Below are 144,179 nucleotides of genomic sequence, written 5' to 3'. Positions count from 1 at the left end.
CAGATTCTTTACTACTGAACCACCGGGAAACCCCTGTTGAGGATTCTTATGTCTCTATTCATAAAGATACGGTTGTTTGTAGTTTTGTCTGTTTTTTGTAATATCTTTGTCTGCTTTTAGTATGTAGGTAATACTGGCCTCATAGAATTAGTTGAGAAGTGTTTACACCTTTTTTGTTTATTAGAAAAGTGTGTGAAGAATGGGTATTCATTCTTTTAATGTTTGGTAGAATTCATCAGTGAAACAGTTTGGGTCTGGGCTTTTCTTTGTAGGTAGTTTTTTGTCTACTGATTCTATTTCATTGCTTATTATGGAACTATTCAGATTTTCTGTGTCATCCCGAGTCAGTTTTAGTACATTGTGTCTTTCTAGAAATTTGGCCATTTCATTTTTTTTTTTTTTTTTTTGACCATTCCATCTTAAGAAGTTGTTCAGTTGGCACAGAATCATTCATGGTATTCCCTTAAACTTTTTTTTTTTCCTGTAAGATCAGTGGTAATTCCAATGGGGGTGACTTCTGTCCTTAGTTTTTAAGCCTGTAAGTTTGGGCAGGTAGCAAATTGGGAAGAGGAAGAGCAAATTCAGGAAGAGAAAGGGGCATGGGCAGTGATAGGGAAGCAAGCAAAAACGTGACATGTTTGGGCATCTGTATATAGTTTTCCATGCCTAGAGTCTATAGGCATAAAGGGTACTAATAAGAAGCGAAGCCAGAAAAGTAGCAGATAGTGGAGGATAGCATCTCTTGGGCTGTTCTTGTCATTTGTGCATTATCCTATAGGCAGTGGAAGCATTGTTTGTTTTGAGCAGGTGAGTGATATGATCAAATATACATATTGGAAAGATAATTAGCAATGGAGTGGACATGGATTAGAGGACTGGGGAGGATTGGAGGTAGGGAAGCCTGTGTTTGTCTTGCCTGGTTAACCAAAGATTGCAGAAAATAATCAGCTCCCTCTATCATTCTGATATTTTTTTCCCAAGTCCCTTGAAGCTCAGTAGGCCCACACATAGTCTGATTTCTATACTAAAATTTCATTTATCCAGCTAATTAGCTAGTATATATATGAATCCTTTATTTCTTAACCATTTTCCATTTCTGTTTAACCACTTGCAACACTTCTATTTCTTAAAATGCTTCTACTTCCTTAAAGAAAGAAAACTTTCCTTTCAACCAGCATTCTGCTTAAATTGTCAAACCAGTCTGTTAACACTCCTTTCCTATGTATTTTCTCTGTATTTAGGTAGAAGAATACTGTTTTTATACTCAAATAGAAGATAATGTTATTATTATTTATATGATTTTATTTATTAGATAATTTGGGAAACTAGTTCATAATTTTTCTCACATTTGGATGGTGAAAATGAGTTTCCAAAACATTTAAAATATACATCATTTCATATTTTAAAATATTTGAGAATATTAGAGTCATAAAGAGGTTAACTAGTTTAGCCTCATTATTTTATAGATGTTTTCATAGTTTTTAATGTCTCCATATTTTTTCTTTTCATTCAGTATTTTTTATATATAACTACGTGATGGAGTCTAATGTAGACCTGATATTTTTGTGAAATTAATTTTAAATTTTCCATTTCTCAATTTTAAAAGAATTTGAGGTGTTAAGTTGCTTTTTAATAGATTTTTTTCCTATAGATTAATTACTTTCAAGTAATTAAAAAATGTTGAGGATGCACTTGACTCTTCAGAAGTTAAAGACAGCCTTCAGAGTTTTTAGGTATATTTTCTTTCTTTGAGAGTTCCCATCTTCTTAGCATGAAGAAGAAAAAAAAAAGATAGTTCTTTATAAGCCCCATCCAGCTTCATGAGCTTATATATGAACCACCTGTATTAAGATCCTTCTCTAGTTCTTCTTGCATCTGTTTATTCAACATCCTTTCTATGTTTCCATCTGCTCCCTGAAGGCAACGAGCTTAGAAGTATCTCAGAATGAATTCTGTGTTAATCCATTTATAACATTCTGTCAGTGTAGCATTCTGCTTTGTACTCTCTTTTAATGAAAAGCTTTTCTTTTTTGCGTGCATGTAAAAGTATTCTTCTAGTTGTTTTAAAGTCTTTTGAAGATCTTGTTGTTGCTGACACAGGGATATGGTAATATTTGCATCTTTAATTTCTTTTATCAGAATGGGAGACCATGACTGAGAATGAGGAGGTGACATCCAAGTTGAACATATCTCAAAGAGCAGATTCTCAGAGAGGAGTATCAAAAAGATTTCAAGGAGGTGTTCCGCAGCTTCTTGACTTTGAGGAAGAGTGTGAATGGCAAGTTTTTTCAAGTCAGTGGGGAAATGAAGCAAAGGAAAGAGATACACTGAAGAAAGGTTCCCTGTGTGAACGAGACAAGAAAAAAAGGACTCCACCAGAAAAACGAGGCCAAAAGTGGAAGGAATTTGAAGAAAGCTTGGCTTCAGATTCAGCTTTTTCTGAAAGTTTAATAGGTGCTGAAGGAAAGAAGCTGTATAAATGTGATATATGTTGTAAACATTTCAATAAAATCTCCCATCTTATAAATCATAGGAGGATCCACACTGGGGAGAAACCTCATAAATGTAAGGAGTGTGGAAAAGGCTTTATTCAGCGCTCAAGCCTTCTAATGCATTTACGAAACCATTCTGGCGAGAAACCTTATAAATGTAATGAATGTGGGAAAGCCTTCTCTCAGAGTGCTTATCTTCTAAACCATCAGAGAATCCACACTGGGGAGAAACCTTATAAATGTAAGGAGTGTGGAAAGGGCTTCTATAGGCACTCAGGCCTTATTATACATCTAAGACGCCATTCTGGGGAGAGACCTTATAAATGTAATGAGTGTGGCAAAGTTTTTTCTCAGAATGCTTACCTCATTGACCACCAGAGGCTCCACAAAGGAGAAGAACCTTATAAATGTAACAAGTGTCAGAAAGCTTTCATTCTGAAGAAGAGCCTCATTCTGCACCAGAGAATCCACTCTGGGGAAAAACCCTATAAATGTGATGAATGTGGAAAAACTTTTGCCCAGACCACTTACCTGGTTGACCATCAGCGGCTCCACAGTACAGAGAACCCATATAAATGTAAAGAATGTGGAAAAGTTTTCATTCGAAGCAAAAGCCTCCTCCTACACCAGAGAGTTCACACAGAAAAGAAGACTTTTGGTTGTAAAAAATGTGGGAAGATTTTCACTTCGAAGTCAAGTCTCATTGACCATAAGAGGATGCATAGCAGAGAGAAGCCTTATAAATGTACTGAATGTGGGAAAGCCTTCACTCAGAGTGCTTACCTTTTTGACCATCAGAGACTCCACAATGGGGAGAAGCCCTATGAATGTAATGAATGTGGGAAAGTTTTCATTTTGAAAAAGAGCCTCATTTTACATCAGAGGTTCCACACTGGAGAGAATCTCTATGAATGTAAAGACTGTGGCAAAGTCTTTGGTTCTAACAGAAACCTCATTGACCACGAGAGACTCCACAATGGGGAGAAGCCCTATGAATGTCGAGAGTGTGGGAAAACCTTCATTATGAGCAAAAGTTTCATGGTCCATCAGAAGCTCCATACACAAGAGAAGGCCTACAAATGTGAGGATTGTGGGAAGGCTTTCAGTTACAATTCAAGCCTGCTCGTACATCGGAGAATCCACACCGGGGAAAAGCCCTTTGAATGCAGTGAATGTGGAAGAGCTTTCAGTTCTAACAGAAACCTCATTGAACATAAGAGAATCCACAGTGGTGAGAAACCGTATGAGTGTAATGAGTGTGGCAAATGCTTCATTCTGAAGAAAAGCCTCATTGGACATCAGAGGATTCACACAAGGGAAAAATCTTACAAATGTAATGACTGTGGGAAAGTCTTCAGTTACCGCTCAAATCTTATAGCCCATCAGAGAATCCACACTGGTGAGAAGCCTTATGCATGTAATGAGTGTGGGAAGGGCTTTACTTACAATAGAAATCTTATTGAGCATCAGAGAATTCACAGTGGAGAAAAAACCTATGAATGTCATATATGTAGAAAAGTGCTTACCTCTAGTAGAAATCTTATGGTACATCAAAGAATCCATACTGGAGAAAAACCTTATAAATGTAGTGAGTGTGGAAAAGACTTTAGTCAGAACAAAAACCTTGTTGTACATCAGAGAATGCATACTGGGGAAAAACCATATGAATGTGAAAAGTGTAGAAAATCTTTTACTTCTAAGAGGAATTTAGTTGGCCACCAGAGAATCCACACAGGAGAGAAACCATATGGGTGTAATGACTGTAGTAAAGTTTTTAGGCAAAGAAAAAACCTAACTGTACATCAGAAAATTCATACAGATGAAAAAAACTGTGAATGTGATGAGTCTGAAAAAGAATTCTCTCAGACTTCAAACCTTCATCTTCAACAAAAAATCCATTCTTTGGAGGATTTTGGGTCCTATTCTCTTGGGTCCAAATTCTCTTGGGTCCAAAATGCCAGTGAGTCCAAGATCAAGATTCAGAAAATCTAGTATTGTGTAAAATGGAATAGCATCCCTGCCTCTGTAAGTGACTGTTGGATAAATGGAAGCGTATGGTTTTTATAAGGAAAAAAAAGTCATGATTGACCCTTTTGTAGACAAGTGTGTTGCATGAGGCAGAAAGTTTTAATCTAGACTTTCAAGACTACAAAAACATAAGGCAAATTCTAGTTAAAAGATACTCTGTTCCAAATCATTTCTTATGAACCTAGAAAAGGACTTTGAAGCACTTAAAGATTGTGAAGAAACTGAATTATGATTTATAAGATATAATGAAGATATTGCAAATGATAGCAAAAATATCTTTGTATTAAAAAGTGTATGTTTTGAAAAGATACGTATATATGGTACATCTTAAAGATAGTGTCACTGCTAGAAAATGTCTGTACAGACAGTGTGATTAAGACATACAAAACATGAAGTTGGGTGGGCAGGACTGCTCTTTGAGGACAATTTAAGTACACTGGATTTGGAATCTGAAAACCTAGGTTTGGATCCTGGCTCTTTCACTTATGAGCTCTGTGATGTTAAGTCAGTCTCTAAGTCTCAGTTTCTCTGTCAGTCAAATACTGGCATAACCCCTACTTCACAGAATTGTTTTGAGCATTTAGTAAAAGGATCATGTGACAGTACTTTATGAGATAGTTTAATTGTCAATAAAATTGGATAAAAGATATGGTCAAAATCTGGAAAATGGCATAATGTAGTGTTTGTTTATCAAGTTAATATTAGGACTTCATGAACCTCAAAAGTTTAATTTTTATAGTAAGAGGAAGTATGGTGGATGGTTAACTTTGGAATTTAGTACTCTAAAAAATCTTTAAAAACAACTTTTTAAATGTTTAAGGGAGATAATATATAATATACCTAGTTTGTTTCTATGGAAAAAAAAATACTGGCTTACTAAATAATGTCTTGCCATTAATTTGATGCCAAGAAAAAACAGTTTATTTTTCAACCTTTGAATTTTAAACCTAGCGGATGTAGAGTGTCAAAATAGAAGGACATTCCTATGTCACTTTCCTTGCTGACAGGGAAAAAATCCTTAACCTCAACCCCAGAGCTGATTATCTCTGCTGCTGTCATTCTCACTTCTAATCAATATTTCGTGACATACAAATGGCTTGTTACTCAAGAAACAACATTCTATCCCAGCACTCAACTTAACCACATAAGCTTTTTTACACAGCCTAGTCCTTCAAATCTCTGATTATATCAATTCAGAATCCATCTCTGAGTTGTCAGTCCCATTTACTCCCAGTGAACCAATCATTCATTCATTCTGTACCCTTTTGTACATTTGTAAACTTAATTCTTGTATTCTTGGTTTGGTAATTTTATGTTGTAATTCTCAGAACGCCAGTTCTGTCACTGAAGTATAAATGCCTTAATATTGGGATTTTGTTTTCTGATACTTAGCAGCATTGCAGTGGTGTGTTGATTACAGTAAGTGTTATGAATTCAACCCCGAAGTTCTTTGAGGGCTGGTTCCTTTTTAGACTGAAAGAACCAAGAGTGAAAACTGGAAGGGGCCTGACTTGAAAGTCTGAAGGCCTTAAGAGTCAGATTCTGCCACTTTTCCTTGGACAAATGGTTTCATTTCTTGGAGCCTTGATTTCTTCATTTGTTAAACAGAAGGAAGAATATCTACCTCCCTAAGTTTTTATGGGGTAATGAATATGAAGATGCTTTATGTCCATACTGAAGAAAAATTACCCCCATTATGTGACAATCACATGTACTTTAATAATGGAGAGATCTGGCATTTACCTCTTAATCAGTTTAACAAAATGTAACATTGCTGAGACAACTCACATATGCCTCCCTCCACATGTAATGGAATAAGCCAAAAGTATAACCTGAATTTATCAAGCTTCTTAGACCTGATTGCTAGTTTACAGGAAATACAGGAGGCAAAGGAACAAGATAAAAGACATCATAAGAAACAAGTTCAGAATGTGGCATATATTGTTTAGGAAAACTGCACTGCAGGAATCCCCTGGCGGCCCAGTGGTGAGTCCTCCGCTCTCACTGCGGAGGGCAAACATTCAATCCTTAGTTCAGTTGGGGAACTAAGATACTACAAGCTGGGCATTGGAGCCAAAAAAAACACACTGCACTGGATTCTTCAAAGATGATGAAAAAGAGAAGGGGGTGATAATAATTGTTGATGCTGGGTGAGTATTGAGAGTTTATTGTACTACTTTTGTATATGTATGAAATTTTCCATAATGAAAGATAAAAGTGGAGGGGAGGGGAGCTTAAAAGATATTAAAGAGCGAGGATGAAAAGGCATTACACACTGGGAGAAAATGTTTGCAAATATATATCCAACACAGAATTTGTATCTAGGCTAGGTAATTCTCAAAACTCAGCAATAATTAATAGATCCAACTAGAATATGGGCAAAGGACATGAACAGGTATTTTACCAAAGTACAGACTGACAAGTGAAAAGATATTCAACATCATTAGCCACTGGGAATTGCAAGATAAAAATCTGTACAGCTATCAGAAGAGCTTTTAAACATTTTAACACCAAATGCTGGCAAGGATGCAAAGGAACTGAATCTATTTACATTGCTGGGAATGAGAAATAGAACAGCCACCATGGGGAATAATTTGGCAGTTTCTTATATGCATTTACCATATGACCCAGTATTTGCACTCTGAGCATTCATGTCAAAAAAATGAAAACTCCTGTTACACACACACAAGCCTGTATGTGATTGTTAAAAGCAGTTTTACTAGTAATAGTATTTTGTAATAACCCATCAAATATCCTTCAACAGGTGGTTAAAAGAAACTGCAATATATCTATACCATGGAATAATTATTACTCTGCAGTAAAATTGAATGACCTATTTTTATCTGCAGTGACTCAAGTATATTCCAAGAGAATTATGCTGAGTGAAAAAATCCAATCTCAAAAAGTTGTATACTGTCTGGTCACATTTACATAATACTCTAAAATAAGAAGTATACGGATAAAAAACCAGATTAGTGGTTGCCAGAGGTTGGGGATGGAGGGACAGAGCAGCAGAAGAGGGAGAGGTTGCACTTAAGAGAGGTCTTGGTGTTCAGAGCATTGTGCATCTGAATTGTGATGGTGGTTCCACAAATCCACACGTGATAAAATGACAAGTACACACACACATTGTGCCAGTGTCAGTTTCCTGATTTTTATCTTAAATTATAATTATGCAAGATGTACCCATTGGTGGAAACTAGTTGAAGGTTATTATCTTTATAACTCCTGTGAATCAGTAAATTCATACTAAAAAGCAAATCTAAACAGCCATACCAAATAGAGTGTGTGAAACTGACTTGGAAAAACAATGAAGTCTATATTTTAGGACAGTTGGAAATTTGAAAATGACTGATAATAGATGATATTAGGGAATTTTTGTTAATTTTCCTACCTGTAATGATGGTATTGTTAGTGTCAAGATTCTTATTATTATTAAAAGATACATATAGAAGTATTTGAAATGAGTATTTTGATGATTACAACTTTAAAAATATGTTTTTCAGTATGTATAGAGAGATACGGCAAACGTTGTTTAGTTGCTCAGTAATGTCTGACTCTTGTGACTTCATGGGCTATAGAAGCCCACCTGGATCCTTTGTCCGTGGAATTCTCCAGGCAAGAATACTAGAGCGGGTTGCCATTTCCTTCTCCAGGGGATATTTTGGATTCAGGGATCTAATCCTTTCGCCTGTAGTGGCAGGCAGATTCTTTACCACTGAGCCTCCAGGAAAGCCCAATGCAATGGGAGTGAAGTGTTAGTTGTTGAGTACAGTCATTCACTGTACCATTCTCTGTATGTTTGATATTTCCAAAATAAAACATCTGGGTCAAAATGATCAGGGCCTTCTACAGATGGATACTCTGTAGCTTCAGGCTCCCGGCTTCGCGCCTCACTTCAGTGCTCTTGCCAGGCATAGGAATGCCCATTGCCCTGAGGTTCAGGGTCCCCAATCCACCTGCACTCTTCCTCTGAGCTTGTTCTTCCATCCCTGATCTGTAGCGAAATTGGACACCCAACGAGAAGACAGTACCTCCGAGATTCCTAGAGAGGCTGGTCTGGCGACTTGGGGAGCCGGAAGCCCATCCCCAGGCACTTCCTGTCCGGTCATTGTTCTCGTGCCGGTAGGCGCCGGGGTCCAGGCCACCCGCCTTCTGCTCTAGAGCTCCCGAGCTCCGGCCGTGCTTCTGCTCCGCGCACGGTGAGCGGGGGTGGCGTGGCCTGGGCGCGAACGTCGGGGGCGCGGGAGGGTCCATTCCAGGGGTATGTCTGCCTCGTCCTCCCTTCAGGGATCCCCGCACTGTCTATCTGTCCCGGGGCGGCTCCGCGCCCCACCACTTCGGAAATCCGCTGTTGCCTACCTACCGGGGGCCTAGCCCCGGGGTAGGTTGGACACAAACCGCCCCAGGGGCCCGGATTATCCCAGGAACTGGGCTGTGTGGCGTCTGGAGGTGGAAGAGATGGGTTGCCACGATTGGAAATAGGGAAAGGACGTTGAAAGGAAGCCCATAATAGGAGACTGTGCTGTCTAGGGCTGGGGGCCAGTTAAGAGTATCAGCAGTCTGATGACAATACCCATAGTAGGCAATCTTGTGTATACACGGGTGAAACTAGTATTAAGGACCTTCCTCCCTGATAAAATTCAACTAGTCATGGAAAGAAGAATTCTCCAGAATTAAGATTTGTTGCAGGACTAAAATATTGCACTACTCAAGAGATGCAGTGTGTGGAATAAGTTGCCAGTAAGTTAATGCAGAATAAAGTATATGATCACTTCAATAATAGCAAAAGAGAACTTAATGAAATTTAGCACTTTTCCCCTAATAAGACGTCTAAAGGGAAATAGGAAGATTTCAGTTTCTCCATAATCAGCTATAATGGTAGATTATTTTACTCACAGGTTAAGAACAAAATAACCTGTTGGCTTGGCTGTGATACTGGGGAACTGTTAGTTCATGGTGATATGATTTATTTCAGTCCTTTTAGAAAGCAGTTTGACAATATATGTCACCTGTAAAATCCTTTGGTTAGTAATCCCTCTAGTTTAAAGGAATAATTCAGCAGCAGAAAAAACTATTTGCATGAAAAGACTCTTAAGAATTATGTTAAGAAAATAAACTGGAAATAAAGTTCTTTTACTAAAGCAGTGATTAATAAATAGGGGCTGGTTTAGTAAATTATAATATTATGGTGGTGGTGGTTTAGTCGCTAAGTCATGTCCAACTCTTTGCGACCCCATGGACTGTAGCCCACCAGGCTCCTCTGTCCATGGGATTTTCCAGGCAAGAATACTGGAGTGGATTGCCATTTCCTTCTCCAGCGAATCTTCCCAACCCAGGAATCAAACCCAGGTCTCCTGCATTGCAGGCAGATTCTTTACCAACTGAGCTATGAGGGAAGTCCTATAATATTACAGGTATTATATAATATATAATATTTATATTGTAGTTAAATTATGTATATTATAATGTTTAGAGTACCATGCCAGAAGGAGGTGGCATTGTATGTACTTAACATTGAAACATCTACCATCTTAAGAGTGCTGCTTTGTCTCACAGAAAAGTTGAAAAAGATAGAAAAATATAAAAATCAAAGGAAGAGGGCCTTAAGACCACCTGTGATTACATCACCCAGAGATAACCTCTCCAAACTTGTTGGTGTCTAGTGCTATGTTGCTTCAGTCATGTCCAACTCTTTACGACCCTATGGACTGTAGCCCACCAGGCTCCTCTGTCCATGGGATTCTCCAGGCAAGAATACTGGAGTGAATTGTTGTGCCCTTCTCCGTTGGATCTTCCTGGCCCAGGGATTGAACCTGCATCTTTTATGTCTCCTGCATTGCCAGGCGGGTTCTTTACCACTAGTGCTACCTAGGAAGCACAGTTGCTGTCTAGACTGCCAGTCTTTTTCTTGAGAGTCTTTTGTTCATACTATAGTTCTTGGTGCTTAAACAAAACAAAAAACTTTGCATTGTAATGACTCTTCTTTAAAAAAAAAAGCATGGTGATAATTGTGAAAATATGCATCCCCTAAATTAAAAAGTTCAAGTCATAATTGTCAGTATGGTTGGAGGTTTTCTCTCAAAATAAGTATCTTAAATTCTTCAGTGTACAGTGATTATCTCTCTGGAGATGAGCTAGGGGTAATTTTTTAAAATCATTTTCTGTATTAAGTTTTTACAATTAAATTATATTAACTGTATAATCAGGAAATCAATAAACATTACATAAATGTGTTTGTAATGCGATCATTATGGGGATAAATTGCTTATTTACAGTCCAACTCCTTCCCTCCTGTTGAGGAGTAGAGCAGGCCCTGTGCTGCAGTGGCTGCTGCCTGGACACTGGTAACCTGTGGTCTTAGTGGCATCCAGGCAGACCTCTGCTCTCCTGACAGTGTTTTCTGATTTCCCAGTAGAAACTACTCATCATGTCCCTGGGAGGAAACTCAGGAAGAAGCTTTTGAAACTTTAAGATTAGATGGGGCTTGACTTCTGCTGGGCAACCCCCAGCCATAGGAATTCTGCTGAGCAGAGACGATGACTGCAGAATTGAGAAAAGCTGTGGCCCTGGCCCACTGGGGCCCAGTGACAGTGAAAAAAGAGGAAGAAGAGGAGGAAGGCTTTGTGGGCCAGGTATCCAGCCAACAGGTGCGCTCTGAAAACATCAAAGTCTGGGCTCCTGGGGAAGATCCTCAGTCATGCCTCCCTGTGTCAGAACAGGAGGAAAAGGTAAGCAGTGGTTGGGGAGAAGGGAGGGAGGATTGCACATGATTTCAGGAGGGACCCTGTCCCTCTGCTTCCACACCTAGAGTCTTGTTTCCTGGTGAGGGCTCTTTAGTCTTTTGCAATTTAATTGAAACATACTATTGTATTGATGTTGACATTCAGTACTTTCTATAAAGCAGTGCTTCTCAAACTGTGCTACAGTTTGCAATTACCTGGGGAGCTTTTTATGAAATCATGATACCTATGTCATATCTCATGTAAGTTAAATCAGAATCTCTGGGGAGGTGGGCCCCAGATCTCTGATTGAAAAAAAAAAAGCTCTTCCGGTGCATCCAGGCATGATTTGATAACTCTTACTTGTACTTCTCAAACTAATATGCCTAAGAATCACCAACGGTTGGGGTCAGGGGATGAGGTCTTGTCAAAATGCAGATTCTGATTCAGGAGATCTGGGCTATTGGTCAGAGACTCTGCAGTTTTCACACACTCCCAGTGATGGTGATTCAGCTTGTCCACAGACCACGATTTGACTCGTGAGGCTGTAAGTTTTCAAACCTACACCTCACCATGACTAGCCCTATGAGGGCAGAGGTACCCCAAAGCCTCTCTGTAATAACATGACCAGAACCTTGCTTCTTTGATCTTTAGGTCTTAGGAAGATCTACTCTGAAAAATCTCCCCATGTGCTTTCTTGTACTTGTCATGCACTCACTGACAAGTTAGGTTTGGGCAGTGAGATGAAATCAAAGTGATAGGGGAAAAGATAGCAGGCTTGCTTCTCTGCCTAACTCACCTTGGGGATTAGGGAAGGCTCTCTGGCTTCCTTTTCCCTTTTTAAAAAAATAGTTGGTGTTTTTCTTTCTTTTTTTTTTATGGCCTTGAAGAATAGGTGCTTATGTTCTCATCCTCAAAGTTATGATCATACCACCTTCCACCGACAGTCTCCTCATAAACCCACCTGTGCCTGCTTGTTTCTAGGGTCAGAACATGTTCTGGGACGTGGCTGTAGTCCTGAAACCAACACAAGAGGCACCTGCTGCTTCAGCCCCAGGCAGCTCTTCATTACCAGGGACTCTGGCCAAGAGTGAGCTCCTGGACACTCATGGGAACATGGCCTGTCTAGGTGAGGTCAATTCTCTGATTCGGAATCTGACTGTTGAGGTTTCTCAAAGTCTTTTCAGAGGCTGCTGGTCTGGTCTCGCCTGAGCAACAGAGAGCACTGAGGGGTTGAAGGTATCAGGGAGAGCTGGGCAGAGGGATGCTGAAAGATGCCTATGCATTTATCATAGGAAATGGCTTGTTTTGCACACAGTTTCAAGACACCACACCAGGCAAACACAGGTAAACTCCAAATCTAGCTTTTTTTAAAAAAATAATCTTACATATTTATTTATTTTTGGCTGTGCTGGGTCTTCGTTGCTGCAAATGCAGTGGCTTCTCTGTTGCAGATCACAGACTCTAGGGAGCGTGGTCTTTGATAGTTGTGGTTCCTGGGCTCTAGAGCACTGATTCAGTAGTTGTGGCACACAGGCTTAGTTGGTCCTCAGCAAATGGGATCTTCCCGGATCAGTGGATCAAACCTGTGTCAGCTACTTGGCAGGCAGATTCTTTACCACTGAGCCACCAGGGAAGTTCTCCAAATTTAACTTTTGATCACATTTATTGTTCAGCAAGTTTCATATCTATGCACACATGTAGACACATGTCCTCTCCCTATGCTTCGTGTTTGTTGTAGCTTGAGCCTACAAGAGAAGCCTACAAGAGAAGCTAAGATAAGAAGGGTCACCTTTTGTGGTGATTTTTTGAGGTGTCCGTTTTCATAGGTCTTTGTGGACTTTCTAGAGGATTTTGAACACTTGGCCATGATGATGTCCAAAGTCAGTCATGATGGCTGACTTACCACCTGGTTCAGGCTGGGACTCAGGATATGCATGGCTAGCAGTGGTGGAAGCTTGTGAAGTAGAGACATATAACTGGGTCAAGTGTGTGGTCACCATAAGTCCTGTGCTGTGGAAGCAGTCCCTGCATGCCTGCCAAGGTCCCTCTGGCACTGTCATGCTATGAGTCTTGCTTGGCCAGGGCTGTGCTTGAATATTCTGAACCCTCCCTCCTCCCTAGCCAGTTCCTCAAGCATTTGCAAACCAAGTCCCTTTCTTAAATCAGTGTTGTGGGGAAGGTTAGGACGGCCACCTTTTATATTCCTGTGTCTTCTTTAATTCCCCAAACTCTCAGTAACTTCTGTTTCCCATCTTTGCTTTCTGTTCCAGTCCTTCTGGCACAGTCCCCTTATATCAATTCTTTTCTGTTTCCCTGCTTTATCAGACATTCATGGTCTGAACTCCCAACAGCTGCACCCATCCACTAGGAATGGCCACTGTTTTCTATCTTTTTTTGGCTGTGCTGGGTCTTTGTTGTAGCAAGTGGGCTGTGGGCTTTCACTAGTTGTGGTGCACCAGCTTCTCATTGTGGTGCAGGGGCTTTTCTTGTTGCAGAGTATGGGCTCAGTGGTTGCCTCGAGGGCTTCTCTACTTGCAGCATTCAGGCTCTCTAGTTGTGGTGTGCAGTCTTAATTGCCCTGTGGCATGTGGGATCTTAGTTCCCCATTGAACTTATGTCCTTTGCATTGGAAGACTGATTCTTAACCACTGGACCACCAGGGAGAACCAGACAACTGTTTTCTTTTCCTGCTTTTCCCAGCCAGGACTCACCTTTCTGCCAGCAATTTCTGTCATTACAGGTAATGGCGAGAACACTGACTTCCAGCAGTTGAGAAGGGAACCCAGTGTAGTTGCTCCCGTGTCTCTGAGAACTCTTCGATCTTGAGCAAGTCCATTCTTTTTCTGAACCTCCATTCTCTGTTCTGTGAACTGGGGTCTGTTCATTCAGTAAATACAAGATTTGTTGAGGACCTGCTTCCTGTGTGCCCAGCTGTGTAACAGGTGCTAGACATATAGCAGTGAGTGAAAACAGCCTTGCACTTTTTTTAGCTCCCATACAAATGAAGGGAAGTACTTTCATCTTGATAATAAAATTGTATAGTATACATGAAAGTACTTTGGAAATTTTGATGTGACTGTCTGAGAGTTTTATTTAAAGTTTGGTATGTACTCATTAATATTGAATTTATTAAGGTTTATACATTAAAATAAAAAAAATTTTCTTTTTAATTTTTTAGCCATACCACACAGCATGTGGGATCTTAGTTCCCTGACCAGGGATCAAACCCTCGCACCCTGCATTGGAAATGCAGAGTGTTAACCCGTGGACTGCCAGGGAAGTACTTAAAGTTTATATATTTAAAACAAGTTTTTAAACTTTTCTTGTTTTTATTTCCTTTGTACATCTGGAAAAATTCAGAAGATGGGGCTTCCATGGTGGCTCATTGGTAAAGAATCCACCTGCCAATGCAGGAGACACAGGTTCGATCTCTGATCCAGAAAGATCTCATATGCCACGGAGCAACTAGGACCATATGCACCATAACTATTGAGCCTGTGCTCTAGATCCCGGGAGCTGCAGCTGCTGAGTCTGTGCACCCTAGAGCCCATGTTCCGAAATAAGACAAGCCATGGCAGTGAGAAACCTGAGCATCACAACTGGAGAGTAGCCCCCGCTCGCCACAACTAGAGAAAAGCCCAAACAGGATCGAAGACCCAGCACAGCCAAAAATAAATTTAAAAAAATATTAAAAAAAAAAATTTTTTTTAAAGCAGGGGGGGAATTTCCTGGTGGTCCAGTGGTTAGAACTCCCCGCCTCCACTGCTGAAGGCCCAGGTTCAATCACTGGTCAAGGAACTAAGATCCCAAAAGCCATGTGATGTGGCCAAAAAATCAGGAAAGGAAGAGTGAAGAGGTAGCAGGGGAAAGAGGTAACAAGGAGAAAAGTAAGATAAGGAAGAAGAAAAGAAGATATAAGAGCAGTTTTAAACTACAGGGAGAAAAATGGAGTAGAGTTTTTAAAAAGTCAGAACAGTAGAAATAGATATAACCAAAAAAAGATTAGCTTTTCAGGGTTTTCTGTTGTTGTCGAAGTCAGGGCTTTGTTGTATCCAGGGCTCAGCCATTCTCTTTCTCTGACACTGCCCTTCCTGAGTGACGGCTGGAGTTTCATTACCATGGTTGCATTACCATGGTCTTAGCCAGAAACCAAACTGGACTGTCCCCATACCCAGTATTGCTCTGTGCCTTAAACATCCCCATGCCACCCACTCCCTTCTTGGTTGGAGAGTGGCCCTGGTCTGTGCCAGTAGGGTGTCTGGATGCTCGATTCCCCTGTGCAGTTGCTCATGACCTGCAGCTCACAGCTGAATTCAACATACTTCCCCATCTTTATGAATTGACCATCCTATTCTTTTTCTAGGTCATAAAAATCTGAAACTTGCATTTCTGTTTTTGTTTGTTTGTTTCAGGTGCTGAAACCAAAAATCCACAGTTATTGGTTCCAAAAATTGAAATATGTGATGAAGCAGAAAAACCCTTCATCATTTCAGGAAGAATCCAGAAAGTTGACCCGCAAGGACCCAAGTTAGGAGAAGCCTGTGAAAATAAGAACATGTCAAAGAGGCAAAGAATAAAGAGGGAGCAGAAAGATTTTGGACAGGTGACAGTGAAGGACTGTCACCTCCCTGAAAAGCTCAAAGAAGAGGAAGACCAGAAGTGTCCCAAATCTGAGGAGCGATACACCCTCAGTTCTGGCTCTGTTAAAAATCAGAAAAGCCAGCCTGGGCAGAAACCTTTTACATGTGGTGTGTGTGGGAAAGGCTTTAGCCAGAGTGCAAACCTTGTGGTGCATCAGCGAATCCACACTGGGGAGAAACCCTTTGAATGTCACCAGTGCGGGAAGGCCTTCATTCAGAGTGCAAACCTTGTTGTGCATCAGCGAATCCACACTGGACAGAAACCCTATGTTTGTTCAAAGTGTGGGAAAGCCTTCACCCAGAGTTCAAACCTGACTGTACATCAAAAAATCCACTCCTTAGAGAAAACCTTTAAGTGCAACGAATGTGAGAAAGCCTTCAGTTACAGCTCACAGCTTGCCCGGCACCAGAAAGTCCACATCACAGAAAAATGCTATGAATGTAACGAGTGTGGGAAAACATTTACTCGGAGCTCCAACCTGATTGTTCACCAGAGAATCCACACCGGGGAGAAGCCGTTTGCCTGTAATGACTGTGGCAAAGCCTTCACCCAGAGCGCCAATCTTATCGTGCATCAGCGAAGCCATACTGGGGAGAAGCCATATGAGTGCAAAGAGTGTGGAAAAGCCTTCAGTTGTTTTTCACACCTCATCGTGCACCAGAGAATTCACACCGCAGAGAAACCTTATGACTGCAGCGAGTGTGGAAAGGCCTTCAGTCAGCTCTCATGCCTTATTGTGCACCAGAGAATTCATAGCGGGGACCTTCCGTATGTGTGCAATGAGTGTGGGAAGGCCTTCACGTGCAGCTCGTACCTGCTTATTCATCAGAGGATCCATAATGGGGAGAAGCCATACACATGCAATGAGTGTGGCAAGTCATTCCGGCAGAGGTCGAGCCTCACGGTGCACCAGAGAACCCACACGGGGGAGAAGCCCTATGAGTGTGCCAAGTGCGGTGCAGCCTTCATCTCCAACTCACACCTCATGCGCCACCACAGAACCCACCTCGTGGAGAGCACATAGAGTACAAGGGAGACCTCCAGGTGCCGATCCAAACCTCCCGCTCCCCAAGTTTGGTAGACACCTCTTGGCTATTTCCTCCTCGGTGAAAATGAAGCCTGCTCTGTCCTACAAAGTTATGGTTTTGGACTTGCCTGGTGGTCCAGGGGGTAAGAATCAGCTTCCAATGCACGGAGCACGGGTTTGATCCCTGGTCAGGGAAGTTCCATATGCTCTGCAGCCAAAAACAAAGAAAAAAAGCAACAGTTTTCAGGAGTGCAGCACAAAACACAAGGCAGACATTTCAGAGGCTAGTTTAAAGAAAATGAAAATGAAGGCCTCAAGGCAAGGATTTTGTTTTTAACAGTACTCCAAGTGATCATATTGTGTGAAATGGGATGTGGCCTTCTTAGAAACGGGTCATTCAGAGCTCCGTGATAAAGATCCTTCTGGGGAAAAGGATTTTTCACTTAATTTTGTTTTTGAAAACTCTGGTAATTTTCCTGGGCAACATGCAGGTTACTGGTGTGTCTGACTGATGGGATTCGGGAGCTTTGAACCTTGTGTTCTAGTATTTTGGGTTTAAGCAGTGACTTATGAAGGAAACCACTTGGGGTAGCAATTCACCAACAACTCTCACCTGTGAACATGCTAAATTTTCCATTCCCTGGGTAATTTTTTTTGAAAATTAAACAAAAAACTGTCTGCCACTCCTTAAATGGATGGAAATAGGAACCGGTTGTTTCCCTTGTGGTCTGCACCTCGTCACAGCTGGAATGGTAAAGCTCTGGAGACTGCTAATGAGTCTTTTCTGATCATTTCCCAGCCTGCATGGCAGTCACTTGAGGACGGATGCAGACTGCACAGCAGAGCCACCGAGACTGCTGGGCTGTGTTCCTTTGAGAAGATCAAGAAGTCTTCTAATAACAACCGTGGTTACCACTGCATTCCATTTGAGTGAGACGCTGCTAACAGACCCCTTCCAAGATAGAGGAGTCACAGAATAAAGCTGGAGGCATGCCCACTTTGTCTGTTCTCATTCTGCCCAGGCCAGCCAGAGGGCTCAGTTTGGGCATCATTGTCACTTTCTGAATGATCTGGTCATTAGAAGAAATAATGGAGCCCTTGTAATTCTGAGAGGACCCAAGAGGAAAATGAACAGAGAGGGAGGGGGCAGAGTGGGATTCCTAAGGTCTTAATTTGTTTTTTTTTTTAGAAATTCAGAGGTATTGGCATATGAAAACTTTTAGGAGGAGGAAGAAACTGGCTGAGGTAAGATACCTTTGTTACCATTTGAGCCTTTATTCCTGGAAAAACAATTTCTACAACTATGCAATAGGTAGAGTCATGTAATAATATTGCCTTGTGTTTATACAGAACCTGATTCCTTGTGTACCTTCTTGTGTAGAGTCATAATACCTGGCACTTATATCGTGTTTTCACAGAGATCATTACCTTAATCCCTGTTACACTGAGAGAGCTGTTTGTCCCCTTTACTGAGAGAGGTCATTTAGCCAAGACTAAGTAACAAGCCTGTGTTCAGACCCAGGTCCTAAATCCAGGTTCCCTTTATTCTCCCATGTTCATTCTGTCTTACACATGTAACCCCACCCGAATCTGTGGGAGAGTCTGAGAAAGGGGTAGATAGTCTCATAGCAGAGCTGACAGATTTGGGGATGTGCCTTAGAGTGACCAGCAAACAGCAAATTTAAGATAGGGTTTGAGTCTCTTCTCTTGATTTCTGGATCTATCTACATCCTACTTTCAGCATGCAAGCATTTACTGTAAATGCTATACCTGGTGAGAGCACTTGGGGGCAGCTCTTGTGCGTAAGTCCATGCATTTATTGTCTCATTTCTACAGGAGTAAATATTAGTTACACAGCGTTTTGTAGTTTACAGAGTATTCTGCCATACAAAAGGCATACACAAAAAGCTTATTAACTTAACTTGTTTTCCTCTTTAACCACAGTCTTTCATCAAAGTATGTATGACTTCTCTTCCCAGTTTCACTCTGAATCATATAGACACAAAAAATCAATACAAGCCCCAAGTAAGAACCAAAAGTGCCCATGCCCTCATAGACCCTGATAGTGACTCTTTCTGTTCCCAGTCTGGAAGTGGAAAGACCCAAAAATAACACCACATGTCTCTGCTGAAATTAGGAGCAAGTTAGGTATCTTCCTACCTGAGTGATCAAGAGGCTCAGAGAGGGCGAGCAGGTCTGAAGATTCAGGGTAAATTGGTGACACTAATACACTAAGAGGCCACAATTGTGCTTTGTGACCATTAAGATGGTTAAATGGAGCCTCGTGTTGTGTTTTTATCCTTGTAACTAACTGTTCGCTGAGTCATGGCTGATTGTGATCTCTATTCGTAGGGAGTTCAGAAGAGCTATCCAGATGATTATCATGTAAAGCTAGGTTTGGGAATCACTGACCCAGTGTTTTACAACAGTGGTTTTTTAACCTCATTTGCATGTTAGAATTATCTGAGACACTTGAAACTTTTTCTGTTTTAGGCCTCAGTATTTTTTAAAACTTTGGAAGGGTGTGAACCACTGCAGGCAAGTAAAACCTGCAGGTCACAGATGTGTGTGATCAGAGGTGGAGGGGAACTCTAGTATAAGGCAGTGTTCTGCTTCAGCAGAAAAGGACACTGACCACATCAGCTTCTGTGCCTCTGACGACCTTTGGCTGCTGAGACTCTGACCTGACTCACTGTATTTGTGTTTCAAGTGAATATACCAAACAATTTATTTATATAAGCAAAACAAGTTCTATATAACATGCTTTTCTGTCCCCTATTCGACAAGGTGACTTTTTACATTTTTGTTTGTATTTCATCTCCAAATCTGGGTTTCCACAAATACCCAGGTTCAGGACTCCTGATCCTACACAAATCATGTGAGCCTCGTAGGTTGCTAAACAGATCAGATCCTTCCCCAGCTTATAACAACTTTCCCTTCCAATTCAATTCCAACCCTCAAAATAAATTACCACCTACTTTTTCCAGTAGGGTTTCTGGTAGGAGAGGAGTGACTACCCTTTGTTATCAAACAACTTAGGTTGCTTAGGTTGTCCTTTTCCTTGGGGTCATCGCCCTGCTTTTTTATTCTCGTGCAAACTTAGATCCGCCACCAAGAATTGAATCCTCCCTGCAGTGGAAGCTCACAGTCTTAACCACTGCACCACCAGGGAAGTCCCTTCATCTCCCTTCTTCCTAGGCTGGTCTTGCCAGAAGTAGATGGGAACTCTGAAGCCCCATTTTTTAAGTTGCTAACTATCAGTCTGTCAGCTCTCAGAGAGCTAGGCCTGATGATGAGCATTAAGGGTAGAATGCAGAAGTCTGTTTTTACCCTTAAGTGAGACAGCAAAGGGATGCAAAAGTGAATCCTGGGGGAGAGATTCCTCATCAGCATACATGCACATAAGCACACACAGCTCCCTCTCAAACACAATTGGCTGTGAATCCTCCAGGCTCAGGAAGCTAGCCCTTCCACCATGCTGTGGGTCCCCTCTCTCCTCTAGGTGGCTGTCCTCCCACTTCTGTCACTTTCCCACCTGTGTGCCTAACCTTTCTGGGGTTGCGGTCCATTTGAGAATCTGGTGGAGGTTGTGGATCCTCTTTAGGAGAAACTCAGATTGCACGCTCAGTTTTGTGTTCATTTGTAGAGGCATATCAACTCCCTGAGGCCAATCCAAGAATCCTTTGGGGTCTCAAATCACACCTGGGGATTTACTATGTAATCACCCACACCTGCTACACAGTGGTAACTTTATTTTTTTTGGCTGTGTGTGACTTAGTGGGGTTTTAGTTCCCTGACCAGGGATTGAACTCCAGCCCCTGCAGTGAAAGTGCTGAGTCCTAACCACTAGACTGCCAAAGAATTCCCAGTGACATTTTTCAAAATCAACATCAGACTACGGAATCTCGAGGGATGTTGCCCAGACACATAACCTTTTCAATCTTGCTCCTCCTGGATTCTCCCCCCCACCCCCCGCCCCCCTCAGCAAATGGTGGCATCATCCAACACCCAGACCGGAAACCCAGGTATCAGGCATTGATGACAAAAATAGTTGTTATGCACTCTCTTTGTGGCAGACATGGTGCTAGGTCCTGGGGTACCAAACCAAGCAAGGCTTGCATTTCCCCCTTTTCATGTCTCTCACTGGAAAGCTGGACCCCTTAACATGATTTATTTACTAAGCTCTTCATCATCTCTTTCCAGCTTGTTGGTTTTGTTTCTCATGCACCTTTACTGCGGCCTGGAGTATCTCTCATCACCACACCCAACAGCCCTCTTCTACTTTGTGTAATATTTGGCTTCTTTTAATATGTGGCTCAGGCCCATCTCTGGGAAACCTCTGACCTCCCCATGGCCAAGAAGTATATTTACAAGTGTAGAAGAGCATGATACTTGTATCCAGAGTTTTACTTTGGGCTTTAAAGTGAAAAGCATCTGGATTCAAAATTGTGTGTATATAGTGCAGTTCTCGTAAAATGTTGTTACATACACTGTATACTCTTTAAAAGTGTATAGATAAAATACATGAAGGAAATAAAAAAGTTATAAATGTTTAAGTGACTTTTTTGGAGCCATACAAATGGTAAATTCCAGAGCTTGGGCTCAAACCCAGGTTCTAGGGATAATGGAATTATAGGTGATTAAAATTTTTAAAAGTAATTTTCATATTTTTTATAAGGAACAAAAATTTTATAATCAGGAAAAATATTTATTATAATCACAAACTTAGTTTTATTGTATTAACTATAAATAGTATCTCTCATTCTCCACTTGGTAGAATGTGGGATGTAGAATTTTGGTAGAATGTGGGATGCTCTGTCTCCTCCTCTTGTCCACCTCTCTGCCTCTGAAAGTGTCAAGTCTGACAATTCTTAAATTCTGTTCTGTAACCATAGTCTTTTTTATGCTTTGTTTATTGATTTGTTCTGAAAGTTGAAATAAACAGCATGAATGTTATTATGACTGTATACATGTTCACTGCAGATGTAGTTTATTGTGATTCTGTTTCCTTTTTGGAGCAGCATTTTGTTTTTGTTGAAGTTTCTAGTTGTCTTTTCCCCTTGTGCTGGTTGCTTTTAATACCTCCTCCGTTACTCCCAAATTCTCCATCCAATTAGACGTTCTTTGAGTCCCCCTTTCTCCTGTATATATTCCTTCCAGAGACCTCCAGCCTCCTGTTTTAGTCTGTCCAGGATGTTTGTTTGTTTGTTTTTAATTTAAAAAAATTTTTTGGCCACACTACGCAGCCCGTGGGATCTTAGCTCCCTGACCAGGGATCAAACCCATCCTCCAAGCAGTGGAAATGCAGAGTCTTAACCACTGGACCACCAGGGAAGGCCCAGTCCTTGGTATTCTTTATGCCTACTGTCCTGTTGTTACACTGGTACGTAGCATCCTAAATTCCACATCTACCTTTTGTTTCCACTCTGGTTTCACTGCAGAGCATCAAGTCACTTACCAAAAAGAACGTGTGGAAGGCAAGAGTATGTTGGGTGCCTATGTATGTAAAACAACTTTCTCTGCCCTCACACTTGCTTGGTAGTTTGACTGGCTGTGAAATTCTAGGTTGAAAATTTACCCCCAGAGCTTGTAGGCATTGCTTCACTGACGTATAGCGTCCGACATTGCTAATTAGATGCCTGATTGCAGGCTAATTCTTATTCTTTGACAATCAATAGAACTCACATTTTTGTGATCTCTTTTCCCACCCCTTTCAAGCTCTTAAAGTCTCCTGTTTATCCTTGATATACTCCATTCCCTAATGGACTCAGTGAAATTTTTCAATCTAGCGACTCAAGTACTTCTAGGAAATTTTCTTTATGTTATTTATGTGACAGTTTTCCCTTTCCATATATTTTTTTTCTATTTTCACTGTTTTTGCAATTCCTGTCAATCAAATATAACTTCTGGATTGATCCTCAACTACTTACTATATTACTTTCATTTCCTTGTCTTATATACCATTTTCTGGGAGAGTACCTTGATTATTTTTCAACCTTTCTAGTGAGTATTTTGGCAGTAATTAATTTGTAAGAGCCTTTTCTTGTTCTCACTTTATTCCTTTTGTGTAGCATACTGTTCTCATTTTACAGATGGCTCTTAAATCTGAGTATTCTAATTAGAAGGATTTTCCTTAAAGTCTCTTCTGTCACTGAATTGCCTCACCACCTTCATTCCCCTGCTCTGGGTCTTTTTTTTGTTGTTGTTTATCCTGTTGACTCTCTTTGGAGGATTTCCTCAAATATGTTGTGATTCTTACACACTCAGATATAAACATACATATATTTGTGTGGTGTGGAGGCAGGTAGTGGGCTTGGCTCAGTAAAAGGCTTCCCTCTTGAGTGGTTGGTAGGAACAAGTTGTTTCCCTGAAGACTCTAAATGCCAGGATGCAGAGATCTTTTGGCAAAAAATCATCTCATGTTTTTGTCTGGGGTTTGGATAATGTAAGTGATTTTCTAGAGTGAGAGAGAAGGGGATCAAGTGTTAACTACAGGTTTTCAGTTGATGCTCTTATTTTTTTATTCTTAAATTTAAAAAAAATTTTTTTTTTTTTTTTTTTGGCGGCACTGCACTGCATGCATGGATCTTAGTTCCCCCACCAGGGAGTGAACCCAACCCCCTGCAGTGGAAGCTTGGATTCTTAGGCCCCTGATGCACTTATTTTTAGCCCTATTCCACCTTACCCTTCATTGCACCAGGGGTTTCCAAGTCCCAAGTCATCTGGAGTTTGGCAGGTAGACAGCTGCCTCCTTTTACTGCATTGCCTTTAGCAAGTATTTCAAGTTGTCACTCCCTCCATCTAATTTTATTGTGGATGAAGCCACTATTTCATCCATTTTCTATCCTGTAGAAATTTGTTTCCCTGTCCCATCATTGTTGTTCATATATTTTAAACCATTTTAACTCATTATTATTTTATTGGAAGCTAAATGATTTAAAAAAGAATGTTGATAATCCTTTGATACAGTAGTACCACTTTTAGAAAACTAAAACTAATTATTTTGACAATGGTTTATATACTTGTCAGTGTTAATATTTTACAAAAAATGAAAATAGTCCAACTGACAATAGTAGAATGATTATATGTGATGGAATGTTCTGCAACCACTAAATATCATAATTTAAGGAATCTTTAGTGATACAATAAAATATTTGCAATAATATTAAATGAAACATGCAAAGTATAAAACTCAGTGGTGTATATAGATACTTCATTTTTCTTAAATGTATTAATACATGCCTAGAAAAGACTGGAAGAAAATAAATACCTGAGGTATTAACAGTGGTTAAATTTTCCTGCATTGTCTACATTTTCTACAGTGAGCCTAAATTACTTTCATGATCAGAAGGGAAAAATTAAGAAAAAGATCTTGGCTTGTTTGGAGTGGTAAGATGTTCTTGTGGGGTGTGGAATGGGTAGTGGGGAACAGCAGAATAAGAGTCAGGGGAAACACAGTGGTCAGTTACCAAGGACCTAATGCCAGGCGAGGGGATTCAGCTGGAGAATATATGTAACCCCAGTGTTTGTGACATGCAGTTAAAGCTGTGGAGAGTGGAGGCTGGGCTGGTGAGGGGAGAAAGGACTCTGGAGACCATACAGACCACTTCTGTCTAGAGTCCAGAAGAGACCCTGGATTCTGACCCAGGCAGCTGCAGGGGCCAGAGGATAAGAGACAGATGGAATGAGCAGGCCTTCGGGGCACGGAGGATCAATCCAGTCCTCCACACCCTGTGACACATGATCTCTGACCACTGAGGCCTAGCCCAGACCCGAGAGGTCCTGGTTTCTGTGTGCCTCTCTGGGGCTGCCCTGCGTCACCCTGGGTGTGAGGAGGCAACCTAAGTCCTAGCGGGCTACCTGGCTACCCAGGTCCCCATGCTGGGCCAATAGCAAGGTTGTAACTGCCCTGTTGGAGGGGTTTCCTATGTGCTAGGCACTCTGCTAAATGCCAGATGTTTTTTTAATCTCATTTAGACTTCACCTGAGGAGGGAAGTTCTCTTATCTACATTCTCTTTATTCTTTTTTTTTTTGAAATAAGTTTTTATTGGAGCATGGTTGCTTTACAGTGTTGTGTTAGTTTCTACTGTACAGCAAAATGAATCAGGTATAGGTATACATATGCCCCCACTTTTGTGGATTATCTACATTTTCATAGTCAGCAGTCACAGTCAGGATTAAGATAACTGAGGCTAAAGACCATTATCCCCTCGCCCAAGCTATCTTCTCAGTGTGCCTCCAAGAACCCCTCTCCTCATCTAAAAGTGCTTTATTTAATTGGGAACAACAGTGCTTGCCTGTGGTAAGAAGTTCGGTGGTACAAGAGCAGACAACAAAGAAGTTGTGTCCCTCCCAGCCCGGAGTACCCAGTATGTGCATCACAGAGATAACTGTTGTCAATTTCTTGGGGATCCTCCCAGACATGGATTTATAGTCTTATATATTCCCGCCAACACAGGCATACACACGAGCTTAGGATACTTTTTTTTTCTTAACTCAGTGTGTCTTGGAGATGGTTTGTTTGCCTGTAAGATCTATCTCATTCTTTTTCACTGCTGTGTGATATTTTGTTATATGGACGTACCATGATTCATGGAGCAAGTGCCCTAGTGGTGGTCATGTAGGTTCTTTGCTATCTTTTGCTTTTACAAACAATGCCATGATGAATATCCTAGCATACTGTCCTTTATCAGTTTATCCTGCAGCAGTTTTGTCTGCAGGATAAATTGATAAAGGGCATGTGCATTTGATTTTTAGATAGAAATTGCAAAAGCAGTTCCTATTATGTGTGAAAATGCCCACTTCCCTGAATCCTCTATAATACAATTGCTGTCTTTTCTGCTCTGATAAATGAAAAATGCTGTCATATTTTAGTTTGCATTCAGTTATGAGTGAACCTTAAAATCATATCTTGTGTTTAAAAGCCATGTGTATTTCTTTTTGTGTGTGAATTGCCTGTACATGTTCTTTAAGCGTTTTTTTTTTTTTCTGTTGGGTTGTTGATCCTCTTAAGAATATATTTCTAAAGTGAACAGTGAAAGCAAAAGTCGCTCAGTCTTGTCCGACTCTTTGCGACCCCATAGACTATACAGTCCATGGAATTCTCCAGGCCAGAATACTGGAGTGGGTAGTCGTTCCCTTCTCCAGGGGATCTTCCCAACCCGGGGATCTTCCCAACCCTGGGATCAAACCCAGGCCCCCTGCACTGCAGGCGGATTCTTCACCAGCTGAGCCACAAGGAAAGCCCTAAGAATTTATTCTACCAATTCTGTAGTAAAGAAATGACTCTTCTCATCTGCCATATGTGCTGCAAGTATTTCCCCCAGTTTACAGTTAGTCCCTTTACTGTGATCTTTGCTGTTTGGATATTTACCATTTATTGTCAGATCAAAGACTTGCCCTCTTGAAGATGATTCATTCTTCCATGATTTCACCTAGTCCTTTGAGACAGGTTCACTGGAAATCCATTTTATAGTAGGGAACGAGTTGGGTCTTGGCCCCACAGCCGGCCACTTTTCCCCGGGTTCCAGCAGGAGGAACCGAGCGAGAGAACCACAGAGATGGTGACCCGTCCTCGCTTCCTGGAGCTGCGGGCAAGAGCCTGCAGCCTGGCGCTTTCTTCCCCGCCGGTTCACTGCGCGCTGACTGAGGGTCCGGGATCTGGGTTGGACTGGCTGGCGCCTGGGAGACCCGGAGGTGAGGGTCCTGGGGAGGGGCAGTTGCACGGGGAAGAGGGAAGAGCGGGAAGGGGCTGGGTGAGTCAGGAGTGCAGAGGATGGAGGGGAAGGAGGGATCGGCAGTTTGGCCAAGGGAGGATCTGGCTATAGTCAGGCGCTGGGAGCGGATGTGTTGGGAAGGAAAGCGGAGAAGAGGCTGCAGCCTGAGGTCAGCTACGGAGAGGAAGAGGCTGCCATCGGGGAGTGGGCGCTGTTCTGGGAGCTGGGGATGGGACCAGGGCAGGAAGGGAAAGAGTAAGTATGAGAGTGGGGAAGAGCAGAGAGAGGCGAAGGGGGTGGGGCGGCGGAAGGAGTAGACAGGTTGGGAGGGTGAGGGGAATGGGTTGGAGAAGGAGGGGCTCGTACCAGCGCAAGGACAGCTTCCTCCAGACTCTGGGACTCCGGTCCTGCCTAGCTGACTTCTCTCGCCTCGGGCCGCTGGAAACAAGTCAGACGTGCCACTGTGGACAAGATTATTTTCCCGAAGTTCTTGAGAGTATGCTACTCTGGCCCTGCTGCTCACTTACTCTGAACGTAAATCCTCTCTTCCACTCAGGGTTAGGCGGTTGGGATGAAATGAGACGATTGAAAGGGATTTGTAACCCTTTATTTAAAGGCTGCCTGGTTGCAGAAGCCTGCCATAGTCCTCTGGATGTTGTTGTTTAGTCGCTCAGTGGTGTCCAACTCTTGCAACTCCTGGGCTGTAGCTTACAGGCTCCTCTATTCGTGGGATTTCTCAAGCAAGAATACTGGAGTGGGTTGCCATTTCCTTCTCCAGGGTATCTTCCAGACCCAGGAATCAAACTGGAGTCTCCTGTGTTTCCTGCATTGGCAGGTGGGTTCCTTACCACTGACCCACCAGGGAAGCCCATTCCTGTGGATAGGTGTGGATGAGAGAAACCAACCCTAACTTGACTGGGAAAACAGTTTTACTTTCACAGTTCAACATGAAGTACAGTGCCAGCTGACTGCCTCAAGCATAGACGTCAATGGCAGGAGCTGCTGAGCCACTGTTCTTTTTTGTCCCCTGGTGGTGGTGAGCCCTCAACTGGGCAGACTGGGGCCAGCAAAGCCCTTAGTCAGGCTCAGTCCTGCCTCTGGAGCTGGTCTGGATTTCCCATCACCGCTGCTGGGAGTTACACAAAATCTACTTGAAGCTTGAGAGTAAGAAGCAGAGAGGTCTTGGCTATTGAGAGGAAACAGGTCAGAGAGGGGAGATGTGAAGTTATAACTCAGTTCCCAAAAGTTAGAATCTGTTTAGATGAGAGTCCAAGGAACCATACTGAGGTAGGAGCCAGCATTTATGGGCTGTCCCCATTGCGTATAAGCCAAGGGAAGGGGAGAAGGTAGGGCCATTAAAAAAAAAAAAAAAAAAGCTATTTACTTATTTGGCTGCCACAGGTCTTAGCTGAGCACACAGGATCAGTTGCAGCATGTGGGATCTGGTTCCCTAACCAGGGATGGAACTTGGACCTCCTGCAATGGGAGGACGGAGTCTTAGCCACTGGACCAGTAGGGAAGTGCCAGGAGCTATTCTGCAGCAGATGCAATGTATTACTCTCTTGCTGAGATGGCCCGTTCTGACACCTACCTAGTACTTTTTCCAACCCTAACGCCCCCGTCTACAGTTTTCCCGAGGCATGAGGTGGTCATTGTATTCCGAGCAAGGCAGTCTTTCATGGGGCATCAGGCATGCCACTGGGCTTGGAGGGAAACCGACGGGGAATCGCCTTCTATGAGGCCGCTATCGAGAGGCTCCTCTTAATTCCTAGACCTCCGAGGGCTGCGCCGGACAAGAGCCGCCGGGCCTCTGATGACGCACTACCGGCCGCGCCGCTGTTCTTCCGGCCTCGGCAGGTGACTCTAACCCCTGGGTCTCCGTGTACCTCACGGACAGTGGTCGCTGCCCTGTGGGGAGCCCCCGGACATCACGGTGAGCGGGCGGGACCTAGGGGAAGGGAAAGACAGACACCGCACGCCTCTCGGCAGTGGCGGCAGCCCTGGTTTATGTGGAAACCCGCCCAGGCCTCGTTCTCCCCGAATATTTGAGTACCCTTACGGCCCCGAGCTCCTGGCAGCCCATCCCCGCTTGCAACTTCAGCACTGCACTCACCAGGGCCTGGCACACAGAATACACCTAAGAAGATGATGGCGTGAATGAGTGAATGATGATTGAGTAACGGATAAGTGACCGAGACCTAGGACCCGAGTTCGGAAACGAAATCCTGGGGGTCAGAGGTCTCCGTTTGGGCACAGCTGTTTCCCCCAACAGTCTTGCAGCTCAAAAACTTAAAAAAATTTGAAGGGACTTAAGAGGAGAAAGCAAATAGTGTGAAACGCACTAGCGAGATAGTTTGGAGACCTGAGCTGTAATTCTCTGGGATACCGAGCCGATTTCTTGATCTCTAATGTTGAACTGTCACTGCCGCCTTTTCTCTACAAAGCTCAGTTGACAGTATGTACGCTGAAACGTTTATGTCTAACAACAAAAGTTTACTATCCATTACTTGCCAAATATTACGTAGAATGTAGAGGCGGGACTACAAGAGTGAGTGACCTCGGAGCCTTACCAAGTGGGAAGTCGCTTCCCAGTGTAGTAGTGGAAGATACATATGTGAGCAGATCTGTGATAATATTTTAAACCGCGTTTATTTGTCTCTTAACGGATACCAGGCACTCTTTGAAACAGTTGTGCATTTGTTTAACCTTCACAACAACATCTAATTTTCAATGAGGAAATCGAGGTCCGTAGAGAATAGATGACTTATCCGAGGACGCACTGCTATTAAGTGACCCAACGCTGCAGAAAATGTAGGTCCAGGGTGCTGTTGCAGCCTGGAGGAATACTTTACTTGGAGCCAACAAGCAAATCAGGAAGGGCTTCACAAAACAGTACATTTAAGTGTGGTGTTATGTAAGGAATTGTGGTTTCAGTTCTTCAAAAACACCTGGCTTCCCAGAATCCATCAGCCACTTATAGAGGAGTAGCAAAGTGGCAGCAGGGAGAAACGTTACAAGACATGAGGAGGATGCTAGGTCCCTGTAAGTTTTAGCAAGATGATGGTGTGTGTGTGTGTGTGTGTGTGTGTGTGTGTGTGTATACACACAGACCTGTTTTCCCCAAATCTGGATTAAGTTTTATCCTTTTAGCATCTTAAAATCATGAACAGATATTTCACATTATCTTATTTGTGTAAGCATTCCATTCCAGCCAACTTAGAAGCAAGGTGTCAGCAAACTGTGACCCATGGGCTAAATTTTGGTCTACCACCTGTTTTTGTTAAAAAAAAAAAAAATTGTTGAAACAAATAAGCTCACTTGTTTACATATTGTCTAGTTCTGTTTTCAAACTACAAAGGCAATGCTTGCTAACTTTTGATGTAGACACACAGCTCAGATGATCCGCAACTAGAGAGTAGATGTGACAGACTTGTCCTTCTCAAACGTGACATTTCTGGATTTATGTTGAGTGCTTGCTGTGTGGCATATATTTTTATAAGTGCTTTATGTGAATTAACTCATTTAGTCAAGGGTTTCACAGACTTGGAATATTACCTGATTTGTCACCTTTTTCAGATAAACAGCCTGTTCCCATGGGCTATGGCAGAGCAAAGTTTCTTGAGTTTCAGTACAGCTCACTTTGCCACTTTGATCTTATTCTGAATGGGAAACCTATACCATATCCATTAGATGTGGCATTAAAAAAAAAGGTTTTTTTTTTAGGGGGGGACAGTTAAAACTCTGAGCCAGATCTTTCACTTTAAGATATTTTTTGGATTTAAAAAGTAATTCATGTTTATTGCAGGAAAAATGAAATATGTAGAAGAATATAAAGGACAACATAAAGTAACCCATTAAATGACCTAGAGATCAGTTGTTGACATTTTGGAGGATTTTCTACTGTCCTTTTGTATGTGTGTGTTTTGTATATATCTGTGTAGTTGATAATTGTTTCTGTTTATTGAATGCTTACTTTAGTACTGGTATATATGTGCATATTTTTTGTTTTTAGTGTTTTGTAGTCTCCTGTTTTAACGTATTCTCATGAGTATTCTTTGAAAACATGAGTCTTAATAATTTCATAATCTGTCATATTGGTATATCATCAATTTTTACTTGCCTGTATTTTCTTAAAATTATAGTAATAGTGTGATCCTTGCACATAAGTCTCTGTGCTCATCTCTGATTATATTTTTTCACTTTTTTCTGTGATTACAGAGTTATTTACTTATTTCTACAGAAAAACTTTCAAGCATTACAAAAAGAAAGGCCTTAAGACAACAAAAGTTTCAGACTTCTCTGGTGGTCCAGTGGTTAAGACTCTGTGCTCCCAACCCAGGGACCAAAGGTTCATTCCCTTGTTGGAGAAGATCCTGCATGCCACGTGGCGCAGCCAGAAAAAAGAAGAAAGTGTGCCATAATCTTATTCCTCAGAGATGATCATGGCTAACAAATTGATAGATATTCTGAGAGATTTAAGTTATTTATTTATTTAGACCATGCTGTGCAGCTTGTGCGACCTTAGTTTCCCAACCAGGGATTGAGCCAGGCCCTCAAGCAGTGAAAGTGCAGAGTACTAACCACTGGACCGCCAGAGAATTCCTTAAGTTAGTTTTTTAAAAATAAGGCAGAATATAAGTAATTGAGGAAATATGGGAAATAGAGGGGAAAAATCATTTGTAATTCATATCCCCATGGTGATGATTAATTTTCCTTTTTTGGTCTTATTCATATGCATATTTTAACATACATATATGATGCTACATTTGTATCTGAAATTATGACATACTGATAAATTTGAGGATCTTCTGAGATACATTGCAGGTGTATATAGTATAGACTGAGAATTTTGTTCTGAGTTCCTGTACCTACAAAATGGTGATCATGGTGTCCCAATTGACACTCAGCATACAACTTTAAGACCTACTATATATAACTAGATTATCTCTGGAAAGATGGTACCAGATTACATTCCCACCAGTCGTGTGTGAGAGGCTCTTTTCCTGACCTTTGCCAGTTTTTGAGTTTTAGCATTAAAGAGAAAATTTCCAATTTGATATAAAAATTAATTCTTCATTCTTTGAGTTCTCATTTGTTTGATTACCATGGAGGTGGAGCTTTGTTTTGATATGTTTATTGGCTTTTTGTAATTCTTGGAGTATTTGTTATACTACCCATTTTTCTGTCAGTTCATCTTTTTTCTTTACTCATTAATAAGAATCCTTTTATTTATCAGGTCCATCTGCTTCTTTGATGTGTAAATTTAAAAAATACATTTTTTAACCCTTTACTCAGTTTAGATTTATTTTGGTATATGGTATGAAATAGGAATCTCACCAAGTGTTTTTTCCAGATAGTTAAACAATCTCAGCATAATTTGGGAGAAATCGATTATTCATGATTGGAAATGCCAATTTTTATCATATATTAAATTATGTTTCTCTTAGGGGATTAAGAGTCTATAAAGTCAAAAGCCAGAGTTTAACTTCCTTATAAATGTGTAAACTCACCATAAAGGTTTCCTAGTTACACACTCTCTTTTTTTTTAAGCTGTGCCACACAGTACGAAGAATCTTAGTTCCCCCACCAGGGATCGAACCCCCACTGCCTGAATTGGAATGGCAGAGTCTTAACCACTGAACTGCTGGGGAGATCCCCTAGCTATATACTCTTGATGATTTTATCTGTTACCCCCAGAATTTCAATTACTCTCTTTATGACAAAAATTCTAAATATAAGTTTTCTGCCCATACCTCTCTCCTCTAATATCCATGTATGCCTGATATTTCAAACTGAATATATCTTTTCCCTCCCAAACCAGTGTTCCCACTCTCATTAAAGGTTACTGTCATCACTCAAGCTTCACACCAGCAAATTGTCATTAACTTTTTCTCCTTACATCTCCCTCTATTATTCCTCTTGTCCTGTTGTTTTTTCTCTTAGTCAGCCCAGTCTCCTTATTGGACTGCTGAAACAACCTCTCAGGGGTACTCCAGCCTTCTTCACCTTGCCTCCTACCTTTCACCCCTGTACACACTTTTCTTGTTCAGTTCAGTCGCTTAGTCGTGTCCGACTCTTTGCGACCCCATGAATCGCGGCATGCCGGGCCTCCCTGTCCATCACCAACTCCCGGAGTTCACTCAGACTCACGTCCATCGAGTCAGGGATGCCATCCAGCCATCTCATCCTGGGTCGTCCCCTTCTCCTCCTGCCCCCAATCCCTCCCAGCATCAGAGTTTTTCCAATGAGTCAACTCTTCGCATGAGGTGGCCAAAGTACTGGAGTTTCAGCTTTAGCATCATTCCTTCCAAAGAAATCCCAGGGCTTTCGCTTATACTATGGACAAAAGGATGTGTGTGTGTAATAGCAGATCTAATCATGTCACATCCTTTTTTCAAACATTTTCCGGTCCTTTTTGTGGCCTTCTGCTCAGTTTAGGGTTAATTCCTTAAAATGACCTGCAGGATTGTATTTGCTTGCCTCAGGCTTCATGGCTTATTTCTAGCATTTCGTACTTTGGCCCTACTAGAGCTCGTTCATTCTTCTGAAGCATGGGGCTTGATTCCTTTTATATATTCCATTTCATTTCTCTTGATATCTTCTTTTCCCTCTTCACCCATCTAATCCTTACTTATCTCTTCTTCAGCGAGGCTTTCTTTCCCAGGTTAGATTAGGTCCCCTCTGCTCTACATTCCACAGTGCCCAATATTTCTGCTTTTTTAATTCCCTTATTTGTAACTACTGGTGTAATTTCTTTGTTGAGCTGTGATGTAAGCTCTGGGTGGGCAGGGTCATGTCTGACTTTTTCTCCACTGTCTGAAGTGAAGTGAAGTGAAGTGAAGTCCCTCAGTTGTGTCCGACACTTTGCGACCCCATGGACTGTAGCCTACCAGGCTCCTCCCTCCATGGGATTCTCCAGGCAAGAGTACCAGAGTGGGCTGCCATTTCCTTCTCCAGGGGATCTTCCTGACCCAGGGATCGAACCTGGGTCTCCAGCATTCCAGGGAGATGCTTTAACCTCTGAGCCACCAGGGAAGCCCTATATATATATAGGGCTGTCTAGTTCTGATTATACGCAGACCCGACTCTACCTCATGAATATCTGTAGGATTCTGCAGTGGGTCCACTTTATGTCCCTGTTATGGAAGAGGATCAGGAAATCCCACCTAGAATCCTCCTAAATCTCTAAAACTCAACACTGAGGCACAGACCTTAATGAGATGGCCACAGAACTGGTCTTATTAATTACTTCACCAGACATCCTATTCTTTCATGTTTTCTGAGGTCTTGATTATGATAACCATCTCTCTGCCTTCTGTTTTCCTTGAGATGTTTCCAGTTTTACTTCTCACTTCAGGCTTATAGGGAGAGATGTTTTTTGATGAACAGTTACAATTTTGACTTTCCCAAAACCGGAAGCTCTCTACTATTTTTGCAACTCTTTGTAAGTCAAAAATTATTTCACAGAATTTTTTTTTTAACTGCAGCGTGCAGTTTTATATTGAGCTGTGCCCAAAGAAAAATTTTGTCACTGATAAGACACTTTGAAGAAAGGACAATCAGTGTATCTCTAGGTTGTATCAAATAGAGAGAAATCCCTAACTACTATCCAGCTCCTTGACTATAGGGGAGGTGGGTGGATCAGACGTAATGCATTAGCCTTGTTATGAGGCCATTTCCCCCATGTAAATTTTGATTATATTAATTGCCTTTTCTTTAGATTATTGTATAATGGAAAGAGTGGACTCATTAACATGGATATTCCCATTCATAGTTATTTTTATCTTTATAAATAACATTCTGATGTGTTTTATCAAGTGCTTGAGTATTTCCTAATATGTTAGTCTGTCTGGCTGTCACTTGAACAGTTGACAGATGGAGTTTGTGAATCCAGAAAGCTGGAAGCCATCGTAACACTTGGTGGTGCAGGCACATTACTATCCTGACAGATTTTGTATGTTATCAGATAGTGTCCTCAGACAACAGCTCTTTCTCATTTTTCTGTTTACTGGGACAGTGATATCCCTTCCCCCACCTTTTTTTCCTCTATGAGCAGGGCTCCACTTCCAGCCTTGAAGTCTTTTACAAATCAAAGCAAAGAGAAGATTTGTGGATGTTGAATATGCAAGGAGCTGAAGAGAGAGAGATTGGAAGAGAGATTTGTCCAGGTGAGTGAGCAAGTGTTCACCAGTGGAAGAAATAGGAGGGCTTTCGAAATTTTACAAGAGAAACTCAGTGAAGCTCAGAAGAGAAAATTGCTCTCTCTTTTAGGATGTTGGGATGAATGTGAGTGAGCACCTCTTGGGGCCAGCTTTTCCCTGGTACATTTCTACTGTTTGGCTCGTTTACATTCTCTCACTGTTTTGCCCTAATCTTAGTCTGTTATTTGTCTTTTTCCTTTTATCTCCCTTGTCTCTGATTGCCTCACTTCCTTGGTGTCTGCAGCTGCCCATTTCTCATTAATGATGATCACCTTACCCTGGTGCAGATCTCTTCCACCGCTTATAATTCTGAATTACTTGCTCACTTGCTCTTATTGACCCTTACTCATAGGCCAGTATTAAGACCTGTCAAAATGAGGTCCCTCTAAGTTAAGGGACTTCCACTGTGCCCTACACAAGAGAAATTCACTGCAGTGGTTTTTTTCAGGTTGGATGAACAAGTCTGCTCCAGAGCAGGATGGCACTGATATTGAGTTGCCAGGGGTAGCATCAAAGAGATCCCAAGAGGATGAATACCAGGATTCTACATTTGAAGAAAAACATATACGTGAGAACATGAAGGAAAACCCTCCCAGAGAGGCTCCTGGACCACGGTTTTTCCAAGAAGGTTTTGGAGCAATAACTTTTATCCATAAGGAAGCACCTCCAGAAATGATTAGCCAGGAATATCATTTAGAGAGAAGCTTGCTTTTGACCTCAAGTCTTGTTACACATCTCAGGGTTTCTACAGAAGAGAGCCTGCATAAATGGGAGACAAGTAGCATACACACCAATGAGATTTCAGGCCAAAGTAAATGTTTGACCCTCTCTACACAGAAAAAATCTTGGAAATGTGGTGAATGTGGAAAAACCTTTACTCAGCGCTCATCCTTTACCCAGCATCAGAGAACTCATACAAGACCCTACACATGTGAGGAATGTGGGAAAACTTTTAGTCGTAGCTCATTCCTTATGAGACATCAAAGAATTCATACTGGAGTGAAACCGTATGAGTGTGAGCAGTGTGGGAAAACATTTAGATGTCGATCGTTTTTTACTCAGCATCAGAGAATCCACACTGGAGAGAAACCATATAAATGTAATGAATGTGGGAATTCCTTCCGCAATCATTCGCATCTCACTGAACACCAGAGAACACATACTGGAGAAAAACCTTACAAATGTAATAGATGTGGGAAGGCCTTCAGTCAGAACACACACCTCATTCATCATCAGAGAATTCACACTGGTGAGAAACCTTATTTATGCAATGAATGTGGCTCTTCTTTTCGCAAACACTCAAATCTTACACAACATCAGAGAATTCACACTGGGGAGAAACCATATAAATGTGATGAGTGTGGGAAAACTTTCCATACAAAGGCAAACCTCTCTCAGCATCAGAGAATTCATACTGGAGAGAAACCCTATAAATGTAAGGAATGTGGGAAAGCCTTTTGTCAGAGCCCATCCCTTATTAAACACCAGCGAATTCATACTGGAGAAAAACCGTATAAATGTAAGGAATGTGGCAAAGCTTTTGCTCAGAGCACCCCACTCACTAAACATCAGAGAATTCATACAGGAGAAAGACCCTACAAATGCAGTGAATGTGGTAAAGCTTTCATTCAGAGCATTTGCCTTATTCGGCATCAGAGAAGTCACACTGGAGAAAAACCCTATAAATGCAATGAATGTGGAAAGGGCTTTAACCAGAATACCTGCCTCACTCAGCATATGAGAATTCATACTGGAGAGAAGCCTTATAAATGTCAAGAATGTGGGAAAGCCTTTGCTCACAACACATCTCTTACTGAACATCACAGAACTCACACTGGTGAGAAGCTCTATAAATGTAGTGAGTGTGAGAAAACCTTCCGGAAGTATGCACACCTTAGTGAACATTACAGGATTCACACTGGTGAGAAGCCTTATGAGTGTGTTGACTGTGGGAAATTCTTTAGACATAGTTCAGTCCTTTTCAGACATCAGAAACTTCACAGTGCTGAATAAATCTGGCATTCATGTGATGGTTTCTCAAGGGAGAGTGCTAGGAATCTGGCCCAGGGTAGAGGCACAGGAACAGTTCCCAGAGGGAAGGATAAAGGAGACTTGGACACCATACTCAGAAGAATATTTCCAGAAATGGAGGTGGGAATTTGGAGAATGCAGAGCCTACTCCAGGTGGGCATCTGGGAATATAGGATAGGAAGGAAGTTCCTACTTTTCAGAGAAATCCTGGCTCCTTGCCATTCCTCTCCCTAGGGCACTCTAATAGCTGGAGGTGCCATTTATTAAGTTAACACTGTTTCCCTTATTATACTCCTGCCTTACCTCCCCAGCTTGTCACCTGTGTTCACTGCTCACTAGGCTGGGTTGCTTTTCCAAACTGATGCTCAATGTGAAAGTGGCAGCTCTTCTGAGGTGGTGCTGAATAACCGCCAAGTGACTGAGGTGGCTATTGTGGGAAGGCTGCCCATCTGTAGACGTGGTCCCATGAAGGTTAGACAGAAACAAATGAAAACAGAATCCTTACTCATTTATTTATTCAACAAGTATTGGGATATATGGCAAGAACTGGGCTGATTGCTACAGGAATGGTGAAGAAGACTTTTTATCAGGGTGAGGGAGATCTTTCTTTAAAGCAGGAGGATCACTTGGGGCTAAGAAGGAAATAACTCAAAGCTTTTCTCAAACGCTGTCAGTTTGTGGGAAGGAAGTCAGATCTGCTCAGAGTGTCACAGAGAAGAAGACCTATCTTCTGTCCCTGTGGAATTATTGGCTTACCCAGAAAGGAAGTGGTTTTTGCTGGGTTACCAGTGGTAAGAGGCCTCAGAGCAGAAAGCCTGCCCATGACTGAGCAAGCCACCCACATATTCCTGACCTGGACTAGGGCATTTTCCTGTCCCTTATCAGTTTGATTGGGCGACTAGTTCACAGGGACCAGGGGATAGGAGCCCGGTAGGATCAGCTTGGGACTTGGGTTTGTTAGCCCTTAGGGTGAGAAAGCATTAGTGATAAAGGAAGGCAGCCCCTTTCAGGTTGGCTGGATTTGGGCACTGGTGGACAGTCCTTAAGAGAGAAAGCTTCAGTGATGAAGTCACTGTATTGGAGAAGGCTAGGTTTTGTGTAATCATGGCATTGAAGGTTTGTTTTTTGCTTTGTTTTGACTGTGCCACTTGACACAAGGAATCTGAGTTTCCTTACCAAGACTGAACCCGTGCCCATTGCAGCGGAAGCGTGGAGTCTTAACCACTGGACCATCAGGAAGTCCCGGCACTGGAGATAACCATAGATTCATGAGAGTTGGATGTTTGTTTTTATTGGGACTTTCTTATTCCAGGATGTTTATCATTCTTTGTGAACTAGAGCTATCTAAGGAAACCCTTCTCATGGGATGCATTTGGAAAGAATTCTGAAGAGAATTACCTCTTTTTCTACGCTGAATATCAAGATAGTATGGTTTCCCATGACTGATGGCATTTTATTTTTTGAGTGAAAAGAAGGGCATGTTTCCCCTTTATGTCTCCATTTTCTTTCTTGTATTTAACTGCTGCCCAGAGAGTCAGCTGTGGAAGATTATATGAGGATAGCCTTTGACTGGTATTTGAAATAGTTTTCTATGCTCTGAAGTTCATATAATTTTAAAAAATATGACCATTAAACACAACTAAAGTAAGTTAATTCTGGAATGGTTATTTGGAATTCAGCATTGATATTTTTTTCCAGAGCAACTGTCTTACAAGCATTAGTTTGAGCTATTAATTACCAATAATGGGAATATGACAGAAATAACATACTTTTCCCTCTCCAGCTATAAAGATAATGTTCTCAAACCTGCCATAGGGCAGTTCGTAATTGAGTACATTAATGTCTTAGGGGGCAAAATAACACTATGAAAACTGTATTTTATGCTCATGGAAAGCAAATGTCTGTATTTTTTCAAACACTAAAGAATTCATTGCTAGCACATAGTAAATGCTCAGTAAATGTTTATTTGTTGAGTTAATATATTTTAATCAAACTCTGCTTACCAAAAACTTTAGGAACTTCTTGACATTTAGAGTGATATTTATATGCTACTGTCTTTGGAGTCTTGACTGGAGGTTAGAGAGGAAAGGGAGAGTTTTCTTGAGGAAGAAGCCAGAAAACCTTAAGGGTGAAAGATGCCTCAGTTGTTAGAAAGATTTTCTAAAATGGAATGGACAAACCGAGGTTTTAATCCTCAGGCTAAGAGAATCTGGTTCCATTTTTACTTCCTGGAGAAGCAGAAAGAAAAGGAACTCATCAGCTTTACCCCCATCCCGTATTCTCACACATGCAGATATTTACTCCTGACTTTGTGTCAGTTGCTGGCCCACCATGTGTCAAGTCATTCTAGCTTGGCCTCAAGCTAGCTTCTTCCTCAGCCTTCCCTCATCATATCCAATCAACCACCATATCCAGTTGACTTATAACTCCTAAACTAGGAAGCCACCGCCACTGATAGTGCTTTATCCAAGCTCCCTGATTTATTTCCTAGGCTTTTTTCCCATTTTCCCAACCAGTCTTGCAGTTTCTTGTACGACTGGGCCATCTTTCACATGTCTTCTGGATGGTCTTTGCAAGACACAACTGTGGCAGCTCTGTGGTTCTCTCTCTGAATAAAGTGTTAGCCTCCAGGGGTAGCTGAGTCTCCCCATCTGGCCCGTGCCTGCTTCGTCATTTCAGAGGGCATTCCTTGCATGTTCTATTCCATAGTGCAAATTCCTGTGACTCATCATCATTGGACTCTAGTTTGGCACCTTTGCACATTCTCTTCCTATCACCTGCTTCCCTTCCCTGCTTCTGCTTGCTTGGGAGGCTCTCGTTTGTCACTTGTGAATGTACTCAGGCAACAACTCTTCAAAGCTGTCCCTGATGTCACATGTTTGTATTTCTGTATTTTTTGACTTCATCATTTTATGTATCAGGTTATAATGGCTGGTAGCTCAGTTGGTGAAGAATCCACCTGCAATGTAGGAGACCCTGGTTCAATTCCTGAGTCAGGAAGATCTGCTGGAGAAGGGATAGACTATCCACTCCAGTATTCTTGGGCTTCCCTTGCAGCTCAGCTGGCAAAGAATCTGCCTGCAATGTGGGAGACCTGGTTTCATCCCTGAGTTAGGAAAGGCTGGAGAAGGGAAAGGCCTGCTCCAGTATTCTGGCCTGGAGAATTCCATGGGCTGTATAGTCCATGGGTCGCAAAGAGTGGGACAGGGAAGCTGTGGGGCAGCCTATGTCCTACCCAAGCCTGGTCCTTTATCTGGCCCAACAGTCCCAAAATCTTCATTCTACTCAACTCCTATATCATTGCACAAACACCTTCCTGGTGGCGTGGTTGACCAACTAGAGTTTCTTAGGTATAGAAAAAGTCCAGAGGCAACCCTTGCAATCTAAGGAAAATATAGAAATGCTATTTAGAGGACTTCCCTGATAGCTCAGTTGGTAAAGAATCCACCTGCAATGCAGGAGACCCCAGTTCAATTCCTGGGTCAGGAAGATCCACTGGAGAAGGGATAGGCTACCCACTCCAGTATTATTGGGCTTCCCTTGTGGCTCAGCTGGCAAAGACTCTGCCTGCAGTGCAAGAGACTTGCATTCAATTCCTGGGTTGGGAAGATCCCCTGGAGAAGGGATTGGCTACCCACTTCAATATTCTGGCCTGGAGAATTCCATGAACTGGACAGTCCATGGGGTTGCAAAGAGTCAGACACGACTGAGGGACTTTCACTTCAGTTTATAATGGCTAGTTTACAAATCTCTCTTCCCACTGTCAGCTCCATCAGGGCAGGAGCCATGTGAAATGTATTCATCTTTGTATCCACAGTCTCTGGCCTTTAGTAGGTGCTCAGTAAATACCTGTTGAGCTCAACTAAAATTGAGTCAAACAATTCTCCATGCCCAGATGCAGGTTGTGACTTAAGTCCACAGTTACTAGCAGAAAGGTACAGTGAATACAAGAGTATGTCATGAAGTGTTTGCTAGAAGTAAGAATTCTGAAGCTTCCCCCAAGGTACAGAGTGTGTGGTCCATTCTGATACCGAGAGGATCTTGTAAGCAAAAGTAATATGTAGCAAAAAAATCTGGGGGGGAGGTTCTGTTACAAATTAGACATTTAAATGTCCCATTATAGTTTAACAAAGTGTTTCCAGATATATTGACGTCATGGTCAACAGGAAGAGTGAAATGCATGCAGGTGTAGAAGCACAGCTGTGTGAACTGGAATATCCTTGCAGTAAGAGAGACAAGCTGAGCAGTGATGCTGGCTTGGCAGGAGAGTAGTTGAGCTTGAGAACCCGAATATGGAAGACCTTCCTGAACCATGGCTTTTCTTGGGGCTCTGGAATGATGAAGAATTAGAATGTGTTGCTTATATTCAGTGAATCAAAATGTAATTTGTGACTTTAGAAGAACATGAGATGAGGCCACATGAGATCCACAAAATGAGAGAGGAAGACAGAAGGATGGTTGGACTTGCCTGAGGTAACACAGCTATTTCTCAGGTGAAATTGAAATTCCAGTGTCCTTGCTTTTCCCTCTGATTTCTCTTTATTGTACTTCTGCTCCATGATGCCTCTTTCCTTGTGTCTGTTATGCCCTAATTCTGAGAATGGGAGAAGCTCACTTTAGATCAAGAAGATTTTTGGCCTGTAGAATAAGACCTTATTGCATGTAAGTGAGGCGGAGAAATAAGTTGATTCTGCATTTTAACCCCATCTTTTCCCCTACATAATGCAGAAATCTGGTCTTGACCCCTAGTAGCTCTAGTTTCACTTTCTTGCAGCTGCTGGCTAGGGCAGGGCTAAGGTCATCTTAGTTCAGTGGGATTTTTTGGTGTCCATTCCTCCAATCCATTTTCCACCTCTCACTGAAGAAGCTCATCACAAATTGCAGTTAAGCCCCAGATTCCTGTTTCTAGTAACCTGCTCTGCCTGGGGGACCCCACTGCAGGGTTAGTTTCCACCCAGCAGAGCCTTTTGATAGAGATTCTTTGAAGTCTAAAAGGGAAAAAATATGTAGGCTTAGGATCTCTGGCATGTGGAATGTTAGGGCTGTGGAGGAAGAAGATGGTATCTGATTCAAAAGAATTGCTGAGGCTGAGATACTGAGTAAAAAGGCAAGCCCAACGTTGTTCTCTGGCCTGTCAGCTAACAGTTCTACAAAGGGTCCTCTTTTAGCTGAAGATAGCGGTGGTTTCAGTCTGGCATTTCCACTCCTGTTTTCAGCATCATCAGTGGACTCCATTTTGTGAAAATGGTCCATCTGGGAATGTTTTTAAGTTTATTTATTTTAATTGGAGGCTAATTACAGTATTGTCCATCTGGAAATTTGAGCAGATAACTTTGTTGCATCTCATTCACTTAAATGCTTCCTGAAAGCCTACTACTGCACACTAGGGATATGATGGTAAGAAGTGTTAGTCACTCAGTCAGGTCGGACTCTTTGTGACCCCATGAACTGTAGCCTGCCAATGGTATTCTCTGTCAATGGTATTCTCCAGGCAAGAATACTGGAGTGGGTTGCCATTCTCCTTCCAGGGAATCTTCCCGACACGGGAATCACCTGGGTGACAGCCCTATTTTCCTGAGCTTGCAGATCATTGGAAATGCCTGGAAGTGGGTCAGGTGCCCTGCTGCCAGTGGCTTCATTCCTGGAATATGCAAATACTGCCTGAATGAAGATCAGCAAGATCTAAAGTTTCTCAGAAGGGGGGCAGGGGTGCTACCTTGAAGGCAGGAAAGTCCTGTAAATCATTGCAGTCAATGGGGCTTGAAGCTGGGATTTGGGGAGCATGGTAATGTTCTGCAAACATTATTGACCATTTTTAAGTACCAGAAATTCTTGATAAATTACACGGATTAACTTCATTTAATCCTGACAGCAACACTATGAAATTTGGTATCTTTGAAATTAATATCTTTATAAGTGAGGGAAGTGGCACAAAGGGCTAACCTGACCAGGTTCACACAGTGAGAACCTGGGACTTCAAGGCAAAGCAGAGCTCTTGTCTTTTGGCCAATTGTTGATCAAACAGCGGGAAGCAGTAGGGTGTTTTTGGTTCTATGAGAAGACCAGTTATCTTACAGTTGAGAACGTGTAGCAGGAAGGTTGAAGCCAGGTTTAGGGACACTTTCAGAAAACCATCAAAGGATGATGACCTGGAACAGAATTTTGGGGAAGATAAACGTGGTCCGATTGCTGGGTAAATTAACCTGGGGTAAGAGTTCCCAGGAACGACCCCGACTCTCACTTGACTTCAGCATCCTTATTCGGGGAAGAGGTATACTGAGGTGCGTTTGCGACTGTTTTGGGGCGGGGGAAGAAGCCCGGCGGCTTGCCAGGGAGGAGACGGCTGCATTTGCTGGTGCGGCGCGTATTGTTGGCGTCAGGGTGGGCTGGAGCGCGGGAGGACCTGCGGGCTGCCTGGGAACCCGCAGACGCGAGAGGGCGGAGAAGCGCGGCGGGCGGTGCCTCGCGCTTCGCTTGGTGAGCAGACTTGGCCGTCCCCGGCTGCGGCTGGTCCCGGGAGTTGAGCTGGCCTCAACGCCTCTTCTTTCCGGGAGAGCCAGGCTTTTGGAGCACAGGCCTGGGGGTTGGGACCGGCTCCCTTGGAGAGGGAGGGAGGAAGGCTGTACCAGAGCCCTGGTCTCGGAGGCCCGGTTCCATTTATTTGTACTTGAGTGAGCGAACTCGTGGGTTACTTCCGTTTTTTGTGTCCTAGAAACAAATACTATCCCTCGTTTTGCCACTTCACAAAGTTGTGCGGGTTGAATAAGTGAATGTGCAAGTTATCTCTTTCCTTTCATTAAGTTTTTATTACTAATAGCAACAGGGTAGGTGCTGTGTGAAGACATCCAGACTCAACAGTTTAACAGCTGCTGCTGCTGCTAAGTCGCCCAGTCATGTCCGACTCTGTGCGACCCCATAGACGGAAGCCCACCAGGCTCCCCCGTCCCTCGGATTCTCCAGGCAAGAACACTGGAGTGGGTTGCCATTTCCTTCTCCAGTGCATGAAAGTGAAAAGTGAAAGGGAAGTCGCTCAGTCGTGTCCGACTGTTAGCGACCCCATGGACTGCAGCCTACCAGGCTCCTCCGTCCATGGAATTTTCCAGGCAAGAGTACTGGAGTGGGGTGCCATTGCCGTACTATGTATTGTATGCTTATCAGCCGGTATTATTCTAAATACGTTCCATGCATTAATTCATTTATACATCATCACAACCCTATGAAAGTGATTATCAGCTCCATTTAACATTTGTTAAGAATGGAACACAGAAAACGTAAAGTAACTTACCCAGTACCACTTGTTGGCTAATAGCTGATAGAACGTGGATTCAAACCCAAGAGACTGCCAGTTTCGAGCTCATGTTATATACTTGTCTTCAAAGTTTAGTGGAGGGAGATGGAATGTAATCAGAGTGTTAAACACAGAATGGAAAGTACTACAGTAGATAATGTGTGACATTCTTTTAGAATGTTGAGAAAGTGCCTTGGAAAGGTGAAGAAAACTTTTCTAGAGGAAGAAAGGTGGTTCATACTTGACCTGAATATTAAAATTGTTTAGAGGTGTGAATTAATCTGATTAGAAATTTGAAGGTAATGAACTTGTTCGGTGTCAAGAGGTGCTAGTGGATTGGGACAGATTAGATTGGTAACCCTGTCACTGTCTTTTGATACAATATTCTTTCCTTTTTCTTCATAGGGGTTCCTAAACCCTTTCCTCTTAGGAGGTCCCTAACATCTTCTAATAGGCTCCCTGTCTTTTGTTGGAGATTCTGCTTCACACTAAGACTGTCTTATTTTCCTGAAATTCATCAGCCTCTGATTGTGAGACTGAGGTGTTGTCCTGTTGTTCACTTTGTAAGGCAAGTGCAGAGAAAAAGAAGCGAGCTGGGCAGTCAGGCAAGAAAAAGAGATTTATTAGAGGGAAAAGAGAGGATGACTGGCTCTTAAGGAGAACCGGCATTCTCCTTTTCTGATGGAGTCCTTCTTATACTCCACCAGTGAAAAATTCTCTGAAGGGATGATCATGTAGCCAGAGGTCTGGAATCTGGTGGTCTCGCAGCTTTGAGAAGATAGACACTAGTGAGATAACAGGATGCCATTTGGGCAATTTGGTCAGTCTCACAGATCACCTGATTTATTATCTGTTTTCTAGGTTGACATAACGAGCTATCTTATCAATGAGACCCCATGTGGGCCCTATCACACTTAGCCTATTTATTTATTTTGGCCATGCCAGGCAGCATGCAGGATCTTTGTTCCCTGAGCAGGAATCAGACCCATGCTCCCTGCTATGGAAGCCCAGAGTCTTAACCACTGGACTACCAGGGAAGTCCCTCAGCTTATTCTTAACAAGAGGCCATCTCACTGCTTAACAAATAGTGGCTGCTCACTTGGTACTTTTCATATAAATGAATAACCAGCTTCAATCAAAGAGGGAGTGAAAGGGCTTGATTTGAGATTTTTGCTTTTTCCCCATCTATCTTTGGAGTCAAAGGATCACAAAATGTTGGTACTAGAGGAAGCTTTAAATATTATTTTTTCACAGATTAAAAGAAAAATGAAATCACAATTGAAGTTGAGTGACTTGCTTCAGGTTACCGAATGAGATACTGGAAGAGCAGAGACTAGAACCCAGACATTTTGATTCAGTCTAGTGCTTGTCTCATTGCCTTTCACTATTGCCCCACAGTCTTTGATTTTTGAAATCAGTGGCTTCTCCATTAGGTTTGGAGTGTGTGTATGGTTGGGGGGGTGTTGGTGGGCTCCAATCTTATTCCTGGTGGAGAAATTTTACCCCAGGATGCTTGGTCCTTAAGAGCACCAGCCCTCTTTTTTTGTGCATTGTCACCTCTCCCTGACTTTTCATCATTAGTGATACTCTCCCAGGAGAATGACATGCTTTCATTTAGACTTAAAATAGTCATTTTGGATGGGCTATCCCTGAATTCCCCTGAATCTAGAGTATGAAGGAAGTAAAGTAAACTAGCAGTTTATAGGTAGTCTTTCTCTTCCCTCTGCACCTCAGATTCCTACTCCTCCTCATGGGAAGTGTGTCCAGGAGACAAACCGGTGTTGCTTGCGTTCCTAACAACTTTTCTCTGGGCAAGTGAAATCTAACTAGAGCCCCGGATGGGTTGTTATGGGCCACCATTAGGCAGACTTAAGGTGGCAACCACCAAGTGACCACTGAACCTAGACCTTGCAGACCGAACACAGAACTCTCCAGAAATGGGGCTATCTTACTCAAATCAGAGAGTGGCTTGCTGTGAAAGAAGGCTCTGGGGTAATTAGTTACAGGATAGATCAGAGTGTGCAGTAATTTCTTATCATGGATACTTAAACCGAAGTCAGGTGGAACACCCTGAAACCACTCACTGAACTGCTAAGTATGATGGTCTAATCGTGTAGTGGTCAGAAACTAATAGTAAGGACATCCCTGGTTGGTCCAGTGGCTAAGACACTTCGTTCCCAATGCAGGAGGCCCAGGTTCCATCCCTGGTCAAGGAAGTAGATCCCACATAGTGCAACTAAGAGTTTCCATGCCACAGCTCAAGATCCCACACGCTAAAGCTAAGATCTGGCACAGCCAAATAAGTAAATAAAAATAAACTGATAGTAAATTATTGGAAGACCCATTGTAAAGGTGAATTAAATGTTTCCCTAGAGGGTATGCAATGAGTTCCTGGCCTTGTCTGGAACAAGAGCTAGAGTAATCACACCAGTGTTATTGGCCATTAGAAGGCAATGTGGCGCCTGGGTATCCATTACACTCAGTAAGAATAGTACTAGGTGAACTGGATTTTTAGGTAATGGGAACTCTGTGAATAGATATGACTATTTATTTTCCAAAGAATTCATTCTAGTCTAATATGTACACATAATACATGTATACATATGTGTCTATGTGTGCACTGAGAGATCTTAGAAGAAAAATATCAACAGTTTCTTCTGGATGGTAGGATTTCAAGTAATTTCATTTTTGGCCTAATCACTTTTTATGATATGTTTCATTCTATATAATTAAGAAAACAACATGATTTTTATTTGGGGACAATAAAATTAGAGGAAATAAAGATGTGCTTAGAGTTTTGGTTTTCTATTTAGCTATGTGAACCACTTAGAGTTTATTTTTGTGTTTAGTATGTTCATAATGGAAGTTTATACAGCAGATAAAGATAAATTCACACAAAATAGTCACTTTATTAACAACCATTGTGGTACAAGACTGCCCAATCAGATCAGTCTCTGACCATAAACCATTAAAAAATTTTTATTGTATTATAGTTGACTTACAATGTTATGTTAATTTCAGGTGTACAGCAAAGTGATTCAGTTATACATATACATATATTCAATCTTTTTCAGATTTTTTCCTCATATAGGTTATCAAAGAATACAGAATAGAGTTCCCTGTGCTGTAGAGTAGGTCTTTGTTGGTTATCAATCTTATAAATAGTAGTGTGTGTATGTTAATTCCAAGCTCCTGATTTATCCCTTCTTGCCCACGTTTCCCTTTTGGTAACCATACATTTGTTTTCAAAATCTGTAAGTCTGTTTCTGTTTTGTAAATAAGTTCATTTGTATCATTTTTAAAAATTAGAGTCCACATATGAGTGATATCATATGGTATTTGTCTTTCTCTGTCTATTTTACTTCACTTAGTTCATCTTTAAGTCCAAACATGTTACTGTAAAAGGAATTATTTTGTTCTCCTTTAGGACTGAATAATATTCCATTGTATATGTGTATCATATCTTCTTTATCCACTCCTCTGTTGATGGACATTTAGGTTGCTTTCATGTCTTGGCTATTGTAAATTGTGCTGCAGTGAACATTGGAGTGTATGTACCTTTTCTGATGGCTTTCTCTGGATATACCCCAGAGGGGAAAATGTATTAACCAGCTGGATGTTAAGCATAAAAAATTTTCACTGTAAACTAGTAAAGTGACTTTGTGTTTGCTACATCATTCTCCTTGTGAATTTGATTAGTACCTGTCAGATAATGAAGAATTTTTTTGGCTTCAAAGGTGAGGGCCAGATCCTGGCTGTAGTGAAGTTACTATCCAGTAGGGTCTTCTTCCTTAAGGACCACCTCTATCTTATTTTTCTGTAAACAAAACAGTGGTATATTATTTTCTTTCATTGAGCAGAGCTCTAGTTTCCAAACCTGTGAGATTTCCCAGTTGTATGTAGGGGGAGAGCAATGGATGCTGAATGTTTTGGAGAGAGAGAGGTCCAAAGAGACACTATCAAGGTGAGCGAATAGGGAAGGATTGGTGAGATGGACCTAGCAAACATTAAAGCCTGGATCATGTTTGAAATCTTGACAGAGAAGCTCTTCAGTTATTACTAATCTGTGAAGATACTACTTATAGGCAACTGAAGGAAACATCATTACTTTTCACCCATTTTTTTGAGGACTAGAGACTAAGTGAGTAGTAATTTTCCCCAACACTTAAGTTACCCAAGATTAGTATCTTATTATTCTATTTATCAGTCTGGATGATCCTAAATTACTGGATCAGTTTTAGTTTTAGTATTTGTGTGTTTCAGAATAAATCACAATAGGGAAGTTTATAGATTTCCCAAGACCTGTCATTACTTAATCTCTTTCTGCCAATCACCTATTCTAATCTTTTCCCCCCATCATTGTAATCTTCCTCTGTTATTGACAAGAGGATAAAAATCAGGGCTCTACAATGCAGGTCCTCTGATCTGCACATAGAATATTTTCCTTTGCGAATTTTTTTCAGGTGAGAAAACCAAGCCTGATGGCACAGTGTTAAATGACTTGAAAAGATGTGGAAGATCAGAGAGCCTGGTCATCAGAGGTTTGCATTAGAAGTTGAAGATGCATGCTGAACAAGAACTAGGAAGGGAAACTGTGAGCAATGACTGGGAGGACACCATGTGCACACAGACCTTTTATAGGAGAGCAGTGTTACTCTAAAGATAATCATCTTTGAGAAAGTTCCTTGTAAATATTATGAATTTGACAGAACATTTCTTATAAACTGGAGCCTATCAGACAGATGTCCTTTTATTGTTACAGACAGCATGAGTTCCAGCCAGATTTCACTGCACATGAAACATCAGAGATTTAACAGGCAGAAGAAACCTTCAGAATGTAGCGAATGTGAAAAGTGTTTTACTCAGAGATCATCTCTTACCCAGCATCAGAGGATTCACACAGGAGAGAAGCCCTACGTATATACTGAATGTGGAACTTGTTTCTGTAAACAGTCAAATCTTATTCAACATCTTAAGATTCATACAGGAGAGAAACCTTATAAATGTAATGAATGTGAGAAAGCTTTTCAAACAAAAGCAGTCCTCATCCAGCATCTGAGAATTCATACTGGGGAAAAACCATATAAATGCAGTGAGTGTGGCAAAGCCTTTTGTCAGAGTCCATCCCTTATTAAACACCTGCGAGTTCACACTGGAGAGAAACCCTATAAATGTAGTGAGTGTGGCAAAGCCTTCAGTCAGAGTATATGCCTTACTCGTCATCAGAGAAGTCATTCTGGAGATAGACCTTATAAGTGTAATGACTGTGAGAAAGCCTTTAATCAGAGCACATGCCTCATGCAGCATTGGAGGATCCACTCAGGAGAGAAGCCCTATACGTGTACCAAATGTGGTAAAGCTTTCACTCAGAACTCTTCCCTTGTTGAACATGAGAGGACTCACACTGGAGAGAAACATATTTATAAGTGTAGTGAGTGTGAAAAAACCTTCCGCAAGCAAGCACACCTTAGTGAACATTACAGAATTCACACTGGAGAGAAACCTTAAGAGTGTGCTGACTGTGGGAAATCCTTCAGGCACAGCTCAGCACTTGTGCGACATCAGAGGCTTCATGCTGGAGAATAAACTTGAGATACAACCAGGGTGAAATATGAAAACAAATTTTTTTTTTTCAAAATTCTTAGATTAGGATTCAGCACTAGCTTAGCACTTGGGCGACATCAGAGGCTTCATGCTGGAGAATAAACTCGAGATACAACTAGGGTGAAATATGAAAACAATTTTTTTTTTCAAAATTCTTAGGAGATTAGGATTCAGTCTTTGGCTGGGATGAATATTTCGTGTGTTGCACAAGAGGCAATTGTGTCCTAAAAGTTAAGAAAATAGACCTACAGAGTCTTGACTTTGAGGGCTTCTCTGCCACTTAATGGGTATCTATCTGACCTTACCTGTCTGAGCCTCAGTTTTTCCCATCCCCCCTAAAAAATTATGATGATACTTATTACGGTTATCTTGAGAATAAAATGAATTGTATATAATACCTAGCTGCCGTTAGTTGATTTTGAATGATTGATAGATGTTCCAGAAGTCAATATTGTTATTGAAAACAAAGTTCAACATCTTTTTTTCTTTTGGTTCCATAATGTATTTTTTCTAAAGAATATTCTTGTAATTGGACTGTGATTTCATACTTAATCTACAGAAGGCTATTTATGCTATGATGTGAAGATTTAAATAGGAGAACACATTTAAGACCAGTTTCTCCTTGAAAAAAATTCAAATTTGATCAGAGAAGGAAGAAATTACTGGGATTTGAGTGAACATTTTGGGTACTCTAAAGAGCTTTATGTAGATTTTTAGATCCATTGTATGCTGTGCTAAGTTTGCTTCGCAAACCTGTGGACTGTAGCCTGCCAGTCTCCGTCTGTGGGATTCTCCAGGCAAGAATACTGGAGATACAGAGATATGTGGATGGGAGTGCCTCACAACAATGAATGGCTTCTTAAAGCTCAATAGAAGCAAAGAAATCAAAGGACACTTTTGATTGTGCTTCATATAATGCTAATAAGCTGCTCAATGTAAACAAGCATATCTGACACTAAAATGTACCCTTGTAAGAAAAGCAGGAGCTGTTTTCCAAATTCCAGAGTCAAGAAAAAATAGAAAGAAACTTGATTTCCTTGAAGTCAAATAGGTAATGTCAGAGTTGAATTTCAGTCTAGATCCTGGTTTTTATAGTACCAAACTTGCAGGTAATTTTCCATCACTGAACCTTTCCATTATGTGAGATGCCAAAATTGTGAAAACCATTAAAGGAAAAAAAGGGTTTTTTTTTTTTTTAACTTACAGTAGTGTGTACTTATTGAAACACAATTATAAGAGTGGAAAATTAAAATTATATGCTTTTATCAAATAAATACACTAAAATAGTTACTTTAGTATATTTATTCTAGCCTTTCTTCTCTGCTTAGTTTTTCTTTCTTTCATTAAAAAAAAGTAACTAGGGGATTCCCTAGTGATCCAGTGGTTAGGTCTCTGCACGTCCACTGCTGTGGGCCCAGGTTCAATCCCTGGACAGGGAACTAGGATCCCACAAGCTGCATGGCAAGAAAAAAAAAGTAACTATGATAATTGTGTTATATCTTGCTTTTGATTTAACATAAGGATTTAGACATACTATTAAAGACTTCCTATAAACCTTGTTTCAATGGCTGCCTAACATTTTACTGAATTATTCATTATTTACTGACTTGTTTCTCTTGTTTGATATTTAAATTAATGCCATTTTTTTTCTTATAAATCCGCTTGTCCACTTAGTGCATTGCCTGACACATGGTATGTTCTCTTGTTAGTAATATTATTAATTCACTGGTGAAACATGTTTGTATATAAAGCTTTTTCATCATTTTAAGTTATTGCCTTAGGATTTAATTTTTAAAATTTCATTAATTTTTTTGACTGGATGATACAAGCTTATGGTTTAACGTTTTAAAAGTACAAAAGTAAACAGTGAAAAGCCTTTTTGCCAGCCACTCCAGATAACCAATATTATCAGTTCCTTGTTTTCCTTCCAGAGATAGATGATTATAAGCAAGGAAATGTGTTTTCCTCCTTTTTTGGAAACAGGCCTTTTTTTTTTTTCTTTTGGCTGTACCATGCTGCATGCAGATTCTTAGTTCCCCAACCAAGGGTCAAACTCATGCCCCTGCAGTAGAGGCATGGATTCCCAGCCACGGAGTCTTGCCCATTAGACCACCAGACACGTCCCTGAAAACAGACTTTTATTTATTTATTTATTTTGGCCCTGAGGCATGTGGAATCTTAACTCCCTGCCAGGGATCGAACCCTCACCCCCTGCATTGGAAGGCGAAGTCTTAACCACTGGACCGCCAGGGAAGTCCCAAAAACAGACTTTTAAAGAACAGTTTTGGGTTCACAGCAAGACTGAGTAGAAAATACATGGAGTTCCCACACATGTAAAATCTCCCCACTCTCAGTGTCCTGCATCTGGGTGATACAGTCGTTACAGTCATGAACCTACATACCATGAACTAAAAGCTCATAGTTTTAAGTTAGGGTTGACTCTTTAAAAAAAATTAAAGTATAGTTGATTTACAATGTTGTGTTAGTTTCCGGTGTACAGCAAAATGATTCAGATATATATGTACATATGTGCTCAGTCACTCAGTCATGTCCGACCCTTCTGTGTCCCCTGGACTGTAATCCACCAGGCTCCTCTGTCCATGTGATTTCCCAGGCAAGAATATTGGAGTGGGTGACCATTTCCACCTGGGAAGGCCACATATGTGTGTGTGTATGTGTGTGTGTGTGTGTGTGTGTAAACGTATATGCACATATGTATGGGCTTCCCAGGTGGCTCAGTTGTAAAGAATCCACCTGCCAATGCGGGAGACTTGGGTTCGATCCCTGGGTTGGGAAGATGAGAGGGAAATGGTAACTGTAATTGCTGGATCACGTTTAGTTTTGTAAGAAAGGGCCAAACTGTCTTCCAAAGTGGCTAAACCATGTTGCATTTCCCACCAGCAATGAATGAGAGTTCCTATTGTTCCACATTTTTGTTAGCACTTGGTGTTGTCAGTTCTCTGGATTTGAGTAATTTTAATATGTGTGTAGTGGTAGCTCATTGTTTTGTGTTTCGATAACATACAAGGTGGAGCATCTTTCTATGCCTACTTGCCGTCTGTATAGCTTCTTTGGTGACGTATCTGTTCAGGATGTTTCCTCATTTTTAATGGGATGTCCAGCTTCTGTTGCATACAAGTTTATAGAAACTGTCTCCAGGAGGTAGACAATACTGTCTCAGTTACACCAGAGACCCGGCTTGACTTGTTGACCTAGGGAGAGGTAGGGGCAATGGGAAAACTGACTCTCTGCTACCATCTCCTCAGGGCACCAGGTAGGAGGGGAGGAGTGTAGCGGTGCATGGCTGGATTGGTGTAGGGAGGAGAAGGCTGGGAACGACTCACTGTCAAGGTGGTAGGACAGACAGTTTGTGTTCTCAGACCTGACACTGCAGGTTCAGAAGGATCAGGCTCTGGAGAGAATGGAGGCTGTGATGGGATGAGTAGCACGAGAAGGTATGACTAGACTTGGAGAATTTGGGGAATCAGCTACATGGATACAAAGCTCAGGGTCCCATCCTGCAGCTGACGAAGTTGTTCAGCTCTCCCCCAGCAGCTCCTGGGACCAGGACTGTGCTGTCACTGTTGCCAGTCTCTAAGGAAACATTTGAATCAATGATGATAACTAAATGGTCCTTCTGTGCCAGCTTCTGGGACCACACATGCCTAAATCATGTTAAACTTGGGGCTCTCATTAGCCTAGAATGATTGTGGGGCAGTGGAGAGTTCCTAACCTGAGACTTGGACAGATGCCTTCTGTCTAGCCTTTCTCTTGTCTGAAAGACCTCATGTATGTCTCGGGAGAAGCAGTAGGTTGGTGAGAGTAGATACAGTGAAGAGACTGTTTCCATAGCAGTGTGAGGCTCTGAAAGCAACAATCTCTGGAGAGACAGGGCCCAGGACTGGGGAAAGGGTCACAGAAACGGGAGCCTGCTGCCTGATTTGACTGTATGGGCCTGGTTATCTTGAGCCACACAGATATAATTGCATTTTTCACTGTTTGTTGTTAAATGTAAAAACATCTCTGACCTTTACAAAGTGGGAGAGACTTCCTCATGAGCTGCAGGACTCCTAATGAGTTAAAAAATTCCTGTCTACCCCAGTAATACCTGAAACTGTACTGTCCAATACAGTGGCCGCTAATTACATGTGAATACTTTGGCTTGTGGGATTTTAGTTCCCTGATCAGGGATTGAACCCCAGCCCTTGGTAGTGAAAGTGCTGAATCTTAACCACTAGACCACCAGGGAATTTCCTATATGTGACTATTTAAGCTAATTAAAATTAACAGAAGGAAAAGTTAAGTTTCTCATTCTAGCCACATTCCAAGTGCTCAATGGACCTGTGGCTAAGCGAAGCTAAGCTATGATATAAAACATTTCTGTTACTATGGAATAGTCTATCAAACAGCTGGCCTTGATGTTTGGCTTTCCTTGGCCATAAACTTCAAAATGTTTTTTGGAAGCTGATACGGATTTATTGGCCTTTTAATTTGAAGAGTAAGCATATTAAATTAACCTACCATTTATTATAAACATTGTTTCATAGAAGAAACACCAGAGATAAGAAACCTATCTCAGAATAAAGGACTTCTTCAGAAGAAAGTATGTGTGTGTGTGTGTGTGTGTGTGTGTGTGTGTGTGTTAGTTGCTTAGTTGTGTCCAACTCTTTGCAACCCCATAGACCACAGCCCACCAGGCCCCTTCGTCCATGGGATTCTCCAGGCAAGAACACTGGAGTGGGTTGCCATTTCCTTCTCCAAAAGAAACTATGGAAAGAAAGAAAGTGAAGCCGCTCAGTTGTGTTCGACTCTTTGCGCCCCGCCTTGGACTGTAGCCTACCAGGCTCCTCCATCCATGGAATTTTCCAGGCAAGAGTGCTGAAGTGGGTTGCCATTTCCTTCTCCAAGAAGAAAGTATAAGCTGGCATCTTTGCACTGACACTGGCAGAGAAGCTCTGGTGTCTGTACTGACATTCTGTGCTTTGTCAGCTGCTAGGATTTGGGTCTCTTCGGTATTAGACTTGAGCTCCGTCTTTGAAAAGGGCATCAGGAAGGGCCTAGGGGGATCTTCCTGGCTTTTGGAAAGTGATATGCCCTTCTCAGTTCAGCATGTCAGGAAGTCATGACGTCAGTATACTGGTGATGTTACTTTGATCATTTAGATAATGTGGCACCTGCCTGGTTCTCCACTGTAAGTGACTAGTTTTCCTTTTGTAATTAATCAGTCTCTGGTGGAACTATACTTTGATACTATGCAAATATCGTTTTTCAGCATATTTCTGGCCACTAATTTCCTTTTTTTTTTCTTGGCTGTGACATGTGGCATGTTGGATCTTAGTTCCCTGAACAGGAATCGAACCTGAGCCCCCTGCAGTAGAAGCATAGTCTTAACTACCAGACCACCAGGGAAGTCCCTAATTTTGATATCTTTTGATGAATCTTGCCACCACCACGTGTTAGTTTCCCATGGCCACTGTAACAAACTGTCACAAACTCAGTGGCTTAAAAGAACAGAAATGTATTCTCTTAGAGTTCTAGAAGTCAGAAGTTTGAAATCAGTTTTGTTAGGCTGAAGTCAGTGTTGGCAGGTCTGCTGTCTCTCTGAAGACTTCAGAGGGCGTCGTCTTCTTACAGCTTCTGGTGGCTGTGAGCATTCGTAGCCTCTCTTTGTAGTTTCTTGTCTATGTCTAAATCTGTCTGCCTCTCTCTTGTAAAGAGATGTGTGATGGTTTTCAGAGCCTACCCAGATAATCCAGGATTCTCTTGAGAACATTTATCATACCTGCAAAAACTTTACCACATAAGGTAACATTCCCAGGTTCCGAGGAATTAGGACCAAACTCTTTGGAGGTTGCCATTCAGCCCACTGGACCTTATTACTGTAGAATTTGCCAATTTTTTTTTTTTGGTGGCCACACCACACGGCACATAGGATTTTAGTTCCCCAACAAGGGATCAAACCAGTGTCCCTGCATTGAAACTGGAGTCTTAACCACTGGTCCACCAGGAAGACCTGTGATTTTTCTATTTCCATCATTCCTCCTACACTGATTAATTAGGATTCTTTTGCAAGGAAGAAGACCTATCCCTTCTCTTCTCCTTCCGTCCTCTTGACATACCCCCATTACTCCCTGAGGACCTCCTTACTTTGGGGCACAAGATGTTCCATGCTTGTCTTTTGTTAACTAACTTGGATGCACTGAGTCTTAGTTGCAGCATGCAAAGTCTTCGTTGCAGCGAGTAGGATCCAGTTCCCTGACCAGGGATTGAACTTCAGTCCCTTGCATTGGGAGTGTGGAGGCTTAGCCACTGGACCACCAGGGAAGTTCCCATGCTTGTCTTTTTATTAATATGATTCCTGCCTCAGCCTTGGGGTCACATTATTGGCCCAATTGTCTAACCTGTACATATGGTCCATTCCTGAGAAGCAAGGAGGTAGTCTGCGGCTGGTGTGGGGGGAAGGATTATCCTCTCCCCTCTGGCCCCAAACTCACTCATCTGTCTCAGAAAACTAGACTCTGCAGTTAACAGGACCCACTGTTCTTAGACAGCAGTTCCCAGAGATGAAACAGTGCTGTGAAGGCTGCTCAGCATCTCTCACCTGCCACTCTACCTTGATCTTGGGCTTTTGTCAGATGTGCTTCCTGGCTGGCACCACTCACACTGTCAGAAGTATCGCCTACAGTCAGGACTTCATCAGCATGATAAATTTTTAAATTTAAGATCTTTTAACCAGTCTTCCATGTTTTGTTTAAATTTTTGGCTTCATCTCCCTTACTATAGGCTTTATCAGTATTTCTCAAATTTGAGTGAGCATCAGAACCTTCAAGTGGGCTTGTTACAGAGAATGCTGGGTCCTACACCTTAAATTTCTGGTTCTCAGGCAAGGCATACAAATTTGCATCTTTAGGTTCCCAGAGGTGCTGATGCTGTTTGTCCAGGATCTATACTTTGAGAATCACCGGCCTATTAAAATATTAGAGAAACAGTCATTCTCACTGTATTTATTTTGCTCTTAATATGTTGGGTACTGTTCTGGGTACTGAAGATACAGAGATAAGTAAGACAAGGTCCCTGTCCTCAAGACTCCTACCTGTAGATCCTAAGACATATTAAAATTTACAGTGATTAAAGCAGTGGGGTGTTGGTACAAGAATAGATATAGCAATGATACAGACTAGAAAAACCCTGGTTTATATAACAAGTTGGGTACACATTAAAGATAGCACTGCAGAATGGCTTTGGGACTAGTCTGTAACTTACAGAGCCTATTTCAAGACTTGCGAGCCCACTCACTTGAATCACTTTTGAGACTCTTTACATTAGGTCTTAAAATGACTGAAAGACAGATGTAGCACCAAATTCGTACATGGAAGCTCTGAAAATCCTAATTTCTGGCTGGTGAAGAATGGGATCCTGACAAGTCTCTAGTTGTGGTGGACTTGCTGTAATGAGGAAAATTTTTAGGTAACATGAAAAACAGTTGAGCTTCCCTGGTCAAAGAAAATGCTGGTTAAATAGATTAAACACCATTTTCAATACATCAAATTGATAAAAATGTAAAGGTGCTAGTCCAATGGTGGTACACTGTTACCAGAGATGAGGTGATGTGGGTTCTTGTAGGTGGTATGAATAAAATGGTAAAACCTACCTAGAAAGCAATTTGAAAGCACCAAAAGCTTTAGAAATATTCAAATACTTTGATCCAGTAATTCTGTTTCTAGCAACTCATTCTAAGGAAATCATCAGAAATACACTTGGAGGTTTCTATACATACACATTCTACCATTGTATCATTAGGCTGCATGTCATAGAAACCCAACTGAAGTTTAACTATGGAGGTGTTTATCCTCATGGATCAGTAAGTCCAAGGCTGGTACAGCAGATCCTCTAGGTATGCCATCAAGATCCAAGCTCCTGGAGTCTGTCCAGTGTACCAGCCGGAACAAGTGGCTGTCTTTTTCATGCCCCCAAATGGTTCTGGAACTTCTTGGTTGCCTATTTGTGCTCCAGGCAGGATGGAGAGAGGACAACCGTTCATGCTTGCCAAATCTGTCCTTTTGTATCAGATATACAGGAAGCAAATTTCCACTTGTACCTTTTTTTAAAATCATGGAACAACTATAGTCACCATATGATATAGTAGATCCGAACTTGTATCATGGTCCCCTGTATTAGATCCTTGCTCAAGATCTACTTGTATCTCTGAATTTATCGGAGCTATCACAAGGCTGTCCTTAGCAGGAGCTGGGGAAGTATTGGTAACTAGGCCCATGATGATTTCCCTCATCCAAAGTGAGGTTCTGCTGAAGAGGACGATAAAACATGGGAGCTGTTTAATTACAAAATCCTCTGTAGTTATTAGTGTCAGGATTTTGAATTTTACTGACCTGGAAAAATGCTCACGTACAATGTCAAGTGAGAAGCAGGACAGAGAACATACAGAATACAGTAAAAATTTGGTTACAAAAATATAATTTACATACACACACATCAAACATCAGGAAATAAAATGTTAGTGGTAGTTAATGTTAGAGAATTAGCAGTTCAGGTCAAAAGGGTATTGATGGATAGATACAGTTTTTATCTTGCTGAATGTTTTCTGAATTTTCTAAATTTTCTTCAATGAACTTATATTACTTTATAATAGGAAAAAAGATATTATTGTTTAAAAATCCCATATATTCTTAAAGAAGTCCATAATATGTATTTATTCATTTTCATCTTCATTGTCAAAAGAAAGGAGGCTACTGTTTTTGATCTGCTTTCGTGAGCTCTTTTCAACTGAGTCCTGCTTATTTCTTTCATCTTCTTCTTTTGTCTTTTTCTTTTTTGAGCTTGCTGATAAACCTGCATATTTTTCATCTGAGGAACGCTTGACTGGTTTTCGATACATAATTCTTCCATCAGCTGAAGCTGGCTCTTCATCTGCACCAAAAAACAAAGTTAAAACACTTTCTTTCTCTCATTATTTTTGACTTTATTGGAGAGTCAGATGGCAAGAAAATCTCATACTGTATTTATGGATGTTCTTGAGTCAATTCAGGCTGTTCTCTGCTCCCTCTAGCTATGTACCCACAAGACATGCAGTCACTTAATAAAAAACCTAATAAAAACTCATTTACTGAAGTATACTGTAATACTGGCAGTCCACAATTCAAAACAATCAGGAGATACACACACACACACACACACATATACATATTTTAAACTTTTTATTTTATATTGGAGTACAGCTGATTAACAATATTGTGATAGTTTCAGGCAGACAGCAGAATGACTCAGGCATACATATACATGTTTCCATTCTCTACCAAACTCCCCTCTCATCCAGGCTGCCACATACCATTGGGCAGATAATACTGTGCTATACAGTAGGTCCTTGCTGGTTATACATAATCATGCTGTATTTTTAAGTATTCTGAAAAGTGATTGTTTGAAACTTCTCCTCCTAAAGCAATGTAATAAAAACTTACAAATAATGAATAAAATGCTATATAGCATACCACACTTCAGGCACTAAATAGACCTCTGCTGACTAGTGTGTAAACCTAACCAGCTATTTAAAAAAAAAAAAAAAAAAACAGGATGTTTTTACTTAAATTTGCATTTAATCCTTTTAACAACCCAGTAAGGTGGGCACAATTATTGTCCCCATTTTACTGATGAGGTAACTGAGACTGAGAGGTGAAAAAACTTGTTCAGAGTCACAAATCTGGTAAATGAAATTTGAACTAGGACTATCTCCTTCAAACATACCATCAGTTCAGTTCAGTCGCTCATTCGTGTCCGACTCTTTGCGACCCCATGAATCGCAAAACGCCAGGCCTCCCTGTCCATCACTAACTCCTGGAGTTCACTCAGACTCATGTCCATCGAGTCAGTGATGCCATCCAGCCATGTCATCCTCTGTCGTCCCCTTCTCGTTCTGCCCTCAATCCCTCTCATTCTGCCCTCAACCTCCTTGCTGAAGTGGTCAGCAAACCACTTCAGTATTCTTGCCTTGAGAACCCCATGAACAGTATGAAAAGGCAAAATGATAGGATACTGAGAAAGGAACTGCCTGGGTAAGTAGGTGCCCAACATGCTACTGGAGATCAGTGGAGAAATAACTCCAGAAAGAATGAAGGGATGGAGCCAAAGCAAAAACAATACTCAGTTGTGGATGTGACTGGTGATAGAAGCAAGGTCCGATGTTGTAAAGAGCAACATTGCATAGGAAACTGCAATGTCAGGTCCATGAATCAAGGCAAATAAACAGGAGATGGCAAGAGTGAACGTCGACGTTCTAGGAATCAGCGAACTAAAATGGACTGGAATGGGTGAATTTAACTCAGATGACCATTATGTCTACTACTGTGGGCAGGAATCCCTTAGAAGAAATGGAGTAGCCATCATGGTAAGCAAAAAAAGTCCAAAATGCAGTACTTGGATGCAATCTCAAAAACGACAGAATGATCTCTGTTCATTTCCAAGGCAAAGCATTCAATATCATGGTAATCCAAGCCTATGCCCCAACCAGTAACACTGAAGAAGCTGAAGTTGAATGGTTCTATGAAGACCTATAAGACCTTTTAGAACTAACACCCCAAAAAGATGTCCTTTTCATTATAGGGGACTGAAATGCAAAAGTAGGAAGTCAAGAAACACCTGGAGTAACAGGAAAATTTGGCCTCGGAGTACGGAATGAAGCAGGGCAAAGGATAATAGAGTTTTGCCAAGAGAACGCACTGGTCATAGCAAACACCCTTTTCCAACAACACAAGAGAAGACTCTACACATGGACATCACCAGATGGTCAACAACGAAATCAGACTGATTATATTCTTTGCAGCCAAAGATAGAAAAGCTCTATACAGTCAGCAAAAACAAGACTGGGAGCTGCCTGTGGCTCAGATCATGAACTCCTTATTGCCAAATTCAGACTTAAATTGAAGAAAGCAGGGAAAACCACTAGACTATTCAGGTATGACCTAAATCAAATCCCTTATGATTATACAGTAGAAGTGAGAAACAGACTTAAGGGACTAGATCTGATAGACAGAGTGCCTGATGAACTATGGACAGAGGTTCGTGACATTGTACAGGAGACAGGAGACCATCCCCATGGAAAACAAATGCAAAAAAGGAAAGATAAGAAAGCCTTCCTCAGCGATCAATGCAAAGAAATAGAGGAAAACAACAGAATGGGAAAGACTAGAGATCTCTTCAAGAAAATTAGAGATACCAAGGGAACATTTCATGCAAAGATGGGCTCAATAAGGACAGAAATGGTATGGACCTAACAGAAGCAGAAGATATTAAGAAGAGGTGGCAAGAATACACAGAAGAACTGTACAAAAAAGAGCTTCACAACCCAGATAATCACGATGGTGTGATCACTCACCTAGAGCCAGACATCATGTAATGCGAAGTCAAGAGGGCCTTAGAAAGCATCACTATGAACAAAGCTAGTGGAGGTGACGGAATTCCAGTTGAGCTATTTCAAATCCTGGAAGATGATGCTGTGAAAGTGCTGCACTCAATATGCCAGCAAATTTGGAAAACTCAGCAGTGGCCACAGGACTGGAAAAGGTCAGTTTTCATTCCAATCCCAAAGAAAGGCAATGCCAAAGAATGCTCAAACTACTGCACAATTGCACTCATGTGCTCACATGCTAGTAAAGTAATGCTCAAAATTCTCCAAGCCAGGCTTCAGCAATATGTGAACCGTGAACTTCCAGATGTTCAAGCTGGTTTTAGAAAAGGCAGGAGAACCAGAGATCAAATTCCCAACAACCACTGGATCATCGAAAAAGCAAGAGAGTTCCAGAAAAACATCTATTTCTGCTTTACTGACTATGCCAAAGCCTTTGACTGTGTGGATCACAATAAACTGTGGAAAATTCTGAAAGAGATAGGAATACCAGACCACCTCACCTGCCTCTTGAGAAACCTGTATGCAGGTCAGGAAGCAACAGTTAGAACTGGACATAGAACAACAGACTGGTTCCAAATAGGAAAAGGAGTACATCAAGGCTGTATGTTGTCACCCTGCTTATTTAACTTATATGCAGAGTACATCATGAGAAACGCTGGGCTGGAAGAAGCACAAGCTGGAATCAAGATTGCTGGGACAAATATCAAACATACCATACCATTATATAAAATGATTTCATACCTAACGTTAAATTGGTGGGAAAACCAGCTTACTTTCAGACATACCTGCTTTGGCAGCCTTTATTTCCGCCTTAATTTTCATGACTTCTTCAGCTGACAGATCTCCCTTTTTTAAAACCACCACTTGGGGCTGTTCATCTTCTTTGTCACTGTGATCACCATCTTCTTCTGGGAGCTGAGGCTGGATTCTCTAGGAAAAAACACAAACACAACAAATTTAGTTCTGACCCTGAACTAAATACAACCACTGTCTGTGAGAAACTGTAATCAGTAGAGTGAGAAGAGTAACCTTATTGACTAAATGTGTTTGGCAGTGAATTTTCAAGTTAACTCTTAAGAATCTAACCTCGCCAGAGTAGGGAAGAGGTCCACCTGCCAGTTATTCTGGGGTGCCTATCCAGGGGAACCAGTTTCCATCCCAGCAGGACCCCAACCTGCAGTTCCTGATGTCAGGGGCCCTCTGTTCCATGCCCAGTCTACTCAGGGAAGTGCTGGGCTGCGCCAGTTCTCGCTGCTCTTCATCAACCCTTTTCACTTCCAGCTCTTCTCAAAGTATAACAAACAAACAAAAAAACACCACCAAAGTACAGGAAACGGCAAGTAAAAGGTCCTCCTTCTCTGCTCATCTTTCTTCCCTCCCAGCAGCTTGTTTGGTGGGTATCCCATCAGCTGTTCTAAGTGTATAAAAATGTGGCGGTATAGAAAACATTTTGTATACAAACAGGACGCTAAACATACTACTATATAACTTGATTTCTTTTTTCTTTTTAAATTATTAAAATTCCCAAACATAAAAAAGTACAGAGAATAATGTAACAGAAACCATGTACTCACTTTACACAAGTAACACATGGTAACATTTGGCTAATTGAGATTTTTAAGAAAAATATCAGACACCATAAAAGTTCCACTTGCCCAACTTTTTTATTCAAAGAAAAAACAAACCGCTTTGCACAATACCCTGAGATACATATGGCATCACCTATTTTTAAAAATTACTATTATTTAACTCTATATATGGTTATCTCATGGTTTATTTCATCAGTTCTTTGTGAGCAAAAATTTTGGTTTGTAGTTTTTTCTACTATGATAAAATTTTTGCATGTTTTTGTTCACTTTTCCAAACTTATACATGGAATTCCCTGAATGGAAATGCTAGGTTTCAAGGCTTGCACACTCCACACACAGTATTCAAACAGCTGGTTAGTCCACTTCTCACAGAGCCTTCCTTGTCCCCCAAACAGGGCATCAAAGCCCTGCAGGATCTGGCCTGAGTCAATAACCACAGCTATAAGCACAGTCTTATCTTCTTGCCATGCTCATAGCCTCTGGGCTCCAGACAGGTTTGAGTTTTGCAGATCCCTGAACATATTAGCTCCTCTGCCTCCCCTGTCACTGCGTAAATTCCCAGGGCCTAGAAGGCCCCACTGACCCTGGCCAACTCCTAATCAATCTGCCTTCTAGACTCAAATCCTTCAGCAGTGCTTTTGAGATCGCACCTGTTCTTTTCATATAGTCTATGGCTCACAGGTAGCATGTACCACACCGTGTCATCAATGTTTTCCTGACTCTACTAGGCAACACAGTATGTGTTTCTTCTCTGTATCTAAAGGCACAGAGCCTGGCAAACAGCAGAGACAAGAAACATTGACCAACAGGATGAAAGACCAACAGGATGATAAGCACAGTCATTTAACCATTGTAACTTCTCACACACTAGTTGAGGTCACAGACACTGTACTAGGAAAATATAGATGGATTAAGATACTTGAATTAGATTTAGTGATGGAGATATACAGGAGAGCAAGCAGTTGCAATGCAGAATGGTAAGTACTACAGATAAGATATGGATAGAGTGAAGAGAACAGAGGAGTAACTGTTGAGGGGGAGGTTCAAAGGGCTTCACTGAGATGGTGACCCGTGAAGGTTGCAATAAGGCAGGCAGGAAGCTGTTTAAGTACATGGCAGGGAGTTCCCTAGTGGTCCAGTGGTTAAGAATCTGCCTTCCAACAAAGGGGATGTGGGTTCAATCCCTAGCCTGGGAACTAAGATCCCATATGCCATGCAGGGCAACTAAGCCCACTAGAGGCAATTACTGAGCCTGCGCACCCTGGAGCTCAGAACCACAACTAGAGAGAAGCTAGCATCCCACAACAAAGATCCTGCGTCCCACAGTTAAGACCCAATGCAGTCAAATAAATATTTAAAAATTAAAGAACATAGCATTCTGGAAATCCATCTCTTTGTCCTTTCAGAGTCTGGCCCAGTGCCTGGGGTTAACACATACTCACTGGACTAACTGCACTTGAGTCAATCTTGGGTTCTACTAGGTGACAAGGGAGTGGGTCTTACTGCAAATGCTAGATAAAGTGCTAAATTATTTCTCCACACGTCTTAAGCGTAAGGGCATGTCTCTTTCTATTAGAAGAGATAGGGCAGATTTGATGTGAATCAGTTCAGGAAGGAGCTTGGGAAGGCACAGAAATTGACTCTCATGATCCTATTCAGATGTAGGATATGAAAAGTATTTGCTTTCCATCTTTTTTTTTTTGTAAGAACAAAGGACAGAAGTAGATTTAAGACATCTTAAAGATGTTCTAGATTCGAGGCTTCAGTTCAGTTCATTTCAGTTGCTCAGTCGTGTCCGACTCTTTGTGACCCCATGAATCACAGCACACCAGGACTCCCTGTCCATCACCAACTCCCGGAGTTCACTCAGATTCATGTCCATCGAGTCAGTGATGCCATCCAGCCAGCTCATCCTCTGTCGTCCCCTTCTCCTCCTGCCCCTAATACCTCCCAGCATCAGAGTCTTTTCCAATGAGTCAACGCTTTGCATGAAGCGGCCAAAGTACTGGAGTTTCAGCTTTAGCATCATTCCTTCTAAAGAAATCCCAGGGCTGATCTCCTTCAGAATGGACTGGTTGGATCTCCTTGCAGTCCAAGGGACTCTCAAGAGTCTTCTCCAACACCACAGTTCAAAGTATCAATTCTTCGGTGCTCAGCCTTCTTCACAGTCCAACTCTCACATCCATACATGACCACAGGAAAAATCATTGCCTTGATTAGACGGACTTTAGTCGGCAAAGTAATGTCTCTGCTTTTGATTATGCTATCTAGGTCGGTCATAACTTTTCTTCCAAGGAGTAAGTGTCTTTTAATTTCATGGCTGCAGTCACCATCTGCAGTGATTTTGGAGCCCCCAAAAATAAAGTCTGACACTGCTTCCCCATCTATTTCCCATGAAGTGATGGGACCAGATGCCACGATCTTCGTTTTCTGAATGTTGAGCTTTAAGCCAACTTTTTCACTCTCCACTTTCACTTTCATCAAGAAGCTTTTTAGTTCCTCTTCACTTTCTGCCATAAGGGTGATGTCATCGGCATATCTGAGGTTATTGATATTTCTCCAGGCAATCTTGATTCCAGCTTGTGTTTCTTCCAGTCCAGCGTTTCTCATGATGTACTCTGCACATAAGTTAAATAAGCAGGGTGACAATATACAGCCTTACGTACTCCTTTTCCTATTTGGAACCAGTCTGTTGTTCCATGTCCAGTTCTAGCTGTTGCTTCCTGACCTGCATGCAGATTTCTCAAGAGGCAGGTCAGAGGATATTAAAAAGAAAGAAAGTGAAGTCGCTCAGTTGTGTCCAACTCTTTGCGACCCCATGGACTGTAGCCCACCAGGCTCTTCCATCCATGGCATTTTCCAGGCAAGAGTACTGGAGTGGGTTGCCATTTCCTTCTCCAGGGGATCTTCCCAACCCAGGGGGACGACACTATTACCTACAGCGTTAACTACAGGTTTTGGAATGAGCAAGTGAAAATGAAGAAACAGAAAAATGATCGTTCCTAAAGTACTATCTACCAAGGATGGGGCGTTTTACCTGCGTCAAGTCATTTTCAGAATACAGCAACACTGTGAAAACGACCAACAGCTTTCTGGGGGCAAGAGGCTGTAGTTGTTTGAAGAGGAGCAGCTTGGGGTCCGATGACCCTCGGACTGAAGGCCCAGCGTGGGTGGGAGGCGGGACCCGTCAGTATTTGGCCTCCAAGGCAGAAGCCGAAAGTAGTGGAGCCGGCCGCGTTTCTGCAGTAACCAGATAGGCCGGGGCTCACCTTGGTTTCTACGGTGGGCCCTTCCTTGTAGCCGACCCGTTCCTTGAAGCGGGCCAGGAAGGCCGGCTCGGCTGGCCGCACATACGACACCTGGTTCCGCTTGCTCATAGCTGCTCTGGGCGAAAACAGTCCTCCGCGGACGCCTGGAGGATGTACCGAGGCGGCGGCGCCTACTCGTGACGTCACATAGCCCCGTCACCTGACCCAAGGCCGGGCAACATGGCGGCCTCCATGCTGGCGTCAACGTTGGACCTGAGCGCCAAATTTAAATTCGCGGCCATCTTGAGTGGGCGGAATCTCCGCGCAGTGCGCGGCTGGAAGGGAGTACTGTCGCTCCGTACGTCTCGGGACCGAGGGCTGAGGGCACGATGGCGCCCGGCTGCAAAAGTAAGTGAGGAGCCCCAGCTTCGTGACCCCGTTCCCTCCCACAAGTACAAGCTTTCCTACTGGCCGTGTAGGGCAGGAGCGCACAGAACGGCGAGGGAGGGTGTTTGGCGTCTCTGTCTCTCCAAGACAGTACATTAATGGAACAGCTGTCTTCCCATCTGTGTTTTGGGCGCACGCTAAGAGCCTGGCGCAGTTTTAGGCACTGGGGCTGAGCAGCAAAGCGAAACGGAGAGCTGTCATCCAGGCGCTCCTAAGCGACGTGCTGATTATTCTCTCCCGATCTCGGACCTTCCATTCGTCGCTGGTCCCTTCCTCAGTCCCAGTCGGGGCTGCTTCTTTAGTATCCTCACTTGAGGGTCGGCTCACACTCTCCCCACTTTCTGCTTAATTCTACATTACTGACTTTTCTGAAGGGGAGAACCTACTATATTGTTCTATGCACCTCGTTCTCTTTTGGAAGGTCCGCTGTGGACTCTTCTTAGATAGGAGACTTTTAAAGCACAGAATTCAGTGGTGTCTTTACATTCTCACAATCCCTCACAATCTCAAGGAGACCCCTGGAAGTTCTTCCTTTTTCTCACGGAGGGGAGCCTGTTGTTTTTGCTTTTGATAAAACCTTCCATTGTCCTTTGCTGTTCCTGGCTACGTGCCCCACCTCTTACATTGCCTAACCCTTTAAGAAATCTTGGTTTTTAAAGCCAAGGGACTGGATTTTGGACTAACTTGATGTATGTTAGTGAATGGTATGAATGGTAAGGAGGCGATGTTAGAAGATGAAAGAAATGGTGAATTTTTGGTGTTTGAGTCTTCTAATAACGTTAATGCTTTTAGCTGTCAATCGTAATTCTTTTCTAATATGTTTCACTTACTTTTTAGGTCGCTCATACCATTAAAACATCATTATGCTCTCTTTTTCCATCTAAAATGTTCGTTTTCCTCCAACATTTTCAGCATTCAGACGATATTAGCGCACAAATTGGTACATTATTGGACCAAAATGTTCATTGTGCTTTCTGCACAATCACAGTGTTTGTTCAATAAATCTGGACTCAAGCAAGAGAATTGATGCCTGTGCTATAATTAGAGCAACTGTTTCTTTAATGGAAAATATATTATCGAATCCACAGCCCATAGTTTACGTTTGTTAGATGTCCCAGTGATGTATTTTTATGGTTTTTCCCTAAAACCAGATCTGATACCAGATTTCTCATTGCAGTTTCACTGGATTTAGTACTCATTTCTGACCTCTTTAAAAGAATTTTTTTAGCAGATAATTGAGATAGATCACGTATTATCTCATATAGTTTCTCATATAAAATGTTAAATTCAGTGGTTTTTAATATATTTACAGATATGTGCAACTATCACTGTAGTCAATTTTAGAATCTTTTCATCACCTCAAAAAAATCTCACATCCTTGAGCTCTCACCCTCTACCTCCCCATTCCCCCACCTACCCTAAGCAACAACTAATTGGCTTGCTGTCTCGTCTAGTTGTAGTCATTATTCAAAGTGGCATGTTGAAGTCTCCAACTATTATTGGTGAAGTCTCCAACTATTAATAGTCTCCAACTAAAATTGTCTGTTTTCTGTTCATTTCTTGTCAGTTCTTGTATTTTGGTTCTTTGTTATTGGGTAGATATGTTTTTATCTGTGTTATTTTCCTGGTGATTTGACCCTTTTATCATTATAAAAAGTTCCTCTTTATCTCTAGTATCTTTGTCTTAAAATCTATTTTGTCCGAAACTTGTGTGGCCGCTCCCACTTTCTTATGATGGCTGTTTGCATGAGATAATCTTTTTTTCATCCTTTCACTCTCAAAGTGAAAGTGTATCTTTGAATCTAAAGGGTGTTTCCTGAAGACAGTATATAGTCGAACAATCTTTGCCTTTTGATTGGGTTGTTTAATCTACTCGTGTCGTTATTGATTTGGTTGGATTCACAGCTGCCATTTTACTTTGCTTTTTCTGTGTGTCTCATGTCTTTTATGTTCCTCTGTTCTTCATTCACTGTGTTTTTGTTTAACGGTTGCTCTAGGGTTTAACATATCCATTTTAACAGCGTTAGCTTCAGATTTATACTAGCTTAATTCCAGTGATATAAACATTACTCCTGCATAGATATATTCCCTTTTATCCTCTTTTTTGGTGGTGTTATTATTGTTATTGTTATTATCTGGCTGTAATGTCTTGTGGGATGTTAGTTCCCTGACCAGGGATAGAACCCCAGCCACTGTAGTGAGAGCCCAGAGTCCTACCCACTGGTCTGCAAGGGAATGCCTGGTATTGCTGTTAAACACATTAACATGTATTGTTACAAACTCAACAGTATGTTGCTTTACATCTTATTCATTTTGTTAGTCTATTACAGGTTTGTTCCTACGCACCTTCTTTGTGATATTTTGGCAAATATACACATAGTTCGTTTCTATATGTTATACATCCAATGATACCTTATCAGTTCAGTCGCTCAGTCTTGTCTGATTGTTTGCGACCCCATGGACTGCAGCACGCCAGGCTTCTCTGTCCATCGCCAGCTCCCAGAGCTTACTCAAACTCATGTCCATTGAGTTGGTAATGCCATCCAACCATCTCATCCTCTGTCATCTGCTTCTCCTCCTAACTTCAATCTTTCCCAGCATCAGGGTCTTTTCCAATGAGTCAGTTCCTTGCATCAGGTGGCCAAAGTACAGGAGTTTCAGCTTTAGCATCTGTCCTTCCAATGAATATTCAGGACTAATTTCCTTTAGGATGGACTGGTTGGATCTCCTTGCTTTCCAAGGGACTCTCAAGAGTCTTCTCCAACACCATAGTTCATCAATTCTTCAGCGCTCAGCTTTCTTTATAGTCCAACTCTCACATCCATACGTGGCTATTGGAAAAACCATAGCTTTGACTAGACGGACTAGCTTTGACCAGTTGGCAAAGTAATGTCTGCTTTTTAATATGCTGTCTAGGTTGGTCATAGCTTTTCTTCCAAGGAGCAAGCATCCTTTAATTTCATGGCTGTAGTAACCATCTGCAGTGATTTTGGAGCCTAAAAAATAAAGTCTGTCACTGTTGCCTCTTTTTCCCCATCTATTTGCCATGAAGTGATGGGACCAGATGCCATGATCTTCGTTTTCTGAATGTTGAGCTTTAAGCCAACTTTTTCACTCTCTTTTACTTTCATCAAGAGGCTTTTTAGTTCTTCACTTTCTGTCATAAGGGTGGTGTCATCTACATATCTGAGGTTATTGATGTTTTTCCCAGAAATCTTAATTCCAGCTTGTGCTTCATCCAGTCTAGCATTGCTCATGACGTACTCTGCATATAAGTTAAATAAGCAGGGTGACAATATACAGCCTTGACGTACTCCTTTCCTGATTTGGAACCAGTCTGTTGTTCCATGTCCAGTTCTAACTGTTGCTTCTTGACCTGCATACAGATTTCTCAGGAGGCAGGTCAGGTGGTCTGGTATTCCCATCTCTTGAAGAATTTTCCACAGTTTGTTGTGATCCACACAGACAAAGGCTTATGATTCTTTATATGCTGTGCTAAATTGCTTCAGTAGTGTCTGACGGTTTGCAACCTACCAACTGTAGCCTGCCAGACTCCTCTGTCCATGGGATTTTCCAGGCAAGAATACAGGAGTGGGGATTTTGGGGATCCCCATGGGATCCAGTGGGGATCTGGAGTGAAGTGAAGAATACTTCTCGGGGGAATCTTCCTGATAGGGATCGAACCCACTTCTCTTGCATCTCCCGCAGGTTCTTTACCACTGGCGCCTCCTGGGAAGCCTGATACCTTTTATACATATTATTATATACATTTTTGTTAAAAAATAAACAGGAGAAAACAGACATTTCTACTTTTTTTTCTTTTTTTATAATTATATGATTGCTGTAACTTGATACTCTTTGATTTTTTTTCCATGTGAATTTGAATTTTATTGTCTGTGATCACTTACCTGGTCTTAGGACTTAATGAAGCTCAGGTTCTTGATACCTTGTCACAGAAAGGATTCAGTGAGAGACAAAGTGATAGGTAAGAATTGAATTTATTTAAATATAAGCACACTCCACAAATGGAGTGTGGACCATCTCAGAAGGTGAGGGGCCTTGAAATGTGGCATGTGGTTAGTTTTTATGGGCAGGGTAATTTCATAGCCTGTTGAGTGGGAGGATTATTTCAGTTACTTCACAGAAAGGGGGGAGATTTCCAGGAACTGGGCCACTGCACACTGTTTGTTCGTTGAAGCCTGGCTTGGAGAATTTTGAGCATTACTTTACTAGCATGTGAGCACATGAGTGCAATTGTGCAGTGGTTTGAGCATTCTTTGGCATTGCCTTTCTTTGGGATTGGAATGAAAACTGACCTTTTCCAGTCCTGTGGCCACTGCTGAGTTTTCCGAATTTGCTGGCATATTGAGTGCAGCACTTTCACAGCATCATCTTCCAGGCTTTGAAATAGCTCAACTGGAATTCCATCACCTCCACTAGCTTTGTTTGTAGGGATACTTTCTAAGGCCCACTTGACTTCACATTACATGATGTCTGGCTCTAGGTGAGTGATCACACCATCATGATTATCTAGGTCGTGAAGCTCTTTTTTGTACAGTTCTTCTGTGTGTTCTTGCCACCTCCTCCTCATACCTTCTGCTAGGTCCATACCATTTCTGTCCTTTATTGAGCCCATCTTTGCATGAAATGTTCCTTTGGTATCTCTAATTTTCTTAAAAAGATCTCTAGTCTTTCACATTCTGTTGTTTTCCTCTGTTTCTTTGCATTGATCACTGAGGAAGTCTTTCTTATTGCTCCTTGCTATTCTTGTAACTCTGCATTCAGATGCTTGTATCTTTCTTTTTCTCCTTTGCTTTTCGCTTCTCTTCTTTTCACAGCTATTTGTAAGGCCTCCCAGACAGCCATTTTGCTTTTTTTGCATTTCTTTTCCATGAGGATGGTCTTAATCCCTGTCTCCTGTACAGTGTCACGAACCTCTGTCCATAGTTCATCAGGCACTCTTGTCTATCAGATCTAGGCCCTTAAATCTATTTCTCACTTCTACTGTATAATCATAAAGGAATTTGATTTAGGTCATACCTGAATGGTCTAGTGGTTTTCCCTACTTTCTTCAATTTAAGTGTGAATTTGGCAATAAGGAGTTCATGATCTGAGCCACAGTCAGCGGTCTTGTTTTTGCTGACTGTATAGAGCTTCTCCATCTTTGGCTGAAAAGAATATAATCAATCTGACTTTGGTGTTGACCATCTGGTGATGTCCATGTGTAGAGTCTTCTCTTGTGTTGTTGGAAGAGGGTGTTTGCTATGACCAGTGCGTTCTCTTGACAAAACTCTAGCCTTTGCCTTGCTTCATTCCATATTCCAAGGCCAAATTTGCCTGTTACTCCAGGTGTTTCTTGACTTGCTACTTTTGCATTCCAGTCCCCTATAATGAAAAGGACATCATTTTTGGGTGTTAGTTCTAAAAGGTCTTATAGGTCTTCGGAGAACCATTCAACTTCAGCTTCTTCAGCGTTACTGGTTGGGGCATAGACTTGGATTCCTGTGGTACTGAATGATTTGCCTTGGAAATGAACAGAGATCATTCTGTTGTTTTTGAGATTGCATCCAAGTACTGCATTTCGGACTCTTTTGTTGACCATGATGGTTACTCCATTTCTTCTCAGGGATTCCTGCCCGCAGTAGTAGATATAATGGTCATCTGAGTTAAATTCACTCATTCCAGTCCATTTTAGTTTGCTGATTCCTAGAATGTCTACGTTCACTCTTGCCATCTCCTGTTTGACCTCTTCCAATTTGCCTTGATTCATGGACCTAACATTCCAGGTTCCTGTGCAGTTTTGCCCTTTACAGCATCGGACCTTGCTTCTATCACCAGTCACATCCATCAGCTGGGTATTGTTTTTGCTTTGGCTCCATCCCTTCATTCTTTCTGGAGTTATTTCTCCACTGATCTCCAGTAGCATATTGGGCACCTACCGACCTGGGGAGTTCCTCTTTCAGTATCTTATCATTTTGCCTTTCCATAGTGTTCATGGGGTTATCAAGGCAAGAGTACTGAAGTGGTTTGCCATTCCCTTCTCTAGTGGACCACATTCTGTCCGACCTTCCACCATGACCCACCCATCTTGCTTGGGTAGCCCCACACGGCATGGCTTAGTTTCATTGAGTTAGACAAGGCTGTGGTCCATGTGATTAGATTGACTAGTTTTCTGTGATTATGGTTTGTGTGTCTGCCCTCTGATGCCTCTCACAACACCTACCGTCTTACTTGGGTTTCTCTTACCTTGGATGTGGGGTATCTCTTCACGGCTGCTCCAGCAAAGCACAGCCACTGCTCCTTACCTTGGACTAAGTGTATCTTCTCATAGCTGCCCCTCCTGACCTTGAACGTGGAGAAGCTCCTCTTGGCCCTCCTGCTGAGGTAATTAATTATCCCTCCCTTAAGATCATTAATTACTGAGACCTGTTGAAGGGCAAACATTGGGCCAGGATTAGATCACAAAATAGCTTAAGCCACAATGAGTTCTTTTATGTTGAGAAAGCCATTCTTGGTTCACTTTCTTCAGGGACCGCTTAACTCGTCTGCTCACAGTTAGAATAGATAGGAAGATCGAGGTCTGTCCCCTGTCATGCCCATGCCAGGGAGCCTGGAGACTGATGAGTGTGAGCAACTGGAGAACAGGCTAGAAGAATGGGGTTTTTATGTTGCACTCTAAAAAATCTTTAATGACTTCTTATCTTTTTTTCTAGCTGAGTTACGCAATGTGACAAACTGTCAGTCTAACCAACCAAGGTAAGGAAAAAAAATTAAGAATGAGGCCAAAAGAATTAAGAATGTAGTATTCCAAAAACAACCGTTTAGCATAGTAAGTAAGGGATCCTTGTTTCAGTGTTCAGCTACTTGGAAATACAGAAAAATCATGTCTCCTCTCTAGCCCTGTCTCCTCACCTTCCAGGTTAAAAGATAGAATCAGTAACATAGTTCTCCTTTAGAATGACTTAGTTTATTATTGCTTTTAAGATGGAAACCAGAGATAATCAGAGTTTGGAACTACCTTTCAGTTAGTTTCAAGGAGTAAAGTCTTGAAAATGGCAATTGTGAAGAGATTGGAGGAAGTTATAGATCAGTAAAGGGTTTGGGCCATGTGCGACTCTTGAAAAGAGGTCAGTGTCAATTGACAGATTTTGGGCTTGTTGGGGAAACTTGATACAGGAACACTAGAGGCAATAGGAGGCTCAGATTCTTTTTCTCCTGTAAATTGAGCTGCTATGTCTTTTGTCTTTAGTAATGAAGGTGATGCTATCAAAGTTTTCGTTCGAATACGCCCACCTACAGAGGCTTCTGGATCAGCTGATGCAGAGCAAAACTTATGCTTATCTGTGCTCTCTTCTACGACTCTCCGGCTGCACTCCAACCCTGAGCCTAAGACCTTCGTGTTTGATCATGTGGCCAACATGGACACCACTCAGGTAATGATAATTTGGGGAGCTCCACTTTTCATTTGGAGCATACAAGATTCTGTTACTTGGGAGAATTTCATTTCTGATTTCATCAGTTTGGTAGATCTCAGATAAGTAAGGAAGCTCACATATTCCATTAGCATTTTAGATTTAATTTTATTAAATATTTTTCTGGCTCCTTCAAAGTTTGCAACAGAATGGCAAGCCTGTTTTACTTTCCCTCTCCAACCAGTGATGGAGGTTATTGAAGGTATACTTTTGAGAACCCCTGGATGATTGATAAGTAAAATTGAACTGCCTAGTTTAAGAAGAATATTTTAGTTCTGGCTGCTGTTACACAAATAGGAGACTGGGTGGTTTAAACAGTAAACATTTATTTCTCAGAGTTCTGGGGGTTGGGAAATCCAAGAGCAAGTGCCGGAGATCCAGTGTCTTGTGAGGAGGACTTTCTAGATTGTAGACAGCTTCCTTCCACTGTGTCCTTATGTGGTGGAAAGAGAATTCTGTGTGTCTTGCTACAAGGGAACTCAGGCATACCTTGTTTTATTGCACTTTGCAGATACTGGGTTTATTTATACACAATTGAAGGTTTGTGGCAGCTCTGCATTGAGCAGCTCCATTACCATCATTTCCCAATAGCATTGCTCACTTCATGTCCCTGTGTCACACTGTGGTCAATATTTCTTGAAATATTTCATTCTTTTTCCTTTGCAACCCCATATCCTTTGGAACTATATATTTGTTATGGTGATGTGTGATCAGGAATCTTTGATGTTACTGTTGTAACTCTTGGCATTTTTTAGCAGTAAAGTATTTTTATATTAAGACATATACATTGTCTTCTTAGAAATAATCTGTCCCACACTGAATAGACTGTAGTGTAGTATGAGTTTAACTTCGATGTGGACTGGAAAACCAAAGAGTTGATGTGACTCGCTTTGCTGCTGTATTCACTTAATTGAGCTCGTCTGGAAATGAACCTCCAGTATCTCCAAGGTGTGTCCATACTGGATCATGAGGGCTCCACTCATGATTAATTACTTCCCAAGGACCCCATCTCCAAATACCGTCACACTGGGGCTTACTATTTCAACGTGGGAATTTTAGGGAGGATACAGACATTCAAGGGCTTCCCACACGGCTCACTGGTAAAGAATCTGCCTGCCAAGCAGGAGACGTGGTTTCTATCCCTTGGTTGGGAAGATCCCCTGGAGAAGGAAATGGCATCCCACTCCAGTATTCTTGCCTGGAGAATCCCATGGACAGAGGAGCCTGGTGGGCTACAGTTCATGGGGTTGCAAATGAGTTGGATATGACTTAACAACTAAAACCACTTAGAGAGTGATCGATGTAAGATTACCATGGTGTTGGGACTTCCTTGATGGTCCAGTGGTTAAGATTCTTCACTTCCATTGCACGGTGCATGGGTTTGGTCCCTCGTGGGGGAACTAAGATTCCCCACATGCTACAGGGCACAGCCAAAAAATAATTGCTATGCTTTCAATAACTTTTGCTAACTAAGAACAATTTGGTTAAAATCTAGTCAGCACTGTTCACTGGAACTTTCTGTGGTGATGGAAATGTTCTGTATCTGTGCTGTCCATTCCATTGGCCTCTAGCCACACATGGTTGTTTACGTTTAATTAAGATTAATTAAAATTTAAAACTCACCTTTTCAGATTATTAGTTTCTCAGATGTCCTAGCTACATGTGAAATACGAATAGTGTGTCTGAGGACCTGACTTTAATAGCCACATATGGCTAATGTTTATTGCATTGGACAGCACACATATTGATTGTTCTCTTATAATACACATGATTTGCATTTTTGGTGAGACATAGATTTTTAGGTCTTTTTTCATCTAGGACATGTCTGAAAAATGGAAATAGAAAGTGAGTCACATATATATTAATAATTTAAAATTTTTTAATAGCTGCATTTTTGGCTGTTCTGCACACCTTGCAGGATCTTAGTTCCCTGGCCAGGGTCGAACCTGGGCCCTCAGAAGTGAGAACACCGAGTCCTAACCACTGGACCACCAAGGAATTCCCTAGTAACTACATCTTTAAAAAATTAAAAAGAAATGGGTAAAATTAATTTTAATTCTATATCTTATTTGACCTTGTATACCTAAAATACATTTCGACATGTAATGAACATAAAGCAAGTTATTAATGAGATATTTTCCATTCTTTTTTTCATGTTCAACCTTTCAAAACTGATGATTGTTTTATATTTACAACACATCTGAAATTGAACTAGACACATTTCAGGTGCTCTGTAGCCATATGTGACTCATGGCTACTAACACTGGACAGTGCAGGTGTCTGAATTCTTGCCTTGTTAATACAAGTGCATCTGTTGTTGTACAGTCACTCAGGCGTGTCCAGCTCTTTGCGACCCCATGAACTGCAGCCCGCAGGGCTTCCCTGCCCTTCACCATCTCCCGGAGTTTGCTCAAACTCATGTCCATTGAGTCAGTGACGTCATCCAACCATCTCATGCTCTGTTGTCCCCCTCTCCCAGCTTCAGTCTTCCCCAGCATTAGGGTCTTTTCTAATGATCCATCTACTTGTATATAAAAATGAAAGTAAAAATCAGATAAAAGTTTGTGGGAAAAGTACTGAAGAACATATAGGGGTATGTATTTTATGCTAATACCAGTATAATATTGTGTGCAACATGCTAATTTCTATATAAAGTCTAGATGTGGGGTTTAAATCTATAATTGTGTAGCAGATTAATGGATATAATTATGTTTACAGTTTTATCATCTTAGATATTTTAGCCTTTTTTTGTATAGTGGATATAATTTTCACATTGCAAATGACAATTTACACACAAGTTTTATTATATTTTAGAATGTCGTTTAGGGAAAATTTTTTATTTTTGTAAAATGTTAACATATTTGGTGCTTACATTTATAGGAGTCTATGTTCTCAACTGTGGCCAAAGGCATTGTGGAGTCTTGCATGAGTGGTTACAATGGTACCATCTTTGCCTAGTAAGTTGTCCCTGTGTTCTTATACAAGGTTACGATAGTAAGTGCTTCTATTTGTTCCCTATGGCTGCTGTAACAAATGACCACATACTTAGTGGCTTGAAACAACACAGATTTATTATCTTATAGTTTTGTGAGTCAGAAGTCCAACAAGGCTCTCTGAGCTAAAATAAAGGTGCCAGCAGGACTGTGTTTTGCTTCTAGGCCATCTAGGGAGACAGAGCTTGGTAATATATGCACATACACTGAGTCATGTGTGGAGACATATCTACAATTGTTTTTGTTCCTGTCTGTTTCTTTTGAATATATACAGTAAGCTAAACTTGAGTTCATGCTGATGTCTGACTAATCCAAGGGTTGAGAATTGACGTGGGTTCATTCTAACCTTCCTTCCTTTTTTATCTGTAACTTCCTGGGCGACAGAAACCTGGATTCCTACTGCTATCATCCGTTTATTTATTTGTTCAGCCCCAGTACACATGTAAAGCAGTTTCCAAATTGTTAGCCTGGATCCCTGTGAGAAACAATTTTACTGAGTACATTGTTAACGCACAGACCCTTTTTTTCCCCAAGGACTACAATTTCTAATCAAAACCTCATTTTGTCAACTTAGGTCAGCTCCTTTTCTGCCTACTGCCTTCAATTCAGTGTGTCATGAACTTGTAATTCAGTTAGATGCATTTCATCCTGGAGTCTCTGACATCCTAGTTTGATGTGTTTTGGTTGTTTATTAGTCACCCTTTGTGATGTATGGCTATATAGTGTATTGACAGTTGCAGAGTCATGTTTTTGGCATGCCTCCTAAAGAGAACAGTCCCTTTCCCTTCAAAGTTCCTCTTGCATTCATAGTCAACCACTTCTTTTTCTCCCAACAGCTGGATACGCTAATATATTTTCCATTGCTGTTGTTTTGCCTTTTCCAAAGAAATCACGCAATATGTAGCCTTTTGGATCTGGCTATTTTGTTTGGTAAAGTGTATTTGGGATTTTTCTGTGTTGTTGCATGCATCAATAGCTTTTTCTTTCTTTTTGTCTTTCTCTGATTGCTTCCAGTTTTTAGTGATTATGAATAAGTTAGTACAAAGATTCGAATATTGGGTTTTATGTGAACATAAGTTTTCAAATCACTTGAGTAAATACCTACAGATACAGTTGCTGGGTCCTATAGTATAAGAAACTATCAAACTGTCTTCAAGACATATATTGAAAGTGCATAATGATGGGAATTCCCTGGTGGGCCTGTTATTTAGACTTGGTGCTTTCACTGCAGTGGCCTGGGAAAGGGAACTGCTGCTGCTGCTAAGTCACTTCAGTCGTGTCCAACTCTGTGTGACCCCATAGATGGCAGCCCACCAGGCTCCCTCATCCCTGGGATTCTTTAGACAAGAACACTGGAGCGGGTTGCCATTTCCTTCTCCAATGCATGAAAATGAAAAGTGAAAGTGAAGTCACTCAGTCGTGTCCGACTCTTAGTGACCCCATTGACTGCAGCCTACCAGGCTCCTCTGTCCATGGGATTTTCCAGGCAAGAGTACCAGAGTGGGGTGCCATTGCCTTCTCCGGGGAAAGGGAACTAAGATCCTGTAGACCCCTCAGTGCAGCCAAAATAAATTAAGTGCACAATGATTGTGAATTTCTAAGTATTGACAGCCTTCAAATATTGCTCTATATTTAATATTAGCATGTAAGCTGACAATCTTGGCAGGTATACAAGGTGAATTTTATAATTATATTTTCCTTTTCTTCTAGAAACAGACTTCCTAATTTTGTCTAGAACCAGAAGTTTTTAATAGAATGTAGTGAATTTAGTGAATTATATAGTTCATTTTGAATAGCTGATTGTTGTGTGTGTATATGTACCCTTGGTTTATCCTTAATAGGCTCAAAATAAAAGTAAATAAAAATCCAGAAGTCTGAAGCTTGGGTTCATCTTGCACACACTTTCTTCCTTGAAAATTTCCCTTTGCCTTTCATGCTTGCTTTTCAGTTGTGTTCCGCAGAACTAAACGTTCTCTCTTCATCAGTGAAGCACTTAACCATTTTCTCATATTTCTTCTCAAGAGAAGAAAGGATTCTTTCTCACAGAATATTTTAAGTGGTAAAGCTCAAAAATGAAATCCCCAGTAACCAGAGATTATGTATCTTCAAAGTGTTTCCTGTAGGCATACTAATCATAGTATTTACTTTGAAAATTACATTTGGTAGTTGAGGGTAGAAAGGAGAAGTACATGGAGAGAAGTGAGCATTGATTTATTGGTTGAATGAGCATACTTACTGGTTCATGAGCTATTTTTAAAAATATTTATTTATTTAATATATTTGGCCACACCAGTTGTTGGTTGCGACATGTGGGATCTTGTTTCCTGACCAGGGATCGAACGTGAGCTCCCAGAACTGGAAGCATGGAGTCGTAGCCACTCAACTGCCAAGGAAGTTCCTAAAGTTATTGTTAACAGTGTCCCCTTCACTTTCAAGTAGGGCACTCAGCAATATCCGTTTCTCATTCTGAGTTAACTAAAGAACTTATTTCCAACCTGCTTCCAAAAGAAATAGATAAACAGGTAGATTATGCTGTTTTCTAGCTCTTGGGGCATTGAACCAAAAAGTAAACTCAAAATTTTATGTTTGTGCTATGAATCCAAGCTAAACACATTTATCATCCTAACTGACAACCATATTCAACTTAAATTTTTATTTTTGTATTTTGTTTGTTACCCCTGTTTCTCAGGGTACCTGAGAAATTATGACACTACCCAAAATAAGCCTATAGCATAAGGTTGTTTTTAATTGTTTTATTTTTAGTATGACCATATCTTAGTATCTTTTAAAGGTAGAATTTAGGAGAATTGTGGCGTTATTTAGAACAGAAAAAAATTAGGAAAAAAATCCAGTTGGTTCTGGTTCAATAAATTATGATACATTCATGGAGTACTACATAGCCATTAAACATAAAGAGGTAGATTTCTATTTACCCATGTAGAAAAATGTCTGAAATGAAATTAAGAGGGGAAAAAAACAGATTGCAAAGAAGTATGAATAACATCATTCCAATTTTGTAAATAAAAATTAAATGAAAACTCTGATGGCTGTGTTTGTATACTCTGTAAGGACTAATCAGACAATTCAGAGTAGTTAGCTCTTAGTAGTAGAATAAGAGAGAAAGAAAATGGATCATTCACTTTTTACCTGGTATAAATTTCAAGAAAGAAAGAAAATTAGTTCTTTGTGGGGAAAATGTATATACTAGTAGACTGTATTAAAATTAGGTAGTCTTCTAAGTTTCATGTTTGAAAATAATATATAAAACATTCTTTTTTACAGTGGACAGACTGGTTCAGGGAAAACATTTACCATGATGGGTAAGTAAACTAGAGATTAACATTTACTGGGTTAGTCTACTCTTTTGTGATAACAGAACTTAGCATGTTTTTTGGAAAGTCATACTTTCTGTGTATGATGTTGAACTCATGAAATAAGGGTCATTTCCCACGTTCTTGTCAGATTACGACTTCCATTATATAATAGTGAAATCTGTGTTATTGGCTGTTTCCAGGTCAAAGCTTAGCACAGAATATGTGCTTAACTAACAACTTTTGAAGAGGGCTTAATGAATCTTTGCATATTTATATACCCGTATAACCACTCTTCTGACCCAGACCCTTAGTCAGTAGCTGCTCCCACTCCCCCCATGGTGCCTGTATTGCTCTGACTTCTGTCGTCACTAGTCTCGCTTGCTTTTGCACGTCTGTGAATGACATTTTACAGTGTTTGCTCTTTTATGTCTGGAGTCTTTCTGTCAGCATGAAGTTTCTGAGATTCACTCATGTTATTGCATGTAGTATAGTTTATTTCCATTCCTGTATAATATATGATTGTATGAATAGACCACATTTTCCATTCTGCTGTTGCTAGAGAGTTTTAGACCCCATGAATAATGGTGTTATGGACATTTTTTCCTTGTATGTGTCTTTTAAAATTCATTTCTGTTGAACTGTAAACTTCTGGGAGTGGGCTTGCTGGCTCATAGTATGTGTACGTCCAGCGTTTGTAGGTAGGGCCATGATAGAGATGTGTCAGCGTGGAATTTCCCAGTGCTGCATGCACATGTCCACACTTCATATTGTCCTTTTAAAAAATTGAGTTGTTCTGGAGTGTGTGTGGTACTGTCTCATTGTGTTTTTATTTGCACTTCCTTGATTTCCACTGACCACCTTTTATACATTTATTGAACATTTAAATAGCCTCTCTGTTAAATGCACATTCAAGCTGTTTTTCTTATTTAAAAATTAGCTTATCATTTTCTTACTCATTTGTGGGGATTCATAAAATAGATTAGCTCTTTCTATGATACAAATGACAGATTTTTCTCTAGTTTTTTTTCTGTTGGCTTACATAAGTTTTTCTTATGCCAAAATGTTTATTTTTATATGGTTGAATTTCAGGTTGAATTTTTAATGGTTTCTGAATTGTAAGTTTTAGTAAAAAAAAGTCTTCCTTTCTCCGAAATTACAGCAACATACATATAAATGAGTACTAAAATATGCCAGGCACTCTTCAAGGCTCTGGTGGTCTGTTCAAACAGAAGGCAATGTCAAGGCTCTCTTGGAGCTTATAATTCTCATGGGGGGGATGTACAATTGAAAGCAAATAAATATCTAGTACTTAAGCCAGAGGTAATGAGTACTATGGGCTTCCCTAGTGGCTCATTGGTAAAGAATCTGCCTGCTGAGCAGGAGATGCAGGTTCAGTCCTTGGGTCAGGAAGATCCTCTGGAAGAGGAACTGGCAACCCACTGCAGTATTCTTGTCTGGGAAATCCCAAGGACAGAGGATCCTGTGGGCTACAGCCCATGGAGTTGCAGAGTTGGACATGACTTAGTGACTAGACAGCAGCAGTAATAAGTGCTGTGAAGAAAAATAAGGGGATAAAAAGGAGCAGGGGGTACTGTTTTAGTTGGTGAATCAGAGAGGCCTCTTGGGGTGACATTTGAAGAGACTTACTGTGGAGAAGGAAATGGCAACCCACTCCAGCATTCTTGCCTGGAAAATCTCATGGACAGATGAGCCTGGTGGCTAGTCTGTGGCGTCACAGAGTTGTATACAACTTAGCAACTGAACAACAACAACACACAATCAGGCAGATTGTGATTTGGGGAAATAGTTCTTGATGGAAATGTGACATAAAATGAAGAGTGAAGTGACCTAGCAATATGGAATACAGAGTTTTGTAAGACATTAACGTTTGTGTATAGAATAATAATTGGAAATATTCAGACAATAAAGTCCATGGCTAAAGAAAAAAAATAATAAAGAGACTTACTGAATGAAATGAGAAGGAACCTTGAGACTATAGGAGAAGAATCTTCTGCAGAGGGGCTGTCCCTGCAGATTCACAGGCAAGCCCCGATTTGGGAGTATGCTGAAAAGTATTCAGGGAACAGCAAGAAGACACATGGGGCTAGAGTGGAATTTTCCAGAATTAGGGGCAGGTTGGAACTGTAGCCAGAGGGCAAGTCATGGATTTTGGATTTTTTTTATGAGGGGATGTGAAGTCATGGGAAGGTTTGTTGTTTGTTTGTTTTTAAGAAGCATTGCACGAAATGAAGTTAAATTGAAAGTACTACTCAGGCAGCTGAATGGAGTAGAGACTATAAGAAGGGGTTAGAGCAGAAGGAGGGCTGCGAGCTAAGTCAGGAGACTAGGCAAGAATAAGGTAACTGTAATGAGTGTGCTGAATATCTTTGTATAGAATTTAGCAGGAAAATGTTAAAAAATTATCTGCGCATACTCTAATATTCTGTCTTCTATGTTCTTCCATTTTTCTACTGTTTGTGTTTATATACATATGTATATATACACACACACACATATATTTAAGGTGCAGTTTGTAAGGTCCATTTAATATATTTTAGATATAGCACATCAAGATGATAATATTTTAAAATTTATTTTCTGTAGCTTTCTTGCATACACCAGCATTTTCTTAGTTACTGTGGTCTCTAAGGTGTAATTAACTAATACGTACAGTAACTTGTAGAGACGGGGGAGCCTCGTGGGCTGCCGTCTATGGGGTCACACAGAGTCGGACACAACTGAAGTGACTTAGCAGCAGCAGCTATATAATTTTTTCTGCTAAATATAGCTTGTTTGAATTAATATTCCAAAAACTCCTAACTACTTACATATCTACTACATTTCCCCCTTTCTCCAGTGTTAACAAAATAAGGGTAGGATTCCTCTTCAGTTTCTCTGTATAGAAATCTTGTGATGTATTCCTACAGTATCTTTGTTACCACCCTGGCTTTTATTGCCCAATTAAGAGAATGCTAGCTAATGCTAATTTTTATACCCTGTGAGATAGTTATTTCCATTGTTATCTCCATTTTATAGTGAAAACCTCAAAGAGATTAAGTATTTAATGAGCTCGTGGCCACACTGCCAGTATATAAAGGTCATCCGAGATGGCTGACTGTCTTATGCAACAGTAAAGTATAATTGCTTGTTATTTCTGCTGATTTTGATATCTGCAGAAGGAAACATTTCAAGCTTGGGACTTCAATGGATTTTTAAATTTATCAAACAACAGCTGCTTTTTCAAATGGCTTAGTGACTATCATGCACCTGTTGATTGGTTCTCTTATGCCATCTCTTACCACAAATTAACTTGCTTGGGAGCCCAGAAGAAACTGATTATACAATGTATCGTCTGTTAAATTGTCTTTCACTGTTGCCATTTTGAAGGACTCCTGTTACAGAATAAAAATCAGCAGTTACATATCTGTGTTTTTATGTTTTTCTTTAGGACCATCTGAATCTGATAATTTTTCTCATAATCTGAGAGGAGTAATCCCTCGAAGTTTTGAATATTTGTTTTCCTTAATTGAACACGAAAAAGAGAAGGTAAAACTTATTGTAAAAATAAAGAGAATTCTATGCAATATCTACTTTTGAGTAGTTAATAGTTCATGATACATGGAGGGGTATAATTGGTCATCTACACGTGTTTAGGCTAGAGTGGTATAAAAAAATCCTTCGGTTCTCAAGATAAAATTAAGGATTCTGAGTTTTCTATTTCTCAAGGTTTTTAGTCTATAAAACATGAATCATCCTTGACCTGACATTAAAAGAAAGTAGAAAGTAGTGCTTCTTAGACACTCAGATTTTACAGAAGAGAAAGTGTAAAGAAAATCTTAACTGAGGAAAACAGATTCATAAAGCCATGTCACCTACCTGCACCTAGGCTGACAGTAGTAACGGGCCATCTTTACCTGCTTTACCCGCTACCATCTGACCATGATCTTGCTTCACACATGGTGTGGCTCTGTCGTTCTGGCTACGTGGGCTTCCATTTTGCATTAGCTCCCAGATTGGGCCATTCTCTTTATTGTGCATCGTTACCTTAGTGAATTCCAGGCTTAAGAGCCATTAGTGTTCTGTATTCTACTACCTATGTGCCAGGGAGACTGATATATAACATTGAGTTACCACTTAACTCCTTTGCAGAAACTGTCTCTTACCATTGCAGTTAGACAAGCATATTACGTGCCAGTGAATTAGATTTAGTGACATGCATTTCTGTGGTTAAAAATCCTATAGCAAGGCTTTTTATTTGTTTATTTTTTGTAAGAGAGACTTTTAAAATGCCTTATTTTCTGTCATTTGGAAAATATAACAGTTGATTGAGATACACTTATGAGGAAGTCCAGTATATGACAGGTGAAAATGGAATTGCTATTTTCATCACAAGGAAAAAGAAGTTATGTAACTATGTATGGTGATGGATGTTAACTAGACTTATGATCATTTTGGAGTATATACAAATATCAAATCATTGTGTTGTATGCCTGAAACTAGTGTAATGCTCTATATCAATTATACCTCAATTAAGCAAAAAATGGAATTCCCCATTCAGCATGCTTAAGTCCTAGTTCCCTATCTTGGTTCCGAGGTACTGTTGGAAACGTCAGGGCTCCTGGGACCACGATTTGATGCTGCTTAAAACTGTTAATGATGTGTTGAAACTAGTAACCTATGTTTTAAAACTGACTTTTAAGTATCTTGTATCGTGTAAAGGATAATATTGTAGGAAATTTATATGTTGTGAAGTGAGTGAAAGATGAGTGCTCATGAAAGGTAGGGATGAACTCATGAAAACAATATCACTAAACCAGGCTTCTCTTTTACAGGCTGGAGTTGGAAAGAGTTTTCTTTGTAAGTGTTCATTTATTGAGATCTACAATGAGCACATCTATGACCTGCTGGACTCTGCATCAGCTGGACTGTACATAAGGGAGCACATTAAGAAGGGGGTCTTCGTTGTTGGTGCAGTAGAACAGGTGGTGACCTCAGCGGCTGAAGCCTATCAGGTACCCTACTTTGAATGATTTGCTCCACAGACAGCATAGCGTGCTGTGAAGAAAGAAAGAACTGTGTTACTAAAGATATTTTGTAAAGCCACAGCCAGGATGTTCATGAGAAGGAAAGAAAAAAAGAGTATGACCATATTTTATAAATTTCCCGTTTGTTAAAATAGATGTTTGACCCCTTGATTTTGGGTTAGTTTGGTATTGTTCATTCCATTCATTCACTATCTGTCTATCTGTCTCACCGGGTCTTAGTTGTGGTATGCAGAATCTAGTTCCCTGACCAAGGATTGAACCTGGGCCTCTTGCATGGGGAGTGCAGAGTCTTAACTGCTGGACCACATGGAAGTCCCACACTTTTTTTAAGCTAATAGTATTTTGAAATTTGTCTCATGTTTGAGTGAGGATTGCTCTTTCTCTTTGCAGCTGTGTAAATGTCATTATTTATCTGATCTTTAATGTACAGTATTTGGTGTTATGAAAAGGAAGCATGAATTAATTAACCAAAAAATAAAAGGTATAAACAATTTCATTTTTATGCTGTGACTGGTTAATAGGGTTATAACAGCTCTATTCATTGAGTATATGTGTTGAAGCCTATACTAACTTCTTTGTATATATTATTTCATTTAATTTTTTATCTGCTTTTTAAGGTAAGCTACTAATTTCTGGGGTTGCAAAGAGTCAGACACGACTGAGCAACTGAACCGACCGACCGACCGACCAACTAATTTCTTTATTTATCCAATACATATCATGACCTTGCCACTCAAAAATGTAGTTCTGATACTATCAGTGTCACCTGGGAGCTTGTTAGAAATGCAGGATCTCAGCCTCTACTTCACGTCTAGTGAATCAGAGTCTGAACTTTAGTGGGACTAGGTGGTTAGCGTGCACCTTATAGTTTGAGATGTTCTGCACTGTGAGGAGGTACCCACATTCCCATTTTACGCATATGGGACTGCGCCTTGAAAAGATCACTTGGCCCCAGACCACACAGCTGGTAGATAGTGGAGACAAGGGTTGAACTGGTATTCATCTGATTTTAGAGCCTGCTATCGGAACCTTCATGTAGCCTGCCTGCCGCAGGGAATAGTGCCGGGGTCCAGCCTTGGTGGATCCAGGGTAATTTGAAGGGGAGACGGCGTGGTAAGGAGAAACTTATTTATTTAGAAATATAAAAGAGAGATTAGGAAGAAATAGTGTAGTAGGAAAATTTAGTGGAGAAAAGAGGCTGAATAACTTGGTTTATGTGGAGAACTAATAAAATCTCAGGACAAGAGATTTGCACCATCTACATTGGGCCACCAGTGCCCGTTTGAATAGCGGAGGGTGCCCCGCCTTGGGCTCCCTCTCTCACGGATCTTAGAAGCCAGGGCAAATAAGTAGACATGGCGAGCCTCCCTCCCCGCTCCAGATGGGAATTCAGCAAGAAAAGGAGAGGGAAGGAGAGGGAGAAAGAGAGAGAGAGAGACACGGGGGGAGCCAGATTTCCAAGAAACTAGTTCAAGAGACTAGTCCGAGAAACTGGTCCGTCCTTTATTGTTCAGAAGGCTTTTTATACTTTTGATTACACATAGAGATCAATGGATAATACAAAATTATGCAGTGTCAACCGCCCTGACTCTTATCGAGACCGGGCTTTCTCTCTGCATACCTAGTTGTATACATAAGTCTTAGGTGATTTACATCATCTTTTGGCCAGAAGGCCAATTAACATTTTATGGCCCTTTTCTGATAAGGGTTATAGTGTTGTTCTTCCCAAAGTCTGGTGCCACTTTCAGAAAGCACTAAATAAAGTTACATTATTACATAGCAAGGATACAACAATTTATAACAATGAAGGAGTACAGTGATTTATAACAGAGAAAATTAATTAACTCAAAAGTCTAGTGTTGCTAACATCAAAACTACTATATTTCTTTTTCTATATCCCAATTACATTGATTAATATCCTTCAGGTGCCTAAAAAATAAGGGTTTTGGAGGCCTGGCGGCAAACATTAACTCAACACACTCTTCACCAAACTAATTCTTAGCTCCAAAAGGCTCTAATATCTTTAAGATGTTTTGAGCTTCGTGCCTCTCACAGTTGGGGGCTGTAAACAATCCATAAGTTGTAAAGCCCGGTCAGTTAAGCCGAAACATTCTTTATATATGCAGGAGACTGTTAACTGGAGCTCTGAATTAACTCTTTCCAGAGAAAAGGTGGTAATGTCAGAAGAGTATAGTATAGCAGACAGTAAACAGACAGATGTTGGTTTCGGGGTAGATGCTCAGGAAAACCCAGGGGGAACCCTGAAGCCTGACTCGCCTTGCCCATCAGGCCTCTCCGCATGACCTTGTCATGGGTGGGATCTCCCGTGCTGTCTCCCGGCAGAATGGGAAGTAAAAACAAATATTCTGTAGACCAAAAGGACTGACAAAGCTTTGGGCTTGAAGGTAATTTTGAGATTTACTTTATCTGACTTCTCATAGTTTTGGTTAAGAAAAGGGTTTAGAGAGATTTTACGACTTGCGTTAATACAAATAGAGAAATGGCAAAACCCATTCTAGATCCTATGCCTTCTGATTTCCTGCTTGTTTGGTCTCATGACCTAGAGAAGAAACAAAAAACTAAAGGGAGAGGAAAGTTAGCGTGCATACTTGCGTATGTTCCTCAGTAGACCAGTAGTCTCACACCACCCTCTACAGATTTCCTGCTGATGTTTGTAGCTGTTGTGAAAACGTGGAAGTTGGGATCATGTATTTTCCTTTTGCCTAGGTGTTGTCTGGAGGGTGGAGAAACAGACGTGTCGCCTCGACATCAATGAATAGAGAATCCTCTAGGTCTCATGCAGTCTTTACAATTACAATAGAGTCAATGGAGAAAAGCCATGAAACTGTGAATATACGGACCTCCCTTCTCAATCTGGTGGATTTGGCAGGATCTGAAAGGCAAAAGGACACCCATGCAGAAGGCATGAGATTAAAGGTAAGATTGGAATTACGGTCTTCAGTTCAACTTGACTGAGAATTAGAAGTCAATACCAAGCTCAGTATTTTGATGGCTACAAAGCATTAAGAAATTGGTTCTATCCTAAAGGTATAGAAAATTCTGTTGTAGTGTAGGGACAGTAAACGTACATGGGATATGACAAGTGTCAGGAGCAAGAGTATTTGAATTCACTGTCACCCAAAAGGGCCGATGGTATGAGTGGTAGCAGAGTTCAGAGGAAGGAGGATATGACATGCCCCTTACTTGGGGGAAGCGTGAGAAAGAAGTAGTTCTTGAGTTAAGGGTTAAGGACTTCATTCTAGGTTAAGGCATTACCAGAGGTTCTCGGCAATGTGAACTACTAACGTATATACGTGTTGTGGTCTTCCCAGGTGGCTCACTGGTTAAAGAATCTGCCTGCAGTGCAGACGTGGGTTCAGTCCCTGGGTCAGGGAAGATCCCCTGGAGGAGGGTACGGCAGCCCACTCCAGTATTCTTGCTTGGAGATTCCATTGGATTGAGGAGCCTGGCAGGCTACAGTCCATATAGCCGCAAAGAGTTGGATGTGACTGAAGCGAGCGAGCACACATGCATGTGTATTGTAACCTGTACTGTCAACAAAGTGTGTGATTCCACATGTTAGGGTATATGGGTGCAGAGAGCCAAGAGTCAGAAATGGTGGAGGAGAGTGTGCTGTTTGCCTTGAAAGCGAGGATTTGAGCCTCCTGAGCTCTCAGACAGCTTCAGGCTGTCTCACATTTGTGTTTCCTGGTGACATAAAGCAAAGAAAAATAGCATATGTTCATAATAGGACATATGCTGGGTCTATTCTACATGCTTCATATAAAACTATTTATCCTTCCTAAGAATTCTAGGACATGATACTATTATCCTTTCTATTTTGAAGAAACAGAAGTAAATTTTCCAGGGGCACGTGATTGAGTTGAGCTGAGATTCAAGCGGTAGTCCAGCTCCATAGACAGTGCTCGCAACTGTGGCCCTAAACCACTTTTAAGAATGGTAACATTGTGGCAGCTCTGAACTCAGTGCATCTTGCTTAATAATTTCCATTTCTCTTCTCTTTTTTGTATACTCCCATCTCTGCAGACTCAGTTATCAAAAATACGCTGCCTAAAGTAAAAGGTTTAACCCAAACATTTTCCTCCCCAAACCACTCTTAAGGACATTTTATGTTTACATATAATAAATGTAAATTCTAATTTACATTTGATATATGTAAATTCGAATTTACAGAATTAGAGTGAATGTTCTCTTATCTATAATACGTTCACTAATAGCTTTGTGGGACATGGGAGTGGGATGTTAGTTACCATACCTTTATAATGTAGCAAACATTTTAACATAAAAAAGGCTTGAAAAATATGCTTGTAATTTACTACTTTAACATGTTTTCATCTATTCTCTTCTTGATTTTATCCCTGCCTATAGGTCAGTTGAAAACTAGTACAATCATGAGTTGATAACAGTATTTTTTTCCTTCAATGATTTTTATGTTTGAATTTGAATAGTATTAGAATTGCAGTGTGTGCCTCAATAGGAGAAGGTTAGGGCACAGTTGAGGACATCTTTTTGCTGAGAAGTTACTTACCCTTAACTAACATTGTCCCTGTCTTGCCTTTCCATTCAGACTTACCACCCTGCTAGGTATATTTTAATTCAAATTACTAAAAAGAAATCAGTGCATCTCAATTTTTGTTCTTTTTCCCTAACACCCTAGGAAGCAGGTAACATAAACCGATCATTGAGCTGCCTGGGCCAGGTGATTACTGCGCTTGTCGATGTGGGTAATGGAAAACAGAGACATATTTGCTACAGAGACTCCAAACTTACCTTCTTACTCCGGGTAAAGTAGATCACTGGGTTCCTGAGCCCCTTTTTTGGTTATGCTCACTATGACATTTTGTTTTAATGTTCTTTTGCTTTATGGTTTATCACAGGGTATTGAATATAGTTGCCTGTGTTATATAGTAGAATCTTGTTGTTCATCCATCTTATGTATAATAGTTTACATCTGCTAATACCAAACACTCCCAGTCCTTCCCTCCCCTACCCCCCTCCCCTTTGACAGTCACAAGTCTGTTCTCTACGTCTGTCTGTTTATGTTTCATAGATAGGTTCGTTTATGTCGTATCTTTTGGTTTCTCCCCTGAAATGTGTGCCATTTATATCATTAAACAGGATTCCCTTGGAGGTAATGCCAAAACAGTCATAATTGCAAATGTTCATCCTGGATCTAGGTGTTTTGGTGAAACCCTATCAACACTTAATTTTGCTCAAAGAGCCAAGCTGATTAAAAATAAGGTAAAATACTGAGTATATTTAAGTAAATTTAAAATATATTAAAATATAATAAATATATATTAAAATATATTGAAGCTGGCACTTTTGTAATTGCCCTGAAATTAGCATTAGCTTTTATTTATTTCTCTGTTGTGAAAGCCTAACTGTAAGCAAGGTTTCTGTTTTCATCTTTCCTAGCCTTCTGTATAGATCGTGTAATTTGAGACCTAGATTAGGTCTTATGGTCATTGTTATTTGGCCTGTTTTTTCTTAAGGGAAGGGAAAGTTTTTCCTTTGTGATTGGGTTGGAGACTAAATTTATGTACCTAAACTGTGCTAGCAGAGCTGGTGCCGAGGGTGAGAGGATCTGCTAGGAAAAGAATTCTGATGACCTGGACAAACTTGGTCTTCCAAGTTGTCTGTAGCTCCAGGGATTCCTTGTTTTTCTTTCTATACCAGAAGTTTCTGGGACTTCCCTGGCAGTCCAGTGGTTAAGACTCTGCTTCCACTTCAGGGGATGTGGGTTTGATACCTGATCCGGGAACTAGATCCCACATGCTGCACAGCATGGCCAAAAAGAAAGAGGAAAAAAATAAGTTTATTTGATATTCTTGTACAGGTGGTCCAAAAAGTTTTCATGTAAAGGGTCCAAGTGATAAATAATTCCAGCTTCTTGGACTGTGGATTGTATGGTCTGTGCCCCAACTACTCATCTCTGCTTTTTTTAGTAAGAAAGCAGCTGTAGATGCTGTGTAAACACATGAGGACAGCTATGGTCAAGCAGCACTTGGCTAACCCCTGGTGCAGACTCTCAAAAGACCAAGGAGTTCCCCGCTTGTTTTGGAGAGGTTTGGTTGGAGGCCTCTTTGGTTCTAAACAGAAGAATCAAAATGCATATATTAGCAAATTAATTTCCTTTCTCTTTCAAAGGAGACAGTGGTCATTCTTACCCCACAAAATAGATTCCCTGATCATCTCATCATGGTAAAAGCAAAGAGGTTCATGATGCTTCTTCCGTTGGATAAGTCAGAAGAGTATGGGTCTGGTTACTCAGTCATTTGATTGGATTATGACCTCTTTGTAGGATATCTCTAATACAAGGAAGAGAAATCATTAGCATTTCCTGACCCTAGCTCTTGGGACTTACTAGAAGTTTTTGGAGAATGGAAAGCTGCAGGGATAATTAGAATTATGACATCACCAAAGTGAGATTGTGATGTCATAGTGTATAGGAGTGCCTTGTGATGAGGCTGTCCTTAAGAAGCAGAAGCAACTGGAAATGACTTCTTAACATATGAAATAAGAAAACTAGGAACCTTCTACTAGTCACTATCAATGGTAAGTCCTCTGCTGCAGCCTCCCAGGGAAAAGTGACTCAGATATTGGAGACTTAAGAGTGAACAGTCCTTCCCAGTGGGCAGACCCAGCCTAAGAGAGGAACATGGGAAGCTTGGGGCTGTCAGAGATTTCCCTCTCACTCTGGAGTATTGGGTATTTGATTTGGTTGGTACTCAGCTCTTGGCCTTTTTTATTATTATTATTTTAAAAAGTTTTTTGACTCTGCCAAGTCTTAGTTGTGGCATGTGGGATCTAGTTCCCTAATCAGGGATAGAACCCAGGCCCCCTGCATTGGGAGTACTGAGTCTTAGTCACTGGACCACCAGCGAAGTCTGCATTAGCTCTTGAGTCTTGTTAACACCATGTGGGTTTTGTGAGACTGTAAACTCCTTAGAAGCCTTCTGATAGAAGACATTTCTTTGAAAGAGCATTTACTGTGATAATAAAACAAAAATGGAGTTGTCAAACCACCTTCCCCTTCTATGAGGACTGTTAGGAAGACACAGGGTTGAATTTCTCTGGAGAGGGTGGAGCCAGGGGAGCTCAGGCCAGCCCTGCAGTTCTCACCCCTCTTTAGTGAGCAAAGACGGGGAGGGGACACCAAGGGAAGTGTTTGCCCTTTTTGATGGGGTGGGGCTGTCGGTCGCAGGAAGAAGCAGTATTAGGTGCATATATGCTGACCCCAGTCGTGAACCGGGATTCCCTGATAACTCACTGAAGAGTCCGTCTGCAATGCAGGAGACCCCGGTTCGATCCCTGGGTTGGGAAGATCCCCCGGAGAAGGGAAAGGCTACCCACTCCAGTATTCTGGCCTGGAGAATTCCATGGACTGTATAGTCCATGGGGTCACAAAGAGTCAAGACACGACTGAGCGACTTTCACTTCACTTCACTTCAGGAGTGAACCAGCCCAGCAAGGCCCAGGGCTAGTAAACAGATTAGAGACCTAAGTGGGGCATAGGGAGGGGAGGGAAAGAGTCTCTGGTTCTAGGCGTGATGGCACAGGGAAAAGAAGTCTCCCCTCCCGCCAGCACACCAATTCTGGAAGCCTTCAGACTCTTGGTGAGAGGCAAGTGTCAATTTGTTTGGTCTTCATCCATACAAACCATATAAACAAACCATACAAACCGTACAAAACAAATATACATACACTCCAGACCATACAAACAAATATAAACACAAGACTATATGACTCATAAAGCATTCTTTTAATGGTTAAAAAAAAAAAATTCTTGAACAGGCAGTGGTAAATGAAGACACGCAAGGAAACGTGACCCAGCTCCAAGCTGAAGTGAAGAGACTCAAAGAGCAACTGGCCCAGCTTACTGCAGGGCAGATGCTACCAGAAAGCTTGCACACCGTGGGTAAGATGAGCTCCGTGTACTTTAAGCTGAGGAGATCTGGGTGTGGATGTAGTATGGGAGCCCTCTGATGACAGGCACAGCACTGTATGGCTATCCAGATTTCCCACGAGTATCTGTTCCTGTTTATTTCACCTGCATAGAAACCAGACGTGGTTACTACAGAATTCACAGTTACTGCAGGTGCTGAGTTCTGTGAGATGTGGTGGGAGGGCGGTGTAGAAGTAATTTTGAAAATGCATCCCTAATAAGTGCTTAAAAAAAGAGATACTGGTAAATCACTCAGATCCACTTCTGGATTCTGTCATATGTAATCTTTATATGTTTACTAAATTGGATATCAGAGATTTACTTTTCTTCAAAGAATAGCTAATTTGTAGACTGAGTTAATTTGAAATTCATCATGTGGTGATGAGAGTCTGATTCTTTTAGAGTAATAGAGAGCAGTCCATCAAAGGCTATTCCAGCTCATTGCTTATTCTTAAAATTTGAGAGATAAAACATTTTTCCTATTTCCTTTTGTTTTTTACTGGACCCATTACAGATAAAGATGAGACTAACTACATCAAGTATTTCCGAGAGGCAATGTTATTCTTTAAGAAATCTGAACAGGAAAAGAAGGTAGGAAACTTTACTATAAAGGGGATTCAAGATATTTTAGGCTTTCACTGTATGGAACTTTTCTGAGTAAAATAAATGGCAAAAGTCAGTAAAACAAAGGAAGACTGAAACACTTAATTTTGACTTTGAGATTAAATGTGAAGTTAGTGTTTGTTGCTTGGTTTGTGGAAATTTAGGGAAGCCCAGTTATTTTTTTATGTCTAATCAAATTTTGAACTTCTGAAGTCTCTGGTAGAAAAAGTTATGCAATTGGAAGATCTCACCCTCAAAAAGGAAAAATTCATTCAGTCGAATAAAATGATCGTGAAATTCCGAGAGGATCAAATAATGCGCCTGGAAAAGCTCCATAAGGAATCCCGGGGAAGTTTTCTGCCCGAGGAGCAGGACCGTTTGCTGTCGGAACTGAGGGATGAGATTCAAACTCTGCGAGAACAAGTGAGTACGTGACATTCACAGTAATTCTAAAAAGAGATTCAGGACAAGTATAAGTCAGTCACCAAACTGGTCAGCAAACTCTTGTAATGTAATGCAAGAGAAAGTGAGTTAAATGAATTGAACTGACAGTATCATTATATAATTCAAACAGCCCCCCACCCCACTACATATGTGTGTGTACACACACACATCCCATTTTTCTAAAATAGTAAAACCTGCAGGGAAGAGGGAGGAAGTTGTGATACTGCTGCCGTAGCACTCAGCCCCGGCAGGCCAGGTACAGTTCCTTCCAGGGGCAGTTGGGGTTATCAGAGTCAGTTTGCAGTTGAGCTCATCAAAGTTTTGTTGTTTTTCCTTTTCCCTGGGAGGATGGATAGTTGACACCAGGCACATTATTAAGAAACAAAGATAATCTCTTAGCAGAGTGTACATTTTTCAAGAGGTTTTTATGCATTTTCAGACCAATACAGATATTTTGGCTTTTATTCCTTTTGTGCACAATAGACAGCTACCATATACACTTTTTTGTGCCTCAACCTTTTCATTTACTATATCTTGAGGGGCATTCCGCTGTAGTCAGTAGAGAGTTTTCTTATTATTTTCATGTGTTAATTGAAGCAGTCTCCCTTGCATGAAGAGTCTGCCACAGGGTACACCCTGTATGCTTATCGAAGGTGTCTGGGTAAGTTCCAAGAGTAGATGGAGAAGTTTTGAATTTTCAGACCCAAACATAGACCTGGGAGTTGTAGGATATGCACATATTCAGTCTGATCATAAAAACTGAGATGCTCCATAGTTGCTCTGGTGTCTACAGTGTTTTCTGTTGGTTTTCAGAAAAAGTTATTCTCTAAAATGGTCACGTTTGTAAATATATGTCTCTAATTCTTCCATGTCACAGATAGAGCACCACCCCAGAGTGGCAAAATATGCTATGGAAAATCATTCCCTCAGGGAGGAGAACAGAAGACTGAGACTGTTAGAGCCTGTGAAAAGAGCCCACGAAATGGATGCCCAGACCATTGCAGTCCTGGAAAAAGCCTTCTTCGAAGTATCTGGAGCAGAGAAAAATGACAAAAGTAAGACATGATTGTTGTAAACATGTCTTCTAGGGGCAGGGAGATTGTTTATAAGGACCTTGATATTGCCTTGCCCTGAGGGTTTGCACTTTAGCCTCCAGACTTGGTGTGCAAATTTCCTATATACATACTTATTCTTCATGTAGGCTAATAGATACCCATGAGCAAGGGAATACTCCTATATCTCTGTCTTACAGATCTTGATACTTTACATTTTTATTAAATGGAATTTTCCTGTGTTAAGTATTTGAAAAGTACTTAACTAATGACAATCTGAATGACTGTAGAGCTGAGATGTTTATCCCCCTGGTGTGAGAGATTGGTCAGAGCGGTCAGACTCACAGTCCAGCCAGCACAGTTTTTGATCCTGATGTCTTGTTTGCGGGTCATCTTGCCACTCGGTTCTGTTAGTTATACATTAGTTCTTTAAGTTTGCTGTTACTCTCTGAAAAGTGGTTTAGTTAGTACTAAGCTAACTTACAGGCTTGGCAGCTACTGGTATTAATGCTATGGGATTTGGTGACAATCTGTGTTTGCTCATTCTTTGAGTATTTTCATGTCCTTTTATCATATATTTCAGTCTTTGTTTCTTTTTAGGTTGAAATGAATTTAGTTGAAATGAAGATAATTCTAATCTTTTTATACTGTAGTGATAAAGAAAAAAATGCTTTTTTAAATTTCCTTTTCCAAGCCTTTTTCCATTCTGTTATGAATTAACAAAAGAATAAAATTCTTGGAATATGGCTTGTAGAGAGACCATGATTTTAGATGTAAAGTTAAAATCAGATTTTTTGTATTATATATCCTACAGTGCTCTATATTTCATTGGCTATTTTGGCCTCGATAGTACCTTAACTTACTATCTTCCAAAGATACTAATGGTAATTTCTAAACCTCACTATCTTCTAAACATCATTCTCTGAACAATTTTTATGTGGTATTTCCCCATACTGAAACTCAGTGACACTCTCTTCAACAAATTCAGTCATCTAAGGAATTCCTAAAAATCAGTATTTTCTACTTGGTAGATGATACCAAGTTCTTTGGACTGGCTGCCTTTGCTGTTTATCTCCTTTGCTAAAAATTCATTGACTGCTGACACTAATTCATGCAAAATGCAACTGGTGAGACTTCTCTATCCAGCAGTGTGGGTGTTATACTTCAGTCATTATTTGTTCTTTTCTCTTAATGGAAAAAGTGTTGCTTTAAATATGCCCGTTCATCCTGTTGCTTCACAGCTTCTCAAAAACAACTTTTAATACTCTTCAACACATTCTGTTGTATCTTGTTTCCTCTTGAGTTACAGGCTCTTGTATGTTAGGATTCATTTTCCAATGATGTTTTGTTTTTCCTCCTTGTGCTTCAAAATTGATACTTGGCAGAGAACTTAGAAATTATATTCTGTGATTTTCTGTCTTTCAAAGGCCAGGTTGTTTCCTTATCAGGTCAGCAAGGATTCTCCCCAAAAGCTCTGAAAGAGCCGTGTTTATTAGTGAACACTGAGAAGTTAAAAGCACAACTCCTGCAAGTTCACGCAGAGCTGAATAATTCAAAGCAAGAGTATGAAGAATTCAAAGAACTAACTAGGTAAAGTATAAATACACATTCATACTTACTGTTTCAGTATCCTTTAATGTTGGTTTGTCTAGTGTTTAACCTGGTTAGGATTTTAGTTGAGCATTTACCTTAAATATTCTAATATAGCAGCTAACTTGTTTTGACATGAAGCAAAAGGGCTTGCATCTTGCTGTTTTCTTTTTCTTCAGTCATTTTTTAAAAACTGAGGTACAATTGACCTAAACTTCTAGTCTTTAATAATATATTTAGTAAACTAGGTGATACAAATCTTTTGAGGGATATAGCTATTGAGATGAGTATCTGTTAAACTCATTTGTGAATTCTTTATCTGACCACAAAATTTAAATCATTGCTGTTATGAATTATATTGGTATTTTTAGAAATTACAGTTTTGTTAACATTCTTGATATACTGTATAAAGGAAAACAGATAAACCACCTTCATATTATATGTAACTAAGATTAATCCTATTCTAAAAGATAAAGAAATATTTGTTTTAAAAATAATGTGTCACATGGAATTGTTGTTGAATTATTTGGGCTTTTGAGTTGGAGCATACCTTTTGCTAGTTGAATACTTTAAACAGTCATCAATCTCTGAACTGTACCTCACCCAGTTGGAAAATGAGGGTATTAATCTGCCAAAGTCTCTGATTAAAGGGATAATTATAAAGTTATGTGAGAGTATAAACTACTCTACAAATGTATGGCATTCCTTATTACCTGAAATACTCCATTTTATCTTATCTATTAGAAAAAGGCAGGTGGAATTAGAATCAGAGATTCAGTCTTTGCAAAAAGCGAACCTTAATCTTGAAAACCTTTTGGAAGCAACAAAAGTCTGCCAGCGGCAAGAAGTTTCTCAGCTGAGTAAAATTCATGCTGAAACACTGAAGGTAGGTAATCTGAAGCTTAAATCAGTAGTGTCTAAATTTTTTTTTAATATTTATTTATTTGCTGTGCTGGATGTTAGTTGCAGCATTCAAACTCTTAGTTGCAGCATGTGGGACCTAGTTCCCTGAGCAGGGAATGAACCTGGGCCCCTTGCATCGAAAGGGCTGACTCTTAGCCACTGGACCACCAGGGATGTCCCTGCTATTTTGTTTTTAAGTGGCATGACCTCTGGGTTTACCTTTTTTTTAAATCAACCTTATTTTCCTCACTAATCTGAACTTTCCATATATAAATTGTTCTGTTTCTGGACTTTGTATTTTCTTCCAGTGTTCTGACTGATAACATGATAATGATGCATTGTTTTAATGACCAAACCCTTTTATTTTTATATTGACCAGGGAAGTCTTCCTAAATTGTTCTTTTTAATAGTGACTTATTGCACATTTATTTTTTTGTATGAAGTTTTTGTGTCGACTTATCAAGTTTTACTTTTAAAAATCTTATGACAGTTTTGCTTGAGACTGCTTTGAATTGATAAATTTGTTTCCACATGGGCCTTTCTTCTGTGCTGGCTCTCAAGGATACTTTTTCTATTCTCTTGATGAATAGAATTGTAATTTTATCCTCTGTTCACATAATTACTAAATAAGTTATTCTTTTCATGTGTGCTAATGTTGTTTTCCTAATAATTTCTTGGGGCAGATCATAACAACACCAACCAAGGCTTATCAACTTAGGTCTCGGCCACTACTGAAGTTCAGCCCTGAACCAGAGAGCTTTGGCTCTGCGCAAACCCAGAATTCTAGCAACTTGGATAATGATATCTTAAATGAGCCAGTGCCTCCTGAGATGAGTGAACAAGCTTTTGAAGCCATTTCCGAAGAGCTGAGAATGGTGCAGGTAATGTTCAGTTTTAGAAAGAAATAGACTTTCATTTCAATAAATTTTCTTTATCATTTTAACTCTTTGGTAATCTGCAGTGTTTGAACCTGTTTAGTATCAAAATCATATCTTCTTAAGGATGTAAGGTCCTTGGGTTAGAAATCAGCCTACTCTTGTTCTTTTAATCCAGCATTTAGCAAGTCACCTTCTGGTCTCCTTGGGGTTTGGTTCTCTTGTGTATAAAAAGACCAGTTTGCCTCTAGCTTCTAGTTCCAGAACTGATTTATAAGATACACTTATATATGCTAAAGAAAATGAAATAGTTTGAAAGAATCTTATGATAGTTCAAATTTTAGACAGCTTTCTGTATATTTGAAATAACACATGAAGTTTGTTTACCTCAGAATTCAGTGATTTATTTTTTGTACAAGTTTTTCTACTGTCTAGTAAGACTTGAAGCTGCATCACCCCAAATTCTGAAAGTTTACCTTTCACGGACATGGAAGCCTTTCTGGTGAGGTCACTCGATAAAGGCTTGAGGAAGCATCAAAGAAGTCTTAAGATGGCTCTGATTTTGTCTTTGATTTTAATTTTAATCGATTGTTTCCTTTGTGCTTCAATTACCAACTTTGACAGGCCACGAGTATAATTCTGAACCATGAGAAATCATCAGTATAGTCTGTTTTTTGGCTCCATACTGGCTTTTGATACCTTTGTCCATATGAGGTTTTGCGTTGTGTATTTTTTAATGCAGGAGAAATGGTGGAATGTTTGAGATGCATTAAAAGAATTTTTGACCCCTGAAGTTCTTGTGTTGCAGGAACAAATGAGTGCCCTTCAAGTCAAGTTGGATGAAGAAGAGCATAAAAATGTAAAGCTTCAGCAGCAGATTGACAAACTGGAACATCATTCTACTCAGATGCAGGAGGTGAGATTGCAAGCGTGACCTCAGAAAATGTCTGAACCTCAAAGTAAGAACCTGCCAGGAAGGAAGTGACTTAGGAAGCTTGGGTCAAGGTCTATTTGAGTTGTATTCTCTTACTTTGTTATTTCAGTGACTCCTCTGATAAGGAGACACATACCCCTAGTCTGAATTTAAAACTGCATTTGAAAAACAGAAACAAAGTGATTGTTTGGGGTGTGTTTTAGCTTGCCAGTATTCCTCTTCCAGTAAATTGATCTCTTTCCCAAAGCTTTTCTCATCAGAAAGAACTGATTGGACCAAACAGCAGCTGGAGCATCTCTCTCAGTTGAACGTCCTTGAAAAGCAGCTTCAAGACACACAGACCAAGAATGACTGTGAGTCTGAACACTGGGAGCTTCCTAATCTGAATGCTGTAATTCAATAACTTTTTACTGATATGGCTTAGTGTTGTGTCTGTGTTTTTAGTTGGTTGGTCCTGTTTGTTTTAAATTAGACTAGATGAGTAATGGAGAAGGCAATGGCACCCCACTCCAGTACTCTTGCATGGAAAATTCCATGGACGGAGCAGCCTGGTGGGCTGCAGCCCATGGGGTCGCTAAGAGTCGGGCACGACTGAGCGACTTCACTTTCACTTTTCACTTTCATGCATTGGAGAAGGAAAGGGCAACCCACTCCAGTATTCTTGCCTGGAGAATCCCAGGGACAGAGGAGCCTGGTGGGCTGCCGTCTATGGGGTCGCACAGAGTTGGACACGGCTGAAGCGACTTAGCAGCAGCAGCAGCAGTGATGAGTAATAGTAATATAAAGGGTCATTTTCTCCAAGACTGCTCTCAAAAAAAATGATACAAATGTTTGCTTGAAGTTTGAAGACCACTTTGAAAATGCAGTGTCTTAAAATGCATATGACAAATGTTTTAAGAGTTTTAGTAGTGATAAAAAAAATCATAAATTATATATCTGTATATATTTGTAGATGTGGGAATATCATTTAATTCCCAGTTTTTCCAGTTTATGTCTCCTTTTATCAAAGTATTTACAGTAGTTTACTAAGACAAAAAAGAGAGCCATTCTCTTTTGTTTGATCTGTTTAAAAGTTGCCCAGTTTTAATTCCAGTTGGAATTAAAATTAAAAATTAATTCCAGTTGGAATTAAAATTAAAAATTAATTCCAGTTGGAATTAAAATTAAAAATTAAAAAATTTTTTAGAAGACCAGAGTGTTTAACCTGTGTTGGAAAGTTCTGGTACATCTCCAAAGGGTTTTCAATAAGTAAAGATTAGGTCACCTAAAGTATGTTAAAATCTCTTGCATTTTTTCTTATATTAAGAATTTTGATGCACATTCTACAGGAGAAATGTAGAAAAATGAAATGACGTACATGTGAAGGTCAGATATTAACTTTTTTGGGAATAGGAATATATCAGAATTCAGGCTTCCCTGGTGGCTCAGAGGTAAAGAGTCCACCTATCAATGCAGGTGATGCAGGTTCGATCCCTGGGTCAGGAAGAAGCTCTGGAGAAGGAAATGGCAACCCACTCCAGTATTCTTGCCTGGGAAATTCCAGGGACAGAGGAGCCTGGCCGTCTACAGTCCATGGGGTCATAAGAGTCGGACACAACTTAGCAACTGAAACAACATACCAAAGTCCATGGGTGAGGGAGAGGAGGAAAATAGATATCTCAGTGTTCCTGGATACCTCCCACTTAGTAGTTCAACATTTTTACATTCAAAATGGTCTCTTCAGCTTGTTTTTGCTGATTGTGTGAAGGGTACCTATCAAATTTATTTGCCTATTTTGTAAAAATACATGTGACAAAAAGCCTGTTAAGATTTATTTTGTGTTTCTTTGTTTTAGTTTTGAAAAGTGAGGTACATGACCTGCGAGTCGTTCTTCATTCTGCAGACAAGGAGCTCTCTTCAGTGAAACTGGAGTACAGTTTATTCAGAGAGAGTCAGGAGAAAGAACTCAACAGCCTTTCCGAAAGACACATGCAGGTCCAGCTTCAACTGGATAATGTCAGGTAGAGTTGTTCTGTTCTGTTTTCAAGTTGCCTGATCGGCTTGTCATCTAGGACTACTTAAAGCACAAATGCTGTTTACCCAACTCAGGCTAGTTTAAAAAATTCAGGGGTAATTTACTGGGACTTCCCTGGCTGCCCAGTGGTTAGGACTCTGTGCTTTCACTGCTAAGGGCCCAGGATTGACACCTGATCAGGGAACTAAGACCCAGCACTCTGTTCCAGGTGGGGCCCAGCATGTGCAGCCACAGGGGGGAAAATGGTAATTTATTGATACTGGGAAGCCCCAGAGGAAATTTTGGTTTCAGGGACAGACTAGATTGAGTCTCAAACAATAGTGTCAGTATGCACGCCCTTCTCTGCCCACCACCCCTGCCAAGCTTTTCTTCCTCTCTTCCTCCTTCCTTCGGCTCTCTCTTTGCCTCTGTGTATTGCCCTCGTTCTCTTCTGCTGTTGAGAACCTTCCTCTTTTTGACAGGGAGCAGACTGCCTCAGACAGCTCCATCTTCTGTCTTCTGGTGTAACAATCCCTGCAAAGAAATAGTGTCTCTCAATTGCCATATATCAATCCCAGAGAAAATTGCGGTTATTCTTGTTGGAGTCATCTGCTTACTTTTGGACCAGTCATTTACCAAGGGTTGGCCCAGCCTGGGTGATGTGCCTATTCCCTCTCGAGAGGGAAGGGTGTGCTCTTACTGGACAGTACAGGGTAGACCAGATCAGTAGTAGTCCCCATTGTCCACTGGAATGCCAGAGGCTGGCTAGTTAGTCAAGTGCTGGTCATCTTGAAACAAAGTAATCCTAAAGATGTAAACTGCTTGTTTCCACTGTTTTTTTTTTTTTTTTTCCTTACTAATTTCAGCCTTTTGCAAAATATAACTTAAAGCTATCCTATGGTTTTGATGCTACTTCCCGAGTATCACAATAATTTAATAGTGGACATTTTGATCATGATGCTCCGAGTGTGATATGAGTGTGACTCCTCACTCTAGAAAGGCTACTAATAGACAACCTTGAATTTCATTTTTATAGACTTTGCAAAGACTAAAATCTGTAATGCTTGAGTGGTTTCTGAATATACAATAAGGAATTAAAAATAGAGGGCAAACACTTGAGGCCTGCAGGCCAAATCATCCATAGACATGTTTTTGTTGGACCTAACCAGTGTGGTGGTCACGTCTTTTTTTTAAATTTTAACTTCTTTTTCTTTTCATTTTTTAAAATTTTTTGGTCATGCTGCACAGCATGTGGGATCTTAGCTTCCCAACCAAGGATTGTAGTTTGGAGTCCAAACCACTGGACCACCAGGAAAGTTCCCCAGTGTGACTTTAAAAAAAAAAAAAGCATAGCATTAAAAAAATTGAGATCTTTCCTGTAAAGATCCATATTTCAGCATCCTTTTAAAAATCCAACAAGTGGGTGGCGCTGGGCCCACATTCTTGCCTGGCAGCCATCCTTTAGTGGAGGGGGACCCTGTGCTGAGTTCGTGCAGCCTCCACTCCCCTGCACCATCTGCCAGCACCAAGGCTGGTGATCAGTGGCCATTTATCAACACTGGTGCACTGTTCCTTTATCTTAGACCTGGCATTTGTTTTGAACATCTAAATCACGAAATCTTATCTTGGCTCTGTCATCAATGAATTTTGTATGATCTTTTTGCACTCTTGAATTACTTGATCTGTTTTATATATACAATTTGTATCATAAACACATATGTTCCCCTTCCCTATATGTATGGTCTTTAGCAATTTATAATTTGCTGCTTCTGCTCTGCTTGGAGTTTGTGGAACCAGGTAGTTCCAGATCTGTTAGCCTTGTGTATACAAGCTGGGACATCTGTTTTGAGTGGTCCAGAGATCAGTACATTGTTTACTAGTTCTTGGATGAACTCTTGATGTTTGAGTGTGTCACAGTATGTTGTGAAGCAGAATAAGAGGGTGAAAACCTAAAAAGCAGTAAATAATAATCATGTGACTTAAAAAGATAGTTCTATCCTGAAGGAATTTATTCTCTTGTTGAGGTCGAAGCCACATTTGCCATCTTGAAAAGTCTTCCTGGATTTGGAGAATATGTGCTGAGTGAACAGAGTTGAGCTAGCAACAAAATTAAGTCAGTGGCCAGTCTTTGGCTTACAAAGGGGCTAGGTCTGGACCTCCCTAAGTGAGTCTCATCACCCGAAATTACCAATCAATTAAGCATGTCTGGTTGACTCCATGGGAGAAAGAATAAGGAAATAGGTGGCTGCAGGCTGACATATTCACCCTGTCTTCTCCATCCGCCTCACACTAGTGTTTGTGCACCATGACCATTTCACACAAGTCTGTGAGAAGCTTTACATCAGTCAGGCTTCTGTAAGTTGGGAATGGTCTGTAAATGGGATCAGTGAACTGCAGATAAGTCTGGCGAGCAGAACTACATTTAACATCTCTATTTACATTTGTAAAAATGTTTTCCTGATAAAGATTAGAAAATGAAAAGCTGCTTGAGAGCAAAACCTGCCTACAGGATTCCTATGACAACTTACAAGAAGTAATGAAGTTTGAAATTGACCAACTTTCAAAAAGCCTCGAAAACTGCAAAAAAGAAAATGAAAGTCTGAAATCTGATCTGAATGTAAGTTAAGAAAGGTACTGGTTATTGATGAATTTGTCCTGGATGTATGACTATTTGACCTATTCCTGACTTGTGTAATGGCCCATTGTGGCTACCACGTGGAAGGTATTCCGTGTGTTTGTTGACTACACGTTAAATTCTAATATAACATTGTCTTTTAGAATTTGATGGAGCTTTTTGAGGCAGAAAAAGAACGCAATAACAAATTATTATTACAATTTGAAGAAGATAAAGAAAACAGTTCTAAGTGAGTGCTATTTATCTTTCCCATGGTTGACTAGAATATCATTTACTACTACATTCTTTATCTTGTGGGGCCTTTTTTTTAATTGCTATAGCCTGTTAGGTTATTTTTTTTTTTAATTTCAAAATGAATATCAGATTCTTTTGTATAAATAGCTATGTAGAGAATCTTAATTTTTTCAAAACATTTAATAACTATCTACAGTATTTTTTATTTTATTTATTTATTTATTTTTTTTTCCTACACTATTTTTTAAATGAATAGCAATTGGTGGTGATCAGAACTTGGGACCTTCTATAAATAAATCATGGTATTTATTATTGGAAGATGGGAACTGGTTTATTGCTACTATAAACCAGTAGAAATTATTTCTATTCTTTTCTACTATTCTTTCTCTCTCTGTTCCTTTATTCTTCTGGTCCTTAGGATGAATGCCGTTGTCTTTCTTCCCTCTCTCAGAGTCCTTCTCCTTGGTGATCTCTCAGTCTCTTCGTTTCAGCCAACAGTAGGATAATTACTATAGTAAGAAGAATTTGTGTTAGTTTATTCAGCAGATACTTGTAGAGTTCTTACTATTAGACAGATTCTTTTCTAGTTCCTGGTATGCAGTAGTGACTCTTATCTATCTGGGAAAGACAGTTAACATTTAGTCATTCATTCAGATGCTTAGTGATAGCCAGCAAGCCAGGCACTATTCTAGTAAATGCCAGGACATTTAGAGGTAAGACAATGAACAAAATATCCCCACCCTTAGGAGGTTTAAATGAGAGAGAAGTGATAAATATATGCTCGATGTTATGTTAGGGAGTCCTAAGTACTCTGGAGAAAAATAAACTGTCCTGGCACGAAACTGGGTTCTCGTTAAATAACTACTGAAGAAACTAGTTCAAATTTCTGATCCAAGTGGAATGCAATTCCTAACACTGTATAGGAAGTTCAGGTGCATTGAATATCTTTATCATGAATGGACTCAGTTCCCATTTCCATTGAATGAGTCATGACTAGAAGATAATTCTTGTTTTCTAGAGAAATCTTAGAAGTACTTGAAGCTGTACGTCAGGAGAAACAGAAAGAGATGGCCAAGTGTGAGCAGCAGGTAAATATCCTATACTCTTAACTATGAAATTTGAAGTTTGTAACTTTTATTCCTGATATCTAAATAGTTTTGTTATAAAAATTGTTCCATGTTTCAGATATTGAATATTAGTAATAAAACGATGGAGTTGGTTGTATTCTTTTCAGCTCTTTTTTTTCTGACCCCCAGATGGCTGTAATATTAATTTGTTGGTGGCTTCCTGATGGAGACCACAAAATCATTATCTTTTGGCTCAACTTTTTATTTTCAAATATTACATCTTAGTGTATACTGTTTAATACAAAAAGCAGATTTCAACTCCTTTTTTTTTTGATATATGTGCATGGTTAACTTTGTGATTTAATGCTCTTTCTAAAAATATTAATTTCCCCCCATAGATGGCAAAAGTACAGAAACTAAAGGAGACTTTGTGTGCTAATGAAAAAATAATCAGTTCTCTGGAGAAGTCTAGAGATGCTGACAAGGTAGGTAGAGGTTGAGGTTATAGCCCCCTGTGTATTCCTTATAAATGCGGCCTTCACATTGTGGTTTCCTGCTCCCAAGGTGATGGGTAGCCAGCATTTCTGTATGCATTTAGGCTATGCTCATCTTCCAAAGTTCCTGGAGAATGAGGTCTTTTTTTTTTGAGAATGAGGTCTTTTAAGTTAACTTTCCTCATAACTTGAAGTGCCAAATGTTATGTCACAACTGCAGTGATTCTAAAACACATCTGTACCCCCTTTAACTAAGGTGCCATTAATGCAACCTTTTTTCATTGATTGTCAGTCCCCTGATGTGAATACTCAAATCCCTGGTGTTGGCTTTAACTAGAATATGTGTGCCTGAACATATAATTAGATATACATTCCTTTTATGTCCAGCTCTTATTCATTCATAAAACCAATGCAAATGATGAAAATATTAGAAAATCATTAAAATATAAATTGATAATGTAATGTGATGATATTAATAATGTAATGTGATACCTGATATTCTGCTAAAATAAAATTGACTTCTGTTGTCCTTTGGAAAGGTAAACTATTTATCATTAAAGAATGATCTCTTTGCTGTCACTTGGTATGAAGATACCTCTCTGTCTTTGTTAGGAAGTTGTAACTGACCTCATGGGCCAGATCCAGGAGCTAAGAACCTCAGTCTCTGAGAAAACAGAAACAATAGACACCCTGAGGCAAGAACTGGAGGACATCAATGTAAGTTCTTTTGCCAAGGAGATATTAAAATTGAGCACAAGACACAAAAGCTTCACACAAAAGCAAGGTTCACTGTTCACCCAGGTTTGGAAATATGTACTGGTGAAAGAAAGCTCAGCATGCTTGGGTATCTGCAGAACCTGCAGAGCCTTTAGTATGCTGACATGCTGTGTGCTTCTCAGGAAGGCAAAGTCACTTGTAGTGTTTCTCAGACCTCACTGACCTGGAGAAGAGTGCACTCTCTGCACAGTAGGGAATTGCTGATCCAAACCAGATCAGAAACAGATTGGCTGTTGTCTCTGATGGTTAAGGGTATGTGGTGTTCCTTAATTACTTAAAAAAAAAATAGCATATTTTAGTGATGTTCAGAAATGTCAGTGATTTAAAAAATGAGTTTGTTTTTCTATTATTGGACTTTATCATTTCCTAAAGTAAATGCTTAATTTTTCTGCATATAAATGGTGATGCTTCCTCCATGCCTTGGGTCAAGGTAAAGTTTTTTTGTTAATGTTCCTCATTCCTCTGCTCCAAAGGGAGCTTGTTGTGCTCCATACTGATTTCTGATAAAGATGACAAAACCAGATGTATTTTCACTGATACCTGCAGGACTTTTCCACTTTTGGAATTTATACATTTACTGTTCTATTCCTTCATTCAACAAGTAGTTATTAAACTAATTTGTGTTAATCTGGTCAACATCTTAGAACTCAGACTCATTCTTCAGTTACTAGAGTATTATTACTCTAAAACTAAACTGATAATAAGGCAGACAGATCTTGTATCATAATTTTCTTTTCTGTAGGGCAAATACAACTCTGCTTTGGCTGACAAAGAAGAGAGCAAAGCATTGATTAACAGACTGGAAGCGGAGATTCTGGATCTCAAAGAAGCCCTGAAACTGAGAATACTCTCTGAGGACATAGAGGTAAATGTTAACACATCATGACTCTTTCTGCTTTTTTTAGTTGTCAACATGTTTATGTGTATATTCATGAATAAATATAAGACTTTTTAAAAGGAGTAAGTCATAATTAGGACCATTTTCCCTAAGGTAGTTACACAATTGGTAGATATTTTGTTCAGTTGATTTATCTTCATTCATATGTGCTAACACCATGCTAAGTTCTTGTAACTGACCCTCTTCTGAAAAGGAAGCAGAATGGAAATTACCCTTACTTGGATGTAGTGGCAGCAACAGGGAGCAAAGGAAGGGCTCATTAACCTCAGAGTGGCTTCTTGTGTTTTAGCTAAAACAGATTTTGTTTTGTTGTTGATGTAAATATATTTTTTAAAAAATTAAGCAGTACTGTCATGTGGTTCAAACTTCAAAATATATAAAGCAATATCCTCGTGTATCCTTCCAGAAATATTTTTTGGCTAGTCCTGTATACCTTGATGGAGCCTACTATGTATACTGCTTTGCACTTGCTTTACAAATAGTTTTCTTGCTACCCTTGAAACAAATTCAACGAGTATTTATTGAACCCTCCTGCCATACAGCCTGTACTTGTTTTGCATTTGGGAATAGAAGAATGATTGAAACACAGTTATTTACCACAAAGCATGCAGTCTAGCTTAAGAGGTAGATGTGTTATGAGGTAATAAAAGACTTGGGAGCCCAGAGAAGGAAGCAGTTATGCCTGGAGAATTCCTAAGAGCTTCCAGAAGGAGATAGTATTTGTACAGGACTCTGCTAGGGAGGGAAGCATGGCAGTTGTGAATGTTTGTGAAGGATCCCCATCAAGGGGAATAGTTAGCTGTGAGTGGCTAGAGATGCAAGAGCTTAGGCAGAGTAGTTTCCCGAAGGAGAACTAGTGACCCAGGAGTCGCTCTGAAGTCAGCAAAATGCAAATGGAAATAAGAATTATTTTTTGATGTTAGAACTGGTGAATATTAAGACTTGAAGATATGCAGAGAAAGGATTACTTGAACTTTTGGTGAAGTTTAAGTTCAGCCTTTTGGGAGGTGATCTGGTAATAACATGTAGCCTTAAATTTTTTGCATATGCTTCAAATTTGCACAGTTAGAAATTTAGCTTAAAGTAATAATCTAGATCTGGAGAGGGGCATGGCACCCCATTCCGGTATTCTTGCCTGGAGAATCACCATGAGCAGAGGAGCCTGGCGGGGTACAGTCCATGGGGTCGAAAAGAGTCAGACACCACTGAGTGACTAAGCACAGCACAAAATAATCTAGATATGAGAATAAGATGCATACAGTAGTGAGAAATTCAGATCAATTGAAATATTGAATGGAGGGTTAAAAGATAACAGCCATAAGATGAAATAGAGCCCACTCAATGAAAATAATATACAGTAAGTCACCTACATATGAACGAGTTCCGTTTCAAGAGTGCATTTTTAAGTCCAACAAAGATTTTTTGGCTGTGCTGTGTCTTTATTGCTGCACATGGCTTTCTGTAGTTGCGGCGAATGGTGGCTGCTCTCTAGTTGCGATGCTTGGGCTTCTCATTGCAGTGGCTTCTCCTGTTGCAGAGCCCGAGCTCTAGGGTGTTTGGGCTTCAGTAATTGTTGCACATGAGCATCACTTCTGCTTTTACACTTGCTTCTGGACATCCTGGGCTTGAAATAACGATACTGTACTACTACCGCTATATACAGTCGTTTACAGTGAAGTGCACAAAACCACTTGCAGAGGATGCACACGTGACAGTGCATGCCCGATGCCTGAACTAACTTCCATGATTGGACGTGCAAATATGCATCTACACCTTTGAACAGTCACAACTTGAAGGTTCATATGTAGGGAACTTACTGTCATAAAAATAAGTATATGGGGAGAGATTGTGATCTATCAAGTATAGGTGTGCATACTATGATGTATATGTAATATTGTATGTTTAATGTATATGTAATATACACTATTATACACACACATGTACATGCACAAGGCTTCCCTGGTGGCTCAGACGGTAAAGAATCCACCTGCAATGTGGGAGACCCAGGTTTGATCTCTGGGTTGGGAAGATCCACTGGAGAAGGGAATGGTTAACCACTCCAGTAGTCTTGCCCGGAGAATCCCATGGACAGAGGAGTATAGCAGACTCCGCCATGGGGTCTCAAAGAGTTGGACACAACTGAGCAAGTACCACTTTCACTTTCATACATGTAAATTTGGAAAGTTAGGTGGAACAGATTCTGCTCTAATTTGTAGAGATTACATACACTGTGGACATAGGAATTGTGCATGCAACCTCTGGGACTTCTAATTCTCTCTGCCATTTTCTATCAAGCTGCTCCCCTGAAACTTTGATGGCCTGTGATGCTCTAACACAGTTAGCTGAGGGGTACTTGTCTTTATAACTGTTTACCTTCCCATCTATAGAATCTATTGGAGAGACAACAGGTAAACTAGAGACCAGTGCCTGGAGTCCTCCCAAGGCAAGAGAGATCAGCTTTGATTACATGGGGGTGAGGGGAGAGAGGAGCAGAGAGCAGTGAGACTTCAATCTGGGTACTTAAATGAATTTACTGTAATATTTATCTCTAGACCTGATGACTTAAATATTAACTGCTTGGTTTGTCTTATAATGGATTAGCATACAAGCCAAAAAAAAAGTTCTCACTTAAAGTTCGCACTTAAGTTCTCACTTTCCTAGCACTTTAAAAATTCTGCGGAGTAATGATTTCTAAATTGATACTGGGGCGGCACAATTAAGAGGGTCTTCTTCCGTGGGCCTTGTCCCCTAACAGAGGGACATGCTCTGCGAGGACCTGGCTCACGCCACTGAGCAGCTGAACATGCTCACCGAGGCCTCGAGAAAGCACTCAGGGCTTCTGCAGTCGGCCCAGGAGGAGCTGACCAGAAAGGATGCCCTCATCCAGGAACTTCAGCACGAGGTGAGATGCAGGGGGAACATTACTCAGGATGGGCATGGCCGTGGGGGAAGCAGGGCTGCATGGTGGTTGAGTTCATGAGGTCACCGCCTTGGGTAATTCTCCACATTCAGAAAAGCAGGCTAGCAGGGTGTGTAGGTGGGCTTTTAACAGGTTGCTTCTTTGTGTTCAGACTTGCATGGCTGTCCTCCTACCCACCCTCGACCCTTGACACATGCCAGCAAGTTCTGACTACTGTGGCAAAAGGTTATGGCAGACTTCCATCCTCATTTTTGGCTATTGTGGTTTTATATTTTGTAATTTTCCTCAGATGACCATGTGATTACTTGTGAAGCTTAAAAAGAAGTTTCTTTTAAAGTGGAAATAATTTCAAATTATCAAACAGGTCATGAAAAAAATAAGTAGTCCATTTCCACATGCCCAGGGAAGATTGTCTATTCTAATTGGATCATGTCCCCATGTTATTGTCCAATTTGTAACCTTCTGTTCAATTTTCCCCAGCTAAACCAAAAGAAAGAGGAAGTAGAACAGAAGAAGAATGAATATAACTTCAAAATGAGACAACTAGAACATGTGATGGATTCTGCTGCCAATTATCCCCAGGTACTTGTCATAAACAAGAGTGCATTTCAGGACGAATAAGCGATTTTGTGAACAATGAAAGCTGAAAATTGCTAAGACTAGCTTTGTCTTTACAGAAAAAGATTGTCACAAACACCTACTCTGTTTTTTTGCTTTTGATGAAAAGGTACCAGTGTTTTATTTGTTTTACTCGGACAAGAATTAGGATGACAAACTATGTGTGGCCTGTGTATTTTCTTCATGGGTGGCATATACATTTACCATCTTTCATTTACCAATGAAATCTTTGTAACTACTTCATCAGGTATTTGGATGAAATTTGATTTTGTTTTAGAGCCCTAAAACACCACCACATTTTCAAACACATTTGGCAAAACTCCTGGAAACACAAGAACAAGAGATAGAAGATTGGAGAGCCTCTAAGATTTCTTTGCAACACCTTATAACAAAACTCAATGAAGAGAGAGAAGTCAAAAATGCTGAGATTCTCAGGATAAAGGTAACTGGGTAAATTTTTTTCAATGAATTTAATGTTACAAAATAAGCAGTATCTTTCATGGTGACTGAGGATCCACAACTCAAAAGAAACAAAACTGAAGTGTAAGATGCAGAAAAGTTTTCCTCTCAGCCCAGCTCCAAGCTACCTGGTTTGCTGTCCCTGAAGGCTCTGGGTGTAGTCAGTTTCTGAGAGCTTTTCAATGCATCTGTAGCCAGGTGTTTAAACACAGTCTCCCTGTCCCTTTTTTTTTTTTGCCTCGTGATGGTGTCATATCATATAGGCTGCACCAGCTACTCTCATGACAGTGCTGTGAGATCTTTGCCAGTTTAATAGCTGGAACACATCTCATATTTTTTAATTTGTGCTTTTATTATTAGGAGTCAGATTGAGCATCTTTTGGTGTTTTGTTTCTATGAGCTATATCTTTCACCCATTTCTCTGTTGTTGAACTTTTTCTTAATGAGCTACAGGCGTTCTTTATGTCTGTGATAGTGAAAAAGTGCATTTCTCTTGTTTGCCATTTCTTTAAACTTCCTTCTAAGGTTTTTCACCTCACTTGTGGAGGGTATGGTTTTTGTGTGTGGGAGAGTGTGTTTAGGGCGATGTTAGGGCTGTAAGGTATGTCAAGGAGTGCCTGGGTAAGTGTAGTGTGGGTGTGGGGGGCGGCGGGTAGGGAGGGTGTGATGCTCCATAGAAGATCGTCCGTGAGCTCATCACTCTGCAGTGAGTATTTGTTTTAGAACAAAGTTACCTTACTATACGAATAGGATAGAGGGGATCGTTTTTATTACCTGGATTGATACAATCTTGGTACTTAGAAGAAATTGGGTCAGGTTAAAAGAAATAAAAAAATAGATAAGCAGAAGTAAATCAAAATGGTTGCTCCAGGATTTAACCTGGTAGTCCAGTGGTTAGGAATCCCCCTGCCAATGCAGGGCACACAAGTTGGATCCCTGGTCTGGGAAGATCCCACATGCTGCGGAGCAGCTAAGCCCATGCACCACAACTGCTGAGTCCATGCGACCTCGAGCCCATGCTCTGCAACAAGAGAAACTTCCACGATGAAAAGCCCAGGCACCGCAACTAGGGATTAGCTTCTGTTTGCCACAACTAGAGAAAGCCCTTGCTTAGCAATGAAGACCCAGGGCAGCCAAAAATAGACAAATAAAATAAAAAAGAACACTCCTTACAGACAAGTATTTATTTCTTCTGGATGGTTGTGCTCATGATTTTCAAGTTAGAATACAGTTAAGTATTTTGAGGCTGTGGCATGTCAGTTTTTTAAAAAATTAGAATCTATGAAATAGAATCAAATAGAATATTTACCAAAGTAGGTAAGTTTTGTTCATCTTTTCTCATAAAGGAATTTTGATGAATTTTAATTTTAATGTGATTTTTTTTTTTTCGGTGCCACACACAAGATCTTCCTTGCAGCATGAGCAATCTTTTGTTGTGTCATGCAGGCTCCAGAGTCCTTATGTTTAGTTGGGGTGGCTCACAGGCTTAGTTGCCCCATGGCATGTGGGATCTTTGTTCCTTGATCAGGGATCAAATCCATGCCCCCTGCAATGGAAGCACAGAGTCTTAACCACTGGCCCACTAGGGAAGTCTGATTTATGTGATATTGATAAAGGACTATGTTTAAGACAATAGAGGTATGAAAATCAATCACATTCCGAGCCCCCAAGAGCTTCTCATTGTCTACTTTTTAATCCAGTGATATGCAGAACAGTGTTCAGTGCGTGGAGGGAACTTGAAACAGAATACCTGTCTTAATATGGCCTGGGGAGCAAAATCATGTCTGCTGTCATGCGTTTTCTGAAAAGACCTGATCTGGTGTTTTTAGGAGCAGTTGTGTGAAATGGAAAACCTACGCCTGGAGGCTGAGCAGTTGAGAGAGAAAAACTGGCTCCTGCAAGGTCAACTGGACGATATCAAAAGACAGAAGGACAACAGGTAAGAAAGAGCCTCAAGAACTCTGTGGGCTGAATCTTGGCCTGCCTGGGCACCGCTGAGTGAATGAAGTCGGAGTACGTTTCACAGCATGTGTGATGTTTCTCGATGATCCAGGAGCTGCTTCATCAGTTGCTTCTCCATCAGGTCTAATGAGGGGGTTTTCCAGAGATGGAGAAGGTCGTCATGATCTTGCCGACCCTGATGACCTTTTTATTGCTGTAGAGCTGTTGAAATTAATTTCAAATGTGTGAAATAAATAGTTGAACCAAACTGTCTACTTGTATCTGAAAGAGGGGTTGGAGCTTGGGGAGCATATACGTCAACAAGACAAGGATCAAGGTTCTGCCTGCAGAAAAAGAATTTCCTTGGTTTTGCTTGATGGCTTCCAGTGGAGAGAAAGCTTCTGGGAAGAACTTTATAGAGGGGTGTTCTCTTAGGTCTGGTCTTAGGTCTGGGTAGGTGTGTGTGTGTTGGTTTTGACTCAGGCAGTTTTCTAGTTGTATCTGCTAATGGCCCAGCATCTTGTCAGGGGCAGCCACAACCGGGCTATGTCCTCTCTGTTGCTTGAAAGTCGTGTGATATTGGACTAAACCTGAGTCTTTAGCACTGAAAGCACAGAGTCCTAACTACTGGACCACCAGGGAGTTCCTCCTAGATGTTTCAAGTTTTAGTGAGCAAAGGAGATGGTCATTTTGTTAAGCATCCTCTTCTAGGGATTTACCTTCCCCTTCTGAGTGATTCTGATGTAGGTAGCTCATAGTCTGCTCACCTAGTTTCCATATGCTCCACCCCCATGTCCAGACATATTAAAGAAAAGCATTGTACATCGTATACTGTCTTTTATCAAGAGTTAGTTTAAGCATGAAACACAGAACATTTTCAGATCATTTATAAAATCGCAATTTAAAATACTTCATAGCCTTGTGTTCCTTATATGAGGAGCCATACAGAACCTTCTTCATGAAAGATTAGAAGAAAGTTACAGCCCAGGGGTCAGCCTGTTTGATAACTGATGTTTCATTGGAGCAGTCAGATTCCTGCATTCAAATACCACACACCTTGGCATTGTTGTATGTGTAGTAGATGTGAAATTGATACTTGAATAAATTTGACAGTGGTTTCCCATCCTCCCTTCCTAATCTATGCAGCAAACAGAATCATTCAGACAGTCAACAGCTGAAGAATGAACAAGAAGAAGTGATCAAAGAAAGACTTGCTAAAGTATGATTTTTTTTTACATAATAGTTGTTTTCCTTCTCTGAGACCTGCCTTTATAGTTAACGTTCATCGTTATATATTTTAAAAATCATTTTATTATTGAAATTTTGCCTTTTTTGTATTCCCACTTAAGTTTGATATTTACCATCATTATTTGGCTATCGTTGAAAATTGAGAGTGAAGTAGTCTTCATGCGTAAATAGTAAGCCTGTTGTTCACATAGCGTTCTCCATTTAGAAGCAAGTATCCTATTTGAAGCATTAAAGGGCACAGTACATGTGTGTATTTGGGATTATGGAAAGGGATATTCCCCCCATTTTTTTTGTATTTGAAGTATAGTTGATTTACAGCATTGTGTTAGTTGCTGGTATACAGCAAAGTGATTTTTATATCTATATGTGTATTCTTTTTCATATTCTTTTCCATTGTGTTTTATTATAAGATACTGAATATAGTTCCTATACTATACAGTAGGACTTTGTTGTTTATCTGCTTTACACATAGTAATCTATATCTGCTAATCCCAAATTCCTAATTTATCCCTCTCCGTCTTTCCTTTTTGGTAACCATAGATTTGTTTTCTATGTCTGTAAGTCTGTTTGTTTCATAAATAAGCTCATTTGTATCATTTTTTTTAGATTCTATCTATAAGTGATACCATAAAATACTTGTCTTTGTTTGACTTACTTCACTTAATATGACAATCTCTTGGTCCATCCATGTTGCTGCAGATGGCAGTATTTCATTCTTCTTTTATGACTGAGTAATATTCCATTGTCTGTGTCCCATACCTTCTTTATCCATTGCTCTATTCATGGACATTTGGTTGCTTCCAGGTCTTGGTTATTGTAAATAGTGATTCTATGAACACTGAGTTATGATTGTATTAAAAAGGATGTTGCTTTTATTATTATTTTATCATTTATCAGTATTTTATTATAATATTTTGTTATTATCATGGTTTTATTAACATGAGTGAACTGGTTACTTTCAGTGTTTTGTTTAGCATTGTTAAGAACTTAAGCCATTTTCTCTTTTTCTTTCTTTAATCCTCTTATAGAATAAATTGGTGGAAGAAATGCTGATAATGAAAGGAAAGTAAGTACACTCTTGTAATTCAAGTTGTTGTTGACCTTTTCTTTATTAATACCAAGCAGTATTCCTCTAAAAGGAAGAAATAATTATTATAACCACAAGGTAAGAAAATTCTTTCCTTTCTGTAATAGTGAACATAGTATGTGAACACAGTAGATGGTTACAAAATTCTTGCCTTAAATGCCTCTTGCTAAAGGGGTCCCTCATGTGAACCCATTAAAAATATATATGCGTCTTAAAGAAGTAAGTGCCAGGAAAACTTAGTTTCCCTGGGGCAGTTGATGGTTTTTCGCTTCTTGGACAGTGTGACCAATGAGAACCGACCAGATTTCCTTCTCACTGCATTTAAACCCTTGAGGCCCTCTCAGACCCATAGATGGATACTCTGAATTCTTCTGGTCTTGACTTTGGGTCTCTTTATATGTTCTCTATGGACACAATTTTATTTTATTCATATAGTTTCATCTTTTAACTTATGTAATCTTATAAACTGCCTCAGTTCAGTTCAGTCGCTCAGTCGTGTCTGACTCTTTGTAACCCCATGAACCCCAGCACGCCAGGCCTCCCTGTCCATCACCAACTCCCGGAGTTCACTCAAACTCATGTCCATCGAGTCGGTGATGCCATCCAGCCATCTCATCCTCTGTCGTCCCCTTCTCTTGCCCCCAATCCCTCCCAGCATCAGGGTCTTTTCCAATGAGTCAACTCTTCGCATGAGGTGGCCAAAGTATTGGAGTTTCAGCTTTAGCATCAGTCCTTCCAATGAACACCCAGGGCTGATCTCCTGGGTGTTCCTTTCAGAATGGACTGGTTGGATCTCCTTGCAGTCCAAGGGACTCTCAAGAGTCTTCTCCAACACCACAGTTCAAAAGCAGCAATTCTTTGGCGCTCAGCTTTCTTCACAGTCCAACTCTCACATCCATACATGACTACCAGAGAAACCATAGCCTTGACTAGACAGACCTTTGTTGGCAAAGTAATGTCTCTGCTTTTCAATATACTATCTAGGTTGGTCATGACTTTCCTTCCAAGGAGTAAGCATCTTTTAATTTCATGGCTGCAATCACCATCTGCAGTGATTTTGGAGCCCCCAAAAATAGTCTGACACTGTTTCCACTGTTTCCCCATCTATTTCCCATGAAGTGATGGGACCAGATGCCATGATCTTTGTTTTCTGAATGTTGAGCTTTAAGCCAACTTTTTCACTCTCCACTTTCACTTTCATCAAGAGGCTTTTTAGTTCCTCTTCACTTTCTGCCATAAGGATGGTGTCATCTGCATATCTGAGGTTATTGATATTTCTCCTGGCAATCTTAATTCCAGCTTGTGCTTCTTCCAGCCTGGCATTTCTCATGATGTACTCTGCATATAAGTTAAATAAGCAGGGTGATAATATACAGTCTTGATATGTACTCCTTTTCCTATTTGGAACCAGTCTGTTGTTCCATGTCCAGTTCTAACTGTTGGTTCCTGACCTGCATATAGGTTTCTCAAGAGGCAGGTCAGGAGGTCTGGTATTCCCATCTTTTTCAGGATTTTCCACAGTTTATTGTGATCCACACAATCAAAGGCTTTGGCATAGTCAATAGACTGCCTCATTCTTTGCTAAACATAATAAAGGGTATTTTTTAAATCAAGTTCAAAATAAATAAACCAGTCGGTACTAACAAAGTGATAAAACATTAGAAAGCTACTGTGTGCTCTGAATAGAATAAATCTCATCAGGAACAGAGATTCTCCAACATTTGAAATACCATGTACCCTCTTGCACATTTTTGGAGTTGACTTTAAAATTTTTCATTGTAAGTTTAAATTATTGCAAAGGATAGAAGTTTGAGCACAGAAAATAATGATATTTAGAAATAAAGCTCTTGCTGATTTCTTTTACAAGTTATCCAAATTATTTGATACTTTCTCTCCATTTAAAAAATACATGAAGAAATTCCTGAATCTGTAATTTTACATTGTTCCTTTTTCCTTTGAAATTATTTCCATTCTGTTCCCATGCAGAATTATATGCTAATTTAATATAGTGTTTGGAAAACTTTCAGTTGATGGCCCAGTCATGTAACTTAGCAATGAAAATATGTATGGAAATTATAAGTAATTTGTAAAAGTGGATCATATTCATATGGTTCTGAGTATTTTTATGGATTGGGTATTCATTATAATTATTAGAATATCCTGAATTTATTGTAAATTTTTACAAGTAATTATTATACTGGTAAAATTTTCTTGGAACTTCATCGCTGAATGAATTTTATCTTAATGCTTTTTCTTTATTTAGCTCATTCTGTTACACTTAATTTTGGAATCAGACAGTATTCACTATCAGTTCTAGTCCTACTTTTTTTTGATCTATTGATATAAATGTTGAGAAATCTTATTCACATAGTAACTAAATGGCAATGGAAGAAGTTTTGTTAGAATATTTTTATTCAATTATTTAAGCTAGTTCAAGTTAATATGCCAAAAATTACGTAGTGATTTCTCATCAAAAATTCTTTTTAATGATCAGCTGACAAAGACCACTTAACTTGTTAAAGTTTTGTTACTCAGTTATTGAGTCATTTGCTTCATAGAATCACATACTTAACAGAGTATAGATTTGGAATGGAGCTTTGTTCAACTCTTTTATCTACATATGAGCAGTTTGGCAACTGGTTCCCAGCCAGTTCGTTACAGGGGTAGGACAGCACTCTGGATCACTTACTGGCTCTATGATAATCCAGCTGTATAGTTTGTAGAAGTGTATCTATTTTAGAAATAATACCCAATTGAGACCTTCTAGTTAAAAAGAATGAAAGCATCTAAGCTGATATGTAATTTATTTCATGATCTAGTAACCAGGAATCTCCAGTGATACACTGTCTCTGGAACTATAGGAGCCCAAACTGTGGCAAGTGACTCAGTCTTCAGAAAATGGCACACACAGTTTTATCAGTCCCAACTGAGATGTTTTTAAAAAGCAACAAAGAACTGAATACCAAGCCAACAGTGGTGTAGGCATTGTTTCTGGAGTTGCACTGACTCAGTGATGCCATCATTGATTCTTTCCGTTCTTCTGCATTTGGTACGCTTGCTTGTGACCTCTTGGCTACAAGATGGCTGCTGCAGCTCCAAACAACATACACAGGAGGATCACAGTTTACAGTGTGGTGCGTTCAAAAGGACTTTACCAGGGGAAAAATACTCACAGGAGAGCTCAAGATTTTGTCTCCTTAGCCAAAATTAGTATGCCTGCAGGGCAAATTGAGAAAACCAGTATCTGGCAGTGGCATAGAGATAACCACGCTCAGCTCAGACCAGTTATTATTTACTAGTTTTCGGGAACTCGGTGTGCTTGTCCTCTGCCTTTCTTCTCCCAAACTGAGTTTTTATAAAAATTAAATGGGTAGGAAACTAGTGTCTGCCATGCCACAAAGCCTTTTCATCAAACAAAAGCAAAATTCATAAGACAAATGCAGAACAGCTCCAGGTGAATTAGGAAAACATCAGTGCCAGCCCCACACTGTCCGCCTGAGTTTCCACGGAATGTAGTCTGAAAACACTGCCCTAGGAGTTGTTGGCTTTAAATGATATATTCTCTGTATTACGTCATTTAAATTGTCAGTGTTGTATTCCATATGCATTGTAAAACAAATAAAAAGTATTTGTTTCTTTGGGAAGGTTATAGGATTAAGTTAGTTTTGTGAAATTCTGTATAATTTTTTGGTAATCCTTTTTTCTTTCCCTTTTGAACACTTAGTTATTTTGAACACTTTTTCTTCAACTTTTTTCTTTATATTGGAGTATAGTTGATTAACAATGTTATGTTAGTTTCAAGTGTACAGTAAAGTGATTCAGTTATACATGTTTCTGTTCTTTTTTCAAATTCTTTTCCCATTTAGATTATTACACAACATTGAGCAGAGTTCCTATGCTATACTGTAGGCCCTTCTTGTTTACCTATTTTAAATACAGTGGTGTATACATGTCCATCCCACACTCCCTGTCTATTTCTCTCTTTCCACCCTTTCCCCCTGGTAACCATAAGTTCATTCTTCAAGTCTATCAGTCTGTTTCTGTTTTATAAGTAAGTTCATTTGTATAAATTTTTATTTTTATTTTTTAGATTCCACATATAAGCAATATCATAGGTTATTGGTCTTTCTCTGTCTGGCTTATTTCACTCAATATGACAATTTCTAGGTCTGTCCATGGGTAACCCTTCTTTTTAATGTTTATTTGCAAGTGATAGTTGCATAAAGTATATATCCTTTAAGAAATGACTACTCTCCCATCGTCTGAGAACCAGTTTTTGAAATCAGAAATGATTACTCTAAGGGGCACTGAATAAATCTTGCAGACTCTAATAATACTTAAATAACAGTTTCCTCCAAGGGCTACATCTAAAAATCTGCATTCTAACTTTTTGTTGTATAAAAAAATGGATTATGGAACTTTGCAAAATGTAAGTTTGGGGTAAGCAAGCATTAAAAAAAAAGCTTATATGCAACGCTTGCTATCTTCCTGTTCTGTCACAAGGGGAAGACTAAATATTAGTGATACTTTCAAATCAAACTCCTGGGCTTGGGTGACAAATGTCTGATTTGAGTACTGTCTTACACTTGTGTCCCTTTGGAATATTATAACTCGATAGTTCCCATTACAGCCTGGAGCAGCTCCAGAGCACCCTTCAGAACAAAGAGACCGAATACCTGACGATGACTGAGGAAGTCAAACGAGTCAGAATGTTGGAGTCTAAAGCATTCCAAGAAAAGCAACAACTGAGATCAAAGTTGGAAGAGCTGTATGAAGAAAAAGAGAGAACATGCCAGGTGCATTTCTGTGTTGGTTTTTATGAACAGAGCCGATCAGCATAAGGATGCTGGCTGCGATTGGGCACCCTGTAGTTGAGAGTTGCTCAGAGCATGTAGAGATGTGTGGTCACGAAAGCTGGGAGCCTGGGCTCTGTCTCTCCCTCCCTCTTCTCCTGGAAGGCATGCAGTAATGTTATTTTATTTTATTTTATTTTATTTTTTTAGTAATGTTATTTTAAATGAAAAATTCAAAGCAGCTCATTTTTATCTTCCCCGGATTGATTTCCCTACAGGAGATGGAACTGTTAAGGAAACAGGTGGAGTGTCTGGCCGAGGAGAATGGAAAGTTGGTGGGTCACCAAAACCTCCATCAGAAGATCCAGTACGTAGTGCGGTTGAAGAAGGAAAATGTCAGGCTTACTGAGGTAAACACCTGATTGTTCTAAATAAGCTCATTCTGATTTTTAAATGATTATTTAATTAAAATTTAATTATTGAATCACTTAACTGCTTGGAAAAAAATTGGTCATTGCTAGTCCAAGCATAATTCGGTTATCATACCCATGAGATTCTTGTTTACTGTTAAGTAGTTTATCAGTGGAAATTTAAACTTAATGAATGCTGAGAATACTTCTTACTGTAAGAATTAGAGCCTAAATTTTTTTTCTTTTCTTTTCCTTAAAAATTACCAGGAGTCAGAAAAGTTGCGTGCTGAAAATTTATTTTTAAAAGAAAGGAAAAAGAATGAGCCATAAAGATCCAGATCAACTGCCTTCCTTGTTGGGAGACTTTTTTTTCCCCCTTTTGTAAAAGTAAGAGCTACCCATGCCTACTTAGTAGAACTGAATTAAGAGCCATGACTATTAATGGTGTATGTGGGGGCGGCGGGGGGGAGGGGTGGCTGACCCTCAAGTTTCTGAACACTGCATCTGTAAATACCTGTGGCAACTGGCAGTCTGCAGTTAGAGGCTGCCATTTCAAACCTTTTAAGTCACCTGTAAATATTGGAAAACCTTTTCCTTTTTAAAATAAAAGCCTGTAACTGAGGCTTTACAGGGAAACAGGGATGTTGGCCAGATTAATTTTTTCCTTCTATACTGCCATAATCTCCTTTGAGTCTTGCATCAGAAACTCCAACAATATACAGGGGTTTCAAAACTTCCAGTGAAGTTAGTGACTCGCAGTGTGTATGGATAGCAAACTTGTTAATATAGATTATTTTTATATTCCTTGAAGTGTTCTCAGGAGCCTTTTTTGTTACTGTAAATATGGCCTTTTTAAAAATATAATAAAATACTTTTAAAATATACATTTTAATAATGTAATTTATAGTGTTCATTCATCATATACTTAATGAGTATATATACTTACTGAGCAGCTACTATATGCCAGGCACTGGTCATCAGTGATCAAAGCCAACAGAAACCCTGCCCTCATTACAGGGAAGAATTGACTCCATGTTGGATCTGTTTCTTTCACTTTAACCTTTGCTTCCCGTTAGTTTTGTTCACTGAAAGGATATTGTCCATGCATAACAGCCTGCCTCAGAGAACCCTGTCCCTCTGGCCTGAATGTTAAACCAAAATGCCTTCGTTCAGGATCTTGTCTACCTGTGGATGACTACAGAAAGGAAGGAATTAACACATCCAGGGCTGGCCATTCCAGGAGATATTTGCCAGAATAATGGCCTTTTAACTTTACTTCTTCACCTCCCCCACTCTCTGTTCTATAAAAAAAACCTGGCATCCAGACCCTGATAAGATGGTTGCTTTGAGACATTAGTCTACCATCATCTCAGTCTGCTGGCTTTCTAAATAGTCATATTCCTTGCCTCAACACATCATCTCTTGGTTACTTAGTCTGTCATGCAGCGAGCAGAACAAGCTTGGACTCTGTAACACCCTTAAAGAACTTCTGTGTATCAGCACTTTTTATTTATTGGGAGTAACCGACTCGATGGACATGAGTTTGAGTAAACTCCGGGAGTTGGTGATGGACAGGGAGGCCTGGCATGCTGTGATTCATGGGGTCGCAGAGTCAGACATGACTGAGGGACTGGACTGAACTGAACTGAATGTTCCGTTTTGTAGACAAGCCACATTTTATTTACTTACCTCTCAGCAGACATTTTGTTACCAGACCAAACTTGGGTTAGCTCACCCACATCTCCGTATGCAGTAAAGCCAATCCACTGACACCAGGTTGTGGTGAAGAAAGGTGTAGGGTTCATTGCAGGGCACCAACTCCTCTACAGATTTCAGCAAAGCATTTTTAAAGGTAAGGTGAGGGAGAGGTGTCCCAGGGTTTGTGGCCAGTTTGTGCCCCATTCTCTGATTGGCTTTAGAAAAGGCAGAGGAACCAGAGATCAAATTGCCAACATCCACTGGATCATCGAAAAAGCAAGAGAGTTCCAGAAAAACATCTATATCTGCTTCATTGACTTATGCCAAAGCCTTTGACTGTGTGGATCACAATAAACTGGAACATTCTGAAAGAGATGAGAATACCAGACCTCCTGACCTGCCTCTTGAGAAACCTATATGCAGGTCAGGAAGCAACAGTTAGAACTGGACATGGAACAAAAGACTGGTTCCAAATAGGAAAAGGAGCATGTCAAGGCTGTATATTGTCACCCTGCTTATTTAACTTCTTTGCAGAGTACATCACGAGAAACGCTGGGCTGGAGGAAGCACAAGCTGGAATTAAGATTGCCAGGAGAAATATCAATAACCTCAGATATGCAGAGGACACCACCCTTATGGCAGAAAGTGAAGAGGAACTAAAAAGCCTCTTGATGAAAGTGAAAGAGGAGAGTGAAAAAGCTGGCTTAAAGCTCAACATTCAGAAAACGAAGATCATGGCATCTGGTCCCATCACTTCATGGCAAATCAATGGGGAAACAGTGGCTGACTTTATTTTGGGGGGCTCCAAAATCACTGCAGATGGTGACTGCAGCCATGAAATTAAAAGACGCTTACTCCTTGTGTTAGGACCAAACTGGAGCCAAGATAGGCTCTAAGGGGCAGGCTAAAGTCTGAGTTTTAGTCTCTAGGAAAGCTGAGGCACTGGGAACTCCCGCAGGCAGTATAGCTCGACCAATCAGAAGAAATCCCTGTAGCCCCAGCCTGAGCCAATCAGGAAAACCCCGCCCACGCCAGTCCAGATGGGGATCCGAGGTTTAAAAGTCCTGTGGGTGCCTACGGTTTAGCCAATCAACTATGCTGTTACAGGAACAAAGAACCATCTGTATAAAAGTAAATATGATTCAGAGCTCGGGGCTCTCGTCAAGACTCCACTGCGCTGGATGAGACCTGAGCCCTAGCTCGAGCTAGCAATAAACCCCTTTGTGCGTTTGCATTGCTGTGGATGTCTTATTCTCTCAGTTTTGGGAAATCGGACTTTGGGCATAACATTTGGGGGCTCGTCCGGGATCCCTTTAGCTGGGAAGAATAACTCCCTCCTGGCAGAAGGGGTATCCTCACTTAGAGGAAAGGTATCCGAACGCCGGTGTCAGGTCTGGTCAGGGGTGGGTTAGTCGCCCTAGCTAGCGTAAGGCCGAGGCCCAGCAGACGCACTGGAAGGCAGCTGGCTTTGCAGGGAAGAGGGAGAGTGCTTCTCCCTCGATCCCAAATCTGGTGGGCAGTGGACGCCCTTCAGTAAGGTAACTTTAGGAGGCAAGAAAACTCAGGGGGCCCAAAGGAAACCTAGTGTTGTGTTCTCCGCCGACGTCTGTTTGTCCTCCAGTTGTCGCATCTTTGTGTGTGCCGGCATTGTCTCTGCTCTCGGTGTGTTCCTTTTGTTTCCTGTAATTGACCCTGTGATTATGGGTCAGGGAGCTTCTACTCCGTTATCCATCATGACTAACCACTTTTCTGATTTCAAATCTAGGGCACAAAACTTAGCATTATTGGTGAAAAAGAGCAGGTTGATAACTTTTTGCTCTTCTGAATGGCCCTTTCTTAATGTCGGATGGCCGCCAGAGGGGACTTTTAGCCTGCCTACCATCCAAGCTGTTAAGGAAAAGGTGCTCGCTCCCAGCCCTTCTGGACATCCGGACCAGACACCCTGCGTCTTAGTCTGGCAGGATCTGGTGGAAAATCCACCAGCCTGGCTGAAACCCTTCATTCCCCCTTCCCCAGTTCATCAATTCCACAGGTATTTGTTGTGGAGGCATCTAAAGGGGAAGATCATAAAGATCGCGATGGCCGGGCAAAGCCAGTATTCCAGGAATCCTCACTATATCCTAACCTAATTGACCTGGAAACCGATCTCTCCCCACCTCCCTATGTACAACCGCCTTTACTCGCTCAGGTACTGCAGATATCTTCCAGAGGAACACAAAGAGGCACTGAACCTTCGGCCCCAAACCAGGAAGGGGGCCCTGCTCAAGGGATTCGAGGAAGGACCAGGGGGGTCCTTGGCTTGGCAGACGATGGTGACCCAGAGGCCCCCACCTCAACAGTCCGGGTGTTCCCCGTTCGGGCAGGGCCGTCCCGCTCGGACAGAGAACGAACATACCAATACTGGCCCTTTTCCACTAGTGATCTGTATAATTGGAAAACTCAGACCCCTTCGTTCTCAGAAAAACCCCAGGGCCTCATTGACCTTCTAGAATCTATCCTATTCACTCATAGCCCCACTTGGGATGATTGTCAGCAGCTGTTACAGGTGCTCTTCACCACAGAAGAACGCGAACAGATTCTGTCGGAAGCATAGAAAAACGTTCCAGGGGTAGATGGAAGACCCACCATGCAGCCTAATTTGATTGATGAGGGATTTCCACTGATGTGACCCCACTGGGATTTCAAGCGCACTGAAGGTAGGGAGTGTCTCCGAGTGTACCGCCAGACTCTTATGGTTGGCCTGCGAGCAGCCGCCAGGAAACCAATGAATTTGGTCAAGGTAAATTTGGTTAGACAGGAACCGAGAGCCCGGCAGCCTTCCTAGAGAGGTTAATGGAAACTTCCAGACAATACACCCCCATGGACCCACAGGCTGATGAATCACGCGTGGCCGTTCTACTAGCATTTGTGAATCAGGCAGCCCCAGACATCAGGAGAGAGTTGCAGAAAATAGGCTAGGGGAGCAATCAATACAAGACCTAGTGAGGGCGGCAGAAAGGGTTTTTAATAATAGGGAGACTCCCGAGGAGAGGGAGGAACGGATCAGACAGGAAGAAAGGAAATACAGAGCCGAAGAGAACCGGAAGAATCAGAGAGAACTGGCTCAGATTCTCTTGGCGGGGACCAGACAGGGGCCTGATCCCCAGGGAACTAAGGACACCAGGTTAAAGGATAAAGGGAGACCAGCCAGGCAGGTGCTGAAGAAGGACCAATGTGCATATTGCAGAGAGCAGGGACATTGGAAGAATGAGTGTCCTAAAAGAAACGGAGTCGGGGGACCGCCCAGGAGAGAGACACCCTCCCCGGGAGCCCACGTTTTATATGCAGGAGAAAATAGTGATTAGGGGAGTCAAGACTCGGCACCCCTTCCCGAGTCCTGGGTAACTATTTATGTGGAGGGGAAACTGGTCAGCTTCATGGTAGATATGGGAGCCCAGTACTCAGTCCTCAGTCGCAAAGAGGGACCGATGTCCAAAAAGACTAGCTGGGTATAAGGAGCCACTGGGACAAAACGATATTGCTGGACTCCTAAATGTCAGGTGGACTTAGGGACCCAGTGAGTGTCTCACTCCTTTCTAGTGATACTGGAGTGCCCAGCACCCTTGCTAGGAAGGGATCTGTCATCCAAGGTCAGTGCGCAGATCCACTTCACCCACGGGAGGATATCGGTTACGGATGGGACCGGACATCCAGTTCACGTCCTGCCCCTCGCACTGGAAAACGAATACCAACTGTACCAGCCAGGACCACACACACACACACACACACACACACACACACACACACACACCCGGCTGCTGTGGACCCTACTGTGCAACCTTGGATTCAAAAATATCCTTTGGCCTGGGCAGAAACGGCAGGGGTAGGACTAGCGAAACAGAGAGCCCCCCCAATATTGTTGAACTGAAAGCGGATGCCACCCCTATACTGGTGAAGCAATACCCCATGAGTCAGGAGGCTCGACGAGGAGTCGCGCCACACATACAACGGCTCCTGAAGGCAGGAATTCTCAGAAGGTGTCGATCCCCATGGAATACCCCCCTACTATTGGTGAGAAAGCCTGGGGGAATGGATTTTAGGCCAGTCCAGGATGTTCGTGAGGTCAACAAGCGGGTGAGTGACATTCATCCCATGGTCCCCAATCCGTACACTCTTTTGAGTGGCCTGCCGCCGGACTGTGTCTGGTACACAGTTCTGGATCTGAAAGATGCTTTTCTCGGTTTGCCTCTCGCCCCTAAAAGCCAAGAGATCTTTGCTTTTGAATGGGCCGACGAGGACAGCCAAACCACAGGACAGCTAACCTGGACTCGCCTCCCACAGGGATTCAAAAATTCACCAACGTTGTTCAACGAGGCCTTGGGCGAAGACCTCCGTGAGTACTGGGCTGATCACCCTGATGTGCTGTTGCAGTATGTGGATGACCTTATGTTGGCTGCTACTACCCAGGGGGCATGCCTAGAGGCAACAGATGACCTCCTCCAGACTGGGGACATTAGGATACAGGGCTAGTGTGAAAAAAGCCCAAATAGCTAGACAGGAGGTCACTTACTTAGGGTATAAGATAAAGCAGGGGCGGAGATGGCTAACACAGGCCATGAAGGAGACTATTTTGCAATTCCCCACCAGGTGAGAGAGTTTCTTGGGACTGTTGGGTACTGCAGGCTGTGGATCCTGGGGTTCGCCGAAAAGGCCCGGCCACTATATGAAGGAAGTAGGGAGAGTAAAAACTGGACTTGGACAGAGCCAATGAGACAGGCATTTCAAGAACTCCGGCAGGCTCTGCTAGAAGCCCCGGCCCTTGCTCTCCCTCACCCATCTAAGCCTTTTCAACTGTTTGTGGATGAAAAACAGGGAATAGGAAAGGGAGTCCTGACACAACAATGGGGGCCTTGGAGGCGACCCGTAGCCTACCTCTCAAAAAGACTGGACCCGGTGGCCGCTGGGTGGCCACCCTGCCTCCGAATCATCGCAGCCACTGCTCTCCTGGTCCATGATGCCGACAAGTTAACCTATGGACAGCGGCTCCTGGTCCACACTCCCCATGCCATTGAAGGGATTCTCAAGCAGCCACTGGGTAAGTGGATCTCCAATGCCCGCTTGACCCATTACCAGGCCTTGCTGCTGGATACCCCCCGGATACACTTTCAGACACCCTGCTTCCTGAACCTGGCCACTCTCCTGCCCGTCCCGGAGAAAGACGGCCCCCTCCACAATTGTGGTGAGATATTGGCAGATGTGGCGGCCATACGGAAAGACCTAAAAGACGTGCCCTTAAAAGACAGTGAACTAGTGTGGTTTACAGATGGAAGTAATTTTATGAGAGACGGACAGAGAAGGGCAGGGGCAGCAATTGTTGATGACTCAGGAAGGGTTATCTAGGCTGAAGCTCTGCCCCCTGGAACATCCGCTCAAAAAGCAGAATTAATAGCCTTGATACAGGCACTGGAAAGGGCGGAAGGAAAAAAGGTCACCATTTATACCGACAGCCGGTATGCATTTTGCACAGTGCATATTCAGGGCCCAGTATATAAAGAGCAGGGGGTTTTGACAGCAGAGGGAAAGGAAGTTAAAACCTTACCTGAGATCCGCAGACTCCTAGCAGCAGTCCACCGGCCTCAAGCAGTGTCCATAGTACATGTCCCAGGGCACCAAAAAGGAGAGGATATCAAGGCTCGAGGCAACCGTGCCGCTGGTGTGGCAGCTCGCGAGGCAGCCGTCAGAGACTGCAAAGCCAACATACTGACTGTGGGATTGCTACCCCTGGGAATGGGAACCCTGCCCCCGGCCCGCGAGTACTCCTCCTCTGATCTGAATTGGATTCAAGAAAATACCAAACGACCTGTGAGCGGAGACGGATGGCATCGGGACCAAGATGACAACCTGTTGCTTCCGGCTGACTTGGGTCGACACCTTTGCACGCACCTACATCAGACCACCCATCTAGGGGAGAAAAAGACTCTAGCACTTCTACAGACAGCGCGTCTGCGGTTTCCCCGACAAAAGGAAACTATACAAGACATAGTCCGTGCCTGCAAGGCGTGCCAGATGATGAGACCAGGAAAAGGACAGCATACGGGTATAAGGTACCGGGGAGAGAGGCCAGGACAACAGTGGGAGATAGATTTTACGGAGGTAAGGCCAGGCAAGTATGGGTACCGTTACCTGTTCTGGTTGATACTTTCTCTGGGTGGGTGGAGGCATACCCCACTAAGAGGGAAGCAGCAGTAATGGTGGCTAAAAAGCTCCTAGAGGAGATAGTGCCTAGGTTTGGGCTGCCGGTAACTATTGGCTCTGATAACGGACCTGCTTTTGTGAGTCAAATTGTTCAGGGACTGGCCTCAGCCCTGGGGACCAAGTGGAAACTTCATTGCGAATACAATCCCCAAAGCTCAGGGCAGGTAGAAAGAATGAATCGGACTCTAAAAGAAACTTTGGCAAAACTGGCAATAGAGACTGGTGGGGACTGGGTGACTCTCCTTCCCTTCGCTCCCTTCCGAGCGCGTAATACACCCTACAAGTTGAACCTGACCCCCTTTGAAATTGTTTATGGGGGTCCCCCTCCCGTATGCCCTACCTTTGAGGGAAAAATCAAGCCGCCTCCTTCGTTGCGGCAGTTCCAAGAAGCTATACTGGCTTTAAGCAAGGTGCATGTGCACATCTGGACTTTGGTCAAAGAAATCCATGAAGGCCAAGAGAAGGGGGCAATCCCTTCACACAACATTGGTCCGGGGGACTGGGTTTGGGTCAAACGACATCAGTCCAAAACATTAGAACCCAGGTGGAAGGGCTCTTATGTTGTTCTTCTTACTACCCCCACTGCCTTGAAGGTCGACAGCATTGGGCCCTTGGTGCACTGTAACCACGTACGCCGTGCCACTCCAGACGAACAAGAGGCAGCCCAAGAAGAATGGAAGGTGACACCACATCTCTTAAATCCTCTAAAATTGAAGCTCATCCGTCAGCAGCTCCCGGACGAATCGCTTTGATCCTCCTGATAGTGGCCTACTTCTATATTCCTGGGACAGCCAGCCACAACCCGCACCAGCCTGCCAAAATCACCTGGACACTTTGGAACAGACTGACTTGGGAGGTACTCAATTCGACCACCGGAATTCAGCCCCCAACACTTGGTGGCTGGATCTGTACTTTAGCCTGGGGAAACTGATCGACAGTGGTTGGGAGGGAACATGGCTGAGGGACTACGGATTCTGGGCATGCCCTGGACACGTGAAAAACAACTGGGGGACTTGTGGGGGCCTACAACATTATTTCTGTAAGTCTTGGAGCTGTGTGACCTCCACTGACAGGGCAGCGAAATGGGAGGTAGGGAACCGGGACTTGGTCAACTTTTTGTTTGTCTATTCCCTGCCCGATCCCCTAGACATAATCAAAGGCAGAGCCCTGAACACACCCTGGCACAAGATTGATCAGGTGAAAATAATGTTCGATCAGGAGTCAGCTAAGCAGGAGAGGTCTTGGGTTTCCGGGCTATCTTGGGGTTTCCAGCTCAACGTCAGGTGGCCCGGCCCATACCCTGGAGGGATTTTAGTTATTAGCCAGACAGTGGAACCCATCCGGACCCAAAGTGTAGGCCCTAATCGGGTCGAGAATCCAGGCCCACAGAAAGTAACTAAGGCATACCCGACTCAGAGGGCTACAACACTGAGCCCTATGCCCTTTGTCTCCCGACCAGGGAACCAGAACAATGAGACAGAGGCCCCCGGCTCCTCGACCCCCCATCCCTGACTCAAAAACGTCAGACCCATTATGGACTCTAGTTAAGGCAGCCTTTACAACCTTAAATCAGTCTAACACAAATGCAGCTAACTCCTGTTGGCTCTGTTGTACTCTGTACCCTCCCTTTTATGAAGCAATAGGCTTAAATGTTTCTTACAACCTGTCCAACAGCACAGATCCACCTCAATGTCACTGGGGAGAACGTAGGGTCGGTCTCACTATGAGAGAAGTTTTGGGAAGGGGACTTTGCTTAAGTAAAGTTTCACCTTAAAAAACTCCCTTGTGTGCCCAAACGGCCAATCTCACAAGATTAGATAAAACAAAATGGATTGTGCCTGAGGCAGGTAGGTGGTGGGTCTGTTCACATACCCGGGCTGACTCCGTGTTTACATGCATCAGTTTTTAATCAGAGTAAAGAGTTTTGTGTATTGGTGGCTGTAATGCCCAAAATCTTATATCACCCTGAAGAAGTTATGTAGAACTATTGGGCTGGGGAGACAACAAATCAGTTGGGAGGGAACAGAGTTAAGAGAGAGCCCATCACGGCCATCACATTAGCAACCATGTTCAGTCTTGGGATTGCTGGAGCAGGAACCGGGATAGCTGCCCTGTCTCTCCAAGGTCAAGGGTTCACTTCCTTGCAGGCAGCTGTAGATGAAGACATTACACGGATAGAAGAATCAATTAGTGACCTAGAAAAATCACTAACTTCCCTGTCCGAGGTTGTCCTACAAAATCAAAGGGGGTTAGATCTGATTTTCCTACAACAAGGGGGAATCTGCGTGGCTCTGGGAGAAGAATGTTGTTTTTACGCAGACCACACCGGGGTAGTAAGAGAATCTATGGCCAGAGTGAGGGAGGGGCTAGCCCAACGAGAAAGAGAGCGAGAGGCCCAGCAGGGATGGTTTGAATCCTGGTTCCAACAGTCTCCGTGGTTGACAATGCTGATTTCCACCCTGGTGGGCCCTCTCATAGTGCTATTATTAATACTCACCTTTGGCCCACGTATCCTAAATAAGCTTGTAACCTTTGTAAAACAGCGTATCAATACCGTCCAGCTATTCGTACTCAGGCAACTATATCAGGCCTTGTCCCAAAATAAAGAGGAAGATTCCTCTATATGATCAAAAGACAGGGGGTAATGTTAGGACCAAACTGGAGCCAAGATAGGCTCTAAGGGGCAGGCTAAGGTCTGAGTTTTAGTCTCTAGGAAAGCTGAGGCACTGGAAACTCCCACAGGCAGTGTAGCTTGACCAATCAGAAGAAATCCCCATAGCCCCAGCCTGAGCCAATCAGGAAAACCCCACCCGCGCCAGTCCAGATGGGGATGCCAGGTTTAAAAGTCCCGTGGGCGCGTATGGTTTAGCCAATCAGCTATGCTGTTACAAGAACAAAGAACCATCTGTATAAAAGTAAATGTGATTCAGAGCTCGGGGCTCTCAAGACTCCACTGCGCTGGATAAGACCTGAGCCCTAGCTCGAGCTAGCAATAAACCCCTTTGTGCGTTTGCATTGCTGTGGATGTCTTAGTCCCTCAGTTTTGGGAAATCGGACTTCAGGCATGACACTTGGAAGGAAAGTTACGACCAACCTAGACAGCATATTAAAAACCAGAGACATGACTTTACCAACAAAGGTCCATCTAGTTGATGCTATGGTTTTTCCTGTAGTCATGTATGGATGTGAGAGTTGGACTATTAAGAAAGCTGAGCACTGAAGAATTGATGCTTTTGAACTGTGGTGTTGGAGAAGACTGTTGAGAGTCCCTTGTACTGCAAGGTGATCCAACCAGTCCATCCTAATGGAGATCAGTGCTGGGTGATCATTGGAAGGAATGATGCTAAAGCTGAAACTCCAGTACTTTGGCCGCCTCATGCGAAGAGCTGACTCATTTGAAAAGACCCTGATGCTGGGAAGGATTGAGGGCAGGAGGAGAAGGGGACAACAGAGGGTGAGATGGTTGGATGGCATCACCGACTCAATGGACGTGAGTTTGGGTAAACTCCAGGAATTGGTGATGGACAGGGAGGCCTGGCGTGCTGCGGTTCATGGGGTCGCAAAGAGTCAGACTCAACTGAGCAACTCACTGAATGGAACTCTGATTGACTGATAGTGAGGTAACAGGGTCCTATCACATCACATTATCAATCCTTAGATGCCAGAAGGTCGGGGGCTATGCACTCATGGTCATTAATTCCTTCCATTTAGCAGGGGGTTTGGCATCTATAAAGCACCTCAGGAAATATGCCATCAGATCCTATTATCTAGGTACTTAGGGAGGAGCTAAAGCAGAGGAAGCGTCTATCCTCGGAAGGCCCTTTAGAGTCCTGCTCAGTTATAAGTTGAACTGTTGGCAGTTGGAAGCTACTAAGAATAATGCTGCTATAAATCCTTCCATGTAAGTCTTGGTGTGAAAATACGTTTCACATCTCTTGAGATACCTAGAGGTGAAATCGCTGGGTCATCTGGTGAGTGTGTGTTTAACTTTCAGAGATCCTGCCTGTTTTCTGAATGTACCGTTCGACTGTGCTTCTTTATGTTTCCACCAGTAGGGTGTTCCAGTTTCTCCACATCTTCACCCACACTTGTTATTGTCAGGTTTTTACTGTAGTCATCTTCTCAGGTGTGAAGTAGTGTGTCACTTATATTTTCCTAAAGACTAATGATATTGAACAGTGTCTACACATGATAAACAGTAAGATTTAAAAAAAAAAAAACATATACTACAATATGCATGAACCTTGGGGGAAAAAAATAATAAGTGGAAGAAGAGGGACCCAAAAGAACACATATGATTCTATTTATGTGAATGTCCATAAAAGTGACAGAAAGCAAATAATTGGTTGCATGGAGGTGGGAGTGGGAATTTCTGTATGGGCAAAAGGAAACTTCGGGATATTATGGAAACGTTGTAAATCTGGTTTTTGGAGCTGCTTGTACAACTCCATAAAACTGCTAAAAATGAAACTACCTGCACTATAGGTTAATTTTATAGTTTGTAAATTATACCTCAGTCATGCTGCAGAAAAAAAAAAATTAGAAAATTAATGCAGGGACTTCTCTAGTGGTCCAGTGGTTAAAAATCCACCTTCCAATGTTGGGGATGTTAGTTCGAACCAGGGTCAGAGAACTAAGATCCCACATGCTGTGGGGCAGCTAACCCTGTGCGCCACAACTAGTGAACCCATGAGCTCTGGAGTCCCTGCACCAAAATGAAAGATCCTGTATGTCACAGGAAGACCTTATGTGCTGCAACTACATCCTGATGCAGCAAAAATAATAAATAAAAAAATAGAAAACTGATGCATGGTTGAATTCTCAACAGATAATACTGGTAAATCCCCAAGAGACAGAAATGAGAAACGAACAAAAATTCAGTGTAAGGTCACATACAGACACTGACTGCCCTAGAGGTGGGAGAACATAGTGCAGTGAGGCTGGCAATAAAGAAACGTGAATCTTATCACCTCCTGAAATAAAAGTCACATTTTATAGCAAGACAAGAAAAATAAAATAAACAAATCTTTGTTCTTTGACATCTTTTGCCCTGATTCTGCATTGTACGGCAGCCAAACCTTCCCCATTGACATAAATGGCTGCTCAACCATAAAAGGCAATATTCTATCATCAGGAAGACAACTCCTTGAAATAATATTCCATTTTGATTTCATAAGGGATCACATGGTGTTTAGTTCTCGGTTATCTAAACTGTCAATAATACATCGTTTGATGTACAGCCCTCTTCAAAATCATATAACTGTGCCTTGACTTTTAACAGGTAGAACAGTTCTCAGCTTTCTGAGATGTTTTAACCACATTATAAATCCTCAATTATGGCTCTACCAAAATTTTCCATTTGTTTTCTAGATTGATTTATTCATCAACAATATGTATGTGTTCCCCAGGGCTACTGCAACGACTGGATGGCTTAAAACAACAAATTTATTCTTGCACAGTTCTGGAGACTGGAGGTTCAAAGTCAGGGTGTTGTCAAGACTGAGGGCTCCAGAGGAGAATCTGTTTCATTCCTCTCTTGCGGTGTTGCTAGCAACCCTTGGCATCCCTTGGTTTTTTGTTGTTTTCTTTTTCATTGTCACATGTCAGTTTATTGAGGAATTTGTGAGGCTAAAGGTTAATTCTACTCACTTGATTACTTTTCATGATGTCAAATAAATTCCAAAGGCTATAAGCCATGATGTTTCACAATTACTTTTCCCATATTCAGGAAACACAAAATTCAAAGAAATGTTTGAGTGAATCTGAAAATTGCCCTCATCCTATCTTTTTTCAAAAGGTGGTAATTAAGGGTTCAGAAGTACAGTAGCAAGGAGGAAGGATGAAAGTGGGACTTGAAGAAGGCAGATATTTTTGCTCAACTTCACTTTCAAAGGTTCAGATCTAAGTTTTTTTTTTAACATGTTTTGCACCAAAAAAGGAATCAATACTTTTCATTCCACTCTTGTCAACCTTAGGCAGAGCCTTCTGAGCTGCAGTCCTTCTGCTATTTTCCTTTACAGTCTTGAAATCTTTGGAGTTACACTTACTGTAATCTGATAGCTTTGCTTTCTTTGATGGAGGGTTCGGCACTGAAGCTGGAGGTTCTGGAAGCTTTAAATATTTAGATGTCATCACTTAATTGTTTAGGGATATAATCAGGTATCAGACCATGGACGTAACAAACAATCCTCATCCTTGTCCCTGGAAACCTGGCCACCAGAGAAGAATGCAGTAGACGGTACCCGGGCACTGACATTTACCTTATTGGTTGTTAATGCTGCCATAGTCTGATTAGCCTTTTTTTCTAGCCATTTTAAGGTCTTCTCTTTGCTGTACTTGTAGTATTTCTTCATATCTATTTCTTTTTCTTCTGTCACATGTCGAAGTAACTTCTCAAGTTCAGGAAGTTTCAGCAACAAGATGCTATCTGGGAACATGTCATCCATCACAACTTGATCCAGGGGCTGAAACTTCCCCTCTTTATCAGCCTTTATAAGATAGTAGAGAAGCAGAAACAGTGGGTCCATAGTTGTGGCAAAGTGAAGAAGACCTCTTGATGGAACTGATTCATTTATAAACCAAGAATGGTTTTTTTTTTTCCTTGAAAACTTTTATTTCAAAAGCTGCAGTAGACACATATTGAACAAGTAAATGGCTCCTTCCCCTGAACATGGGTTAGCCAGTTTTACAAACATAAGCCCACTTTTCATCTTCTTTGAAGTATCCTTTAAATATTCCCTAATCCCGGCAGCCGCTAATATGTTTTCCATCTCGAAAATGTTGTCATTTTGAGAATGCAGGGAGCAGGAACACGTGCTGCCAGGCGTGAGCCCTGTCCCTGCTGTTGGCACCACCGGCCATGTCACTCATCTGCTTCCGGCGGCCGCAGGCCTCAGCCCTCGGTGGCAAATGGCAGGAGAAGGACCCTTGGTTCTTTGATGTATGGTTCCAGTCTCTGCTTCTGTGGCCACGTGGCTTTCTCCCACCTCTGTCTACTTTTTATTTTGTAATGGAGGGTAATTGCTTTATAGAATTTTGTTTTCTGTCAAACAACATGAATCAGCCATAGGTGTACATATGTCCTTCTAAGAATACTAGTCAGAGTAGGACTCACTCTAATGACCTTAATTTGCCTACATTTGCAATGACTCTGAGGCAAGAGATAGATGGGCCCCAGGCTCAGCAGCTGGAATTGTTCCCCGTGGACAGATACTCCAAAGTAGCAGGATTTAGAGAAGAGTTGAGCCCTGCCCAGATAAGAGACCTCGAATTTCTCATTCTCAAGGTCAGTGAGAATACATGCACAGAAAGGTTCCTCGGAGGTCAAAAGGGAGGGGGCATCACCTCATGTAAGTGATATCAACCTACCCATAGGCCTCTTCCCTAGAACCCATCTTGGCTAAGAGGCAAGTGCTCACACATGAGAGGCCCCTGAGATACACCAGGTATATACCTTGCTCTGCCTGGTATATACTCATTTCAGGCAAAGCAAGATGATTGGCCACAAAAAAGCCAGAAAAAATGCCCCATAAAAGTGATTCCAACTACCATGAAGGTTACTGCTGCAGCCTGGAGCTATGGCACTCTGGCTGGCAACGGAAATCCTGCTTCAAGCCGCTGCAGGATGAGAAAACTCCGTTTCCAAATAAGGTCACATTCACAAGTACTGGGGATGAAGACTTGAAAACGTCTTTTTAGGGGCCACAATTCAATACATAAAGTCAATCAGATCAAGGAAAAGGAGATAAAGCCTTAGGCCAGCTCAGGACGGAGTTAGAGCTGAGTTTTGCAAAAAGCCAAAACTGGAGGAATGCCAGGCCCTTAAGTCATCCTGGCAACTCTGCTGCCTGGAACAGGCCTGGCCCAGAGTATATATTATTATTAGCTCATTTGTTTAACTGAGAAATGGACAGAGTGAAGACAAGACGAGACTGAGGGAAGGTTGGACAGAAGGCATAAGACACAAGACATTCACTCCCTAGGTCATCACAGGCCACACCCATCCTTCCTGACTCACTGTAACCGGTATGGGGGATTTTGCACATTCATATCCTCTCCCTGGCCCCTGCAGCCTCTTAAATTTGTGACTTTGACCCCTGAAGTTGAGGGAGAGTTCGAGTGGGTCTCCCAGAACTCAATGGGTCATCTTTTGTCCATAAGCCATCTCTGAGGTTTGTTTTCATTGCTTTTTAAATAAATGTGGGATGAGGTATTCCTTGCCCTCCACAGTCCCAGTTCAGGGTGCTCTAGTTAACATCATGGTATTAGTAAGTTTCTTAATTTTATCTTATCACTCAAAACATTTGTAGCATCGGTAATGAGCTGCTCACAATGTTGGGCACTGGGACATCTAGGCCTTTTGAATTGTCAGAAGCCTTAACCCAAGTCCGCTTTCTTGCTGAGTCTGCAGGTCTCTGGCACTCTGTGCCCAAGCATATCTAAGGCGCATGTAGAGCTCTGGGGAGTCTTCAGTCTGATTGAACAGATGTGGGGCGACACCTGGGAGGGAAAGCCCGTATTGACACCGAACGACAAGGATTCAAACTGCTAGGCCACGAAGAGTTATTCCACAACAGCAACCACAGTACCACAGTCTACCTCATACATCTGGCCAGGAGTGTTCTGCGCAGTTAAACCTAACGCGGAAAGCAGCATACCAGGGAGGCAAGGCTCCCCGGCGTCTCTGCCGGCGACCGCCCCTCGACGCCCTCGCGGAGCCTCTATTGGCCACCCAACCAACGTGAGCGTCCCGTCACGTGGGGCCGTCGTCCAATCGCTGAGCTCTCTCGATCCAGCTTGATGTCTGTCGCGGCGGGCGCACACGTGGCAGGAAGGCCGAAAGCCGCTTGGGATTAGCTGCCTTCCCAGGCGCCTCCCCGGGATTCTCCCAGCACCTCCTGCGTGGAGCGATGTGGTGCTGCTTCTGGGAAGTATTCAAGTTCCTGTGCACCCAGGGCACATTCGGTTCGTTGAAGCTGGCCTTTGAAAACAAGGTGGAGCCCGGGAGCCCGGGGCTGTCTAGTGGGGAAGGCGGAGGAGGGGCGCTGCGGGGCTCGGGGGGCGGGGCTGAAGTGGGGCTGGGGACGCCGAGAATCGCCTCGTCCGCTCCCTGGAGCTGCAGAAAGCGGGAGCAGGAGAGTATATGTCGACTCGAAGTCGCCAAATCTTCATCCATTGTAGGTGGGAAGAGACTTCGGGGACTGAGGCTTGTTCTCTTAGCTGGAAGGTAAAATCTGCTCTCCAATTGGGATAGTCTTCTTTCGAGGAAGACGCACACCTACCTGCACTCTCTCATTTTAAGCCCTTTTGCCTGAACACTACTTTCCACGTGACTCAAGGTGAGAAGCCTGTTGCCCATCTCTCGCTGGTAAAAATCTTTGTCTTTGCGCCAGGTGTTAGTTGCGGCACGGGGATTAGTTGCAGCAACTAAAAGGAAAAAACAAAAAAAACCTTTGGAATTTGGGATATCTTGAGTAGAAGGGAAGACTGAACGAAATGTTTTGGACATTCCTCCGAAGCTGAGAATTCCGAAACTGGCTCCCCACTTCTGCAGAGGTGTGACTTTTTTGCCTCTCGCATCACGAGTCATAGGCCAGCTTCTCCTTGTTTCATTGTATCTGCGTACCCGGGGTTAGGCTGTGACCTGGACAGTAGGCAGCCTGATTCTTGAGATTTAAAGTTTACTTTGGACTAATCCAGCGGGAGCTGCTTGAGGTTGGGGTTAGTATCCTGCTGAGGTTAGTATCTTGCTTGAAGTTAGTATCTTGGGTGGAATCCTTGGAGTGAGTGAGTGACCGTGATGAGCCATGAGCTATTCTTGTCTTCTCATTTGGCCACCAGGCTTTCATAGGCCTTTGAATGAACAGGCTGCCGCTGGCACATAAGTAGAGTGACAAAATACAGCCTGTTATGCTCCTTTCCCAATTTTGAACCAGTCCTTGTTCCATGTCCAGTTTGTTGCTTCTTGACCCACATACAGGTTTCTCAGGACAGGTAAGGTGGTCTGGTCTTCCCATCTCTTTAAGAATTTTCCACAATTTGTTGTGAACCATGTAAAGGCTTTAGTGTGGTCGGTGAGGTAGAAGTAGAGGTTTTCCTTGAATTCCTTTCCTTTCTCTATGATACAACCAATGTTGGCAATTTGTTCATCTGGAAGTTCTTAGTTCATGTACTGCCAAAGCCTAGCTTGAAAGATTTTGAGTACAACCTTACTTGCATGTAAAATGAACACAATTGTATAGTATTTTGAACATTCTTTGGCATTGCCCTTCTTTGGGATTGGAATGAAAACTGACCTTTCCCAGTCCTGTGGCCACTGCTGAGCTTTCCAAATTTACTGACTTTCTGCGTGCAGCACTTTAACAGCATCATTTTAAGGATTTTAAGTAGCTCAGCTGAAATTCCTCCCCTAACTTTGTTCATAGTAATGCTTCCTAAGGCCCACTTGACTTCACTGTCCAGGATGTCTGACTAGGTTAGTGACCGCACCATCATGGTTATCTGGGTTATTAAGACATTTTTGTATAGTTCTTCTATGTATTCTTGCCACCTCTTCTTAATATCTTCTGCTTCTGTTAGGTCCTTACCATTTCTGTCCTTTACTGTGTTCATCCTTGCATGAAAAGTTCCCTTGGTAGCTCTAATTTTCTTGAAGAGATCTCTAGTCTTTCCCATTCTATTGGTTTCCTCTATTTCTTTGCATTGTTCACTCAGGAAGGCTTTCTTGTCTCTTCCTGCTATTCTCTGAAACTCTGCTTTCAGGTAGGTCTACGTTCCCCTTTCTCCTTTGTCTTTAACTTCTCTTCCTGCCTCAGTTATTTGTAAAGCCTCTTCAGACAGCCACTTTGCCTTCTTGCGTTTCTTTTTCCTTGGGATGGTTTTGGTCACTGCCTCCTGTACAGTGTTCTGGACCTCCATCCTTAGTTCTTCAGACACCCTATCAGATCTAATCCTGTGACTGTTTATCACCTCCACTGAATCATAAGGGATTTGATTTGGGTCATACCTTTATAGTCTAGTGGTTTCCCCTACTTTCTTCAATTTAAGTCTGAATTTGGCAATAAGGAGTCCATGATCTGAGCCACAGTAAGGTCCAGGTCTTGTTTTTGCTGCAATATAATCGATCCAATTTCGGTGTTGACCATCTAGTGATGTCCATGTGTAGAGTCATCTCTTGTGTTGTTGGAAGAGAGTGTTTGTTATGACCCAATGTGTTCTCTTGGCAAAACTCTGTTAGCCTTTGCCCTGCTTCATTTTGTACTCCAAGGACAAACTTGCCTGTTACTCCAGGTATCTCTTGACTTCCTACTGTTGCATTCCAGTCCCCTGTAATGAAAAGGACATCTTTTTTTTTTTTTTTTTTTTGGTGTTAGTTCTAGAAGGACTTCTAGGTCTTCATAGTATCATTCGACTTCAGCTTCTTCGGTGTTAGTGGTTGGGGCATAGGCTTAGATTACTGTGATGTTGAGTGCTTTGTATCTTATATCATGTGAATGTCAGTCAGAATCGTCTGTTTGTTGCCTGCACCTTCATTCCGTGAGTAGCTTCAAGTGTGATGCTCACCGAACTCCAATCCCTCGGGGCTTCCGTGTCTGAGAGCCCTCTCAGCTCTCCTGAGCCTGACGGCTGGACTCGGGTCTCCTTCTGTGATCCCTGCAAGAAAGAGGACCATCTTAGCCATCAGGCTGGGCTTGAGAAGGGTCGTCCCCAGGCGGGCCCCTCCTCCCCATGCATGTGGCACGCCATTGCTCTCCTCCACCACTTGCTGTAGTTGACAGAGGAGCTTTCTAGGGTGCTTTTGTGGCTCCTAGTGACTGGGCTCTGGTCCAACCCACCTCTCCAGCTTCTCCCTTGCTGTCTCCCTCACACTCCTGCTCACCATGCTTGCGTTACCCCCATGTCTGCATCTCAGCAGTTGTCATGTCCACTTCAGACATCCCGCCTCCATGCTTTTGTGCTTTTTCTTTTGCCTTGGATTCCCTCCCCCTTCCCCTCTCCCTGGAAACCTCTTGGTCATCCTTCCAAACCCCCAGGGAACTATGTGCTGCTCCTTCTGAGCTCCCACAGGGACCAAGGCCAAGCTGTGATATACAGACTTGATAAGCCCCACTTTGACACATTGAATCCTCCAGGTTGGATCTCCTTGCAGTCCAAGGGACTCTCAAGAGTCTTCTCCAACACCAGAGTTCAGAGCATCAATTCTTCGGCGCTCAGCTTTCTTTATAGTCCAGCTCTCACATCCATACATGACCACTGGAAAAACCATAGCCTTCACTAGATGGACCTTTGTTGGCAAAGTAATGTCTCTGCTTTTTAATATGCTGTCTAGGTTGGTCATAACTTTTCTTCCAAGGAGTAAGTGTCTTTTAATTTCATGGCTGCAGTCACCAACTGCAGTGATTTTGGAGCCCCCAGAGTAAAGTCTGACACTGTTTCCACTGTTTCCCCATCTATTTCCCATGAAGTGATGGGACCGGATGCCATGATCTTCGTTTTCTGAATGTTGAGCTTTAAGCCAACTTTTTCACTCTCCTCTTTCACTTTCATCAAGAGGCTCTTTAGTTCCTCTTCACTTTCTGCCAGAAGGGTGGTGTCATCTGCATATCTGAGGTTATTGATATTTCTCCTGGCAATCTTGATTCCAGCTTGTGTTTCTTCCAGTCCAGGGTTTCTCATGATGTATTCTGCATATAAGTTAAATAAGCAGGGTGACAGTATACAGCCTTGACATACTTCTTTCCCGATTTGGAACCAGTCTGTTGTTCCATGCCCAGTTCTAACTGTTGCTTCTTGACCTGCATACAGATTTCTCAGGAGGCAGGTCAGGTGGTCTGTTATTCCCATCACTTTAAGAATTTTCCACAGTTTGTTGTAATTCACATAGTCAAAGGCTTTGGCATAGTCAATAAAGCAGAAGTAGATGTTTTTCTGGAACTCTCTTGCTTTTTTGATGATCCAGTGGATGTTGGCAATTTGATCTCTGGTTCCTCTGCCTTTTCTAAATCCAGCTTGAACATCTGGAAGTTCATGGTTCAAGTACTGCTGAAGCCTGGCTTGGAGAATTTTGAGCATTACTTTACTAGCGTGTGAGATGACTGCAATTGTGCAGTAGTTTGAGCATTCTTTGACATTGCCTTTCTTTGGGATTGGAATGAAGACTGACCTTTTCCAGTCCTGTGGCCACTGCTGAGTTTTCCAAAATGGCAACCCACTCCCGTGTTCTTGCCTGGAGAATCCCAGCGATGGCGGAGCCTGGTAAGCTGCCATCTATGGGATCACACAGAGTCGGACACAACTGAAGTGACTTAGCACCAGCAGCAGCTGGTATATTGAGTGCAGCACTTTCACAGCATCATCTTTTAGGATCTGAAATAGCTCAACTGGAATTCCATCACCTCCACTAGCTTTGTTCGTAGTGATGATTCCTAAGGCCCACTTGACTTCGAATTCTAGGATGTCTGGCTCTAAGTGAGTGATCACACCATCACGATTATCTTGATCATGAAGATGTTTTTTGTTTAGTTCTTCTATGTATTCTTTACACCTCTTCTTAATATCTTCTGCTTCTGTTAGGTCCATGCCATTTCTGTCCTTTATTGAGCCCATCTTTGCATGAAATGTTCCCTTGGTATCTCTAATTTTCTTGAAGAGATCTCTAGTCTTTCCCATTCTATTGTTTTCCTCTATTTCTTTGCACTGATCACTGAGGAAGGCTTTCTTATCTCTCCTTGCTATTCTTTGGAACTCTGCATTCAAATGGGAATATTATTCCTTTTCTCCTTTGTGTTTCACCTCTCTTCTTTTCACAGCTATTTGTAAGGCCTCCTCAGGCAACCATTTTGCCTTTTTGCATTTCTGTTTCTTGGGGATGGTCTTGATCCCTGCCTCCTGTACAATGTCACGAACCTCTGTCCATAGTTCATCAGGCACTCTGTCTATCAGATCTAATCCCATGAATCTATTTGTCACTTCCACAGTATAATTATAAGGGATTTGATTTAGGTCATACCTGAATGGTCTAGTGGTTTTCCCTGCTTTCTTTAAGCCTGAATTTGGCAATAAGGAGTTCATGATCTGAGCCACAGTCAGCTCCTGGTCTTGTTTTTGCTTATTGTATAGAGCTTCTCCATCTTTGACTGCAAAGAATATAATCAGTCTGATTTTGATACTGACCATCTGGTGATGTCCATGTGTAGAGTCTTCTCTTGTGTTGTTGGAAGAGAGTGTTTGCTATGACCAGTGCGTTCTCTTGGCAAAACTCTGTTAGCCTGTGCCCTGCTTCATTCTGTACTCCAAGGCCAAATTTGCCTGTTACTCCAGGTGTTTCTTGACTTCCTACTTTTGCATTCCAGTCCCCTATAATGAAAAGGACATGCTCATTTTAGGGGTAAGGAAACTCAGTCTCAGAGAGGTTGAGTGATTTGCCCAACGTCACACAGATAATGAATGCCCAAATCACTAGGTCAGACCAAGACTGTGTGGCTCCAGGGTTTGGTGCTCTGAATCGCTATGACTATCCTGCTTCCCTCATCAGCACATTAAAGCCCTGGAGAGGTCCTGTGGAAGAGGAGCCTGTTTTGCATTTTCTACCAGCATTCTTCAGGTCTCAGAACTCTTCTTGCACCAGTCACCTCCTACCCCTTTGAGGGTCCCTGATGCTCGCAGGAACAGTCTTCAGGTCTCCCTGATCTAACCTGACCCGATTATTGTACCAATGAAGAAGATGACGGCCATGCAAAGCCCTGCAGTGTGTGGTCACACGTGTGGGTCAGGCACCCAACCAAGGCCAGACGTGAAGAGTGCTGAGAGTTGGCCTCCCTGAGCAGTTCGTGGAAAGGGCAAAAAGTCGATCTCAGTGTTGTCCTGAGGAGACCCTACCTCCTATCCAGACACCTGCTGGATACCTAAGGATGGTTGGTGCTGACCCAGACCCTCTCACTCTCAACTTAACAGGTGTGCCCTCAGAAGACCATAGGATACAATGAGATGTTTCTCTAAGATGAAGATTAGTCATTTTTCAAAG

General features: G+C 41.5%; 5 protein-coding genes, 1 long non-coding RNA gene and 1 pseudogene across 6 annotated transcripts in view; 5 read left to right on the top strand and 2 right to left on the bottom strand.

Moving 5' to 3' along the window:
- ZNF197 (zinc finger protein 197) overlaps positions 1-4,484 on the top strand; it is an 11,492-nt gene extending 7,008 nt beyond the window's left edge. The window contains exon 5 of the mRNA XM_052661120.1: positions 2,140-4,484. Within this exon, the coding sequence (XP_052517080.1) occupies positions 2,140-4,484 (2,345 nt within the window). The remainder of the gene's footprint in view (positions 1-2,139) is intronic.
- Positions 4,485-8,629: 4,145 nt separating this feature from the next.
- On the top strand, positions 8,630-16,949 carry ZNF35 (zinc finger protein 35). The gene is made up of 4 exons (XM_052661277.1): positions 8,630-8,722; positions 10,939-11,251; positions 12,227-12,371; positions 15,658-16,949. The coding sequence occupies exons 2-4, from the start codon at positions 11,060-11,062 to the stop codon at positions 16,908-16,910; spliced, it is 1,590 nt and encodes a 529-aa protein (XP_052517237.1). The 5' UTR covers positions 8,630-8,722; positions 10,939-11,059; the 3' UTR covers positions 16,911-16,949.
- An 11,534-nt stretch (positions 16,950-28,483) lies between these two features.
- Positions 28,484-35,571, top strand: LOC128057558 (uncharacterized). Its single transcript, XR_008200327.1, has 3 exons — positions 28,484-28,563; positions 34,687-34,798; positions 35,280-35,571. It is a non-coding gene; the product is annotated as an uncharacterized LOC128057558 (long non-coding RNA).
- Positions 35,572-35,624: 53 nt separating this feature from the next.
- On the top strand, positions 35,625-36,844 carry ZNF502 (zinc finger protein 502). The gene is made up of 2 exons (XM_052644429.1): positions 35,625-35,642; positions 35,732-36,844. Exons 1-2 carry the CDS (start codon positions 35,625-35,627, stop codon positions 36,842-36,844), a joined length of 1,131 nt encoding a protein of 376 aa, XP_052500389.1.
- A 21,220-nt stretch (positions 36,845-58,064) lies between these two features.
- KIAA1143 (KIAA1143 ortholog) lies at positions 58,065-66,183 on the bottom strand. Its single transcript, XM_052644208.1, has 3 exons — positions 66,032-66,183; positions 61,959-62,103; positions 58,065-58,682 (listed from the first exon to the last, which is right to left on the bottom strand). Exons 1-3 carry the CDS (start codon positions 66,137-66,139, stop codon positions 58,465-58,467), a joined length of 471 nt encoding a protein of 156 aa, XP_052500168.1. The 5' UTR covers positions 66,140-66,183; the 3' UTR covers positions 58,065-58,464.
- A 216-nt stretch (positions 66,184-66,399) lies between these two features.
- On the top strand, positions 66,400-129,909 carry KIF15 (kinesin family member 15). The gene is made up of 35 exons (XM_052642525.1): positions 66,400-66,418; positions 73,171-73,213; positions 73,707-73,890; positions 76,810-76,886; positions 80,205-80,242; positions 83,685-83,782; positions 85,069-85,248; positions 88,009-88,218; positions 89,960-90,085; positions 90,421-90,543; positions 93,100-93,223; positions 93,765-93,841; positions 94,067-94,276; positions 95,175-95,352; positions 96,777-96,939; positions 97,684-97,825; positions 98,526-98,723; positions 99,526-99,633; positions 99,899-100,004; positions 101,486-101,651; positions 104,111-104,261; positions 104,423-104,508; positions 105,532-105,601; positions 105,979-106,065; positions 106,687-106,791; positions 107,594-107,716; positions 110,505-110,651; positions 111,150-111,251; positions 111,565-111,729; positions 113,576-113,685; positions 114,834-114,906; positions 115,964-116,001; positions 120,653-120,818; positions 121,094-121,225; positions 129,751-129,909. Exons 1-35 carry the CDS (start codon positions 66,400-66,402, stop codon positions 129,907-129,909), a joined length of 4,284 nt encoding a protein of 1,427 aa, XP_052498485.1.
- A 5,149-nt stretch (positions 129,910-135,058) lies between these two features.
- LOC128051773 (ribonuclease H2 subunit B-like) lies at positions 135,059-136,054 on the bottom strand (annotated as a pseudogene).
- Positions 136,055-144,179: the final 8,125 nt, after the last annotated feature.

Source organism: Budorcas taxicolor, chromosome 1 (assembly GCF_023091745.1).
Source record: "Budorcas taxicolor isolate Tak-1 chromosome 1, Takin1.1, whole genome shotgun sequence".
Classification (NCBI taxonomy): Eukaryota; Metazoa; Chordata; class Mammalia; order Artiodactyla; family Bovidae; genus Budorcas; species Budorcas taxicolor.
Note: the sequence above shows the minus strand (reverse complement) of the source record. Positions and strands in the feature narration are given on the sequence as shown.

What these genes read in the sequence shown, in the direction of transcription:
- ZNF35 (XM_052661277.1), top strand. Translation starts at nt 11,060, where the DNA reads ATGACTGCAGAATTGAGAAAAGCTGTGGCCCTGGCCCACTGGGGCCCA. An exon ending in TGTCAGAACAGGAGGAAAAG is followed by an intron (nt 11,252 to 12,226) that starts GTAAGCAGTGGT and finishes GCTTGTTTCTAG; the next exon opens with GGTCAGAACATGTTCTGGGA. An exon ending in TGGGAACATGGCCTGTCTAG is followed by an intron (nt 12,372 to 15,657) that starts GTGAGGTCAATT and finishes TGTTTGTTTCAG; the next exon opens with GTGCTGAAACCAAAAATCCA.
- KIAA1143 (XM_052644208.1), bottom strand. Translation starts at nt 66,139, where the DNA reads ATGAGCAAGCGGAACCAGGTGTCGTATGTGCGGCCAGCCGAGCCGGCC. An exon ending in GGCCCACCGTAGAAACCAAG is followed by an intron (nt 62,104 to 66,031) that starts GTGAGCCCCGGC and finishes GTTTTTTCCTAG; the next exon opens with AGAATCCAGCCTCAGCTCCC. An exon ending in AATAAAGGCTGCCAAAGCAG is followed by an intron (nt 58,683 to 61,958) that starts GTATGTCTGAAA and finishes TTTTTGGTGCAG; the next exon opens with ATGAAGAGCCAGCTTCAGCT.
- KIF15 (XM_052642525.1), top strand. An exon ending in AGAAAGCTTGCACACCGTGG is followed by an intron (nt 93,224 to 93,764) that starts GTAAGATGAGCT and finishes GACCCATTACAG; the next exon opens with ATAAAGATGAGACTAACTAC. An exon ending in GAATTCAAAGAACTAACTAG is followed by an intron (nt 96,940 to 97,683) that starts GTAAAGTATAAA and finishes CTTATCTATTAG; the next exon opens with AAAAAGGCAGGTGGAATTAG.